The 144,179-nt window shown below is 45.2% G+C and overlaps 1 protein-coding gene and 1 long non-coding RNA gene across 10 annotated transcripts; one reads left to right on the forward strand and one right to left on the reverse strand.

The window, feature by feature from the left end:
• Positions 1-15,865: 15,865 nt before the first annotated feature.
• Positions 15,866-100,516, reverse strand: GPR132 (G protein-coupled receptor 132). Of its 9 annotated transcripts, none has more exons than XM_027807536.2 (3): positions 100,183-100,499; positions 48,443-48,554; positions 15,866-18,472 (listed from the first exon to the last, which is right to left on the reverse strand). In XM_027807536.2, exon 3 carries the CDS (start codon positions 18,446-18,448, stop codon positions 17,345-17,347), a length of 1,104 nt encoding a protein of 367 aa, XP_027663337.1. In that variant the 5' UTR covers positions 18,449-18,472; positions 48,443-48,554; positions 100,183-100,499; the 3' UTR covers positions 15,866-17,344. The 9 variants fall into 9 exon arrangements, 6 of the variants coding, with proteins under 6 accessions (XP_027663337.1, XP_055571212.1, XP_055571213.1 ...); XM_055715237.1 differs by lacking the exons at positions 48,443-48,554; positions 100,183-100,499 and adding exons at positions 27,467-27,552; positions 32,481-32,614; XM_055715238.1 differs by lacking the exons at positions 48,443-48,554; positions 100,183-100,499 and adding exons at positions 27,467-27,552; positions 32,454-32,563.
• Positions 32,706-35,953, forward strand: LOC129736447 (uncharacterized). The gene is made up of 3 exons (XR_008733057.1): positions 32,706-32,844; positions 33,514-35,254; positions 35,820-35,953. It is a non-coding gene; the product is annotated as an uncharacterized LOC129736447 (long non-coding RNA).
• Positions 100,517-144,179: the final 43,663 nt, after the last annotated feature.

The raw sequence follows: 144,179 nt of genomic DNA on the forward strand, positions 1-144,179 counted from the left end.
ATGTACTCAAAGCTTCCTGACAATTGAGAGGCATGGCACCTAGTGAGAGACTGCAGGACAGCCTGCTTGCTGATGAAATGAATAATACAGGTGACAGGAAAGAAAATGATGCAAACCAGCTCAGCAGACCTCTCCTAGGAAGATGGGTCACCACTGCTATCCAGCAAAATCTTCAGAGCGAGTGGCAGTCCTGAGGGGATTTAAAAGCACTGGCAGCCTTTATGAAAGTGTGATTGCCAAAGAGGGTTGAGTGGGATGATCTTTTTTGGCTGAAAACAGGAGGTACAGGGCTGGTTTAACAGAAGCAGGCATCCTTGACCTCTCTGAGTGGGTCCAAGGTGCAGATCCATCACATCCCACAGCACACAGTGGGGCTTATTTGAGCCGGAGCTCCTGCCTCAGCAGGAGGGCTGAGACAAGGGGAGCTGCTACCCAGAGCCCCTTCTCTTGGCTGGCAGTGGTTAGCTTGTGCTCAGCGTGGATGAAGGACAGGCCCAGCTTTAGTCTGCGAGGGCGGCATGTGCACGCTGCCTCCCCTGTGACTGAGCAGCAGCGGCTGTGGGAGCTGTGTTGGCAGCCAACTCCACTCTCCCCATCCCACAGCCTGCCTGCTCTCCCGGGAGCCCTGGCCTGCTTCTTCCTCTGGCGGTGGCTGGTACCGGGTGGTGTGACCTGTGTGCCATGCTCGTTGGAAAGCAGCCACTAACTCCCTCCCTCCCAGCCCCCTTCCTTCCCTTCTGGAGCGAGCCTGTGCTGGGCTGTGCTTGATGCCTCAGGAGCTTTGCTGCTTCTTTTTCAGAGCTGCTCAGCCCCTGCTGAGCTGGCCAGACTTTCACACATCGGTGGTGATGGGAAGGCTGGTTTAGAGTTGGACACTGTTTGTAAAACCACAGAAATTAATAGAAGCTCAATGGCAGGAAGCAGGGCTGAAACTGTGCTTTTAAAAGGAAAAAAAAAAAAAACCTGACGGAATTTGTGATTTATTTGTGCAATTTCAAGCTGCACAAAGGATCTTAGTCCATGAGATTTCCACATAACAAATTATTACAATAATAGTGGGTTTTAATAGTTTTAAAGGGCTAATGCAGATAATCTTTATGTAGGTGAATAAGAGACAGAAATACATGCAGATTTAAGTTTGTCGCTTTCCACTGGATCCCTGCATGGATGTTATTTCTAGCTTGTGGAAAAGTCTCTCCAAGGGAGTGTTTCTTGGGCTGTGACAGCCACTGTCTCTTACTCAGTGTTTGTATGAGGCTTAGCACAGCGTTTCGTAACCAGTGGCTTACAAGCCCTCAGATAGAGGGTAGGAAAATTAGTCAGGAGGTTGCTTAAGCTTTGAAACAAATGGTTGCGGTGAGATAGGACTGAGTCCTGTCTCAATACCAATCGTGTGCTGACAGTGAAGTGTTTTCCACTCTGCACCACTGCATGGCTGCAGTGTTTTCTGTCACTGGTCTGAGGGCCCTGGGTTAACGTAGCTGGGCGCATGGTTCAGAGTACGGCTGTGCAGTCGGGAGGCAGGAAAACGTGTGCTTGCACTGCCGGTGCTTGGAGCCAACCAGACATGACTCAGCCTTGAACTGGAAGCCGCAAGCTGTCGTCAGCGCGGTGCTGTGCTCTGGCTAGTGAGTCTTACTGAGAGACAAGGTGTGTTAGCTCAGGCTCTGTGTTGTACCAGCACGAATGTGTGAGGTTTGGAAGAGTTTTGGCTGTGATCCTGCTGGTTCAGAATGGGGACAGATCTTGCCTGCCTCTGCCTGCTAAAGACAACGTGGACTTGCTCTGAGTCTGTATTGTTTCGCTCATAATTACTGTTTGATTAAAGTGTTTAAGATATGTTTGTCTTTTTAATTTGGCTCCAGAGTAGGGCAGGAGGCCCACTTGTACCATTTTTCTTTAAGCCCAACCTGCCAAATTCTGATTACCTTTGAGATAGGCAGCATTATGAAACAGTTCGGAGTGCTTCTGCAGACAAGCACATTCCTGCAGCAGAGCTAGCCTAAAAAATCCAAGAGCAGATGGGAGAAAGGCTAAGGAGAGTAATTAAATGTGGCTGTTCCCCAAGAAGTAAGCCTGTTGTAGCAGCTCAGCTGGGCCCCGTAAGCCAGGTACAGGATACAACTTTATTGCATGTATTCTGCAGTCACAGGGCACTGAATTTAAGATGAAGTGTTTTTGTGTTGTTACAACGCCTTAATGTGTGGACCACACCGAAGGTGGCTGAGAGTTCTGTTCAGCCTTCAGTGAGGGTGAGCTTCTCCTTCCCTGCTCTGAGCCTGGTGAGGCTGTTGCTCTACCTGTAGGAGGGGGCTGGACAAAGAACGGCAGGCATCTGGTGCCTGTAATTTGGTTTACCAAAGAATTCATAGTAAGTGAGTGAGCATTTGTGGGCTAACTGTAGTTGATGTTGGATGATAATGATGCTGGCATCAAATGCTAGTGGCTTACAAAACAAGAATGGTGTAGTCAGAGCAGTCATCAACTACTCCATGCACCACCTAATACATGTCTGAATATGGCAACAGTTGGCTGGCTGGATTGGCTCAGCTGGGTGTTTGTGCTGGCAAAATACTGAAGAGCAGTAGTAGAGAAGTGACGGGAGGGAGGGTATGTGGCTGTCAGTACAACAGTGGCAAAGCAAATCTGTTCTTCGGCAGAAATATGTCTGCCTCAGGCCTTAGGTTTTACGGCTGTGGGTAACTGATCTATCTACTAGGAGGCCAGGGGTGTTAGGGATGACATGAGCTAAGAAATGAGTTCTTTTTAAGAACTTGTACAGACTAAGAAACTGTGAGCTAAAACCGTGTTTATCCTAGTTAGCTAGTAACTTTATGGAACTGATAATAAATTGCTAAGAAGAGGTATTGATATGTTTTGACTGCAGGAAATACAGTGGGAACAGGACACAGGAAAGCTACTAGGCTTGTTCCAGCCCTCAAAGTTTTAGCCTGCCTGGCTAAAGTGGTCATGTTGGGGTTAAGTATGCTTCACAGGCAGCTGTAGAAGTTACTGACCAGTGGTTTCCTCATAGGGTAGAAAGGACCTGAAAGAAAGAGTGCCCTCATACTACATTATTTGTTTATGCTCCTCAGACACCAGGATGTGACAAAATAAAAATAAAGGAGTGTTTGCAGCAAAATTTACTGTTGCCAGCCAATTCAGAGGAAGTGTTCTCCATGGCAGGTGATATGCAAAACTACAAACACCAAAGGGGCTATAAAGCACGCTTGAGAAATTCCAGCCACGAAGCCGCGAGTACTGTGTATGTGCACTGGCAGGCAGGGGCCAGCAGCAAGTATATGTGGCTTTGTGTTGATAGTGGATATCTGTGGTAGGAGCAAAGCCCGGATGATACCAAGTTAAGACTATCAAAGTAGTGCCTAGTGAGATACTAAAACTACAATAGAAACCTCTAGTGGCAAAACACTGTGCTCTCACTGTACTGAACAGCAGAAGTCTCTAGATCATGCGGAGGCAGTCAAAGATGGATTTTAAAGTGCTGAATGTTGTTTGGGGTTTTAAGGTTTCTAAGCCCTCTTCTGGATCAACATGGTAGTTTTGTTTTATGTTTGTGAGGGACAAAATTGTTTTGTTGTTGCAAAAGTATTGCTTTATAAAGGTTTTCTAATAACTAGAGGAACACACCTACTTCCTTCATAACAGGGATTTTCTTTTAAACATACATTTTGGACACTTGAATGCCATGTTGTCTGGTGCTGCTTAAAATATGTGTTCCATATCTAAGCATAAATACCATAGGGTATGACAGTTGCTATAGCAACTAAGTATCTACTATTAAATAGCACCCACAAGCTCAAAAAACGTGTGCAGCCTGTCACTACACAAGGTATTCCTTTCTTTGCAGCAAGCTAAGCACCATATTTTCATCTCAGGAGTTAGTCTGTTTCTGATGAATGTGTTTGTGCTGTGCATGTGAAGATCCTTTTTTCCCCCCACCAGCTCTACCTTCCTTTGAAAACTGCAGACACTGTAAGAACAAAATAGCCTGAAGCAGTTGCAAGCTGAAGAAGTTAATGAATAATTCCTTTTTTATATATCCTTGAACATACATTAGAATGTGGCTTTCAGATCTTTTAGGCCAGATTTGAGGCTCTACACCTTTGCGGTTCTGCATCTTTTGATATTACAGTGTTTTGCTTTTGAAACCAGCCTTTTGGAAGGCACTGTGCTGTTTCTAGAAGCTGTGTCCCTGAAAATTGCACCACCAGTGGGAAAATAATTTCTGCAGTAGTGGCAAACAGGAGAATTATAATTCAAAAGCACGGTTAATGCTAACAAAACTTGAAAATATGTAGGTCATTTGTTTATTTTCAAGCTTGTCTTGAAGTTCTTAAGCATTTGGACCACAAAAACTAGGGGGGGAAAGTAGAAAAATAAGAACATTGAGTTTCTTATGCAGTAGCTTAATTCTGGTGGTTGAGATGTCAGTAACAAGCTGTTGATGGCATTAGTTGTTTTACATTTTCCAAAACAGAAATGTGATTTTCCTTAGACCCATCATAAGTAATGAGGAGAATAAAATTAATTATCAATAAGAGCATCAATAAAAGAAATATGCTGGTTATAGAAGTTAACTCTTTATCTGCAAGTTAAAATGACCCTCTGTGCTCCTTGGAAGCACAGACGAAGGTGCTGATGGCTTGTTGGAGTGTTTAGATTGTTTCCAAATTTTGTTTTAGAGTCTGGTGAATTGATAGGTTAAACTGGAAAACCTACTGTATCCACACATTACTGCTGATTTTGATTTGATGCTGACCTATCTGAATTACAGTCTATAAGAAAAAAATATATCATAAATTATAGTAGTAACATAGCAATTATAGCTTAATGAGGGTATCCAGAAATGAACATAAGAAGTAGGTAAACTAAGGTGTGAAAAGGCATGTTAAAAATGTGATTTTTTTTTTTGCCCTACTTTGTTCTAAGAGAATGATTGCTAATGAGACTCTGCCTTATCTGGTTAAAGGGTTAACCTGGTTAGAAGCATGAGGATGAACACAGATAACAGGCTGTCTGCTGGTCTTGTTCTCTGCTCCAGTCCTGCACCTTGATGGGAATGACAGCTTTGACTTTTGTAGCAATAAAGGAGTGTTAACTCACGTCTCCTGCTGTTCTGTCAGTAGCCAGTGGTTTCCCTGCAATGATTTCAACATGTCTAATGTTAACGGAATAATAAATCTTTAATTTTCCTTATATAAGCTGAGTAACAAACAGCACCAAATGCCAACAGAATGGGATAAAGTCACTGGAGCTGCAGTGAGCAGTGGTGCAGAATGATGTGGGGAGTGGTTTGTTGAGACAGGGAGGCAAAGTGGGGCTCCTGAAAGAGTTTTTAGATTTTGATGTGTGTTTAGATACTGCGAGGGCTGGCTGAGCTGAATGCCTTAGATGGTGTGTTTGCCTCCTGCCACTTACATTCTCTCCAGGGAATCGTGGACAGATCCTGGCAAGTTCCATAATCCTCCATATTTTAGTGTGTGATGCAAGGGAATTGTCTCTCTCTTTTTCTCCCCATGATTTTTCTTGATTGTTTTCAGTTTTGTTTTGTTTTGGGTTTGTTTTTGTTTTCTTCTTGTTTTTCTGCCTGTTTGTAGCCACCATTTGAAAAAGGTTGCATGTTTCTGGCGTAGTTGGATAAACCTTATAAGCCGATCTCGTGTCTGCCCCAACAGCTACCTGTTTGGTAAGCACGAGCATCCCTACACACACCCTGTCATCTGTACGGGCTGTTTTACCTGGCAGCACGAATTCTTACAAATTGATGATTACTGCCTGCAAACTTAACAGGTGTAAGAGAGACAAATGTATTTTTTTTCCACTGTGAAGTCCACCCTAGCCAGCAGGAGAAATAGGCTAGAGTCTGGTGCCCTCTTGTGACTGCCTTAAACTCGTGAAAAAACATCATCCTCTGATTTAAAAGCCATCAGGGCTTGAACAAAAGCTGGAAGTATAAAAAGGGGAATTAACCTCTCAGTGGCATTTCTGAAATGAAGCTTCTGCTCGTCATTCAGAATAGAGGCAGTAGACTCACAACTCATAGTTGACTGATGTGTTCAATATTTCAAATGTTTGCTGCTTTCATAAAAGCTTTTCTTCATGCTAGTCAATCAGGCATGATACTGAAGCATAGACAAGCCTGGATTATACATTATTGCTTTACATCATGGAAGAATATGTCCAAGCTACATTTCTACATAAATGAAAAAAAGGTATTTTTCCCCAAATTCTGAATGTTTGAAGTCATTGTGATCTGAAACTATGGGCCAGCAAAAAAACTTCAGATTCACATTTTAACTTTCCACAGCCTTCAGGGAAGAAGGCTGGTTTCACAGCTTTGGTTTAACTTTATGTTGATTTATTTGTAATGGTTTTCAGTATCTCCAGAGAAAAGAAGATTTTTTTCCAGGGATTTTTCCTTATGCAGTGTTATTTCTCATCTTGGAATTTGATTAAGAAATGGTTCTAGTATCTGAAACCGAATGCTAAGAAAACAAAAAGACAAATATTTAGTATAATTTCCAGCTTCTTCCCTCTCATGAGAGGGGAACATTTCTGGTCAGAAAAGGGAGTGACTCATCCTTGAATAAGGCAAGCAGGGTCCACTCAGCTTCTTATTAGGGAAAGCCCCTTGCTGAGTTACAAAATCACACACGCCTTCGAATTCTGCTTTTGTGGATACTGAAGTTGCCCGCTGACTTTTTGTTTCCCATCAAATCTTTTCTGTTATGACGTTACAGTCTGTCTATATCTGCTTCACACCCCTCTGTATGAAGAAAGGTCCCCATTCACCCCTTTTTTTTTTGTTTGTGATAGAAACTTATGATTTGTACTTGGTCTGGCTGGAATCTCCTGCCTTTTGTTGATGGGCCATTCCCACAGTAACAATCAAGAAGGCATGCTCCTGAGTTCCCTTGTTATTTAACGTACATTTTTTCTTCCCTTCTGCATATTGCTGCCTCCAGCCCTGAATTTAGTTTGAGGCTTGTGCATTTTTTATTTTTGGGACACAGCTATTACTGGAAGTGGTGCAGTTCAGTGCACCATTCCATTGAGAGCTGTGGACTGTCCATTTTTATAAACCTTATCTTAGGAAAGATTTAGACAAAAGAATTAGACAGGAGCCATACCTACAGCTAAATGGAAAACACAAGGTTTATTTTAATACCTTATCAAATGCCCATTATTGAACATAATGTAAAGTCACCTATAAATGTAAAACATACAATAATAAAAATTACCCGTAGTGGGTAGTGTGAGCCTAGTCTTCTTGACTATATTTAAGAAAGGTAACACCTCCCACCCCCACCCCCCAAATTAATCAGATAGGTAAGCAATAGTGCTGTTGCCTCAAACATATTAGGCTCACACTGTCAGAGACCCATTCCAGAAAGCTGGTGCTAAGAAAGTGATTCCCAACTCACGAATATAGTAGCAGGGAGGGAAGAGCTTGAGAGGCAGTCCACATGGATAGATCTCAAAGCATTAAGGATTTTAGAGATTATTTTTGGTGGCCTACTGTGTAAGGAAGTTGCAACAACAAATGCTATTAGCATTGCTGATTGTTTTGAGTCTTGTGAGCCTTTTGAGTGCTTGGGTCTGCGTATTTCCAATCTGGAAGTCAACTCTGTGGATCGGTATTACTCCTACCTTTTGGAAGTAGCAAAACACCTCTGAGCACCAAAATATCCCAGTGAGGAAAAATCCAAGTGAAGTTAAAATGAAAGTCTGCCTATTTTTTTTTTCTGATGCCCCAGCATAATTAGAAGCAAATAAAGTGCTTTGAATCTGACCCTAAAAGTGCTGACTCATTAGAATTTGTGCTTCTATTTGCCTCCATGCCATTCACTACTCCATTGGAGTACGTTCTGAACATGCATACGACACACCTGCTTACTCTTTCTAGTATCTCTTGCAAGGGCTTGTATTTTAAACGAAGAAGGCAGGCAATGCTCAAGGGAAGTGTCCCATTTTACAGATGGGGAACTATGATACAGGCTGATGCGTTTCTGAAGTAGCTTTCTGAACACTTGAGTATTTGCATACTTGTTCAGAACATCTGCAACTTTAGGCTTACATGGCTTTCCAGGACTTTGTATATCGTACAACACCCTTTTCCCACAGTAACTCTCTTCTCTTTGATTCTTTACCACCCTCAAGAAAATATTTCAAGACAGACCTTTGAACATACAGGGATGTTCTGTGATCGTGGGCTGCAGTGTATGGGTCCTGTTGCAGACTGAGGCTGCCAAACAGGATGGATCATTTCATGGCATGTTTCTATGATTCTATGGTGTACTGAGAAAGGCTTATTTTGAGGTTGCTTGCATAGATGATATACGTTCGTGTGGTGTTCTGTGAAATTCTTATCACATAGCTTATCATGTCTCCTCAGCAGATTTTCTATTTGTCTCCAAGGCCGGTTTTTGCTTTGTTATCTCTAAGCATTTTTTGAAGGATGGAGTAAGAAAGTAAAACCCTAGAAGTTATCAGTGATCTGAATTACAGTGATGAGACGTAATGAGTTGAGAATCCTACTCTTTCTTACCAATAGCTCATGATAACAGCAACTAACATCTATTACCAGGATATCAGTATTAGTCTAATTTTGGACGATAGATTTGGCTTTTTATGGTTCACATTCCTGTCACTTGAAGATTGCATCATGAGGCCATGCTGCATCCCTGGTGCAAGTAGAGTATGAGAAGCATCCTCTCCTGTGCAAGGGTTAATTGTGCAGGAGAAGGAGGGAGTGCAGTGGGATGCAAACCACCCCAAGAGGTACTGAAAGAGATGGAGAAGGCTGGTAGGTATCACATCCTCTAGACACTAGTTGCAGAAGACATGCTTGGGAGATCCAGCTTTGGGGATGCTGCTACCTGTATGCTTCCCTGCACACCAAAGAGGTTAAAAAAAGGATTGCATCTTGCTGATGCAACCCCCCACCCCACCCCTGCCCTTGTTTGCTACCATTAGTTTGAAAATAAGACAGGTATAAGACCTGTGAGGCAGCTCTGGTGTCGTTTCACTATGTAGATGCTTCCTAAAAGACCTATCCCGCAACGTGACCTGTCGTATGACAATATGCTTGTGAAGAAAAGCTATTACATTGTGGACATTTTTGAAAGCCTGGTTCTGAGTTAGGTTTCATCACTCACTACAACAGAAATTCGACATTGGGTTGTACATGGTAGCAGGGACTAAATCAGACCAGCTGCAGGGTCACCAACTGCAGATGAAACTTTGTCATGCATAGAAAGTCAGTTCATTCGTATCTGGTTTTGCCTGTTTTGTATAACTATTCTCTTGAAGCAAAATTTAATACTGAACATGAAAGCATTTCTTAAACAGCAGTAGAGTTTTATAAGTGAGTTACCCCAAATGATTACTTGAAAAGTGCAGTCTTTAGAAATAACTTAAAATTGATGAATAAAAAAACAAATCAGATATGTTGTCTGCAAAAACTAGTTTGGCCAGCTCTAGTTCATCGCCAGAAATTATTCACTTCATGCTTTACAATCATATTTAAAATAATCAGCAATCCACTTATCTCCCGGGTACATTATGAATGTCTGAGACACATGTAAAAATAAAATCATGTTTTATTTATTCAGTAGCCCACTCTTCTTTAAATCAAATTATGGAAGTTAGACCTGAGTAAATGCTGAATGTAAAAGAGAGTGAAATTTTCGAATCTCACCCACTTACACTGGTGAGCAAATTACCTGCTCTGAGCCTTATGTCTGGAGACCTGGCCATCTAAAGAGCAAACTGGGAAGCATGGCCTAGGTTTGGTTCTTTCCTGGTCATCTTATAGCTTAAGCTCAGTTGAGGAGGTAGGGGGACAGATCCATATTGCTGGGTTGAGAACAGCAGATCTTACGTAGCAGGTGAATCTTTTTTCACAGCATGAAGCAGTCCCTGAGGGCTCGCTGGTAGTGTCCCTGCAGCTGGAAAGGATGGAAAGGCCCACACAACCAACCCACCTTTCAGATCTGCTCTGACCTGAGTAATGTCCTTTGCTGTGTCTCTAGCAAGTGTCCCAGTGCTGAGACGCTTCCTTTGCCTGTATGGCACAGTCAAATACCGTGTTGCAAAAGAGATCGGGTGCTTCAGTTTGTCAGATGAGAAACAGCTTATCTGATGCGATATTTTAACAATGTGGAAATAGCATTTCTCAATGTCCTCCCTCAGGTGTAAAGCTGCTTTTCTGTTTATCCAAAGAAGTCAGGATGTGCAGTTTTCCCATGTGGATACATTGCTTGGTACCCAGCCCCTAATCCCTTCAGTAATCTGCCACAGAATATTTGAATTTGGAAAGCATGTCTGGAGACCATCTAGGTCATCTTCCAAGTTAGAGCAGGCTGCACAGGGCTTTGTCGCTTCTAAGGCTTTTTTTTCAGAGTCTTTCAGAACAGTGAAGCTCCAAGGATTTTCATTAAGAGAAGATGCATAATGATGTAGTAATTTAGAACAGCATGTAAATTAGGCAAGGCAAAAAATTTACATTGCATCAGACCCTGCTAATCCCTGGCTCCTGCAGCTCTGGCACGGGGCTCCAGTAGTGGTTGCTCTAAAAACACTCACTTTTATCAGAGGAAAAACATCAGGGAGATTTCTGAATTCATTGGGGTGAATATCCAATTTGCATCCATTTCAATCAGTTCAGAAGTCTGTACCTTTGTTTTCTTCTAAATTCACTGCTATTATTAATCAGAATTTACATTTAGACTATGAAAATCCTGAGGTTGGGACAGTTTACATACACGTCTTCAGAGATTAATCACCAGCGCTCTGGCTGACTGGGGCTGTTCTGAGCAACGCCTGCCGCTGAATTTTTAGCAATGGAAAGTTTGATTTTCAGCACAGTTACAGATATTCAGCACTTTGCAGATGCCGGTGGGTATTATGTTGAGCCCTTGGCGAATTATTTTTGAAACTAAAAGCTCATGTTGGCTGACAATGAAAGGAAGCAGAAACAGCTTCTTCAGCTCCTTCACCGCCACCTCTTTAGCAGACCCTGCTGTAAGACCAAAAACTAAACCTGCTGCTACTGCTCTTGTGGCTCTGCCACCTGATATGCTTGATGATGACACAGATAATCCTTTTGACCCAGAGTTTACTGATCTGGAAAAAGAGGCTGATGTATACCCTCCAGACCCTCATGATAAATAGGCAGCTGTAAAAGGGGAAGCAAGGCAAGCAGGGGATAGAGATGTGCTGCGTGCCTTCCCTGTGGTGTATGGGCCAGATCAAGATCCTTGATGGGAAGCTCCCTTGTATGCTCTTATGAAAGATATCAGGAGAACAGTGATGGACCATGGAACTGGGGCTCCTTACAACTCATTTAATAAGAGTCTCTCTGTGATACTCATGTGTTTACCCTTAATGATTTTAAAACGTTGTTTCGCTTGATAATGGCGGACATGCAATGCACTGTAGGGGAGTCAAAAATGAGGCAGCTTGCAGGTGTCCAAGCTACTGAGAACTCAGTGTTGGGGGCGCGTGCTCCATTGCGAACAGTTAACGTAGATGTATTACTAGGGCAAGCCGATCATAGCACCAACGCTGCGCAAGCTAGGATTTGCCAGGCGGGTTTGCAGCAAGTAAAACAATTGGCACTCCATGCTTTGAAAACTGTTCCTGAAGCAGGTAAACAGAGGCAGCCTTTTGTCAGAATTAAGCAAGAAGCAAATGAACCATTTATGAAATTTTTGGACAGACTTCATGAGGCTTTGGAAAAGCAGATTGATAATGAGAAAGCACTTGAATATATCTTTAAACAACTTGCTATTGAAAATTCCAACCCTGACTGTCAGAAAGTATTATAACCTTTAAAGAATCCTGGGATTGATGGTATGTTGAATGCTTGTATGAGTATTGGGTCTAGACAGCATGATTTGTCTCGGATTGCAGAAGCATTTGCAGTGCTGTCAGTTAAGTCACAGCAGTGCTGTGGTCAGTATGGCCGTCTACGAAAGAACTGTCCGAAAGCAAAAGTAAATAATAAAGGGGGTCCACCTGGAAGATGATGTCATAAAGGACATCATTATGCCAATAATGTCAAACAAAATTTGACCAGGACGGCCAGTCTTTGGCCTTACCAGGAACCCCCAAGCAGAGCGCCATGAGGGGTGGTGCTGTGATGACAAATTACCCCTCCGAATGCCCCACCCCCCCGAGCTGCAGCAGTCTGTGCGCCAGCACAAGTGGCAGCACTGGTAGATGGATGACATCTTAATCGCTGCAGAATCAAAACAGACAGCCCAAGAAGTGAAACTGCAAGTAGTCCAAGCAGTCTCGACAGCAGGGCTCAAAACTGCAGAATTAAAAATACAAGAAATACCACCTTGGTGATATTTAGGATGGAAAATATCAGAACAAAACATCCAACCTCAATGTATCGCCTTGCAATAAGACTTACAAAAACTGTTAGGAACCATAAATTGGGTTCATCCTCTCTCAGGGATATCTACTGAAGAACTCCATCCCCTCTTTAAACTATTGGAAGGACATCCAGACTTGATGTCTCCTCAAACACTTACCCTCTCTGCAAAAACTGTTCTTGATAAAGTGGTTGTAAAATTAGCAGGTCAAGTCACTCATAGGTGAAAAACAGACCACTCTATTAGCCTTTTCATTTTTTTATTCAGCTTTTCAACCCTATGGTCTCTTAGCACAGTGGGTTCCACAAGACATATATCCTTTGATTATTCTGGAATGGATATTTTTACCACATAATTTTGGAAAAACAGTTACCACAGCTTTTGAAATGATAGCTATGGTAATTAAGAAAGGAGGAGAGCATTTATTAACTTTAGATGGTGTTGAACCTAATATCTATTTGCCTCTTGATTCAAAACAGCTCACTTTTTAAAGTCACCATTCTTTTGTTTTTCATTGTGCTCTAGTGGATTTTACAGGACAGGTAAGTATTAATTTCCCAGGACACAAAATTATACAATCCCTGCACTCTCTTCCTCTTTTACCTACTTCACAATTAGCTATCACACCAATAGTTGATGCCCCTACAGTATTCACTGATGGGTCTGGCAAAACAGGCCGAGCAGTGATAATTTGGAGAGATGATGAAGGAAACTGGAAAAGCAACATACATATTGTCACAGGATTGCCTCAGGTAGTAGAACTCTCTGCAGTAGTCTGTGTTTTCAAATTATGGACTACCCCAATAAGTGTTATCACAAATTCTGCCTACGTGGCCGGCCTTGTTTCTAGGCTAGAATGCTCCTTGTTGAAGGAAGTCTCACATGAAGCCTTATTTGCTCTTCTCTGGGAGCTCAAGTGGCTCCTGGATCGATGGGCATATCCATATTTTATGTAACACATACGCTCACATACCTCCCTACCCGGTCCCATAAGTGAGGGGAACGCACAAGCAGACAGGCTGGTAGGTGCCAGGGAGCTCTTACCTGACAGTTTTGCACAGGCTCGTTTATCTCGTGAATTTTATCATCAAAACGCAAAAGCACTGCAACACACGTTTCAACTGACTCAGGACCAAGCGAGGCAAATTACACAATTGTGTCCCAATTGTCCACAAGTTTTGCCTGCACTGTCGATCGGAACTAATCCTTGAGGTCTTCTGTCGCTTGAAATTTGGCAGACAGACGTTACTCATATACCAGAGTTTGGCAAGTACAAATATGTACATGTCTCTATTGACACTTTTTCATCTTGTATTTATGCATCAGTACACTCAGGTGAAAAAGCAAAAGATGTTTGCAGACACTTTACTATGGCCTTTGCCACCCTGGGAGTTCAAAAACTATAAAAACAGGGAATAGCCCTGGCTATAAAGCGCCTAAGACACAGGCACTTTTTCAGCAATGGGGAATTCAGCATATTACAGCCATTCCACATTCTCCACAGGCCAAGCCGTTATCGAACGCACACGTAGCACTCTTAAAACTACGTTGCAAAAACAAAAAAGGGAGAGTCTAGGGTTAACCCCACAAGAGCATATAGCCAAAGCTTCTTATGCTTTGAATTTTTAAAACCATTGGATGGAGAATGGACCTCCTAAACAACACCATTTTGGCTTATACAGTGCTTCAAAATCTAATGAGAAAGCACAACTTATAGTAAAAAATTTACAGAGAAATAAATGGGAAGGTCCTTTTCCGTTAATACCTTGGGGTAGAGGGTATGCTTGTGTTTCCACAGGTTCTGGCCCAAGATGGGTACCAGCTCGATGGATCAAGCCATCGTTATCTCAGTCATTGCCATCGTCTGTGCCATGATGTCAGCTGCATCAATATGGATCCCACCTCAACCCAAAACCAACATCTAGGTAACCTTGGTCAATTGCACGGGACAGGACACATTATGTCTATCAACTGCTTCTCCAGAAAATTCTTTTACAACCTGTCTGGTTGGACGACCTGTTGATGATTGGCCCATCCCCTCAGATAAACGGATCATAATTCAGGGATTTGGTGATGTGGTTAACAATTGGGATGGTTCGGTTCCATATTTAGCATATGGTGGGATTGAACCACAGGACCTGGATTTATTAGGATCTGTAAAAATGGATTATGGTATATACTTCTACTACACCGGCAAAGATGATATAAAAACAATTCAATGGTTAAATGCTACCATACCTGCATATAGAAATGCTAGCGCTTGGTGTAATTATACTTCTCCTAATATATCAATGTCTAGCAAACGTCCACTTAAACTGCCCACAGGATTATTTCTAATTTGTGGAGATCGTGCGTGGCCTGGCATTCCCTCCCATGTGAAAGGAGGACCATGTAGCATTGGAAGGTTAACTTTGTTAACACCCAATACATCCATGATTATAACTCATAAGTTATGCCGCCACAAATGTGCTACACCTGCCTTTAAAACTGATTGTAAAGATAATATGGAATTTTGGAGCCCTGGTGACGTTATAGCAGCATCTATGTTTGCTCCAGGAGTAGGAACAGCACAAGTGTTAACCACCTTGAATAAGCTTGGCTGTTGGCTTGCAAAACAAACTAATGCAATGCTGTTAGCCCTGAGTGGACTATTGCTAGATGTGGATTCAATAAGACATGCTACGCTACAAAATAGAGCTGCAATAGTTAGCGCAAGGTCATGGTTGTCAGAATTTTAATGGACTTTGTTGTATGGATCTCTCTGATCATTTTGAATATATTCACAAAAGTCTTGGAAACTTGCAAGAAGGAGTACAGAAACTACAACGAAGAGATGATTTTAACATTTTTGGAAATCTTTTTAGTAGATTAGGTTTAACTGCATGGGTAAAAAGCTTATTACAAATAGGTGTAGGATGCTTACTCATTTTTATATGTATTCTGATCTGTATTCCGTGTATGTTAAAATGTGTGCAAACTCTAATAGAGCATTGAAAGAAGCCTTTTTTATATATAAAGAAGGGGGAGATGTGGGTATTTCTTGAGCTAGCTTGACAGTGTCAGTAAGTGAAAACCGACCTTGGGAGAGAGACACAGTTACACTTGTTGGAAGGAAGCCATGGGAGCAAGAAAAGAAACTTTAAGATACGGAGTAGTCTGCAGAGCTTGTGGCCTTGTAGATAAAGGAGTTGCTAAGTTGCTGTGTCTGCAATAGAAAAAAGAGTTAAGAGTGGAAAATTACTGAGCATAGTTGCAGGCTGATAGGTCAGCATGCTGTAAAGGTATAAAAGGCTTTCTTGATTTTAATATAGTGTCTTCAAAGTGTCTTCGATCCACTCTCGGAGTCCGTGCTTCAGTGCGCCACAAATACCTCAGAGAGTTTGATCTCTAGGATGCGTATGGAAATAGAAAACCACAATTTGTTAACTAGCATCACAACAGAATTTCACATTTTTCCACCAAGAAACAATCTCCTATTCAGTTCAGTATTAATATGAACTACTTTGGAGGACACAAGCATTTCATAGGTAGATGCCAGACGAGTCATTAAATAATGCAAAAATTAAATATGTCATAGATATAATAACTTGATGAAATGCCATTTTGATACTAGTACTGTGTTGACATTAACATTAGTTAATGTTACTTCAATTCAGAAATGTGAGCATTAATAACAATTTAAAAATATTACAGAAATCCAACATTACAGATTAAGGAGCATGATGCTGTGAAGCACTTTACACATTTGTATTCAAATAAACATCCAATTGATTCATGGTCTTCGTCCATTTTACTTTGATCGCATAAAAAGAAATGAAGAAGCTGTTTGGCTAAATCTTGCCAGATTTCTATCATTCTTATTTTTTAAATTCTGGTTTGAAGGCACAGGAAACTACTATCAATAGTTTATTCAGCAGCGGCAACAAGGAAATCTGCCCCAGCATCGTCTCCTGTGTGCACCACCAGCGTGTCGGAGGGAGTTCCCATCTATGGGGAGAAAGGGCTGTGTTCTCCGTGCCACCAGCCCTTCCTTGCCAGAAAGGCACCTCGCTCTTGTGCAGACTCCTACACAGTAAAAGTTGTATCAATACCACAAGGAAACTGTTAGTTTAGTCAGATCTGAAACACAAGCAACAAACATTTGGAGACGGCATGAAAAGATCTCCTGACTCCACCTGGAAATGTGTAAGTTTTCTATATGCTTTAGTGCATTCTAGGTTTAACTGCAAAACAAATAAAATTTACTAGCTGTAAAATGTCAAGCATTAGAATTGTACATTTGAAGAATTTCAGGGCAGTGCAGGATCTTGAGTAATATGGTAGAAATACTGTTGTTCTGTTACCAGGTCACTCTTTTGCCTTCTAATTCTCCCCATAATGTGCAAGGTAGACAAAGCTGCATATTGAAGTATTTGGAACATTTTCAAGGTTCTTGTTGAAAGAGTCACTAATTTTTAATATTTTCCACTGGTTAACCACAAATGTTAACAACAGGGTACGTGTATGAGAATCTGAACACGTACCTCCTCAAGAACAAAAATTTTCAACCATAAGAATGTGCATTGTTCTCTTCAGCAGGGATTTTTTTGGTCCAGCTCAGAAGATAACACTGATTATAAAGCTGATTCTGAATTCATATGAGGAAAAGAGCCAGTCCAAAAAATAAGCTTTTAAGATTTCAATTTGAATCAATATAAATAACTTAGTTTCTTCCACATGTCCTTAGCAAAGCAATATTTTCACCAATGATACTGGTGGGCAAACTTTATCGTAGGAGACAAACAGAAATAAGAAGTATCGCTCCCGTAGCATCCTCAGGGAGTTGCTGGCCCATGCACCCACCCCCCCATGGACGTCAGCATGTAAGTACTTGTGTGTTGCAGTCTGCAGCCCACAGCTGATGTTGGGAACTCCTTACTTGTGTCAGCAGCCAATTGCTACCTGCCATCTTCTTGGTCTTTGCCACTATTACAGGTCTTTTGAATGTCAGATGAAGCTGGCCTTTCTTTATTTTCTTCTCTTAACCCTCCTTCTGGTGATTCTTTTGACATTCTACATTTTATACTGTCACTCTTGTAATTAATGGATGAATTCAGCCTGGATGAGTTCAGTCTCCATCTTCTCAGACTCCTATAAAAATCTTTTCTGACATTTTCACTAACCAGCACATAGATGATTGGATCGGCAATGCTGTTTGCAGTGGCTAAACACAGAAACACTGTAAAAATTGAATATACATCTTTTTCAAATGGACATGAGCAATTTTGATGAAACATAAAGTATATGGATCTTATTAAGAGTACCACATGGTAGGGAGCAAAACAGATCAGGAAAATGACAATAATGGCGATAGCCAGGTACTTCACTTTGGCTTTTTGGCGACAAGTCAAGCTGCTGCTCGTTTTTGTACTTTGGAAAATTTTGTAGTTTGTGAAAATGAGGATTGTGAAAGGTATGGCAAATCCAAATAGGAATCTAGCAAAGCTGAAAGAAGCCAATTTTATGTCAAGGGGCAAAGTCTCAAAGCAGGTTTTCTTATTACTGTATTGTGAGTAATCTTCCATGTAAAATACTGGAGTGTGGATTATTGCAACCACAGCGAAGAGAATACACACTATTATGGTTGCCTTCTTCTGTCCTCTTCTCCCCCTTGATTCCAGAGCATACACCAGTGCCACGTAACGATCCACAGAAATGCAGCACAAAAGCAGAATGCTGATGTATATGTTGCAGAAGAAGATGAATCCTGTTATTCTGCAAGCCTTTACACCCATATTCCACTGGTGCTCATCTTGCACGTAGATAATCCAGAGAGGCAAGGTACTTAAATACATCAGCTCACACAATGATAAACTGAAAATGTAGATGGCAATTACTTTATTCCTTTGGATTTGTACAAATGTAAGCAGGGAAGTTAAGCAATTTGCTGGAAGGCCTATGGCAAAAACGATGCTGTAAACTGCAACCAGAAGTGTCTTGCTGTCTTTGTAGGGAATTCCTTCGCAAGCAGAGTTATTATTTGCGTCTGTACAATTTTCCATTATTCTTTTTCCAGCTGGTGTTCCCTGAGAATCAGAAGACAAGGTGGAAAGTTAGCATTTATATCACTTAAAAATGTGTCAGTAAAGGTTATGGTACCACAGGTGCCAACAGCATGTGTCGGCGGAATAAAGGGGATACTTGTCTTGGGGAAGCAGCTAAGACAGGCAAATTTCCCAAGACCTGCTGGTCTCCTGTAGTGTCCCCTGGGAGTCAGGTTGGATTTACTTCCAGTAAAAAGTGCCTTTCTTCATAAGGAATTTCTTGACTACAGCATGCCTATTCGCTAAAACAGGGTATTGGGGACTGTGTCTAAAGCAGGCTGCCTCCTAAATAAGAGTGAGACGCTGATCAATTACTAAAGTCACTTCCACAAGGAAATTGAAGGCATTAGTTTTCAATTAATTTTTTTTGAAACTGAGTAACACAAAATGTAAACTGTAGAGATTTCAGAGGCAGACTTCCAAAAGAAGCTATCATTTATCATCAGTCAGATGGAGGAACCATGTGAAGTGGCCGGTGGTAGTTGTGTCAGAGACTACCCAGCATACAGGAACCATAATCCAGCCACTAGCGTGTACTTCCACACTGTATTACAACATACTGGTTCAGATCTAGTTAATTCATACTTCTCTCTCCTCTTAATGAAGAACTGCAGCTGAAGAACATAAACTTGTAGTGTGATGTAACACCCACCATAGTAAGGCGGTGAAGCTGCCTACTGCATCTGTTTGATGCCTCTGTGAAACAACAGGAAATAAGGGCAGCAAGATGAAGTAAACAAGATCAAAGAGAACAATATACACGTTTAAGAAATGGAGGCAAAGAAATCTAATGCTCTTTGAACAAGAGTGGTTATAAAAAACTCCACCTTTCTAAGATGACACACAAAAGCAGTTCTGGCATTTGGTTAACATTAAGTAGTGCCTGGAGAAGCCTTTCTTGCAAAGCCACGTGATGATTTCCATGCAGATGTCTTCTCCAAGTGAACAGAGGAATATGGAGGTGAGTGTGCCAGAATCGTGTTGTATGCCCTTAAAAGTTGTACTTCGCCATGTTTATGAGTTGAAGGTGTCCATTGTATAACATCCTTGATGAAAAGAGGTCTCATCTGGCCTAATCTTTTGGGAATTCTCTTATGGGGTCGATGCCTGCTCCAGGGAACAGTCAGCTAACTCCACAAGCAGATGTGTTGACAAGAGATCGAGTCTCTTCAGACAGATGAGGGACATAAGCTTTCCTGGTTCACACTATGCAAAAGCAAGTTCTTTAACCCTGAGTTCATGCAGGGGAGAAGGTAGCTTTTAGCAGCCTCGGAACATTTATTTGTTATTTGTTTGGGCCCATCTCAAGCAGACCAAGGGGAAGCAGTCTGCGGCCAGCACAGTGGGATTGTCTCCTGCATCTCTGGGAGGGTTGGACAAGCTGGTGGGGCCATTCCTTCCCTTTCGTGTGGGCAAGAGCGGTCCCTGGGGTAGCACAAGCAACTCCACCCTGAATGCTTAACAGAGCACCTGCCATGCAAGATCCCTAAAGCCTGAAGGCCCATCAGGTCCCCTGGCTTAGTTTAGTTACATGATGATGAGAATGGTATGAGAAAAAGGATGCAGGTTGCCCTAGGCTGCAAGACCCCCACAGCACCACAGTGCTAGCCATAGCTGTAAACACCAAGAGAGGATCTCCTGGTTCACGTTTAGAGGTGTTCACTTCCATCAAATACCCCAATGCAATCGGAGCCTGCTCAATGACAGCTGCTTCTGAATGAAGATGTCCTGCCAAGTGAGCAGATAGGGCAGAAGCAAGTGGTACCTGCTGTCCCCAGCCCCAGGAGTGGAGTAAGCTGTTTCCTGGGGTGAGGACGGTTGGAAGGGGCCTCTTCCGACAGAGGAACTGAGAACGTGCTCTGTGACTGCCTTCCACTTCCCCCTGCGGCAAACGGTGCTCATGTACCGACACGTTGATGAGGGTTAGCAGGTAGTGGTTGATGTGCTGGTTCAATTGAAGTGTCTTGCTAGAGGACCACATCCTCCCATGTCTAAGAATTGGGCTGGAGTCTGCTGAGTATGTTGAAGCCCTCTAAAGGGGGATCTGAAGTTTCCTTTAGCTTCAAACGTCCCATCTTAAGAATGACTGGAGAAGAGGATCCTCACCGTTGTGTGGGGAAGACAGCATGGTACTCGGCAGGGCTGCCGCAGGGTTTCTGCATGAAAGGAAGTAAAATTACTTCCCTTCCTTCCTAGCAGTGAAAGTACTGATAGCTGGTGTCAACTTAGAAAAACAATGGTTGTGATAAGGGCTGGTGTCGACTTGAGGTTTTTTGCTGCTTCTGGGTATCTTTCACCCTTGGTGAATGAAGTGGGGTCTGCTCTGGGCCACCTACTGAACTGCTGTGTAGAGAGGCTAAAAAGGGTGCTTGATTTCAGGGTCAGCAGTGGTTCTCTGCCCAGACCTCACCTGGGACATGGCATACAAGAGTTTGTCCTCCATTCAGACATGTCTGACTGGTGTAAGAGCTGCTGTACACCTCCACACCACAGAGTGGTCTTGGAGACTTCCCCCTCTAAGGTAAAGCACAGATGGTGACAGCCAGGGTGGGGATGCAGTGCAGTCGCACGCCATCTCGGTGATTCAGCGGCTGTCTACCCTGTGTGCCTTAACAAAAAAATCTTCAAGAGTGGTTGGAGGTGTGCTCTCCTCCCATCCTCCTGGGCTTTGCATACTTCTCTTGACCCTGTCTGGATGTTCTCCTTTCTGCAATGCCTCCACCGGCTGTTGCTGTTCACCACTTGTTGCACAAAGGCATGCTTCCCCTGGAGGTACCTGTCTCGCCTGCGAGCAGGCAGTGATGGTGCAGGGCAGGGGGGAAGCAGTAGCGGCATTATTCTGCAGACACATGGTTCCCAGCGTTTCTTTCTCCCACCTCCTTCCTTCGCCTCCTCCCTTCCTGCTTTGCTCCAAATCTCCTTCCCATGCTCTGCGCCTGTGAGTGAGCCTCAGGAAGGAGATGCCTGTGACTTTTTTAGGCTGCTTGCATGGTGCATGGGGTTTTTTTCTACAGGGCTGAGGCTGGGCTGAAAAGATCTTCACTCTTAAATGACTGTCAGCTGCCAAGCGCAAAGCTTCAACAACAAAACGCAGCCAGAGGCATGAATTTGCACTTGCAGAGAAAACACGTAGGCTGAATGACTCTCCTGAAGGTCTGGCCTGTCAGCTCAGGAGCTTGGATCCTTCCCAGCAGTAATGCTTTATGTCTCAGCCCTGTATCAGGAAGGAGGAGGGGAGGGAATCCATTTGCTTCCCCCCCTCACCTTCTCCTGCCTTTCTGCCCTGTCCAAGGAAGAGTCTTCTGGCCCTGGCCACTGCATCCAGCCCCAGTTCTGAGCATCACGTGCCTCTGCTGAGCTCTCCAGGCCTGCAGCGGGGTTTCCTCCTCTAACTGAAGATCAGAAAGCAGCACTCTGAAGACAATTTATGACATTGCCCTTCTGCAACTGAATGTACACTTTTGTCTTCTCAGGCCTTTGGAGTTTGCTGGTTTGACACTTGGCTCAGCCCAGAAGATTCCCAGTTCTGCCTTCCTCTGTGGTGGCTGGGCTGTGGACGGATGTAGCCCCACATCTCTGAAATATAGCATTCATAACTGTACTGCTTTATTTAAAGAGGCAGCTGGTTACCTGTCAGCACTTTGTTATTGTCCCACACTGGTGCAGGACTGGAGCAGGCTAACCTGCATCTCAGATGTTCATTCAAATCAATAATAATAATAATTACACAGCTGACAGAAACATACACCATTTCAGGGTTCATTTTCTGCTAATATTTGTGATGAGCAATTTTAGTGCTAGAAGCATTGGTTGGAACAGCAGAACTTAAGAGACTGATCACATCGAGCAATTTTAAAGCATTTATAAAGGGTCAAACGAAGCCATGATGCCAAGTACAAGTGATATCTGAGAACACCTCTGAGAGAGACAAGCTGTTTCAATGAATTAGGTGTCTTAGCTGCTCTGTAGCTTTCAGTTGAGCAAAGCCTGTCCAAAGTAGCTGTTCTCACCTTTCTATGACCTGTTCTGTTCTGCTAGGGCTCACCAAACATTGACAAGATAACCAGGTGTTAAACGAGGTCCTGGCTGTGTTTTGCATCAACTGCTCCAAGTATATTTAGCAGCTCTCTGAGGCTTCTTGCTCTGTGAGACTCACTGCGCACAGCAAACCGCAGTCAACACGTGCATATTTCTCACAATCAAGATGTGCAAAACATCTCATCTTCCAGGACAGAGCCACCACTCCTGGCTCAGGAAGCACTAAGCACTGGAAGATGGAGTAATCCGCTAAGGAAGATCTACTGTGTGCCTGCTCTGTATCTACACTCTTCCCCAGACATCTGCTCTTGGCCTAGGTTGTAGCCACAGTATTGGGGTAGGTAGGCCTAGAATTTCGAATGTTGTTGTGTTACGTTCACATTGTTCGATGAACAGATAATTACATCTCTTACTCCTAAAATGGAGCGCCTACATGCTCTAATGTGTTGAGACCTTTTGGAGAGAAAACTCTGGAAGAGGGCAGGGCACCTGGAGATGCCCAAGTAAAAGGGGTTGTGGATGGAAGAAGCATGACAGACATGAAAGCCCATTTTCTTGGGGGGTGGTGAGAAAGCAGCAGAAGTGTCCTTCTGCAGAGCCACCAAGCAGGGCTGTGAAACCAGCCTGAGATTAATGGCCCTTTCCTCACCTTCTCTTTGATCCAGCGCATTCCTCGTGGCAGGTGGCCTGGGTTTACCAAGAGGAATGAAAAAGTGCTCTTTCTCAGGCTTTCCTAGAAAGTGGCAGATTTCAAACACCAAACTGGTGTTTGGTCCAGAAACAGATCTCCCATCATGTGGACAGGGGCCAAAGTACTGCTTTGTTGTGCAGGAGAGCCTGTGTGATGGTCATCTGTCATCCCCTACCCAGTACCAGAAAGCATTGAACTATCCTACAGAGGTGCCCTCCTCATTTCATGGGAGATGAAATCATGAACCTGAGGTGCTATGAGGATGTGGTTTCACATCACAGCCACGCCAGAATAACAGCCTGTCATCCTTTTTCCTCTCTGCCTTGTCCATGACTGGTGGGTCACCTGAACACTGTGAACACACACAGATTGGTAAACTAGCAGAAACTTGTCCCCTTTTCCTATCTGGGTGAGCTGTCCACCAGCTGACCTTTCTGAAGTGGCTCACCAGGCTCAAAGCATCAGTAGGGCTGGCACAAGGTGATTAGGAGTAAGTAGCCCATGGCCAAGAGTGGAGTAGCCAGGGGCAGGTGGAGGGAGGGGTTGTACTGAGAACAGCTTGACCGTAGTGTGAGCTTCATCAGTCTCCAGAGGCACTGCGGATCACTGCTGACTATTTAGGGGTGTTTGCAACGGAGTTACCCAACCAGGCACCTTCTCTGTGGATGCTGCAAGCCCTGAGCTTTGGGTAGGCAGTGCACCTGGCCATCTGGGTCACGTGCAGGTGGACGGCTGCTCTAACCGCATCACTCTCTGCAGTTCTTTTGCCTTGAAAATGCCACTGCTAAGCCCTGAAAAGCATGTGGGCTTTAGTGAGCCTGTTAGCCTAGAGCTTCTCACTTTCGGGGGAATGTAAAGATTTTCACTGGAAACTGGTCCCTGAACGAAGCAGGAAAATGTTCTAGGAGATGCAGAAACTTGACTGGTGACTCCTGCTGCTCATTCAGGCCAGTTGCATGAATATCTGATCTTCCCTCAAGAGACTGAGGTGTTTTTGCAAACACTGAGGCGTAAAGAGGGAAGTGAAAACAAGGGGGAAAGCAAAAGGCTTTATTTTGCCTCTTTTTTTTTCTTTCTTTCTTTCTTTTGCTATGAGCTACTCATGTAAAACTTTTAATTTGCAACAGAGAAGTTGGAGTGATACAAATAACACCTGTTAGGAAAGGTTAAAAAAGAAGATTGCAGATACAGGGGAGAGAGGGAGGAGTCAAACCCAGCATGGTATCTGAACAGAGCACTCCTTGAATGTGTCTGGATTAACTCACCTGAGATACAGAGGGACAGAAGAGAAAAAAGACACAGTGAAATCCATAACATTAGTACAATTAGATCAGCAGAGTGGATTATTTCATATATTTTTTCCTTTTAAAATAATTTTATGATCATCCTTCAAGGCCAAGGATTATTGTGAGAGATGAAAATTTGAGGGGTTTACGTGGATATTAAGAATATCTTTTAAAAAGCACTTTGCTTATAATAGTTAAGATAAAAACAAGCCATCCCTTACCACCTTCCTTCCTGCCCCCAATATTTTGAGAGGATAGCAACCTGCATGCTTCAAAGCATAGATCAACTCTCAATGAAACAGGACCTGAGTTTCTTCTGACAGGTTTTGTATACTTTCCTCAGCAGCATGTGGTACTGCAAGTGTTTGACACAAGAGTACTAACGTGACCTAGTATCGTAAGACATCAATTCCCAGATACAGCAGATAGGTCACCTACAATACTCATTGCCAGCAAAATCACTCCTTTTCTGAACCTGGGCTTCTCTTTCTCATGCAGAACTTACATTATGTGCCCGTAAACTTTATGAGCTGTTAATTTTTTCCGACCACTAGCTTTTGTGTCTGTTCACTTTAATAGAAAGTAAGACATTGCCATGGATTATTTGCTCTGCTTTTCTTGAAAGTAGGAAAAAACTGTTTGTGGTATCTTTGTGGGTAAAAGTAGATTATGTCCCATTACCCCAGCAAGTCAGTGAAGTTTATTTTTTTTCCGTTAGTAATAAACAAATGAGTAGATGAAGTCACTCCTATAAGCAAGTCTCCTTGTACAAAGGAAAAGCAGCAATGGCTCCAGTTAGTTACTCAGCAGACCAATCATTTTTACTGATATACACAAGATAGTGGAATTTGAAACTATGTGGTTTCAAATATATGAATATATAATTTTGAAACTATTTAGTTTCAAAACTCTGTAGAGAAAAAAAGGTTTTTTAAAGCTACAGGACTGTACTGGGAATCCAGTCTGAGCACAACTCCGTCTTAAAATATCTGCCTCCACCCTAGCTTGGTCAGAAGGAAACCACTGATAGGTTTTGAATGCAGAGACAAATAAACACTGTGCAAAGCAGCTTTAATGCCTTGTCAGGAAAAAAGGTCTCCGTTTGATTCCTGAAAGATGAAAGTGTTAAGTTTCTTGTGTTTGCTAGGTTTCTATTTGAGTTTTACCCTCTTTGGAAGGCTCCTTGGCTGCTGCAGCCATGGAGAAGACTCTTAAGAAACAAGACAGACCTCTAAGCAGACTTGGGTTGAACCAAGGCATGACATACGCTTTGTTTTGGTTACCGAGTGTAGCCATCTGAAGGTCAGGTAAGTTTTTGCTAGAAACAACTGCTTCGGTGTCAGTGGTTACGCTGATTGCCAATTGCAAGGCACCTAAGAGAGAGCACTGCGGTGAAGAAAGTAATCCCTCTGTTGACTAGTGCCTGTTAAAACAAGCTATGAAGCAATTGTAGGCTGAAAAGAGCTGCTGTAAGGAAGCAGCAAGACCTTGGGATTAGTTATACAGCCTTAATATTTAACTCTATACTGCAGATATAAACAGTCTTACTAAAAAAAAAAGGAAGATACCTGTTAGAAGAAAGAAGATACTAACCATCTGCCTTTCAGGAGGGGAACTCAGCAATCATTTCCGAGGTGTTTGATATACCTTATGATACAACATTTGTAGATGTGAACTCTCAGCACCTAGAGATTTTAGATACCTGTTTGTGGGTGTTTATGTAGATTCACACATCCACATCCCCCTTCCCACAATCTACAACTAAATATACTATTTTGGTAAAATGAGAAGCTGTGGTATCATCGAGGTGAACTATCATAATTCAGGGTTGACAAAGAACCTGGCTTAAAATAGTGATCCTTCCATGAACTGGGTGTCCTAGTGCCATGTTACACTACCCAGTGAGGGACTGCATGGGCAAGAAGAATGCTGGGTGAGTAAGAAAGAAATGTGTAAATGGAAGCTCCTGCTACAAAGTTTAAAACCATCTTATTCAACACGTCTAAAAGTAGGTAAAACAATGCAAGTGTCATACAGAGTAGATAGGGGAAGTTCACGTGTGAAAAATAGAATGCAAAATCCCCCTGTATCAGTGGACTTTTTTCCTCAGTCTCATGATTTGGAGGCCATGATTTATGATTTTGGGACTTTTGGACATAGCAAAGTTTCTCAGTGCTCCCTGAGAGCATCAGAGAGCGGCTGTTACAGGGCAGATTTACCTAGCAGCTTGTCTAGAAAGGTCCTGGAGCCAGAGGACTGACTTTATGGTGAGGAGAGCCATCAGGAGCCCCAGAAATGCCATCATAAATTTGAGGCTAAACTATAAAGCCCATCAAGTCAAAAGGCTGAGGAAAACATAGGTTTTGGAGCAGCAGCAGTGAAAGGGACCAGCTAAGAGCAGCCCCAAGGCTGGCGACTTGTGCTGCTGATTGACACCCTCTTCTTCACACACTTTCACACACAAAACCAGCAGGCGCTTGTGCTCAATGCCTCCCTAAAGCTATCGCAGCTTGACTGATGGCCTTGGCAGCGGGGCTATTTGAATAAGGTTTCTGTTACTCAGGTGGCTCACTTGGAAACCTAACTGGCCAGGCTTTCTTGCTGGCTGGTGTAGGAACTATGGTCTTGGAAGAATGTCTGACCCACCCCAGGGGTGCTCCTGGATGTCAAAGCACAGCCGAGTGCTAGCAGATTTGTAAGCTGAGGGCTTACACGTGGATGAGTACGTCTCTGGACTCCCGAACGAGCAGGCTGGGGTGGTGGGGAGCAGGCTGTTTTAACAAGGCAAGGATATCTGGCCATGCTGGCACACTGCTAGAGCTGAGTGTGTCTAATTGCCAGATTTAAGGAAAATCCAGCTTCAAGCAGCTTAATAAAGAAGGACCAAGATCTCTGTTCAAACCCACAAGGGTACCCCTTAAAAAGGGGTGCTCTGTCATCCTTTAGGCTTTAGGATCTCACCAGCAGCTACTTATGGACATGTTCCTCCTTCTTGGCCTCAGTCATCCAGGCCTCCAAATGGGATGCTCCTGCCAAACCTCTGGCACCTGCAGTTAGAAACAGACCAAGAGCCACAGAAGGCCTGTACTAGAGCCATCTTCACCCCAAAATATCACCACTCAAAATCACCTCTGTGGCAGCAACTGTTCACCTGGAGTTGCGGGAGATTGCAGACTGAGGCCATACATCTTCTCACCCTTCAGGGAATGCCAGCAGGAGAACATGTGTGACACCTGGGCACACGCACAGCCTGAGTAAAGACATTCAAGTCTGTGCATGCGCATGCAAGGGACACCCACAGCCACCCTGTGGCCAAGAGAGAAGCTTGTCCCTGCTAGGAGCGTCATGTCCAGAGGTGTGAACGCTCAGCTGCATTGCCTGTCAGGCAGGCAAGGCGATCAGCTATGGATGGCCGTGGCGTAGCCATGCCTATGGCTTGTGGTAGCCCTCAGCTGGCACCCAGCACCTCCGTGCTCCTGGACTTGCAGAGGCTACGGGACCCTTAGGCTCTATTGCTGCTGCACGTGAAGAGAGCCATGTTGTAGCAGGTCCAGGTAGAGGTTTTTTAGTGACCATGCAGCTCTCCTACCTTGTGGTAAGCTTCTTTGCTCTTTGTGTGCTGGCTGTGGATTGTGGCTGGGCAATGGCTCTATTTGCTTCCCTCTATTGGTTTGATTTTATTAATGGCCAAGAGTTGTATCTGACTGAAGCTTGGCCCTGCATGCTGTTGGCCTGTCGCTGCTGTTCTCTGCTCAGGCTCTGTCCTCCATCTCTGATCTGGTCACATTCTACCAGCCTGTCATCGCCTGGGTCTATCGTTCCCAATACGTGGTCTCTGCATTGCCATGGCTTGTTCCTGCCTTTCACCATCCTGTTGCTGCTTTCCCTCCCTCTGGCCCAAGTCAGCCTGTGGCGTTCAAACCACTGTTTTCCCAGGAGACCCACAAATTACAACTCATACCTCTTCTGTCGCTCAAGTTCCCATGGGAGCCAGAGGATGCTGTCTCAGGGGACAAGTGTCCAGTGCCACAGGCAATGACACTTGCAGAGAATGTTTATTCATAACCAAACACATCTGATCAGATTCCCAAAGTCACAAGCTTCCTCTCTTCCTGCACTGACACCTCTGGGATCACAGGCTTTTCCTACATCCCTAAAATATGGTTGTCCCTTTCATCCCTCTGAAATCCCCTGGCCAGGGTGTAGCTTAGCTGTCCTGAAAAGAGGGAGCGCAGACAGGATGGCCGCTCCCTCCCAGCAGTAGGAGAATGCAAAGACAGCATCGAGCTTTGACCTTGTGACAGTAGATTAACTCTTTACCATGGGGGACCTACTGGTCTTGGCACTGCTTGTGTGTCTGTGTGGGAGCCACTGAGATGTGGGAACTGCACTGCTGTTGGCAGCATCATCAATGCTAAAGAGGTTGCTGGGGAAAAACAGAGCAAAAAGGTGCCCAAAATAATTTTGTGACCTGCCAAGCTTGGGCTCACTGACATATTGCTTGTCACTGAGAAGTCCAACTAGTTTCCCCTCAAAATCATTTTACTTTTGTGTAAAATGAATGTAGGGTTGGGAATACATGTGCAATCTGCAAAGCCTCATGAAAACCACAGTGCCTTCTGTACTTGAAACAACCCTATTTTTAACAGTTAAAGATGGTATTTACAAGTGCTCTGACCTCAGGCACTAGTATTTCCTCATTTTCCATTTACTATTGAAATAAATTTCTTTGTTCCTTATTGTTGTATGATTCACTCTCAACTAATTGGAGAACTACCGTTTTCCTTTTTTGCCATGTGGGTCACCTCCTGCAGCTAGCTAGCTCCCATACCAGTGGCAGGGTTTTCCCCTTAAGACCTTAGTTATACCAGCAGAAACTGTGACACTCAAAGATTCCTCTTTGCACCTAACACGTCTCTGTCATCTCTGCAACCCCACTAATGTCTGCTAAATCTCCTGTAGTGTCTTGTCCAAATACTCAGGCTGCGATCTCTTCTAGCTGTTTGTACATCTACCACAATGAGCATCTTATTCTTCAGTAGGACTCTTAGATCTATCCTGAAAGATATTAATGTAAAAATCCCAGCTACCAGATATTCCCTGAAGTGTCCTTCTTTAGGGATATCAAAAGCATACATTGTTTCTGTTAGACCCTGTTCTGAATTTCCTAATTTTCTCAGACTTTTCTGCCCCAGTCAGGCCCTGCTCACTTGTGCAGTGATACAACCCACTTCACCTTCCACTTCAATTTCTATACGGAACCTTTGGTGTTTATGGACTTTAAGTCCACAACAGGCTGTTCTTGGAGATATTTTTTGTCCATGCTCTGCTCCACCAACAGCAGCAGCCAGGTCTGAACCTTAGCTGTGTTTGGTAGTATCTGTCTGCATGAAATACCCTGCTTTAAAAATAGCCTTGATTCATGAAGGCAGGTAAGATCGAAGTAGCAACAGTGGTCTAAGAGACAGATTCTGTCAAGTCTGATGTGCTCTACAGAAAGCAGCTGTAAAGATGATCGTACTTCTGCCAGTATGGTGGGATCCTTGACTACCTCCTCCTCCACTGCTCTGTTATAGCTCCAGCATAGGAGGCCATGCTAAGTGAAAGTAGTATTCTCCCCTACATGCTGGCTACCAAAGGGTTCAGTTTAAAGCAGTGATTTTCACTCAGCGAGATACACCCCACTCAGGAGGCAATAATGTGTGGCAGAGGGATGTGAGAAGGTGTTAGGATACCTATATAGGTCTGCTAAACCCTACCAGACCTGTCCTGGTTCCGTGCATGAGACATGCACAGCAACTCTGGAGCCTGGAGCAGTGGGGAGATATCCAGATGCTTTTGGACGGGCAGCTGGGTCTGTGCAGGGAGGGAAAAGGGGTCAAAGGAGATAAAGCCAGCTCCAGGTGGAACTGCACTGAACTGCTTGTTGCTAATTACACCCCATGGCACACTGAGAACACAATAGGTTTGAACTGAGTATCAAGAAAAGGCAAGCAAAAACTGAGCTTGTGCTGAGCTCAGGCCAGAGGTACAGTCACGGAGAGCAACCACAGAAACCTGTTCTTGTCATCTGGCACAGCAGTTACTGCAGCTGCCCCTCCAGCCACGTTCCTGTTGTACTGGGACTGTGACTGCTAATGTTAGCAGTGGCATGACCCTCTGTGACTGCAGCGATACCACTTTCCACTTCCCCTCTCCCAGCCCTTTCTGGTTTGGGAACCACTGGCTTACATGCACTTTTTGCAGCCTCTTGTATACAAAAATAAAGGAACCTGGCTGAGAGGGCAAAATCGTTCTGCACAAAGCTGTGCAGATTTCCATTTCAGCTCTGAAGTGGGACTGAGCTTTGTCAGGGCAGCCTGAGATAGTTGAAATGCTGCCTTCAGGCACTTCTATTTTGACAACAATGCTGTTTGTGTGGCCGTGATGGGGCTGTAAGATCAGTGTCTCCCGAGAGGGATGGGAAATGCTGAATCTGACAGAGCCGTCTGCAGTCTCAAGCAGCAATCTGTACAGAGAGGGTGCTGAATTCAAACTGTGAGTACTTGTTTCAATGTAGTGTCCTGTGTACAGAACTGAGGAAAAGTTCTCAGAAGAAAATCATCCTTGCCCATGGAGTGCTAAAGAGCAGAATACATGGGTTTTTTTGCCTTCTCCCCCCAGCCCCTCAAAAGGTGTTACTGGAAGTTAAAGAACTGCTGGTTTAGAGGCAGTAGCAGATCTAAATGGGATTACAGGAAGGGCAGGTTAAAGCTAAGCCCACATGCTTCTTGGTCTTTGGCAGAGTACCAAACTTCATGTTAACATTTAAAGAGAAGCCAGTAGCTATAATCTGTAGTGATTTCTGTTGCAACATAAACACAACTGTACGGGGGAGGTAACACAGAGAAAAAACCAACCAAGAACACCCTATGAGATGCTGAATTCAGGAAAACAATTCAGTTCAATGAAATCAGCAGGTCAGCCCAGCTGTGGTAGGATTTTTTGTTTACTCTTTGCTAAATCTTACTTGGCATAGGAAAGATCCTCTCCGATCTCAGAATCTGTCAAAGCAAAGGCAGAATCCTTTAAAGTCTCTAAGAAAGAAACCCAAAGAGATCTGTTCTGCCCACCTACCAGTGTGGTGCGATCGCTCTTGCCGGTCTGTGACTTTATCACAAGACTTGTGGTCTTCTTAAATCTCCAGCTATGAAAATAACGGCTAAGCTAAATGCAAAGGAGTATCAGCTTTCATGTAAAAGCGAGGTCGTTTGCTGGGAAGAGCATTAAGCATGGTCCCAGTATTTTTGAAGTCTCAAAGAAACAAGTCAACTCCCAAAATATTTGACCAAAAAATAAAAATAATAATATAAAAAAATCTTAACTCAGTCTTCACATTTCTGAGCACCAGAGATCAGCAGTACTGTGTGAATAAAAGATGTAAAAAAAGAAGAAATGTAGTGTATCCAATCCAATTAGTGACTACAGACCAGCAGGTAAACTACACAGTCAAATGCCTGTTGTTTTGCTTTTCCAGCAGAGTAAATATGAGAGGAAAGGCTGGATGTGGATTCTCCTTACAGTCTACGAAAGGAAGCCCAGCATTCGTGTTTCTAATACAATTCTATATTCATGCCTCGTGGTCTGCAGTGATAGTTAAATCTAACTTCACAGCAACCTGTATCCTGCCACAATCCTTCAACTGGAAACAAAATTATTTTGTAAGAGAGAAATAGGTTTTTAACAGGAAAGGGTATTCATAAGGAAGACAGGTAGCAAAGACTCCATCGACTGCAATGAACTCTAATACAGACCCAACAACACTTTATGTCTGGTGTATCAGTCACAAGGAGATTTAGACTACAGTGAAACATCAACAGAGTCTGCATTTCTGAAATACAAATGCACAGCATGGAGAAGCAGTAATCCAAGCAGAACAAAGCAAAATACTGCTAAGTGGAAGTAATACCTTGCCTCAGGGACAGAAATCACTTACTTCTTTTTTCTCTGGCTTTTGCAGAGGAGACGGTGAAGCGCTCACACTACTTCTGTGCTCACAGGCTGCTCTGTAAAAACTTCAGGAAGTTGCTAACGACAACAGTCATAAGTGGTGTGAGCTAAAAGAGTTTTGCTTATGAGACTTCATCAAGCTCCCAAAGTGTGTCACTTGTAGTTAGGTGTACACTTATATATAGAGGGGTGACTGGAATACCTCAACCTTGAAAATCTTAGTCATGTCATCACTTGAGAAAGTCATTGTGAAAAGACATCTATGGCAAGGACAACCTTTGGGGAAGATCCACCTCTGAAAATACACTGAAAGAGTGAGAAGAAGCAGAAGAAACAATTTACTAGCTACTGTAAGTAGGGGATAATCAGAAAGGTGAAAAACCCAAATGGTCAGTATAGGAAAATGTGGAATTAACAGGATGATAGAAGGAATAAAGAGCATTGTGCTGGTGGGTCTGTGTGTAAGTGCTGGCTGGGGACTGAGGGCTGTGATGTTTCTACTGAGCAGAGCACGCAGGATATCAGCATTTCTGCTGAGTCGTTGCAAAGCCTTCTGAAACAGCCTGTTCTCATCGCTGTCCCCTGTGTTGTTTTCAGATATGAAGCAGTGCCCACGCTCTTGCACGGTGGGCTTGAGATCAGCCCTGCATGGCTGCTGCCTTTCACAAGTCAGTGGCTCTGCAGCCATGGCTGCATTTCAGGAGGGGCCCTATGAGAAGGGCTGTGCTTTCTGCCTCCCCTGTGCCAAACCAGACCGCACGGCCTGGTCTGCAGGAGTTTTGGCTGTTGCTCTTTGACTTCAGCCTCCATGTAATCTATCCTTGCTGTGCCAGCGGGGTGGTAGGACATCCACAGATATGCCTGGGCTCTTTGCTCAGCACGTGCAGCTGTGGCAGGATGAACCGCTGCAGCTGGCTGGTGGAGGGAGCAGAGAAAACGATGCAGTTAGGAAAGCAGCTAAGACAAAAGAAAGCCTTAACAAGGGAAGTGATTGCTTTCAAATCCTGTCACTTGCACAGGGTTGAGAAGACGGCGGTGCAGCTTCTGTAACCTCCAGACTCCATTTGTGACGCCAAGTTTCAGCTCTTGGACTCCTGTTCTGAGTGTGCACCTTAGGCATTGTGCTGACATGCCCTGGAAGGAGAAGAGACCGATGAACCACCCCAGACCCTGCTGGCCTGGGCTGCCAGGTTCTGTCAGGAGCAGGATGCCTAATCCTTGTTTGTACAGTGGAGGTAATACCCACATAGTCACTCAAATACGTATGAAATTGCTGGGTATTTAAATGAATGAGAAACAGTATTAGAGCCCAATGGGGAAGGGGGTGGTGATATAAGAGAAAGACCATCCTGGTGCCAGTTGTGCTAGAAAGGGCTGAGAATGCTAAAGAAGATGAAATGGTGGTTTGAGCAGCTTTAAGAAGAGTTCATTTACAGGAGTTCCTTAATGGCAAAGAGCCCTGATACAAAGGAGCGTATGAGCTTTACCAAGTGCCCTCACTCAGGCTTTAAAGGAAGGAGGAAGAAGATCCTAATGCTACGTTGCCAGGCTAGACCTTCCTTGTGAGAACTGTTCCATGTGTCATTGCAGATGCTGTGTATGACTTTGCAAAAGCCAGTTATGACCAGATTGATTAAGTTTTCAGGCAACTTCCTGATCAACTCCTACCCATTCCACCTCTGATGAGGTGCTTACAGCACCCCATGAGGGTCTGTCAGTGCTTGCAGACTGCTTGGGGCTAAGGTAGAATGGGGAGGAACTGGGTGTCAACCTAAGGCAAGCAGATAACTAATTTTCTTTTTGGTAGCTGTGTTGGAAGTTAAATGTTTCTTCTGGAAAATTAAAGAAATGCTTGGCATGTACTTTCATTCTGGGGTGAAAAAGTTACTTCGGTTCAGTTCTGCTGAACTGGTTCCTGGGGAAGGGTCTTTCTGTGAAGAGCAATTCATTCTCAGTGGCCAGAAGGAACTGGGGAAGAAGAGGCTGAAGCCAGCTCAGTAGCCTCCATCGGTGGAGAAAAGCAGTTGAAATTTCTGTCTGAACCAGCTCATCCTGGCTGGACATAGTGCTGGACCCAGTCTGTGCACTGCTGCAAACCCATGATTTCATCTTTGTCCTCTGCATAGATATCAAACCCAAAGGAAACCATGAATAAGGATGGGAATAATGTTTCTGAGATAGCTAGAACTGATTTATCTGTGTAGGTGACCATTCTTCATTCAGAGATGTGGGACAGAAAAGAGGAGAGTGCTCTCTGTCCTGAAGAACTGGAGTTTTCGTAGGCACCAGTGGGGTCTCCGTGGCATTTTTCATTTACCAGATCACAGTTCCCGTTTGGGTGCAGTCAACTGTGCAGCCAGCTCCCTGCCTGATTATGCTTTCTGTGATGCTTACACACACTGACACAGGGTTTAGGATATTCAGAGACACACAGGCATTTGCCGACCAGATTTTATGGTGAAACATTGAAAATTGTGTGGTCCTCTGTAGAGAAATGGAAGACAACACATGGCCTTGGACCTTCCAGACCGGCCTGAAAAACATTACTATTTAGAGTCACGGCTCCTTCACGCTTCTCTCAGTAATATGGCCCCAATCAGCATCACCCCGTCGCAGTCATTGCCCTAGCAAGCTCAAGACTGAAGCCAAGATTTCACATTGGAAGGTGCTTTAAAAGACTTTCGACATGATCTTCTGTGACTGGAAATGAAAACAGAGCTGGTGCTTCCATGGGTGGCAAAATCAAACCAAACATTTCAAGTAAGTTTAGTCTGTATTCAGTAGAGATAATACAAGCAGTACAGCAATATAAATTTTGGCCTGAGTTGTATTGTACTGATGTCATATCCAGGCAGAAAAAAGATCAGATAAAGAACCATTTATAGCAGAAGGCAGAAACCCTCTGGCCTCTGTCTAAAGCCAGCTGAAGTAAATGGAAATGTTTCTTTGAGCCTCAATGAGTTTAGATTGGGCATTTTGAGCCTATTTCTTTCTACCTTCTAATTGCTGGCTATTTAGACACTTGCCTTTAAGATAGCATGTTTAAGGAAGTTAAGATGCATATGAGATGTCTTCTCTGCACTCTTCATAATTTTCCTACTGCAGTATAGTGACTGTCCAAAGGGTAAGGGATAAAAGAGTCCAGCTTTGTTTTAGCTCACTGCTGCATAACCCAGACTTTTTTGGGGGGTTTTCACAGCACTATGATAGAGAAAATGCATGTGCACCATGGACCAGTAAACAGAAATAACTGTGGAAGACTGATGGTGTCCAATGTCTTTGAAAGACTTTCAGACTGAGTTTTTCACTCCCCTTTCTTGTTTAGGAACTATCAGGAGAAAAGCTGGTTGGATATTTGGCATTTCTTTGTTCCACCACACATGAAAATGGTCTGTGTTATCATTATCTTCCCCTGCTCCAGTCCAACAAGAACCTATGAATGGAGGAAAGAAACCTCCGATCACCTGCCTCTCCTGCCTCAACACAGAAATGAACACGGAGTCACATGCACGTAACAGCTCTACAAAAGATTACCCAAGAAGACAATATTTGTACACTTGTGCATCTTTTTTGTAAGCAACTGAGGCTCATTTTTCTTGGAAAAAGTTGTTGGCTTTAGATTTCACAGTGTGGAAAACAAGGAAATGAAAATAGCTCCTTGAAGCATGGGTCTTGGTAGGAAAAAGCTAAGTGTCTGGCTCTTTTCTTGTTCCCAGACAGCAGACCTGTCTGGGGAATGCAGCATGTGCAGGATTGCAAAAAGGACTATTGATGATAAAAGCAAAGCAGAAAAGTGCTCGGGAGTCTCTTTAGGACAGCAGTGGCCAGAGGCTAAGAAGCATTGAGGACTGAAGTCTGCTCAGCTCCGTGCTCCTCTGGCCAAGCACTATACAAGTCCCCCTGCACTGTTATGATATACAACCATGACTAATAGTCTCCATAGCTTATGGATCAAACTTGGTTTATCATCTGTGACAGTGGCTGTGATGCTGTTGATCTGGGACAGGGACAAAAATCAGCCTCGGTGGTGTTTTTTTTGCAGTTTATAGCAGGATCAACCACAGATTGGATTGCTGAAGCCAGATAGCATGGGATGAGCTCTGCGCTTAAACCAAAGCTCAGTTTCCTCCCAGCAACTGCCTACCTGCGGAGTCTTCCCCTCACACGGGGTGTAGCTCTGCTCTGCCCTGGCAATCAGGCCGGCTGAGTGGCAGAAGCATTGTGCTGAGCCCAGCACAGAGCTCACCTGCCTTCCTGGCTTCCCATGGACGCCCGGTTCCTAGCAGGCAGAATGCAGAGAATGCAGAGACCTTCCCATGCTGCTGCTGGAAATGAAACACAGATGTGTCAGTTGCTGAGATTTTTGATGCCCTGGCTTTTCTACACATGATGTATGCTGTGCTTTTGGAGGGAGGGGTGACACAGATTCCTACCGGGTTGTCAGGCTGCATAAATGCCCGCGTCTCGCATCTGCGCTTGAAAGTCCTCCTGCTTTTGATTTGCCTGTTTTTGTGAGCGGCTTGTAGAAATTTGATCATGCCCGGTTTTCATTGACGCAGTGATGTACCGTGTGCCTCAGGAATGGAAATCCATTATGTCAAAAATGTCACTGATCATGCCCTTGTCAAGGCAAGGTCTCTCACCCCGAAGAGAAAAGCCCTACCATGGTTGACAGCCCTGCCTCTATAGGTGTACAGATCCACTGGGGTTAGTTTGTACCCAGGCAAGAGCCCCCTGGCAGAGTGCAGCTGGTTGTCACACAGTGCATCTCAGAGACCTTTGGGTCTTCTGACTCCTCTGGGGCAACAACAGATTTGTCTTCTGTATGGTAAGAGTAAAGAGGTGCTGGTCCATATGCTGGGGTCCTTGGGATGAGGTGGGGTACACGGCTGTGTTTGTCTAACAGCCTCTTTGGGAGAGCGTGCTGCGGGAGCTGAGGTGAGTGGGTGTGCTGCAGCAGCAACGGATTTGGCTCCACGCTTCGAACTCCAGCTCTGAACATGCACGTCCCCAGACAACCAGCCCATCCACATTGTGCTTTGGTTCAGCTCAAACTGCTGGAATAAAAGGCAACCAAACCCCAAACCTATAGAATCAGATGGCAAACACCGACCACTGCCTGGCTGTGCCAAGTGCCGCCCTGCGCTGCCGGCTCAGCTCTTGCAGCCTGGGTCACAGCCTTTCGACCCATATGTCTGTTGGTTTTTTTGGTTGGTTTTTTTTTTTTTTTATGAAACCCCCTCCTTATACTAGGAAACTATAACACCCACAGGGTTAAAAAGGTTACAGTTGTTAGTGCATGGGAAGGAAAAGGGTGCGGTTCAAAGAAAACGTGTTTCTGACTTTTTTTACAGAATCGAAGTAACAGAAGTGGTGAGCCAACACCTGAAGTTAGCTTAATCTTAGCAAACTTCAGAGGGAAGAATCAATTGCACATCTATAGCATGGCCTGCACCCCTGAGCAACCACATTTATTCTGTGGTGCAAAGACAGAAATTCAAGCTGGTTTTGCACCTTCTACAGATAGTGCTGTAATTTCAAGCCTCACTTTGTTTTAAACTTGGAAGGCTTCCAAGAAAGAGGCAAAAGCTGTTGAAATTGCAGTATTTCAGTATATATTCAGGGGATGATTTAGTGAGCAGGTATGACTTTTTAATGTGGCTACCCAGAGCTCCGTGCCACTGCATGGCTCGTTTGGTTTTGGTTGTATCTCATATTAATATAAAAAATATGTCAACCATGGAAACAAGTAAGATTTGTCCTCTCATTTGAAATCCCTGGTGAAGTGAATGGCTGAAGGACAGGGAATTAGCATAGACAGAGCAAGTGCCTTGGCCAAACATGGGCTTCGGATCCACCAAATCCCACTCAAACACCTCTGCCATATATTCAAATGTGGTTTTTTGCTCCTGTTGTTTCCCTTTTAGCCTCCAAGAGTTTGCTCTGCTAGGCTAGACCAAGCTGATGCAGCAGAGATTCAAAGGGCTTTGGTGTTTACACTGCATCAGCTCCTCCTCCCATCCTCAGGGAGCCTCACTGCCAGCTCTTCGGGCAAAGCCTTGGGCAGTGCCCTTTGGAGGGCTGCACACAGCCTTTGGACGGTGAGTGGCTTTAGGGAGCTTGTACCCTGTCAGGGGAAACTGCCACTGAAGGGGCAGGCGCCCATGGGTTACCTCCGGCATGTCTGCACGGGGACTTCGCTGCCGAGGGGCACCTTAGAGAAATACCGCAGACAGGAAAGCAGGAAACGTTTTGCAGAGCAGAGATAACATTGAAAAAAATACTCCATAAATGGTTTGATTTACTGATTCGCATGTACAGTAGCTGCCATGTAAGCATCACAGGAAAAGGAAATGGGATGGAGGAGGAGTGCGAGGAAAAAGGTAGCAGGACAACAAAACAGGCTGGCAGATTTCACTGGGGACAGGACGTCATGTCCTGGTTTTTCTTCTGAGCACGATGTGTTGTGATCTGCAATCACACATGGACACTGAGGATGTCAGTCCTTTGATTCAAAAGGAAAGGTCTGTATTTATTGAAAACAGATGGGCAACTTGCATCACCTTGGGATTCTCTACTGGAAATTGCCTCTTGTATACAGCTGGAATCCCCCGGGCATGCTAGCCCTTACCTAGAGCAAACAGGTCTCTGAGCCACTGATCTGAACTTCTACACCTCTGTGTGATGGAGTTGTTGCAGAGCAGGCATGTGATGGTAGAGTTGTCACCTCTATGCTCCATTTCTCAGCTTTTCTCAAAATCCCCTTTTGCAAGATGACCTCAGAGGTCTGTGTGACTCCATGTGAGGTGAACACCCCCCCGCCCCCCCCACTATGAACTTCAGCAAGCAATGGGAGACACCTCCTGCCAGCAGCATGTGTCTCCATAAGAGCATCAGGGAGAGCCTCTCTGCACAACTGATTTTTTCGAGCTTTGCCAGACATTTTGTGATCTACCTGACTGCACCTCAGTGGGGGAACTCACAGGGCTGCACAGGCCCTATTTTACAATTACTTGTTGCTTCATTTATCTCCACTTGCTTTGTGTCACCGGCCTCCACTGGGGAAACTGAGTCTCACATGTGGGTGATGATCCCACTCTGCAGTGGCCAGGCCATGGAGCCACCTCCTGCAGAGTTAGACGGTTACCTCAGATGACTTTCTTAAGGCATCTTCTCAGAGTCTTCAGGGATGCTGGTAGGTGTGAAAGGCCCCTTCCAGTCTCTGCTGTTGTATTGTCACAAGCAATTTAATCTTCTGGAGAAAAGAAAGTGCCTGATGAAGGTAGGACATTCAGCCTTCAATTGCAGCGAAAGATTTAGTGGGGCACATGTCTTGAGACGTGTGCTTCTCCGTTTCTCAAATAAATACCCTGATACAGTCTGAAAAAGTAAGTATGGTCTTCCTTGAGATTTCTAGGTATGCGTACACACTGAGGGGAAAAATCCAAGTTTTTTCCCCTCCTTTCCCACCAGTTTTTCATATCCTCTTACTCCGTCATAAAGATGAAAAAGACAACAGAAAAATCTACTGGAAATCACCCTTGAAAATGCTGACTTTTGAGCTCTGGCACATTTCTCTCCATATAAATAGATATCCCTATAAATTGGTCTTCCTATAGACACCTGGGATTTTGGCTTGTGTTCAGCAGTTTCCATTCACTTAAACAACAGATTTACAGCCTCATTTTCCAAACACTATTTCCATGCCCTACTTGGTGCCAGGAATGTATTTTTTGAAGATGCATTTGTGAAGCAACAATACTAATTGGAAAGACTCTTCAAGATTAAAAGATGTCCCTTCCATTGTCTTTTCTCCTGACACTAGCAGCTTGAATCATTTTGTAAACAGAGCTACCCACAGAGAGATAAATGATGTAGCTTCACCTGGTGCTGGTGTAGTACAGGTGTATTTGAACACATGAGACTGGACATGTGAACTCTGTCTGCCCTGCAGTCTCTGGTGCATGGGAGTGATACCTGAGTTAGCTTTTCTAGAGTGGAAGCAGGTGGACCTTAACACCATAAAGCTCTGTGTACTCTGGGTTACCCAGATGTGGGGTGTTTTTGCATGAAACTTCAGTGCAGGCAAATCTGCAGGCTTCACCATTTTAAGAAATGCAAACATTTGGTAATTCTCCACCGGCTTTGCTAGAGTATGTGGCCAAATAATGGGAGGGAAACAGATACTACTCAGTTCTGGACTGATCTTGTGGGCTCTTTTCATTAATCGCATCTCTGAGTCTTCTTCTTTTTCTCTATTTAAAAAGACAGCTGTCACATCTACTTCCTTTGAAGATACTTTGTGATGAAGTGGCAAAAAGATGCTGTATGAGACCCAGGTATTACTACAAATTTTAAAAAAAATGTATAGATTACTATATGTAATGAACATGCATGAAATTCTCAGAATTCTACAGAACTAAATGCCAAGACTCCTGCTGACTTGACTGGGTGAGTGTCGTGGTGTGCTGTGCCCACATCACTGCTCGGGTCTCAGGCAAGCAGAACCTCTGGCAGGAGAAAGGCAGGCTGCAGTCCAGCTGCATCCTGGAGCTGCGGTTTATCAAATACATACAGCAGATACGTGGGTGAAAATAAAGCGTGTCTTGTTAGGCTTCCAAGTAAGTACCAGATACCCAAGAAAACAGTAATGCAAGCACAGCCATAAAATCCGACTTCCATTTCTCTGCAAAGGCCCTTGTCTCATCACCTGGGGTGACATCCCAGCACTTTTGGGAACAGGAGTAAAGTGCTTTGAGGACAAAAGAAGAAAGAAGTTGGTCCAGAAAGGATGTAGTGTCTTTGCTCTGCTTGATTTCAAGGTGTTTGAGATGCCTAGATACTGGTGAGGGCTCTGGGCAGTGGTAAACGAGTTAATTTCTTCTGTAGGCAGAAGAACATGAGTATCTGCAGGCAGCTGTAGGAGCAGCCCTGGATATCCTACGTATGTTTTTGGGCACCCTGGAGAAACTGACATTGTATTACTGAGCCAGGCAGTCCCTTTGCTCAGGACTTCTTTAAAGACCAGGAAGGCAGCAGCCACAGCAGAAGCGTTGGTCATCATCCTCCTGTTACCCATCTCAGGCAGTTCATGTTTCATACATTTTGCTTTGTACAAAACCAGCCACTTGTGTCTGTCTGCTCGCCAGCAGACCCCCTGAAACAGCCACCTAGGCCTGCAGCTGCGGTTGGGCCCACTTTGCAATACTTTTTATTTGTTCTGTTGCAGTGGACACCCTGCCGTATGGGGCAGACCCTGTTTCTCACAGGCACCATGCAAAAGCAACGTGAAGGGAAAGCAGAGTTCTGTAAGCTGCAGTTTAACATAGCATCTAAATAACTGCTCGAGGGCACAGCTTCAGGAGGCAGGGCTAGCCAACATCATAGGCTGCTTCTGTCCAAAAGGGAAGGTCCAGTGCCCTTTGGAAAATAAACGATATGATAGTTTTCTGCCGTTTTAGGGAGGAGAATTGGCTCAACCAAGGCTCCGACAAACACCAGATATGGTACAAAGGTGGTTGGCAGCAAATTGTTGTGTTGGCTCAGCTGCCTGTGGGACTGCAGCTTGCATCAGTCTGAAGCATGCGCTTAAAATGCTTTATGAGTTGAGGTCTGATTACTGGGCTGGAGCAATGGAGTTAGATCTGGGCAGCTTTAGTGGATCTCGGAACAGTGTCAGGCTCCCAGTGGCTGCTCCTATTAGCACATGGCAGCACAATTTGAAAAATGCTTTGCTTCTTCGTGCTGACTGGGCAGAATGACAGCCAGGGATGTGTCAGCTATTTTTATTTTTTTTTTGCTTTGAAGTATGATTTTAAAAAAATATTTAATAAAATGGACACAGTGTATACCAGGACTATTCCCCTAGAAAGCTTCTTAGTATTCCAAAGGCTAAAAGACAGGAGGAGAGAATGGAGGCTGGCATATTATTTATAGAAAGGACATCTTCTGGTGTCCTCTGTGGTTGTTCTGTCATGCCCATATAATGGTTTGTTGTAACAAATTATGAGTCTGTGATAGTAATCTAAAATTTGTGCACCTATTCCTAGCAGCAATGTTTTCTGCTAGGACACCACCTTTTACCTCCCTGTTAGAGGGGTCTTACTAGAAGCATCAGTGGTAGGACAACAAAACCATAAATAATTATCTTATGAAGCCAAAATCCTTGTGAAAGATGCTAGCAGCTTGGTGGTATTTACTGTTCAAAGTCTAATCCATTATTTGGGTATGAAGAGAAGCAACATCTAGTAGTTAAAAACCTTGTCAAGCTCAATCACAAAATCAAAAGAAAAGCCACATTCAAATGCAACATACTTTATAAGATTAATTATTACTTCGTTGAATAAGAAATTCAAAATAGTCTGAAATGATAAATCAGTTTCTGTCTGCTCTTGGTCTTTTTTTGGAAATCACCAGATTACAAATATTCCCTACTTCCATGTCTGCTACTGAATTTCGGTTCACTTTATTTTAGAAAATTTGAGGGGAGTTGTTTATGGTATAACTGAGGGGAATTTCCAGATGGAAAGGAGGAGTTAGTACATACAAAGCCGGACTCTGAGCTTTTCTCCTAAGCTTTGGTTTTTTTCTGAGAAGGGGAAAACAAAACAACAACAGTTCCTTTTTACTGGTGCTTTTTCATCTGGCTGTGTAGGTGGTACGCTGAAGTAGTAGTTTGATGGAGATTAAAGGCAGTGTGACTGCTATGTAACTTCTGTCAGAAGGGGGAATCCCAGCTCTTTAAAGGGCATGCGCAAATAGACGTGAGTAGCGGTATTACAGGGTTCAAAAGAAAAACCAGGCCAAACAATCTCCTCCCAGAACCTCCCCTAGATTTCCAGTATGCCTAAAAGTGGGCCGTGTCCCTGGCTGGGGAGGTTTCTGCCAGCATTGCTGTACGGTCACTGCGTCTGGGCTCTGCACCTCACCCCCGTTGCACCCTGTTGCTTTGCACCCAGCCTGAAGAGGTCCTGTTGGGTTAAAGCATCTCCTGGAGAGATGCACAGCCTTGCTCTGGAGATGCAGAGAATGGAGAGCCCACCAGTCCCCCACTGTGTTTGGCTCCTTCCCATGGTATTTTGTCCAGTTATCAAAGAGCGCTGCTGAAAACCGTCTCCTTTCTTCCAGGCTCAGTGTGTCTGGACTCAGCAGAAGCCAGTGCATCGTTTATATACAAGGAATGCACCTGTTTAATACATAAGGAGCACACCTATTGCAACTTTCTCACCTAAAGTAAAGCTGTCTTTAGTTCCTGGAATTTTTTTCCATGTAAATTCAAGGTACAAAAAGAGGCATAACTGCCGGAAACCATTCTTGGTAGAACAACAGACACTTAACAAGCCCTCCTTTCAGTTTATCCCACATCTAACCCACAGTCTGTTTCCTCTCCTTAGAAATCACACTCTTGATCATCTGCGGTCCCTAGATACCTGTGGCTGAGTCCTCCCATGTGGCCAGTGCTGAGCAGCAAAACACGTAATCCTGGTGTGGATTCAAAAGCATGCTGAAATCACAGTCCCTCTCCCCAAGAGTCTCAGTGTAGCAGATCTGCACTAGAGATGACCACCTCACATCAACAGGTCCTTCTAGGAAACGCTGCCACACCCAGGATTTACTTTTTTAATCCTGTTGTTATCTTTCGCTTTAGTACACAGCAATCCAGCAGCTGTAGTCCTTATTCCCCAGCTAGTGGCAGGTACCAGTCTATGTCTATCCATTCCTATGAGAATCTTGGTTGCTCTGGAGAAAAGATGTGATAAGGAGTGTAGGGGTGGAAGAGGGTGAGGTCTATACCTCTCCCACCGAAAGCAGGCCAAATATATGGAAAACACATGTATGTTTCAGAAGGAAAGTGATTGGGGAAGTGGCCTGGAGTCTGGGGAACTCTGCTCTCAGAAGTCCCAGCCTCTGGTGCCAGGGTTATTTTTGTCTTTTAGCAGACAGCTGTAGTGGATCAAATGGAGAAATAGTCCTGACAGCTGGGCCCAAAACACAACTGCTGCCCATGTACCCTGCCAAAGGTCATGCTCAAGGCCAGACCTGTGCTGGCAAGGCTGAAAGGTTTTGGTGATAGCTAGGAACTCAAGAAACAGGTGTTTTTTATGCAAGTATTTGTGTAATTAACTGCACATGGTCACAAGAGACTGAGAAGTGATTTAATGTGATGAATTGGCTAAAGCCAATAAAAGACCAGGGAGCAGGGTGAGTCCTGAACCTCACACAAGATAGTGTTTACTCTTGTCTTTGCTGGTTGCTGTTAGTTAATATTTTTTGTTGTTGTTTTTTGGGGGGGGTGTTTGTGTGGTTTTTTATTTATTTATTTTCTAGATTGCTTTGAAGAATGGATGTGTGGGAATGACACAAGACAGTAAGAGTGGCTTTACTGGGGGACCAAATGTCTGTCTAGCTCAAGATCTGGTCTTCAGTGGTGGCTAAAAGCAGTCCTTGGGGAAAAGCAGTGTAATGAAGGCAGCACCTGGTATCCTCTCCCCAAAGCCTCTCCATGACTCTGCAGGTCAGGGGCTATTTCAGCACTGGTCTTTCTACTGCTATGCATGAATGTGCTAAGGTAAAATTACTCCCCTACATCTCTGCCTACAGGTAACACCACATACACAGTCACAGTTGCTTTATTTTATTATGTTATAGTGCTGTACTGGGAGCCCATGTTGTGGTCATTCATTTGTATTTGAAATCTTTCACTTCTCCAGCTCTCAGATTAGTTATGGGATAACTTTTAGTGTTCTGCAGGACATGGTTTTGTTCCCTGGTACAGTATCCAATGCTTTAGAAAACTCCGAATCTATCATGTCTGAGCCAGACTCATAAAAGCTGGAACTCAGTTTGGCAAATAAATCTTGTTTCTCTTTGAAAGATGCTTATTAGCATTTGCTACACTCCCACCCTTAGCTCACAGTTGTTTGCATCTGTCGCTTCTGTTTTACTGTACTTACCCAATTCATCCTCTTTAGCCTTCTGGAATATTGATACGCTATGAGCACTTCTTCAAATGAAAGCAGGAGAGAGACCATGTCATCTCTTTCAGGAATACTAATTAGCTAGAGTGCTCATTTTAAATATTTTTTCCTGGTAGACCTTGTTTATCATCCTCTTGATATTACTGAGCAAAAAAGTCCCTCGACAGCTCCATGCTGTACATGTACATGATCTGACTTCTTTCTGAATACAGACAAATATTTATTAAGTACTCTTTTTTTATATATTACTGTTAATTTTGCTGCCTCTCTTTAGTGATGTTCCTGCACTATTGTTAAGCTACTTCTGTTCTTAGTAGATGTTAAAATACTTTCTCTGCTCTGTTCTGAGGTGTTTCCAGATGGTTCAAATTTGACTTACTCATTTTTCACACTTAATTACTTCTATTTTGTATTAGTTAGCAGCCATTTCCCCCTTTCACATCTGTAATAGATTGCGTTTCTACTTTACATTGATTCCTTTACTTTGTCACCGAACTAGGATGAGATTTTTATCTGTTTGCACTCTTGACTTGGAAATCCCAATTTTTTGACCATCTGATAAACAATTCATCAAAGGACTGAACTTTTGTTCAGATTTTTCTACCCACAGTTTTTCTGCCAATGTATCTAGATAGTAACTTTTGTCAAGTTAGAGAACTTACCTTTTTAATGTTGAGTGTTTGGGGCAGTCTTTTGTTTTTGGGGCAGCTACAAATACTCAGGTCACAGTCATGACAGCTGGTCTTTAGAGAGCAACAAACTTTCTACTCAGCAATTAGTTCATCATGGTATGTCATAGTGAATGATCTCACCTTAGATGCAGTACCTGATGGGTGAGAGAATTCACCTCTATCACTAAATGCTATTTTTCTATTGACTCTCACATCTCTAGCATGTCTCCCACTTTGAAGTCTAATTGGATGAGGGTTGAATGAATAATGGGTTTAAGGAACAACTCATCCTGCTTTTTTACTTTCTGACTTTCTTTGATGGTCTGTAGCAGATCGTTCTGCAGATATTTTTCCTCTTCTGCTCAGCATCTTGTAAATCTGACTTAACAATTCGCAAGCTTGTAGTGGTGATAGAGAGCACTGTCCCCAGTCTGCCCTTCCTCATCAACAGTTTTATTACAGTGATCGGGAAAGTCATCTCACCAGGCTTCTGTGGCATTAGTTACACCAAATTCCTTCACAACTAACATTACGTCCTGCTCGTGTGTTACTAATCTTTCTAGCACTGATATAGATGACTACAAGTTCTCATTATTTCTCATTCAGGCTTGCCAGGTTGCTGGCTGCATGCTGAGTTGTGGTGCACACTTCCTCAGCACTATCTTTAGTGTTGCTGGTCTAACCAGCCCTGTATGGCCCCCTCTAAAAATATGTGGAGCCTACATGTGGCAGCAATTTTTGTTTCTGATGTTACCTGTCTTTCTCAAGAGCAGGAGACAAGTGAAAGTAAGCCTGGCTGCCTCATGCCCATTGTGCTGGCCATGCACAGCTTATTCCCAATTTCTTCTGCTTTGCCTTGGTATTTCAGAATATCAGTCAAATACAAGTCTTCTTTTTTTGAGTTCAGGCTGATATTTCATGTCAGCTCTAGCTGCACGAAAACAAGAAAGACCTGAATACTTAGTGAGAAAATATTTAGGTTTAGGAGGCTTCAAGAACGGTTTTGCTGATCTGTTGATATGCACATGAAGATTGAGAAGTGAGGTTGACTCTGAACTGCTTGCGGGTTGCATCACTGTTACAGTAATAAAAAACAAATGTCGCTATAATATCTGGGTCATGGAAAGGTGCTTTTGAGACAGAGACAGGCTGTTGTGGTGGGAGTGTATTTCCAGAAGGAGGAAGGAAAAAGAGTGTGAGACAGTAACAGCAAGTGAGTGTGTATGTATTTGAGAAAGTGAGAAACATCATGAGCCAGCCAGCCTCCCACTGTGGGACCTGCTGCGGTACGTGGCAGGGCAGCACAGCGCCCAGCAGCAGAGCTCCAGCTCCTGTCTCCCAGCTCCCACCCCATAGCAGGGTGGCCAAGTCCACCCAGGGCTTGCCCAGGTGGAGGGGATGGCCTCACTCCTGGTAACAGAGCCTAGAATGGGCTGGAGGGACCAAAGTGAAATCTGAAGCCAGATGAAGGCATCTTCTGCATAAAGGCAGAGAGCTACCAGGGCAGACGGATGCTATGATCCCATGGCTCACAGCATGGATGCTGCACCAGGTAGTACGGAGAGGGTCAGAGGGAGCCTCCTGAGAGAAGTAAGGGACGCAAGGATGGAAAAGAGTTGTCATTTTGTCAAGTCAGGAAAGCCAGGACAGGACTTGAAGGCATTACAGTCAGAGCAGTCACACACAAAACCAAGACAGGAAGAGTGGTCTGATGCAGGGAGTGCAAGGGGGTTTCTATAGTGGTGGCATTTTGGGTGAGAAGTCAGGGGGGAAGATATTGTGCTACTGAAAGTGGGGACAGTGAAGAAGGTGTAGGCAGAAGATTTTACTGTAAGCAAGGTGAGAAAAGCCCCAGAGTTTGGTGATGCTGTAAGCAAAGACAGAAGTTACCGAATCTGACTGCAGGGAGAGAATAAGAAGACGGGAGAAGAAAAGGAGAGTGAACCTAGCATGGAGGTGGAGGAGGGAGTCAGCAGGAACGGGAGTGGGTCTAAAATAAAGGTTATTGTAGGAAGAGTGGTCTCTGAGCTGGTGGTGGGACATGTAAGAGTTCACAGTTACAGAGAGGTCAGACTAACAATATAGATGGAAATATCCTTCTCAGAAAAAATGGTTACTGTGATAAGGAATAGGGACAAGTTTGCCAGGGGAGGGACTGGCAAATGGTACTGAAGCCCTCACTGGCAAGGCCTGCAGAGGTGACTTGTGGGACAGGCACCAAGGGGTGAGAGTCCAGCTCCAGGAGGAGATGGCACTGAAGGTTCATCAGGGAGGGTCTGGATGGGGTCAGTTGCACTCACCACCAGGTTGGCAGTTTCTCCTCAGGGATGGAAGTGGTGAGGAGGGGCTCACGAGCAGCTGAGCAGGCAGTCTCAGTTGTCCTGAGAGGTGAAGCACAAAGCCACCAGTTTTCTGCAGGAGGAGCAGAGAACAACCACTCAGGATGGGCAAAGGGACTGGAGAGCTGCTCCAGGGCTTTAAGGAAGAGAACCCAGGAGCTGTCCCCGGAGCAAGCGAGGAGGGCATCTAGTGATGGACGGGAGCATTGCGGGGTGTCCCCTCCGTCCCTGGGGCTGGTGGCACCGTGTGCCTTCCCCCGACTCAAAAAATGACAGTCCTCTGCTGCATGCATCAAAGCTGTTCTGTGGTTGGATTTTGGGGAGTGTCAAAATGCACGTGAAGCTTTCTAGCTCCTCTGACTAGGAAATAGAGGAAGTTACTGGGAAAGTACATGTCAGAGGGGAACTGGGTTGTCCGTCTGTCTGTCTGTCCCCAGGCAGGACCTGCGGGAGGGCTGGACCGCTGGCTGGGGGTGCAGAGTTGTAACTGCTGCAGCCAGGACCATCACCACCTCGCCAGGGTCACAGCGCCAGGTCAGAAAGGCTACATGAGAGATGGTCTGAAGGCAGCCCTTTTTTTGACAGGAAAGATAACTTTTAATTCTTCAAAGTAAAAATTTAGAGATTTACTTCTTAAAAGTAAAAAAAGTTACTTCTTTACTGCTTTGCTACTTGGCTGCTTGTGGATAACCACTGCATCCCTCTCAGATGTAGGTGCATTCTTTCCTCATGGATGTGTATCTGGTTCCATGTGTCTGAAGGACAGAGCCTGGACCTCCACAGGCGAGAGGCACAGCTCTTCCCGGGGAGCCACAGGGAAGGAAACCTCACGCTGGGCCAAGAGCAGCTCGACAGAGCTACCTGCTGCTGATCGCAAGCTGCTTTTCGTTTTCAGCTTGGCCATTTATCAGAGACCCTGCAGCGGCAGTGAGGAGCTCCTGCATGCTCTTGGTGTGTAAGCACATTTACACTGCGTTGGGTAGGCTGGCTGCCTCAATAAATACCCTCACGTGCCTGTTGCCTGTGCAGAGATCTTGCTCTTGCGTGACTGAAGGGAGCTCACACACTTTTATGCAGAGGACTCAGAGGTGGCACGGAAAAGTCATCACAATTTAGGGATCTGAAGGGAACTTCTCAAAGCTTATGCAGTCAGGTATAAGTTGTTTTTTGGTTGTGGTTCCCCCCACCCCCCACCCCCCCCGGGTCACTCATTGTAAAACTATTTGAGTTACTCAGGGATAGAGAAAATTATCAAAGGGTTTAAAAGAGGCAAATTCAGACATGCCTCGGCTGTGCAGGCTGCACATCCAACCTCTTTGCCTGAAGAAGGAATGTAGCTGTTTCCATGTTGAAAAAATAACATGACTAAGATGTAGTGTGTTTGAATAATAAAGCAACGCAGCCTGGGCCCCACTGAGTGTTAAAGCAAGACTCAGCTTGTAAGATGTGGCTTCGAAGGATCTTGTACCTCTAACTGACAGGTAAGTTTTGTCTGAACCTCTCAAACCAGAGGAATTCAGGAATGGCCCAGGCTGACTCTACAAGCGCTGGTTCTGCAGAATGGATGACATCCTCGGGGCATGGGGTACGACGCTCTGTTCTCACTGAGCCATCAGTCTGTCCCCCTGCTCCAGTCCCCGCAGCTGTAGCTCCTCTTGGCTGTGCCTGGCTGTATGACCCTGGTCTTGGAAACAGCTCAGTCTTGGCAGGGAAAATATCTGAGGCACTGTGGGTACAATGGGCAAAGCCAGGGAAGCCCTTGTGAGCATGAGACTGCAAAAATGGGATACAGAGAAAAGTTTCACGTGCCTCTGTGGCTGTCACTTGAGCCAACGATGAGAAAATGTTGGGGAGAGCTGTGCCAGCATTTAGGCTTTGAGGACATTTGTTGTTCTACCCAGGTGCTTTGAAAACGATGGATAACATTCAGATTCACTGCTTGGGCCACTCACTTTTTTTCATTAGCATTTTGGAGAAGACCAAAACATACTAGACACAAACTTAAAAAAAAACACGCACAAAGCTGTGAATGATTCTAGGAGGCCACTTTCAGCTGCCCTTTAAAAGGTATTTGGATGGATGTTCAGCATCCATGGAGAACAACAGTAGCTTCGTCTGAGTGATTGACGCTGGTTGTATTAAAAATGTGAACTGATGGGGACTCCACCTCCAAGACTGGAGACTGTTTCCCTGGCCCAGTGTCACAACCCTGCATCATCTTCCCATTTTCCTAGGTTTTCCTATACAGAGCTGGTAGGTGGTCTTGTCCCACCCAAGATTTTATAGACACTTTGTTTTCCCCAGATCAGTCGATACATTTGTCCTAAACCACCAGCACTACTATCACCTCAAATGAAGGAATAAATACATAAATAATCCTGCATCCCAAAAGCAAATCAGTTATTCAGGGTGCTTCCTGGGTATAAAATCTCCGGAGCGGTGACATTTAGGAGGCTGTAGATCAGCTCGTTTGCAGTGTCATGAAAATTTCATGCTCACTTGGCAAGGAGGTTGGTGAGTCAGGCAAATGAGGTCTTATGGTGTCTCCCTGACCTGGATCCAAATGGAGAGAGTTTCAGGTTACTGCTGTGGGTGTACAGCTCGGGGAGGGAGAGACCCAAGTGCGTGTGGGCCTTCAACACCCGAGGAGACTGACTTTCGCATCTGTAACACCCTTAGGGATTTTTTTGAAAATTTCAGCCCTGCTGCCCCTGAAGTACAGCAGTCTTGCAGATGGATTTTTAGTTTCTAAATACAAAGGTTCAAACCATGCACAGAGCATCCACCTGCGAGTAACCTTATTGCTCTGCAGGGACTCACTCCTGCTCCCAGACATTCCTGCTACGAGGCCGCAGCACTGTCCCACGACTCTGTGTCTCACCTGATCCGCAAAGTGTGGCTGGAGGTGGCAGACGAGTGGAAAGAGGAAATGTGTCAACTAGTTGCTACAGTTTTGAAGCTTAAGAAAAGCCAAGAGTGGGGAAAATGAGGGAACAGAAACTAAAACCTGACAGCCCCAGTAAGCAGGTTTAGCTACAGCAGAACCAATTCATACAAAGTGAGAATCTGGACTTCTGAGTTGCTTACAGCGTTGTTGCACCGAGCCTGCTGTACTGTGCTGCTTGATTTGCTGCAGTCCTGCTTGCGCTCCCACGCTCTGAAAGGCATCAGGACCAGTTCCTTCACCTCCCAAATCTTTTCTGCTCCCCTGATGGGCTCCTGCCAGCCCAGGGATGCTCCAGCCCGGAGCTGAGGACCCGTACCGCCTCTCGCCAGACGATGTCACACTAACCCCGCGGATGCTCTCCAGCCGGGAGCTGGTCCCCCAGCCACCAGCACTGCAGTGGAGGGTGCCTCTCGTCCTGCTGCACTAATGCTTTGTCAAGCTCTCCTTTTTTTGTACCAATCGCGGAAGGTACCATTAAAGCTCTAAAATTTAATGAGCTCTAATAAAATCTCTCCCTATGATATACAACCGAAGCAAAGGCTATGCTGCAGGAAGCTTGCACTCGTGTATGCCTTTATAGCTTTCTCTCCTCTCTGTTTTAGCTATATATTCTTATATAATCACTTAATAGCTTTTCCTCAGCTTTTTGCTGTGGAGTTATTGCAGATTAACCCCATAAAGGTAGGTAGCTAGGTGTCTAATTGCCGCTTTGAGCCTAACCTTAGCGCAGGGGCATCTGCCCCACTTAGCTCTAGTGTTTACATTTCTGACACAGTGATATATGCAGACCTGCCTAAATCTTGGCTTGGCTGAAACGATCGTGCCTAAATCCTACCGGATGACTTCCTAGCCCACAGAAACAAATGGGAAGTCTATCCTCTCTCCCGATTTGACTTAAGAGTTCATCCTCTAAATTTACAAGGCACGAGAAGCTCTGTAAATGGCTGTATCCCATAAGCTTTCTCAGTGCACCAGTAATCTGCACTGGAAACAGATGCCGCTGATTTAAGCCCCCTTCTGGGCTGTTGGAAGCCCACACTGAACCTCTATTTCCTACGGCCCATGCAGAGTCTCCCACGTCCTGAAAAAGTGCTGTGAGCATCCAGCTGATAGATCCTCTGGGGTTTGGTCTCAAAGTCTCCTGCTGAAGCTGTTCCATGGTGTATAAATAATTAACCATTCACTGAACCAGACAGAAGTGGAAGATGGACTCTCCAGCCCCACAGTAAGGACACTCGTGTGTGATGTGAGAAAGTCAAGTTAGGGGGTTCCTGCTCCAGTGAGCAGCTAACCAGCAGCGCAAACTGGACCAGCTCCAATGGGAGAGGATGAGACCCCCCTTCCCAAGACCATCCAGGGCCTGCTTATTTGGGCATTTCCCTGAAACAGAAGAGAAAGGAATTTGCAAGCACCTTAACTGCTGGTACAGGAACCGAGACGTCTCTGTGGGAAGAACCTGAGCTACTCCACATAAAGTCTGAAGCATGAGCTGGGTCAGAAGGGTCCATCCAGCTCCATGGCTGTCTCTAGCCTTGGCTGAAGGCAGGTGCTGGTGAAAAAGCAAAATCACAGTGTAAATCCTTAATGATGCCTCTCCAGGACACACCCTGAGCCACCAGAAATGATGACTTTCCCAAGTGGATGTAAACACCTGCTCAGCTCTCCTGAGTTCCCCATGGGTTATCCTTGTGCCTTACCCAGGTAGCTCGTTTCTTGTGACCTCATTATTCTTATACCCTGTGGCAGAGGGCTGGACCCCCAGATCTGAGCTGGGAGGTCCCTGGGGTGGTGGTATGCCTCAGAGGTGAGCTCAGCAGCTTGTCTGCAGGTTTACTGTTGTGCAGCACCAAACATCGTGTGTGTCTGAAACCCACAGGCACCACCGTAGCTCAGACCTGAGCGCTGGTTCTGTGTTTTACCACCAAAAGTGACACCAGCCTCTATTGTGTTTCACCTGATGCTTTTCTTTAATGACCTGGTTGTGCAAGAACATCTGGGATGATTTTATTTAGTCTCAGATTTGGTTGCTTATTTTGCGAAAGGAAAGGGGAAAAAGGGATTCTTTTTGAAAAAAAGTCTCTGAATGTTTAATAGTTAACTTCCATGCACCATCAAAGGATCTCTCAATTCCCCTGTCTGTTCCACCAGTTTTAAAGTGGAGGCAAGGTGTGGAAAGAGGGTCAGTATCTTTTATAAGTCCCTCTGGTATATTTGAACAGAAAGGCAAGTGTGCAGTCCTTGACTGGTCTGAAACAGAAAACTCCAGGCTAAGTTTAGAAGCTTCTATTTCAGACCTGAAAAACAGTGGGGGTATCTGAATTTGTCCAGATCAGTAGTTAAGCTAATGAAAAATCCTTCTTTGCAGACCTTTCCCAAAGGGTATCCTTGGATCACCTCAGCTGTCGGTGAGGCTCAGCTGAAGTGAGTGGAGCTGTGTGGCTGTTAAGGCTCAACAGTACACAGAAGACCAAGGCTCTTGTGCAGGCCTCTCATTAGGAGAAGTTTCTGAACACCTTTGAAAGTTGCAGTTCTTCTGACATTAAAAGGTGGTGTAACTTAACTTTGGAAGCCCTGGAGAATTCAGGGAGAAGTCGTTTGACCTCCTTGTGTCTCAATCCATCCAGAACATGAGAGTGAAAAATAAACAGCACCTCATTAAAAAAGAAACAGATAGTGTGACTGACCTGAGCTTGCCTTGGTAAATAAATTACAAAGCCATAAAACTGCTTGAAGAGCTGCTTTATCCCCTTGAAACAACACCCACTTTAGACGCTCTTTAAGCACATCACACTGGGGGTGATGCAGAGGAACTGCCAAGGAGCCGTTATCATTCGCTACCTGTCAAGCCCCCATACATCCTCCCCAGGCTCATGTCTGAGCTAAGAAAGTACAAACCAGTGATGAGAGGTCCCATAAACACCAAGAGAGAACAATTTACCCATGAGCTTTCCCAGCTGTTCTTGCCGCACCAAAGCATCCCAAGCCCAAATTTATACCTGTGTCCTTCTTCATGCCCAAAGGACTCACCTTGATAGTTCAACTACTCTGGGCATTTAGATGCTGCTGCTTTCAACACTTATTGCTGTGATGCCCTATATTTCCTTGGTAAATAGCGGGGTTTGTGAGGCTGGCATAAATAAGGAACAAAACAGTCGAGGACTGCTGGGACAAGTGTCAGAGGAGTGATCTGGGATCTTGAAGATTTAAAGAAACAGCCAACAAAACAAAGTTTTGTGATGTCTGAGTTGATTTAAGTGCTGAGATGACAGAGGCAGTCTGAAGGAACGTCAGCGCCTCTATTTCGGCACCAAATCTGATTGCAGAGTGGGAAAGACCCACGGCTGCGAAAGCAAAACGCGTCTAGAAGTGCATTTGTAGGGATCTATCACCACAGATGGTGACTGATACTAATATAACAGGATTCAAAGTGGGGAAAGGCTCCATATATCACATGGCCAGCTGAAGCATGATCCCCTGTCGCCACACTGCTACAGAAGCAAACCAAATACACAACATCTTATCAAACATAGCGAACCTTCAGACCCTTGCCCGGTGCTGCATGGATAACCTGCCCATCATCTGAAACTCTCACCCTGCCCATTCCATCACCCCCTGATAGCTTCTGTCTTCGGGAATGTGACCTGCTATGGGTCACATGAAAAGATTATTGTAGCCTAGATGTTTAAGCTACATCAACTGTCCCTGTGCTGTGTCTGATAGACAGGTAGAACAACGATAGGATGTTTCGCCCCATGTCTAAACAGAAACCCTGCCAGTAGATCATGGACCTGTCAAAGAGAAGGTATAGACTTGCTTTTCAGTAGTTGTAGAATCAGTGCTTAACTGACATGGAACTAGTGAGGAAAGATACAGTTTCTTGGCATGACCTTTCTACACTTCTTTTAAATTCTTGTGTAATTAAAAAGAAGCAAGGAAAAAACTCCAAACCACAACAAGCACCACTTTTTATTGCTCCCCTTATGCTTAATGAAGTCCTAAAAAATAGGGAACTGTACAGACAAGACTCCTGAGCACTGCAGACCAGAACTTATGGGCTGTGTCCAGCCTGCTGCTGACACTTCACACAGCCAACTGCTACAGCGCATGACTGTGAGAGATCTGTAAGCAATTCAGGTCACTTATTATCCAGGACTGCAAGGCTTTAGTACAGTGAATGGAGGAAAAGAACTGTGGCACTTACGTTAGGTACCCAAATGCCCTTTGTCTTGAGCAGGAGGTGTGATTTTATGTGTCTTGTCAGCTCCTCTCTGATCTGCTTAACTGTGTAAAAGCTCCATCCCTCCAGATGTTGTAAGATGACGATGGAGTTTTGTTTTCAGATAGCTAAGCAGCTGTATCATGTCTCTGAATGAGATGAGTTTAAGATGCATCTGAAAAGCAGCTAAGTGGTAATCTCTGCTAGGCAGGATCACTTGAGGGCAATCACATTTATTATTTAATTTTACTGTTTAACATTGCATGATATTGTTCATCTTGAGGTGGACATTTATTGAGAGAAGTGCAGCAAAAACACAGTATTCCAGAGAGGGCCAGTTATATTTATGTGATACAAATATTCTCTTGCATACAGTGGCAGCGAAAGGAGCTATTTGCTCAGGATGAACTAATGCATTTTGCTGGCCTCCTGTCATGGTAACTCATCTCCGTCCAGACTCTGTGGGCTCTTGCTCAGCAGGGTTTCTTGATGCTATCAGTAACAACATACCTGCAAAGGTCTTAGAGATACAAACCTCCTTGGCTAAGCCACCCCAGGAGCTCTTGGAGTACCTAACACACACTGTTTTCCAGCTAGAGCTTTTTGAGCAATCTGGATGACTCCACGGGCAGATTTCCTCAGGCTTATACATGCTGAGCTGTATTTAACTAATGGAACATCTTGGAGAGTAAGAGGCTATTTGGTGTAAGTAGGGACTCAGGACTGACCGTGACTTGGAAATACTGCATATAGTTAAGATCTGTACACTCCAGTGAGATAGTTAATACAGTTAATGTGGTTAAAATCAATGGGCTGTGCTAATTTATCTCAGCTGAAGCCCTCAGTGTCTGCATTTCACATGGCTTTTCAGTGCTTCTTTAAACTCTATTAATTCTAACGTTTAATTGCAAACAAACTGACTGATGGATCAGTTAAAGAAAAATTAACCGTAAAGGGTCAAGGATCTAACCTGTCCTATCTCTATTACTCCCACACAGATCTTCCAGATCAGTTATTTGCATATGTTAAAATCTAATTTGAGTTGTTCATCACATAGAACTAGGTAAGCTTTTTTTTTTTTTAAATGAGAGATGTAACTTCAGGGCACTATTAAATTCTAATTAAAAATCAGTCAAAAGCACCCTTCTCTTAGTGTTTGTGCCTGCAGCAACGCTTCCACTGTGGTATCAAAAGCTCAGTTCATTACTCCTTAATTAATTTTGCCTTGAGAAGCTCTAAGTTCTCAGAGGACCTGCTGGATTTTCAGAGCATTGTCTACATAGCGTTGGCTTGTACGCAGCAGCTGCAGCCAAATGACATTCAGATCAGGAATTCTTACCCATGTAATCCAATTTGATACAATGGCTGCAGCCTGCCAGCTTTCAGGAATCTGAAAGACCCTTGAAACTCACAACACAGAGGATATCCTGCCTGGAGCTACTGATCTTGTAGGGATTTTCCCATCTCCCTATTCCCAGTGTGCATATTTTACAGTTGAAAATGTTGGTGTATAGCTTGTTTGGGTTGGGTTTTTTTTTGGTGAAGAAGATCTTGATGAATAAGAAAATAGACTTGTTCCTGACCCCCAGCAAATCTTGTTTGGAAGTTCTTGAGTTGGCCAAGATTTTTTTGCTCCACCAGGCTCCTGAAGATGTGCACGTTCATTTTCAAGATAAGAAACCTGCAGTCATGATCTCCCACTGCAAATGATTCATTTCCCCTCTTGGCCCGGCTGTGTGCGCACGTGTCTGTGGGTGGTGAGCCAGGGGCTGACCAGTGCCCTGGAACAAAGAAAGGAAAAGAAGGGAAAGGGGTGGAGGAGAATAATCTACCCAGTCTCCCAGGGAACATTTTTCACTGGTCTAGGGCATTTGCACCAGAACAATTCTTGTGATGAACGGAGCATAACGGGGCCCAGGGTGGCTTGAACATCTGGGCACCCCCAAACTCTACAAGATGGGTTTGACAGGAGAATGTGAACCAAACTTACAAATGTCCCTCTGAGCTGGGCTGAGAGGGACATCTGTAGCTGCCAGGAGGGACCTGAATGGTGTAAACTTTCATTAGAAACCTTTGTATTCAGCCTAGTTTGCACAAGCATACCCTGTGACTACCAGAGGCAGTAGTTCAAATCTACCTTCATGTGTATCCAAGTCTTCTTGCTGTAAGGCATCGAGTTAGATGGGTGTGACTGAGGGAGCTGTGGGTAAAAAAAATGTAGATGTGAGGAATCAGGAAGGCTTAAAAAGAGGTTTTTAGGCAATGCCAGCTTTCAGATTTCCTCTTGGAGAAAGTGCACAGAGAAAGGGGAAAAGATTAAAAACAGAAGGAAAAGAAACCTTGGTGAGTGGTCGGGGACAAGGTGCTTTCCTTTCCCCAAAGTATACTGTCCTTTTCTTCTGCAACGCTTTAGGTAAAACTTGCCTCTGCATTTCAGAGATGTTGATTTGGGAGCAGAGCAGCAGCTGGGTATTTCGCTCCTCCTCCTCTCTGTTGGGGCTAGTGAGGGAGCTGAGCAAGAAAACAGACCAGGCATCTTAAGGGGGACCAGGTATGAATCATCAGCTCAGCTCTTTCTTCTTGGAGCCGGTCCACACTTTAGCTAGCAGAAGCAGATCTCAGGGCTGAGGTCCTGAACCACATGCCTACCCCTTCCTTGTTCCCAGAGCCACACTTAACAGCAGGGTCCACAAGGCTTAGTTGGTCTCATTTACATTTTTGGAGGCCAGGAGCTGCTGAAAATCAATCCAAAGTTTGTTTCATGTGTTCTAGGATTTGATGCTCCTGCTATGTCGTATAGCATCAACACTCAACATCAAGTAGCTACCAGTTGAGATAAACATCCAGTTGAGCTGAGAAAGCTGCAGCCCAGCTTGGGTCAGGGATGGCCAATCATATTTCTTGCTGTCCTCAGCAAAGAGTGAAAACCTCAACCTTCTTGACACTGCACTTATTGATGTGCCAAGTCAATGTGTACCCTTCAGCTCTGGCCAGTGCTACATGGTACCAACATAGTCATGTCAGCCCTAAAGAAGCTGAAAGTCTCTTCAGTTTTGAGGTTCACTCAATTTTGTCAGCTTTTTATTACTGAAAGGATGCTGGCCTTACCTTAATGTCTTCATTCAAACGTCAAAGACCACAGGGGTTGTGGAAATCAGGTAGGAGAAGACAATGGGAAAGGAGGGTTTGGTTCTTACCTGAGATGTAGGAACAAAGCTGGCCTGTCTTTCCATGGAGGAAAAAACACAGCACCAGACTGTGCGAAGGCCATAATGGTACAGAGATGGAAATTTTTGGGGGGGAAACAGGGAGGCCCTTGCCTACTCCATGCGGCAGGATAGGATCACTTTTTCCTGATGTACTCTGGGACCTCACAGCTACCAGTAATAAGATTTTAAGGGGATGCACAGAAAAGGCTGGGGCAGAGGGTGAAAAGCCCATGGGCTGTGTAGCAAATGAAGCTGAGCAAGCACTGTAGGAGGGGAGTTTGCCTTACCCCTGGGTGTGCACAGACAGGCTGACCTGCTGCCTCTGTGCCTTCCCAGGCTGACCGCTTCCCCTCTGCACTGAGTGCTCATGAAAGGGAAAATGCTTTATGCTCAGGGAGCCTTGGAAGATGCTAGCCAAAATCTTGGGTGGGGAGGTGAGCAAGGCTGCAGGCTAGTTTTAGCAAGAATACCCTATATATTTGAACCTACTCCTTTTTATGTTGAGAACACCTGGCGATGGGGCTCTAGCTGCAGTCTGTGCAAGACCTCCTGGCAGGGAAAGCAAGTCACTTGTGAAAGACTTCCTAAGGGAAATGCTTACATCCACTGAGGTTTAGCCTACTGGAAAATGTACAAAAAGGAAAAATTTGTGTGTAGGACAGAGGATGGCCTTGATAAGATAAGCGATCTTGTCAGACTCTCAGAACCTGTCCATTTGCTTACACGACGCTGCGTCGAGCGAGGATGTGTTGGCATCCTTCCAGCCTGTACCTCCTCACTTGCATCTGGGCAGAAACCCTTCAAAGATACTGAGTCTAGCTGCACAGCTCAGAGTGCAAGTGGATTTTCTCCCTCATCTACTGCTCCCTTTCCATCCCCTTTCCTTCTGTCACCTCCCTGCCACCCCTTCCATCAGCTGGCACCAGGCAGAGCGTGACCCTTGGACTACGTGCCTCTGACCACCCTGCCTCCAAGCTGTTCCAGTGCTGAGCTCTCTGTGCTCTGGGATTACAGGGAGTAAGTTTCCAAGGCATTCATTTGTCATTACTTGCTAAATAAATAGAGTCTGATAAGAATCTGCATTCTGCTTCCATAAAAACCTATAGATGCTGTATCTGGTGTCCAAGTAGTTTCTCAGAAGAATGCGCAAGTCACTCATTTGTCTCCATAAAAGCCGGAAAAGGCCGCCTGGATCAGCTGTTGTGGTTAATGCCTGGGAGGGAGCACTCTGCGCTTTCATTATCAGCAGTCGCCACGAAGCGTTGGACGGGGAGGGCTCAGCAGCACAGCAGGAAAAGGGTTTCATATCTGGAAATAATCTTGCAGAAGTCTCTCCTAGGGCTGAAATTCTTGGCAGGAGCCTTTCATCCGAATCCCTTGGGACAGCAAGGCAACGGGCTCTTGTCCTTTGGTAAAGCCTGGCAAGTTTTATATATTTTCAAAGAGCAACTACAATATTCTTTTTTAAAGTCCATATGGCAGAAACCATAAAAAAAAATGCATCTAGTCCCTTTTTATGATGGACATAACCCAACATATTCCACAAGTGACACCCTCGATATTCGTCTCAGGAACAGCTCTGTCTCGTATCTCCACAGCGTCTGAAGACCAGATCTTTAGACACCTAATTGCCTCTGAAATCAGTGATTTAGTTAGCCACTTAAATACCTTTTCAAATCAAGCCTGTGGTACCTTGCATGTGTTAATACATGCATCCTCATAAAATCTCTGTGAAGCAGAGCTGTATTTCAAGGGTTGGGGTACAGGGACAGAGTAACATATGGTCATGTTTTCTGAAGAGCCTGGAGTAAATCACAGCAGTTTGAAAACCCCACCCCTGCAATTTGTCCAGACTCTGGGGGTAGCATTCACATCTCCAGCCTCCAAACCTGGATTTCACAGGGCCAAGCATGCATCAGCTACAGCTCGTTAGCTCCAGTAGTCTTTTAATTTTTCTATTATTACATATACTTTTTCCATTATAGAAATGGCAGGCACTGGGGAGGGTGGGGAAGACTTTTGTGCTTCAAATAGGTCTTCACAAAAGAGCTAAAAAAAATCCCACAGAAACCCAAGATAACATTGTCATCTGCAATATTAGTAACGCACCCAAAATGGAAAACATTCTTCTTGTCAAACGCTCAGGTTGCGGTTTTGTTTGCTCCTTATTAAGAGTTAATAAACAAAACTGTTTGGGTTAATTTTGTCATGTGTACTGCGAGTTGCTAAGTAACATGGCTCCGCTCTGCCTGAAGTCTGTGTAGTGAGACAACTGAGAGAGGCACTAAAGTGCTATAAAATAAATGGGATGGATCACATTATAGTGTACCAGATCCTGGCTTGGCATTTGGAGCGTGGATATTTTTTTCCCTTTCTTTGTTTTAGGTATAGAAAAACCAAAGGTACAGAGTCCACCTGACGTCCGAAGGGCAAGGAGCAGGTTGTGCTTTTGGCAGGTGGAAGCTGTGCAGCTCTCGCTGGGAGATGATGCCCACAGACCTCTGCCCGTATCTGAAATCGTTGCTGCAGCTGGAGGGCAGACACCCAAGGGCCAAGTGGGACAGTGAGGAAATTGTCTTGGTTGTCCCAAAATCTGGGAGGTTTATGCACAAGATTTTTGATCAGCAACAGATGGAGGGTTTGACGTCTCTGGAAGGTCCTGTGTGGCGGCCTGGCATAGCAGGGAAGGCACACCACATGCTGTGTATGGCTGTGGTGCTACAGGGGCTACAGTCCTGCCAGATTTCCCTGCTGCTTTCCAAAGAAAAGCATCTATGGGATGGCTTTTAGTTCCTAGCAGGGCCAGGCAGGCTAGGTTGGACAAAATTTCAGGAGCAGGGCTAGGAGAAGGGAAAAGTTGGATTAAATGGTGACCATGTGAGATGCTCAGAGCATCTGTCTGTCAGCAACCTTTCTGTCTGTGAGGAAAGGCAGTGATTTTGCAGCAGCTTTCAGACAAATGGACTTCTCTCTAAAATGGTGACTATCACTGTCATATGAATGTAAACTCAGAACTATTTTCTGCAGACAATTACAAAGAGAAGTACGATGTGTAAGGCCTGATTTCATACTGAAAGCAACTAGCAGAGAACAAGACACTATTTTAATAGCAATAGAGATGGACCATGTTGCTGGGCTGGGAATTACCAGGGAACACTCTTACAGATTTTATCAGATCTGTTTTGTTCAGCTTGCAGGCATTTTTCAGTTTTTGAAGAAATCCTAATTTGGATATGAGAATTTCAGCCTTTCAAAGGGGTGTTGGCAGTGGCATAGTTTGTCTCTGCCTCAGTCTCCCAGGACAGGTTGCTCTCAAGAAAGGCATTTGTGTTTTCGGCTGAGGATCCTGAAGAAGAATCACATACATGTTGCTTATGACCATTTCTGTTCCAGGACTGGAGATGCAGTGCAATTAAAGCAAATAATTCTAGAAAAGTCTCTCACTGGTCCATTTGTATGGTAAGACACAAGCTTTCAGGGTATATCACAGCTTTCAGAATTACGATTTTGATGGGAGGACTAGTATTTTCAGGAAACAGTTTTTCCAATGTGAAATTTCCCCTTGAAATCAGTGACTTTAAATAGTACCAATTATGTTGCAAATCTAGCAGGGGTTGGGGGAGAGGGGAGAGGAAAGAAATCCAGGCATACCAATCAGTCAAGGCAGGTGCTGAGGGAATGTGAGCAGTGTAAGTTTCAGACTTACAGGGCTTCCTAGATTTCTCAGGGCTAAACTAATACCTGTCAGTATGAAAAGAACAACCATGACAAAACTCTGAAACTTTCTGGGTTTTGATGAAGTGTGGGTGGTAACTACCGGGTTTAAGAATCAAATGACCTTTTCCAGAACATATCTAAATCTATTTCCTTCCAGTAGCCAGCCAGATATCCTCCAAGCGCCTGCAGAAAAGACAAGAGAGAGCTCCTAGCACCGTCTGAGATTACGGTTAAAGGCACCAGGTTGGCACTTCCCAAGTTCCTACTAAGATCCTACTAAGAATGCTTTAAAGGATATATGGAGTTCATTTACAGCTTCTGCAAGCAGAAGCTGGGCAGGATGCATTTCATACAGCTTACGTGTAGGACACATATAGGTCGTGCATATGCAGCCTGTTTTATTTTGCCTGCAGTGCCTGACATAGTCCTGTCTGACAATGAATCATACCGATTCAAACAGTTCAGTGTGCCGCAGATTTAAACATGTAAGTGCCATTTCCTATTGTCCCCAGTCCAAGGGCTTGGTGGAACATCTTGTTAAAATAATACGGCTGCTATTAATAAAGCCGGCAGAGTCTGTATTCAGCACTGCTACATGACAAAACACATCCGTGAGGCAGAGGTTCTCATCTGCTGACACAGGCAGCCAAACACAGCCATGCCGGAGCTGCTAACATGCTCCTCAGTCTCACTGGAGACCCTGTAGAAATACTGAGATGATTAAGACAAGACAGAACAATACGACTAATGCAAACCAGGAACTGACACTGCTTGGAAACGCTGTTGTATGCATTTCTGCTGGTGGAAGGCAGGCTAAATCACTGGCACCGTGTCAACTGGTTGCCTTATTTGTATGAAATTTGCTATGCCAAAATGGATGCTTGCTCCAGGGAATACATAGACACCTTCAGATCCCGGAAGGAAGGGAGATGAGGGACACCTATTTTGAACAGGAGCGTCTTGGGAAAGTAGCAGCCACAGCAGGTTGTGACAGTGGGGTGTCAGGGCACGGACAACAGACCTGGCATCTCCCAACAGGAGGAGGATGTGTGAGTGACAAAATGCAGCGCAGTCAAAGGGTCATTTGAATGCTGTTTAGTCGGCCGAATGTGTTAGGTGGATTATAGGTACCTGTGATTGCACATTGTATGAGTATTTTAAAATTAATTATATTCTGGCCTGGGAGGGAAGAGTTGGTGCCATGGGTCTTTAAGGCTGAACTTCCCCAGACAGACCATACCTGTGCAAGTGATGTGCGCTTGCTGGAGCAGTCAGGAGGAACCAGAAAAAAGGCCTTTGTGAGAATCTGAGGCCCAGATTAATTTCACTGGCTGTAAGGACATAACTAAGTGCCCAAACACCACGGCTTCCTCCAGTGAGAGGTACTGGGAGACAGCTAAGCCCCACCTGAGCTGTGCTTTGGGGAAGTCTTTCACCTTCTGGGTTGTCTTTTGGTGCCTGGCATTGTAGGGAAGGAATCCAGGACTGAGTAGCACCTAAGACCTCACGAGGAAGGTTCCTCTCCTCCTCTGGGAACATGGTTTCTCTCCTCTGACACTTGTCTTCTGCCACGTTTCTACCCATCCTGATTTTCACTGCACCCTAACCTTGTTCTTTGCCGGAACTCCTTGACTCTCAACCTCCCTCCCAAAATGCAGACTCAGGAACGCTAACACCAAGCCTTTGAAACGCTGGCATTTCAAAATTAGTTTTCCCTTCCTCTGATTGCTTGCTTCCCAAGAAAGATAAACAATCTGCTGGCACTGCTGGTCTGCTTGTCCACCCTGTTGTCATCTTTGCTTCCCACTCCAGATGATCCCACCTGTCTGGCGCAGGTAGGCCACATAGGCACAAGCCCATTTAAAATAGGGCTCAAACGATATTTTAAGTGACATGTAGGCCTCTCAAGGGTCCTTCTAAGACCAACTGAATTTCAATTCATTGAGAGGGAAATTTCTTTCTGAGCAAACAAGAGAGAACTGGATGGGGCTGTGCTACATGGTGCTGGGGTTGATATGGCAACAAAGGTTCTAAAAATGATGAAGCACAAATGGTATTCTCTCACTATATAAATAGCTGTGTCAAGTTGTTATGGAAACCGTCAAGTAAACTGGGTTAAGGAGGGCTACTTTTTCTGCTCTCTTTTGCCAAGGCTTTCTGAAACAGTTTGTACCAGCACAGTACAAGGAGGACCTACAAAACCTGGGTGATGCATCAATCAGAGAGTCTCTACAAATGAGGTGGGACGGCATTACAGCCTCTGTCCTCTTGAGAGGCTGGGACTTTGAAGTTCTGTACCTGCGCCGTTCCTGTGATATACTGGTGGAAGTCATGATGTGGTCTCACCAGAATTCCCTCCTGGAGACCTGGGGCATGATGCTCTGTGGAGACACAGTTGTGTGGGTAGATTATTTTTTTTTCCTGAAGGCCCAGAGCAAACACTCAGGTGGGTGAATGCCAGGTGGAACTGCAGTCACAGCTGTGCATACAGTAAAGCACTTTTGGGGCAGGCAGGTGGAAGAAGCTTCCATCAAGATGAAAAGTGTAATTCAGTGGGTTTTGAAACCAATGTACCAGCTGTGAATTGGAGGGGGCATCAGGTATCCTTTGATGGGAGTATAAAAAAGGTGAAAATCAAAGCAAAAATGCTAAATTGCACCTTGGGCACCAATCTTTTGTCTTAAAGATATTCCAAGAGTAGATAGACCCAAAACATCCAAATCCTCTCTGAAGGATCCTTCTGTTCCTCAGCCCAGAGGTTGCTTTGACATCTTGTTTTCAACCCCAGTCCCTTTTGTGAGCTGCACAGAGGCATCTTTTAAATGAACCTCTCCTTGTGAGATGTCACTGTGCTGTATTGTCAGACGGGTGATTTTGAGATAATGAACTTGTTCTTGATTCATTTTAAGTTCTTAGGAGTTTTCCAGCAATGAAATGCAACGTGATCTCTTTGAAAGATACATTGATAAATTAACCACTCACCCTATTAATGCTGTCCTGTTATTGTCACTGCATCTGTCCAAGAACATAATTCCAGCAATGTAACAGTTTATAGTATGCACAGCCGTCTTATCTTTGTTTCCACCGATACAGTTATCTGGCACCTATCCCTCTCAACACAATCAAGATTAGAGTCAGAGAGAATGAGGTTGTTGAAAGGTTTTCCTTTCATATTTCCAAAGACATGATAGCAAAGAGAATTTTAAAAGGGTATTACTGTGTTGATGTACAGTGGATATTCAATCCCTATAAAAAGATTTCTGTCATACATTCGATTCACCTTTCTAGAGCTTAGCAGTCAGCATGCAGAGTTATGCCACAAGGGGTTAGTGGAATGTACTTTGTTCCTGTGTATAAATAGCTAGCTTTTAATAACGAGCATTCAAAAGTATGCAGAAGTGAACAGGATGTTAAGACTGAGAAAGCCTTTTCCTCTGGAACTGTGCAAAAAAAAAAAAAAAGAAAAAAGAAAGAAAAAAAAGAAAAAAATTCACACATACAGAGGAAAGAAAGTAAAACACAGCAAGCTGGCTTGGTGCCAGCATTACAAAAAGGGCAAAAACCAGACAAGAAAAGTTTCCCTTCCTCTCTGGGAGCAAATTTTTACCTTTATCCCTTCAGTGAAGAAAAGGTACTATTTTCTTGGCAAAAGAATAGTATATGTGCACAATGGGGAAAGGCTGCGACTCAGGGGTCAAACAGTAAAACTCTGCCCTGCAAATAATTTTTGAAAGCTGAATAAGTTGCACCATGCTCATGCTGGGATGGAGCTCCCATGGAGAAGGACCTAACCCAACTCCAGTCCAGGAGGACAGTCCTGCAGGGTGGGTCAGGGGAGGGAGAGGACTCCTCCAGCTTCCTGATGCTTGCTTGTGAAGCAAGAGTATGATGTGGCAGGCAGGGGAAACTGCAGGCAGGGGGAAACCACATTCAGGGGCAAGGAGGACACGCGTGTGGTCCAGATGAAGGGTGCAAGCATGGTGATCAGTTCCTCTGCACCCCACGTGTCCATCTGTCTTGGCCATTTCAATTTTAAAGTCGTCAGATGATGAACCATTTCTCCCTGTGGGCCTGGCACAATCAGGGCAACGTTTCTGGTTGTGATCTCTCAGTCCTATATTGTATAGAAATATGAATAAGTAAAGAAAAGTGATAAGGAAGAGGATCAGATGCAGATCAGATGTTGAGTTGGGCAGCAGTAAAAAGACCTGAGACAGATTAGTAATGCAAATATATCTGCCGAGTGGTGAACCTTTCAGGAGGAAGGAGGAGAGGATCAAACAGGAGAGCGCATCAAGCAAACAACTGAGAGAAGGAACGGCTCCTGCTAAATGGCTCCCAGCCAAGATGTTCAGGCAAAGAAAGGGAGTGATGTCCAGTCACGGGGGCAGCAGTGCAAGGTGTTTCGACGTGCATTTTATATGGCAGAATTGGGGATCTAAATAAATCCACAGAGGAAATATCACCCTCTTCATTTGCTGGAAAATGCAACGTCTGTCTTCCTCAGATGGCTACAGCCCTGGCAGGGGAATTAACTCTCCTATCTGCACCATGTGTGAGAGGTTCATGGACACCCCAGCAGGGGTTTTGGAGGCTGGTGGCTGTCCCCTCTCTCCTGGAGCAGGGTTCCTCAGCCCCTCTGTTGGCTTGTGCCCAGCAGGCTGGTGGGACAGGAGCAGAGCCATGGCAAAGGGCCCGCACGAAACAGTGTACTAATTTTTCTTACCTTTCTGCTGATTTGGTAAAGGAGCTAGGACAATACTGGATCCAACCCTTTCCTGAAGGCACAAATCTGTCTAAGCTACTCTAGGACTTCATATTAATCTAACTTTTCTAGGCCAAGTTCCATGTGGGATTGTGGGTGCAGGTGATACATGGAAGGAGAAACACTGTTTTTTTAGTATTTATATTACAATTTTAGGATGGGAACTGGCAGAAAAGAGCTGGACAGTCTTATGCTCCTGAGACCCTGATGAACCAATTCTGACTGTGTGGTACGTTCTGCTGGAGATCTTCTTCCAGGGGTAAGCCATGCTGCTTATAGGAGGTACCTGCAGGATTATGTCCAAAAGATGGGCACTTAGAAACTATGACAAGTTACAAATTTCTGTTTTGAAGGAGTCTCGCAGCCTGAGACTTATTCCTGACTATAAAAATGGGGAAGACTGTTAGAATTGGTGACAAACCTCCAAATGAGGACAACTGAGTGCGAAGCAGAACTACTGAATTGAACTGAACATTCACATTTCCTGTGGTTTTACAGGTCATTTTAAGGGAAACCCCAGTGGGAGAGGAACTTGGTGACAATTCCTCAGAAGTCATATAGCTCTTAAGTGGCTCTTGGGGCAAAGAAACACACTTAACACCCCCTGCACCTCAGGGCACCATGCAGTGATTTTCCAGTCCTTTCCAATTGCTTCACATTGCGTGGGCTGAGCAGTGATTGGGAGCTGTTACATTTTACTGCCAAGTTTCAGAAAGATCTTTCTCGATGTCTACTCCACCTTTGTTTCCTCTTTTCTTTGTGGTTTGGGTCCACCCAGACTCAGAAGCCAAAGAAAAGTGGATGGGCTGATTCACTAGACTTTGCACTTGAACAGCTTCAGACATTTCTCATTCATTCCAATCCTCCTTGGAGGCATTCATAACATTTTTGCTATTTTTTTCTGCAGCCTTACATGTATATACATTGCACTATCAGATAGGGTAATAATAAGCATTAAAGAAGGAGTGTGCTTGTTCACGTCTTCTAGGTGATGTAAGACAGAAACATAGCCCTCAGCTCAGCTCTCTGCAGCTCTGCAGCCGCTCATAGATTGCCCCCAGTAACATCTCTCCTGCTTCCTGAGCTCTATCCATTTCTTAATTTCATGTTTTTCCTGGTACCATTGTTTCTCCCTGAGATCAGGATGCATGTCCCAGTTTCTTGCCACTTTTCCCACTCAGCCCATCCCATTTTAGCATTTTATTTCTGAACTGAAGACATAATCAGGTATGTTCTCAAGCATGGTTTGTGGTCATGCCTGGAAGTGTGGTCTACTATCTCATAAACCTAGGGAAAGTTGGCCCTAGAGAACAGACTCTTGATCCTTGCTGTTTTCTTGTCTGGTGGGAGCTAAAACTTCCTTGTGAAGTCCTCCCAGGGGATACAGTACCTTTCAGAAATCTCCTTCCCTTTTTTCTTTTTCCCAACAGTGGAAATGCTTTACATACTTTGCAGATGTGTAAGGCTGTTACGTAAAGCATCACATGAAGGCAAGGGCTCTTGCAAATAATAAAACTGCAGGCTAGTTGAAACCAGCCCCCTTATTTCATTTTCCTTAACGAAATGTAAATCTACACCCACACAAACTATGTGTGCTCGGAGCAAACAGTATTCCACATTCTGTGGCAGGGAGAGAGCCAGCCTTGTTGAGGGGCAGCTACCTCACCACACTCCTGCTCCACTGAGCTCGTGCTTGTTTTCCACACCAGATTTGATCAGCCTGGGCATTGGCATGGCTGCTGGCAGAGGCACTGAGGTGAGGAAGTGGCTTGCCCGTCCATAACTTATCAGGCAGCCCTCCTTGAGCATCTGCCCACCCCCGTGGGCTTTGCAGATGCGGGCTGGAAAGCACTCAGCCTGTTTTCCTTCAAGCAGTCTTTCATGTGTCCAGGCAAACTTCCCACTGGATGCACCAGTATTGACATGGGCATGAGCGCAAGGAACAGGAGAGCAGCATCTGTCCACCCGACATTCATTCTGGACCTTCTCCATTTCAGCAGCCTGGGTCTTGTGCCCTCTTCCTTCCTAGCTCTCACTGGAGTTGTCCTATTTTCACACTAGCTTGCTTTTCCATCACCCCTGGGTCAGGCTTAAATATGGAATAATGATATCAACCCTACTTTCCACCAACCTCTCCAAAAAAAGAAAAGGCATAACAATCTAGGAGCTACATCTCAGTGGGCATCTTAAAATCACTGCTACAAAATCACTGCCAAAGAAGTAACAGGTCAACCTGCAGGATGAGACATTTCTCAATGTGATGTCCTAGAAAACTGTTTAACATTACTAGCTTCAATCAAATTAATTGTCTATTATTCAATTAAAAATAAGGAAGTAAAGAGACAAAACCTTATTTAATTTCTTTCTGTCATCAACCTATGTAATCTGCAGCTTAATGAACCTGATGGGTTGTCTTCACATGAATAAAGAATTTTTCCTCAGGCCACCTACTCCAGTCATCACTGGGGGATGGGGAAATCTCAGCTCCATTAACAAAGGAGAAGTCCAAAGGTGCTGCTCTGCAGATGGGACAGGACAATTCCCCATTGCTATTAAAGTGCCTTAACTGGGAAGGGCGCATTTAGGCTTGCAGAGGGACAACTTACCCTATTTTCTAAGAGCAAACATTTCTTTTTCTCACATGTATTTTGTGACAATTCATTTCCCCTCCTCTTCCCAGAGGTGACCTGTTTTATATGCAGTCATTTTGCAATTTGCTGTCAGGTCCCAGGAACTGCAGTGTGGACAAAGACACATGCTCATGAAGGGACCATTCCACTGAGCACCGATGTGTTGGCTCAGACCTGGTCCCAAGGAAGACGGCACAGAAACCCTGAGCCTCCTGCTCTGCAGAGAGCCTGGAAGAGCAGTGCAGGCTGCCTGCACGCTGCTTCTCTGCTTCCCCTACCTCTGGGCACCAACTCAAGGCCAGGCTTAGTTTCCCTGAAATTACACTCCTTGAGGCAATATTAGAAAGCCTCAGCTGCGTGGTTTGGCCCCATGTAATCAGCAGCCAGGTCCCTTTCTCCAGCAAAGTTAAAGAACATGATTTAAACTGCTTCTCCATGTTTCCTGCACTTACACACAATGTTTTTGGTCCAGTCAGAGAAGATAAAGTTCAACAAATGGTCAGTTAAATTAGACTTGGAAAGGTACAGCCAGTTGGAAGAGGAAAGATCAGGAAAGGCTTCGGTGGAGGTGGTACACCAGGGGATCCCAGGTAATTCAGATGCTCATGGGGCTGGTGGCGGCTGTTGCAGTATTTTTACCCTACTGCAGCGCAGACATAGGTGGCCAAGGGTCACTGGTTCCAAGAGTCTCTCCTTCATTTTGGTCTCCCTTCTGGGGCTAGCCTCCATTTCTGCATGTTCAACGAGTGTGCGCACACACATTTCATTACATATTTCGTGTGCGTGCCACTTCCCCATGCTTGTCACCCCCTGCCTGTCAGTTACATGGACCATCCTGCAGCAGACCCTCTAGTCTGCGGAGACTGATTGGCCAAAAAAGTGATTCCAAATCCTTCACAATGCTGAAGTGAAGCTGCAGCATTAACAGACTCCCTGGCGTGACAGCTCCAGCCTTCACGGGGATCCACACTCTCTTCTACCTTCATTAGCCTTATATAATGTTACTGCTCAGCTGCAGCTAGTGTGACACTGGCTCCTTTGTGTGACTGCAAGGCTTTTGTGCATCAGCCAAAACGCAATGCTAAACCAATCAGGATAATAAGCGGTTGACTGTTAACACGCCATTTCCGAAAGGGGGGTTGTACACCACTGCACAAGCTGTTGTGAGCATCTGTTTGTGGCTGGGGTAAGTCAGAGGCAAGGTGGGCTCGTCCGGGGGCAGGTGTCCTGGTCTGCTGGCTGTACAGCACCGGGTACTGGGCTCTGTGAGCAGTCAGTGGAGAAACACCACCTGCTAGACAGGAGCTTTATACTGGTGGGTGGTAGGAGCCAGTCCCTGCAGCACTTGTTCTCCTACACCTTCACCACCCCCTGCTCCAACCCTGCCTGGTGCCAGCAGCAAGAACCAGCGTTTTCAGTATGATTTTGTGGAAAAGGGAAGCAGGAGCTGTGGTGACTCAGAGACTCCCTTTTCGCAGGCAAGATGTTCTGGTGGGATTTGAAAACTCCTTTGCCCAGGCAGTCTCCTCCACGACTGCAGCTCCCAGAAGGGTAGGTCCCAGAGCCTGGGATGCGCTTCTGCTCAGACCCTCAGGATGAGCCTGGCCTGATACAGTTAGAGCTGTAGGAGGGACCAGACTTTTCTTGCTCCTCACCCAAAAATAAAATAGAAATAAGGCAAAACAAAAAAAAAAAAAAAATGGAGGTGTGGAGGGGTTGCTGGTGAGTTCAGGCTCTGAGTCCGAGGAGGGAGGTCAGAGGATTCCCTGAGAAGCAATTGGGAATTAAGGCAGCAGATGCTAAACTGGCCAATGTTCCTTTAAGTCAATGTCTGGCTTTGCCCAGCTGCCCAGCCAGCTCTCTGGCATTTGAAGCACTGTGCAAATAAAGATAACAGTGACACGACAGGACATCCTGTTAGGAAGCTCACTAATTGGTTGAGGATCGATCAGGATGAAGCACTGTGAGTTGATTTTGGCATTGGGAATGCCATCAGTGAAGTTGGCTGCCAATGCGAGTGAGGGGCATCTCCCCTGCCCGGGGCGCGGGGTCTGTAGCATCTGCTGTTGGGGTGGATGAGTTCTGACACACACCTCGACTTTCCCGGGTGTTGGATGTGTGGCTCAGGGGTGCTGCTGGGCTTCAGGTCACTGCAGGAGGTGGAGGGGCACTTTTGGTTGCGAATAGCCCGCATTTCAGAGATTTCTGCTGTCCCTTCCCTGCAGGCTGTTGTAGATGGTGGTGGCAGTGCCTGGGTCTGTAGCCTCCTCTGCATGTCCACCACGCACAGCATCTCTTTTCTAAAGCAGTAGCATCCTGATTCAGAAACTAGGCTTTTTTTAGTGGAAATGGGTGTTTAGTCACCAGTTCAGCTCTCTTGGTCTTTTCTGGCAGTTACTCTGAGATGTAACTGGTGGGTTCCTCTGTGTGGTGGTCAACAGAAATTCTGATTTTAAGTCACGTATCTGAGGAACCATTTCCCCAGCTTTAACCAAGAAGGAACGCTGATTGAAGCTATCCATCAAGAACTGCAGCTCCAAATGCCTTGCTCCCTGGGCAACTCCAGTTATCATACCCAGCCCCAACATCAGTGCTTGGTCAAGCCTTAACCCCTGAATTGCAGCATCCCAAGCAGCAGAGCAGAGCAAGATTTAGGCTGTGTAATGCTAGCTCATTTCTGCTTGCTTCCAGTTTGCTGATTGTGACTGCCTTCCCTAGCAGTCACCTGACTACTGTAATTTTGGTCTAAAGCATGTGACTCCAGTTATCTTCTTTGAATTAAGACATGTATTGCAAATTAACATTTTTCTGTATGGCCTAGAAAAGCATATTCTTGGCTGGGTATGACTTGACACCTTCCTGGATAGCATGACTACTTGTCTCTTAGTTTACCCAGTGGGAAATGTATATTACCAGTAAGCCAGTATGACATATCAAATTCTGCTCCCTGAGTAAAGCATATTAAAATGCCATTTTTACATCCCAAATTATATTTCATTATGCAGTCAGTTACACTTTTGACAGTAGCAGTGCACAGAGTGCATTTCATATGCTAACTAAACCAGACTTTTTTTTCCGCTAATTTGCTGAAAAAATATTATGTTATCTCTAGGACATAGTGTTTCTGGAGTGAAAAAACCAGCATCAGGGATGTAGTCTGTGATCTTTGTTTTGGGTGCTGATCATAATCGTACACTCTGCTTAAGATGAAGTGACAGACATTTCACCCAGCATTGCTAGAGAGCCATGCCATTGTATAAGTCTTTGTCTAATTTTAAGAATTTGTACACAACTCTCTAAAAATACTTGTTTGTCTATCTAACGTGCAGTTGGACTAGATGGTCATTGTGGGTTGCTTCCAGCAGAACTATTCTATTCTACAACGATTTGCTAATTCTATGGGTTATTCTCATAGAATATTTTTCAAGATGGCTTTTAAAATTCCTAAGTATTTCTTTCAAGAAAGAGAAGAAAAGGTGAATCTAGGGTTATAGTGTGCTGAAAGCCTTAGTGAAAAATATTTTTGTGTATAGAGGTGGATGTGGGGTTACAACAGGATAGAGCAGAGACCATTTCTCAGCGCACATTGGCAAATATGAGAGATTGCATTAACTTTATTTTCTTGAGCTGGTCTCATGGCCTATGTTGTTTGCTTACTCGGGGAGGGAGGGATGTCAAGTGTCATCACACCTTTTGGTATGGGCAGCAGTAGAGGCAAGCTGTGGCAGCAGGGAAGGGACATCAGTTGCCACCTACTTTATGATGTTGCTTTCTGTGTGCCCATCAGCTCAGCTGGAATTGGGTATAACCTGCATCCAGATTCAGCAAATGCAACTTCCTACCATCACTGGGGACAAAATCAGGAGCCAGGTTGTGCTTCAGGTACCTCCCAGATTTTTGCTTTTAATACTGCTTTCTTGACCCTGCTGTTATTCAGGACTGCCTACAGCCCTCCCTGAAATGGCGTCCCTGTGTCGTCTGTCCCTGTGCATTTGTCCATAATTTGACCTGAAGGCACACCAGTGGGAGCTCATGTGCCTGCTCTGGGTGTCCACCAAGCAGTTCATTATTTGTGCTATTACCTCTCCCAGCTACCTCCTGCTTCTGGCTTTTAAGCAGCATTTAGACACTGAGCAGTACATCAGAATAGATCAAAAATTTGTTTAAAAAGTAGTGTTACTGATGGGGATGCTGTGTAGTGAGCAGGGGGTACAAGACGTATGACAAGGCTCTGGAGACACTGAAACCCCAGATCCTGTCTGTCCACGCTCTGCAGAGGAGCCCGGAGGCTCCCTCTCCCTGGGCACCGACACAGCACCTACTGGCAGCGCTGCATTCAGTTTGGCTCGTGTCAGGTCAGCAAAGCATGATAAGAGATAATTGGTGATTAAATAGCAACCTTTTATCTTGGTAAATGACAGTTACTTCCTTGTAGGCTACCTACGTTGACAATGAGTGCTCAGGATAAGCTGAACAAATCTGTTTACTTTCGTCCTGAATAAAAACTTCGGAGAAGCTTCCCAGTCCTTACAGAGAAGGCAGGATGGCAGACTGGAGCCCCTGGGAGCCTCCAGTGAGAAGTTTTGCTGGAAATGGATGCACACCCCCCCTGACTCTCTGCCTGGGTCGGGGTGTGCAGCAGCAGAGGGCAGTAGCTCAACGTGATGCTTCCTCCACTGCAGGAGACTTCTTTTCATCTCACGCATCTTTTCCTACAGGAGTTTGCAGCCTCCAGGTAGATGTGCATGCTATTAAAGTCAATCATGCCTTTTTAAATAAATCTGAATGTCCTCTTCGGGAAAGGAGGAGTGCTTGACTGTACCCCCAGCCTCTTGCAAGGCACCGGCAGGCAGCGATGAGTGCCTGCAGCTGACTCACTGCCACAGGTGACTTGGTGCCTCGCCATCAGCCAGGGAGGTGGAGGTGGCACGGGGGAATTAAGGCACCACGTGGGATGCGTAGGGTGGAGCAAGCATCCTGGGAACTGAGATGGAAGAGCCAGACTGGCTGTTGTTGCTTATTAGGCTCTCCTCTGCAACGGATTTGGATCCTGCACAAGAGGCCAGCAGGCTGCCTGTACAGTGCAAGTAAGTCTGGCAGCAAAACCTACTTGGTGGCTGTAAGTCCTTGGCCAGTGCTGGCTTCTGCAGAGTCCTGGATGTCAGTCTTCCCTAATCTATTCAAGAGTGGTTTCTGATCTAGCACAGAGCACCCAGACCTTGCCTCAGTAGCATACCTGTCCCCGCACCCCACCCCCACCCCCCTAGCCCCTTATTTGCAGTCCTCTTCCTTGTGGATACTACAGAGTGACCCTGAAGCCAAAGACATTTAGCACACAGGCACAAAAATATGATTCCCTCCAACAGCCTCAAAAGCCTCTTCAGAGGCTTCAGAAACCCCAGCAAAGAGAAGGGAAATAAATCGTGGAAACCTGTGATGAACCCCACCCTGAAAATACCAGTGTATATGCTGTTGGGGCAGAGACTAATAAACCCAATGCACATGCAGCAACATGGCAGGCGGGTGCTCACCGCCACATTTTACACAATCCAGCGCAAGTATGTGAGTTATTGCCTAGTGCCCTCCTTCCTCTCCGAGACACAGTCAAAGAGCTGCACAAACACGTTGAGGGAGCTGCAGGTTATATCTTTACTTGCTTTGGCAAGCTCAGCTCAGCCATTAACTGAGCGCAAGCTCTGCTTGACAGCGGGTCCCAGGAGCTCAGCGGGCCCCGCTAGCGCCTGCTCTGCCTGTGCCGGCGCGTAGGCTGCTTTCCCCATGGAGCTCCACCAGCCGCAGCTCGCCCCTACCCCTCCTTGGTTCCTGCAAGGCCACAGCGCAGGGAAGCTGTGGGCTGCCGCTTTGTGCAGGAGAAAGAGTCGTGAAGGAGGATAAGAACCTCCAGCATGGAGCAAGTCGGCAGGAGCAGCATGTTTCCCTTGCCTCTGTGGTGTCTGGTTGCTCTCCAGAGCCAGGCAGACCCCCAGAAGGCTGGCACTTGTTAACCACCCCGGTTTCCCATGGGGCTGGAAAACCCACGGGCCATACTTGCTGTAGCCTCCCAGGAGCCTGGCTTTTCCATGTCTGCAAATGTCTTTACCGCATGCCCTGCCACTGATCTGCAGGCTGAACCTATAACCTTGCACCAGACCTTTCCTGCCTGCTGCCATCCCGGGGAGCAAATACAACAGGAAGGAGAAGGCCATCATGCTGGAGTGCTTCCTTCTCCGGGAACACCCGGCATCAGCCCCATCCCAGCGACAAACATCCTTGCACTGCAATCCCCTCTGCAGGCCGGTCCATGTGCTTTGCATCCGAGTCTTTCCGACTGCAGTCACTTGCACCACATACAGAAAGCAACACTTATTTTTAACCTAAAGGGAGTCACCCAGGGTAGGGTTTCATACAGAGACCCTTAGAGCATTCAGACTGGATCTGATTTTTAAACGTTAGCACATTATATTTCAACACATTCACTGTCTGCTTTCTTCATTTCTGTTGAAATAGAGGGTCCATCCAGCACCTTTTGGTTCCAGATGCAGGTTAAACACTATCAGGATTTGTTAAAGGGCTGTTTTTTCAATGTCTAAATCACCAGGATTAAACTGATTCCCACCAGCCTGATTGTCTTAAGGGGTTTCTTGTCCATTTCTTGGGCGCTGGCATGAACAATACTCAGCTCTGACCCTGACATCTGACCCTGAACTTACTGAAATAAACAGAAAGATTTAGGATCACCCCAGGCGTTTTCCTCCATTACAGGAGAACATCACAGCGCTGTCCTGTCTCAGAGAGCCACTGGGGTGATGAGACTAAGGGCATGCAGCAACTCAGTGGCAGAGGCTCCAGTTCCCTTGCACCACACGGGGAGAACTGATGTGCAGAAAAATGTCCCCGGACAGGTCATTGCTGATGCCACAAGGGTATTTCAGAGCTTCAGGTGTCTGAAGGAGAGACAGAGGTCTTGTGGAGATGAGGATGAAGAATCAAAGCATGAAGTGAGAATGAGGCAGGAAGAGATCACTTGTTGGATAGCCCAGAAACTCTGGGAGCTGAGACCTGGCTCTTGATCTCTGGTCAGAGGGTGGAAGACTTGAATTCTCCCTGGTATTGAAGCAGCCCGTGATGCAGCAAAGTGATCTGGATTGACAGTCATATGGTGATGACTTCAAGGACAGTCTTGGGAGAGAAAACCAGCAGTCTCAGCTGCCACCCGTGCTTATCAGAGCTAGAGAAGGTACTGATCATGAAGATTTAGAGAGGAGGATTTGGAATTTACTGGCTGTTAAATAATCCCCAGGCACTACCTGTTGCTTGCTCTGTAGATGGCAGCACAAGGAAACCAACCAACTTCGTGATCTCAGTGCAAGGCAAGTACATAGGTCTGTCATTAACAGGGTCAGCGGAGAGAGTTATTTCACCTGAGACTTGAACCACTTTCAATTTTTAACAGCAATGGGTTAGGAAAACAAGACAGAAGCCACAGCTGCAAACAAGCAGTAAAAGCAACTTGCAAGGAGAGAGGCCCAATGTCATGTAGAGATAGCCTTCAGTTCATAAAAGCCTCCAATGATTACCACATAACTGCAGATCAAGAGTAGAAAGCCACCTGAATAGGCTTATTAAGAGTTTGTGTTCTTTTGGGCACAAACCTGACCTTTATTCTGTGTTTATGTAGCAAATAAGGACTCATTGTCTTGATCCCCAAATGTTTTCGCAAAAGGGGCTGGTATGGCAAAATTTATCAAAACACATGTTCTAAAGCACTTGGAATTTCCATGTGAAAAATGTGAGTAGCTAGTAGTTCCCCATCACCTCCTCTGTGTATCCACCCTGAAATCATTTGGTTGCATTGTGATAAAGCGGGGCTTTGCAATTTAAAACCATAAATGTGCCCTCCTGTAGAAATACAGGACTTTTGTTTTCTCTTCCATGGGACTCCTTTGAGAGAGAGCCTGGAGGGACCTTCATCTGGTGAACTCCCAGGGCTGCTATTTCTGAGCACTGATTTCCTACTTGGGATGTAGATCTTGACCTCCGTGCCCTCAGCTGACTGGTTTGCATAAACAAAAGAGCATCGCAAAGAAGCCAAAGCCGGATGTACCTACAGCAAATAAATCTCTTCCTCTCTGACAAACAGAGAATGAATTGACCTCTTGCACGTCATGTCTGGTTGTCTGACCAAAACTGTCAGTCACAACATTCCCTCTGGAAGCCTCGGATGAGAGAAGGGATAAAAGGGACATAAAAGTGACATCAGTAAGACTAAAACAATGAATGACAGGATTTCCTCTACCATCTCCATTACTTGATTCCTACAATTTTTCCAATCATGGCTGGTCAAATCCCAGATAGTGTCTGTGTGCATTTGATTCACCCATGGCAAACTAGTAAACCATCGCCTGTCACTCCCTCCCTGTGTCCCAGCCCCATTTTTGCATTCATTTTCTGGAAGCAGTTCAATGAACAAGTTCACCAGCATGAACATTCGGGCTGGAGTGAATTTTAAAGCAAACATCTGGGATTTCTGCAAACAGGATATCCACCACACTTTGAGGCTGGAAGCATTTGTAGCTGAGAACTGGGTGCTTTCTACGCTCGGGCAGTGAGATCCCTGGGAGACGCCCTGTAATTCGCACATCCAATCAAGCCCTTGCACTTCTCCTCAAATTTCAGATGGTGAATCCTAGAAGCACAATGCAAGGAGTCATACCATGAATTACAGCAGGAATTATTATATTGTGAGTCACGGGAAATTAATCTGTGAGTACTGGACATTGCTCCAGGGTAATGTGGCCATGCCCAGACTAGGGGGCACGTGAACTCCAAGGCAGAGCTTGTGTCTTCTCTTGCCCAGTGGAGGGGGTCCTTCCCCAGTGAACTGGGGAGATGGAGGAGGAATCATGCATGGCCAGCCCTTGTCCGGCCAGAGATTTGGGGCTGAGGAAGAGAGCGCTGGTCAGTTCCATGCTGACTTTGTGAGCAACGATGCGGCCGCATCCATTGACTGGATGATTTAGAGTGAGTTATTTGCTCAGCTTTGCTAACAACATGACATGAGACAAAATGTCACAAACAATTCCCTCCCAGTAAAATTTTCAGCCTCGGCCGTATTTTCTGGCATATACCATCTGGCTCTATTAAATCTGCACATATTTCTGCCAGCTAAGGCTCTGGCCCAGTGATCTCTGTAAGGTATATATGTGTGTGTGTGTATGTATATACGATTATCAATCACAAAGCTTCTAGGAAGATCTCCAGTTTGCAGGGACAGTATAAAGGGCACCCTGTAGGGAGAAGCACCCTTGTGTGGGTTATGGAACTGCGGTGTGAGATGTTAGAGTACAAGTGCTGCCCCTTGGATACTAGCTGAGGCTTTGGGACCCTCTCCTAGCCTTCCAGTTACCTGTGAGATGTGGAAACACAGAGTAACATCCTCCCCATGACACACCACAGGACTAACCAACCCCTGCCAAAGCCTCCTTCCAAGACTGCCCCAGGAATAGGGAAACTGAGGCAGCAGCTGCAGAGAAGACTGTGGCAACACAGTCTGCCAAAGACCCTTCCCCATCCCTTTCATGCTGAGTTGGTCCAAGAGATGCAGAGACACTGTGGGCAGTGGGGCTGGGCTCCCGGGTGTACGCTGAGCTCCACTCTCACATCTGGGCTGACCTACTGAGCTGGTGTAAATCCAGGCTAATTTGGGCTCTGTCGGTTCATGGGGGAATGATGTCTGTGATACACACCTGTATAATTTTTGTCCTCTTTTAAGCCCTGTCAGATTCCAGGCTTGTGAAGAAACAGCATGCTGGGCAGGAAAACTGCACCATTGACCAAAGCAAAGAGAGATCAGCATGCTGCTGGGAGATGCTAAATTGTCTCAATTTTTCAGTGCAGACTGGAAATGGGCTCTTTTCTTAGACCCCAGAGGTTAAACAGGGAACCCCATCTGAAGCTCTGAAGATTGCATCTGAAAAACCCTGTGCCTGGCTCTAGAAAGGATGTGCCTTTCTGTGAAAATAATACCAAAAAAAAGATTGTGATTCAAACTTGAAGGCAACAGGGCAAGTTAATTCCTGGTGGCCCCAGTCACTTTGTACCTAAGAGTAATGTAGCCTGTGTGTTTATTTCCACCCTTCCCATTCTCCCTGTGCTTCAAGGGCTAATATCTTTCCTTTGGAAACATCATGTGTAAAGCAAAACAAATCTGTAGTCCCTGGTGTGTTTCTGTAGGAACTTTGGAAAGGAGAAGAGTGCAAGTTGCTGTTGAGCTGGTCACAGACCATTCCTCCACTTTGGATCCGGACGCTGAACCCTGCATGGGGCCTAACCAGGAGCAGACCTGGCTGTTGGATAGAGTTGACACGCAGGCTGCAGTCAGTGCCCTGGAAAGGTCCCAGGTATGTCATTTGGACTTTGCATGTGCTTCCCCACATGCAGCCTGGTCCCACTCCTGCCCTCCAGTCCCTGCTTGGGCTCACTGAAACGATAGGGGGGAAGAGGAGGAGGAAGAAGGGAAAAATATAAAGGAATGACAAAGGCTCCACCCTAATTCCAGCTTACCTACATCAGCTTTTATGGATCTTGGATTTAAGAATTCCTCTCACTGTAATGGAGGTTTCTGGTGTAACACAGCAACACATGGGCTGGAGGAAAGGAAGTTGCCTTGTGCCTCCATTCAATCTGCTTAATGCTCCATGAAGGCTTTCTCTGGCAGCCAGGAGGACAGGAAGGCTTCAGATGGCAGGGAGATGTCTCCCTCGCTCGTTGGTTTGGATGTTGTTTTAAGAGCAGTGCAGTCCATTGCTCTGCTGCCCCAGTGCTGGCCTCGGGTTTGCTCCGTCAGAAAGGTTTGGAGCGTACACCCTCAGGCACCACCTATTTATCTGCACAATACGGCTGTGGCGAGGGAAGTGCTGGTGGCCGTTAAAGAAATAAATTAACATAGAGTGACTGACAGGCAGGTGAAGGCTCAGAACCCCAAAAGGACTGAGATAAAAATCAAGTGGAGGTGAGGAACATAGCTGTGTGACTTTCCCAGGAGTGGCACAGGCAGGACACGGTTCCCGACAGGCAGGTGGTCACTAGTGGATGGGCCAGTCCCCAGGCCACGGGCTGTCCATGGCGTGAAGCGCTCAGAAAAGACCCCTGAGAAGAGCAGTGGGTTGGCATGAGGGAGAGGCCAGTCGTCCTCCCATGTATCTTAGGATGCAGCTCAGCTAGTATCGTATCACCCTGGGCTAGAAATCACATTGCTTGCTGAGTTCCCAAGATAAAGCAGCATATAATATCTCAGTAATTTTCCATCCAACCATTCAGTCTCATACACTCAGCATTTACTATCATCAACTTTATTGTCTCTTCCAATGCAAACAGCTCCACAGTGCAGCCTTTATCTTTGCCTCCTTATCTCCAGGCTTCCAGGCTGAGGGAGCCCTCTGGAAAAAGTGAGATTTTTCTCAAAGAGAAACATGATTGCAGGCAGTTCACTTCAGACAGGCCCTACTACTTTTCACTCTTGTAATGGGGAGGCGACCCCATCCGGAGCCCATTTATTTAAGTGGAACACTTCAACAGCTGGGAAAAAAAAAAAATAACCCTTCCTGCTGCTCGAAGTGTGGGAGATTCACATAACTCCAGACAGCAGAAACCAGGGAAGCCATGTGGCGGGACAAAACGGACCCTTCTCTACGTTGCCCAATGTTTATTCTGAGCAGGGCTTTCTGATAGCAGCTTTCCCTGATCAGATGCTCCCTTCCTGATGGTGCTACATACACCAAAACCAACAGAGGACACCTCTCATTTTTTCCAGATAAAAGTAGACTCCAGGGCACATGGGTCCAGGAAACATTCCTAGAAGATGCAGGAAAATGGCACAGAAACTCCCCTGGACTATCGCTGGTGGCAATGAGCATTCAGGGGAGGATGGCAGGTGTTGCCAAGTGGTCCATGCTCAGAGCAAGTCTCGCTGGGCATGATGCTCATGGCACAGAGTTTGCACTCCTCTGCATGCTGGAAATTGTATCAAGGACTCTATCCACTTACTTCAGTTTCTTTAAAAAGTCAATTAAAAGCATTCAGAGAAGCTGAAAGAAGCCTTGACTTGAAAGAGGAAGTGTGGACTGAAATCCTAAATGTTTTCAATAGGCTAAGTCCACATGTGAAGCATGATTTAAACTGAGATATGTGTTGACTAACCCAAATTATTGTAGTGACAGTTACATTAACCTCTCTGGCACTGGAGAGAAGATCACATCCCGCTAATACCAGCTCTAAACAACAAAATACATGCCAGTTGAAAAGTTAACACGCAACTGGCATTATTTCTGTTTTCTATCCAGGCTGTGCCAAGATACTCTTTTCTTACTAAGACTTGATCCAGCTCAATTTAGAGAGAGAAAAAAAAATTCAATTCTCTGAGCCTGAATCCTAGTGCTTGGCAAGCTGTGCCCTGGCGAGTACAATTCTTTAAGCAGGACACGTCTTGTTCTCTGGAAAAGCTTAAAAACCAACACCTCAGGGTGCATTATTGCAGGAACTTTTTATCACGAGGGAGCAGTTTCCTGAAATCACACGGTGAAAAGGGTGTGGGAAGTTACAGATTTTTCTTCGATTCTAGCCTGGTGAAAATACCTTCTTCAGAAGCATGATTACCTTGTTTGCAGGTAGACTTATGCTGCACCCCTCTTGTTCTGTGGGCACAGAGCATCATGAAGTTCAGCTGAAATCTGGCCTGTCTTAAGGTCAGTGCAAGTGAGCCACCTGGTATTCTGATGGAGGGAACGCTTTGACCAGTTCCTATGTTTGGAAAGGTGATGATTAAGCAGAGCTTGAAGGCTGAGTACATTCTCAAGGTCTAGAGCACAGCAGGACCTCTAGGATCAGATCCCACAGAAGCAGAGCTGCCATAATACGATGCCGAGAGGTGCTATATAAATATGTCATTTCCAGTGATTCACTCTTCCCACAGATTCTTGTCTGTGCCATGTTTCTATTAGTGTTATAAGCAATTTGTGGGCCAGACGGTGTTTTACCAAGGACAATATCTGTGATTCAACACTTTCTCCCATCCTGCTAGTTTGAGAGCACGCAAATGAGACGTTTGGATACAAGACACATTTCGTAGTTCCTCCACATGCTGGAGGGTGTAATTGCTGAATTCTCACTTCCCTGACCGAAACTTTTTTGCTTGTCTGTACCGTGGCTCTGCCTCAAAGCTCCAGCTGAAATTCAGGTGGTGGTTGTGCTGGGTGCCGTACACAAACGTGCCCCAGATGACACCCTGTCGAGAGCAGGGACCAGGCTAAGGCATATTTGCAAACTGTTCTTCTCTCTCTATCACCTCCCCTACACACCACTTTTTGTGGAGACAACGTCCCCATTGCTTGCTCCCCACACTCCCAAATGAGAAGTATTGAAATTGCCTGACTGTGTGGCTCCGGATGAAGCTGTTGCTCTGAGCAAGTACAGACAGACAGAGTGATTGCCATAGCAACAAAAGTTATGTGTGAAATCCCTGGGAACCAGTCCTTCTCCTCCTCCCCCACCCATTCAGGTCCCTTTTCAGATTTCTCTTTTTTTTTTTTTTTTTTTTTTTTTTCACCAAGGTGCCGGTATAAATTTGTTCCTTGAGCTGAACACCTAGGGAGATGCTTTGAAAGCAGCCCTTTGGGTTACAATAGCATGCCACCAATTACTGCAGTAGCGGGACAACTTTGTGGAGCATCATATTGGAAAAACGCATCCTGCTGGGTCTTGGGAAAGTCTTAATAAGGCAAATTGAAAGAGAGCAGATAGTGGGAGAGTTGCTGCCTGCATTTAGGACCTCAAGGGCATATCCCAAATTTGTTCCTGATCAAATCTGCACTGAACTATTTACTTTTTGAGGCACTAAGTCAACAGACATGCATCAAAACAAATTAAAACCATTTAAGATCAAGCTGCTAATGGTTAGAGCCACACAAAATAATGCAGGTTGTTAACCCCATAATAAGAAGCTCATTAAAATGTGAATTACCAATTAGGTTACTTAGGAGTTCCATTAGGAGAAACACAAGCAACAGAAAAACCACTGAATATTTGCCAGTTGCTGGGTGCAACACACTGTGAAGATCGATGGCCAGGGAGATGTGTCCAGCTGGCACAGACTGGCAGAATTGCCTAGGGCTGCAACACAACCAAACTGTCTTAAACCAGAAACAAGATCAAGTTCAAACCTCTCATGGACTTGACTTGGACCTTGAGGAGGAGCATTTTGTGCAGTGAGTACTGGAAGTTTCATGGGTGTTCAAGGTTATGAATACCAATGCTACCACTCACATTTGGGTTTAGATTGACATTTACCTTCCTTTGGCAAGCAATGCTTCCTTCAGGTCAAAACAAGCATATTTAAATACCCTCTGGACATGACAATCAGCCCCAAACTTACCAAAAGCTTTTTATGTTGTAGACTCTGACAAGAGGAACTTTTAATGGTACAACTAAAAGCAGCATGACCTTGCACTTAGGCATCCTCAAACTGCTTTGGAGAAGAGTTTTACTACTGATGTCTGTGCCCTGCATTTTACTATTTCACACAGCCCTAGGGTTTTAACTTATTCTTTCCAGGTACTACCATTTTTATGTCATCTGGAGGGAGCTGCCAGCCTCCCAGAGCTTATTTTGCTTTATATATGTAAAAATGTATTTTCCCCAACATACCGATAATGGCATACACAGAGGAGACCTTTAAGCTTTATTTTGTTGCTGCAAAAAAGCAGCACAGTAACATGCTTATGTTGAAATCACTAGTTCCCAAATGGCATCCTTTCTGCTTTCCCACTTCAGTGGATTTCAGATATCACCAATCTGAAAAGCAGCAAGTGCACTGCCTGGCAGACAAGCTGAGGGTGTAGAAAGATGGAGACAGAATTGTGTATCAGCTCTGTTTCACTCATACACCTACCTCTCACAAACCCCAAACTTGAGTTGAATGGTCCAAACCAGGCTTTTAAAGGTATCAAGAATGGGACAGAGATTTAATTGTTTCTGACTTGAGAAAAATGCTTTAAAAATTTTTTCCAGATTTTCCCTTTTGAAGGCAGGGAAAGCCTCAGAGTTGCAGACACTTCTCCAGATGGGAGAAGGAAGAGGTAAGATGCTCCAGGAAAGGCTGGGGTGATGCCTGGGTGTGTGAGGAGGGGTCTATCACAGACACAGTTTCCTGAAGGTCTCTGAAAGCATCCAAAAGGGGCACTTGTTCCTCAGGCAAGGAGCCAGTGTTGACCCTGGGAGGGCAACAGCTGTGATAAACCCCCTTTTTTGGACACCTGAAGCTCTATACCTCAGGGACCTCACCACCCAGGAACATCCATTACTGTCAACCTAAATGACAGTCTTCCCACAACAACCGAACTTTCAGGAGGAGGTACATTTAGTCAACTAATTCACCTTCCACTTTGACAGCACCCATCTTTATCCATGCTTCAGCTTCATCACCTGACGTTCACTTTATGTTCTTGTTCAGTCCTTCTGGTTTTATTGGGGTAGCCAGATACTATCCGTGTTTCTAGTTAACTCAATAAATCCATCAAGGAACAGCTCGGCTGAGCATATTCCTTGTAGTACAGGCTGTGGCTGGCTGTGGGGCCAAAGAGCACTGAGGGGTATCTGTGGGCTCCCAGAGCACATGGGAACAGCTCCTGTACAGCTGAGCTGGGCTCCCCCCCACAAAGCGATGAGAAACATCGCCAAGCTCTGTGGCATCTCCAGCTATACCCCAGCGCGGGTTTGTACTGCATTGCCTGGTGCTGGGGTGAGCTCAGCTGGGAAAGTGGCTTTTGCCGTACTGGAACACCACTTCTGCAGCTGGCACATGGTCTCTGCTTAGATCAGCTTACAGCCCCCATCAAGAGCTCTGCTCACAATGCTCAGTACTCATGGTACCAGCAGCCATCCCAAAGACAACTGGGCAAAATGAACCGAGGGTGGGGGAGAACACATAGGAGTTAGCTGCTCCATCCCAAAACTCCGTTAGTCTTGGACAGGAACACCCCCACCCCCAACATCCCATGGGGAACATCAGGGTGCGGAGATAAGAGACTGCACAAGGGACCACCAGCACGTGGTGACTCCAGGCAAGTACAAAGCCCTGCCAAAGCACCACTTTACCTGGGGGCACGAGGGTAATGTGTGTGTACTTCTTTTTGATATAACTAGATGGGCACTTCAAGGGGAGAAATTATTTGAGTGTATCAGTAATATTTTTATGCAGCCCAAGGTGGCCATTTGAAAGTCATTTAATAGGCAAAACTGTGCTTTGAGCAGGCAGCAAATCAAGGTAATCTCATTCAACAAAATCACAAAGAACAGCAGAAGTATTAAATCAGTATGGTCGTATATTTACAGTGAATAATTTAAGCAGCGCCAGGGTTGAAGCCAAAAAGATTTGCTTTAATGCTTTCAATTTAGCTCGGTTTTCAGAACCACTTAAAATGGTAAATTATGTTCTATCCCACCGGTCTTACAGAAACATAGTCCCTCCTATCGTGACTTTGGAAAGGATATTTGCCCTAAAAATTGAGTGGAGACAGGTCCTGTTCTCTTTCCTCTTCCCCAAGATGTTAACTTCTACCAGTGTGACTTACTGATAAAACAGGTGACTTTACTAACATTGTTCAAGAAAGCATTAAAAAGATGTTAAGCATATTTTTAAACTAGAAGTGTGCTATAATCTCAGCTGGTATAGACTGACGTATTTCCAATGGTATAATGGACCTATGCCAATTTACATCAGCTGGCCACAGCATAAGATGTTGAAACCAATTGGAAAAACTCATCTGATATTTAAAAGCAACATATGGGAGCAGCAGAGACTCCAGGAAGACACTCCGTTTAGGATATTTTGAAAACAAAATATATCCTACTGTAGTGTGGAAGGAGGTGTATTAACTTGTATCTTTTTCCTATGGGCAGTAATCATAATTTCAATTTTATTAGTATCACTTCCCATCTTACTCAACACTCGCTGTCATGGCCTTTTGGGGCAAATGAGTAGCAAGTGAATGTTGCATTGCCAGATGTGTGTTTAAGGAAAACAAATTTTAAATGAACTAACAGAAATGCTCACCCTGGTAGGACTTGCTTTTGCAACTCATGCTACTGGTCATAAAGAATATGTGTGAATAAGATGTAGAGATTCAAATGGCTACCAAATCTGAAGAAACTAGTATTCAGTGGCCACAGAGGTTACACTTGGCAAATAGACTGTTCCCTGTGAGTTGTCCCATCTGTCTGTGGGAATGAAGTAATGAACATGCTCAGCACACTCCTATTCAGCAAAGTATCCTCAAAAGGACTTCAAAATAACCTGGACAACTTCACTCAGCCAGGGTCTGTCTCGCCTTCGGTTTACGTGAGTGTTCAATCTGCAGGCTTGCCGGTGCTCAAACGCACACAATGCTGTTTGCGGAACAGACACTATGAGAGGATGACACAGACAAACATGGGAAAAGCGTCTGTTTTCTCACTCTTCCTTGGCAGCAGATTTAAGAGCACAGTGCATATTTTGTATTGATTCAGCATTTGACTACCTAAAAACCCATAAATCAATATTTCCAACTCTCTTTCCCTTACATCCTTTTACTTCTTTAAAGAAGCTGCAGTGAGGAAAGCCTTATTGTAAAGATCAATCTCACCTATAAATGCAAAGTAAAACTGTGATTTTTGTTATAAAACATGAGCCTGCTCTTGCGACAGAGTTTATGAAGGAGTCCTAACTTAGACTCTGAAAAATTCAGATGGGGCATAATGTTAAAGGGTGTTTCATCAAGAGAAGTAACACTGAGGCAGTCCAAAATTCAGCACACCTTCCCCAGCTTGACTGAAAATCTCATGCTTTACCAATATACTCAGCACTTCTACACACTGAGCCCATCACGGAGCTGCTCCAAACCCCACAGATCACAGTGTGCTTTGTGCCAGGTCACTTACGACTGTTAAGAACAGAAACGCAAAGTGACATGTATTGAACACAGATTGAAAGTGGCATATCAATACTGCCACGAACTCCTGGTTTGCAAACACTGACAGCTCGCCTTCCATCCCATTTATTAAAATAAATTCATACAGGCATGGGTAGGAAACATGGAACCTGAAATTTTAAACTTTCCTTCCCTGTTAGCTGGCAAGAGGGGACAGGGGAGAATCAATCTCAGAGACATCTACAACTCAACCCCTGCAGACGGTTGGATACAAGGGAACACAGCAGATACCTAAGCAGGTACTTTAGGCTTCTGTTTATGGACTCGAAAGCTATCTATGACCTTGTGGGGATGGTTTGGGTGGAAGGACCTTGATCACTATCAGGCTGTCTCCTTGTAACTGCATAAATTCCAGGGCAGTTGATCACCCTGAAGCAAATGGGTGCAGGGGCAGTTATGTGTGAACCCCTTTGCACCCTGGCACAGCTTTTTTTTCTTACCAGATTGTCACACTGTGATAAGATCTCTGACAAGAAGGTTTAATTACTCTGCCTGGTTGGCAACACTGGTGATTCTTCATGCTCTTATAATGACCACACAGAAGAACCACATGAAGAATTGGTCTGCAGAGTTATTTCTCCAATGACTAGGATGCCTATCACAGATTAAGCTCCTGACTTTCAAGCATCTGAGATTGTATGAGATGACCTGGGGCCTGGAGCATCCTCAGACGATTTGGAGAACAAGCCAAACAAACCCAGCCTGGAAGCAGAACCTGTTCACCACCATCACAGCACTGACTCAGTCCCACAGCATACAAATGCTGCACTCTTAGCCTTAGACTGGTAAAAACCATTAAAGTTAAAAGGTAAATCATATGTATTATGTACAACAAAATGACTGGTTTATACCATTATGTTTTGATTTCCTCAGGAAAACTAAGACAATTAAAGGCAGGAAGGAAGATCATAAATTTGAAAGAAGACAAGGGGATAACCACTCACCTAAATAGGAAGCTTTAAATAGTCTTTCATTGACTCACCATGATCTGGAAAACAGTATCCCTTAAGCTTTTACTCTTGCTTGTAAAACATAAAATAGGTATTATACTACGAATTAAAACAGGCTTGCGTGGTAATCTGTACCCAAACCAATCAAATACCTATGTTAGTTTTAATTACATATATTATCCTTTCACGGCATAGATTCATAGTAAATAATAGCTAGTTCTGGGAGCCATTCTATGAAAATGAAGAGTTAGTCGTCAGCCTTTCAGTCACGATACACTCTCCATTACAAGATATGTGCCTTCATAAACCACCCAGCCTCTAACACATTGCCCACGTCTAGACAGATGTATATGTTTCTTTAAACCAGAGAGACAGACCCATGTAATATCTAGTTAGCGGTGCTCTACAACAGTTGTTTTCTGTAATAGTCTTCCTTTGTATAAAAGAATATGGTGGGACAGCTGATATTAATATAAATAACAATACTGTATGTGTCCTCAATCAAGATGAGGTGTTCCACTATGCAGGGGGTTGTACATCTTTATAGGAAATCTTTCTCCATCTCCCTCCATTATTTAATAGATAAGATAGAAAAAGTGTGGAGAAAGGTAGTATTATCGTTATCTCCTGATAGGGAACTGCTGGACACAAGGGTAGGAGTAATTAGTGACTTGGGTTCAGGAAGTCTGGGCTGGAACTAGAAACTGACCTCAGACTAACTTGTCTCACCATCTCAGCGATGAGTCTGCACTTCCTCTCGTTTAGTAACACTGAAGTGGTGTGCAATTTAAAGATTAGACAATATAACATTTCCTTTGAAAGTATAATATTAATTTTGGGTCCTTGATTACTAGTCCCAAATCCATCAATTGTTCACATATCTGTGTATTCCCTTTGTGATTGTTTCTCTGAAACAATACTTATGTAAATGCCACGTTGCCCACTCAGAATGGCAGCCCTGGAGCCTTGGGATGCCCCTGACAAACTATTGTTGACAGCTCAGAGTTACTGTACATGCATGGCTTTTCCCTGATAACCATGCTCAAAATGCAGCAAACTCAGCCAGCATTGAGCAAGATGGTGCCTTACTACGGCTTATATGCAGCCAAAACACACTTCTCAAACCAGCACGGTAACCAGAGATGAGCAGATCCCAAATATTTTGATAGGCAGAACCCCATAAAACATCAAGTTAGAAACTCAGCAGCCCACAGACACCCATGACTTCAGCGGCTGCTTCTACCTGTATCTAAGCAGCAACCCACATGAGTCAAGTGGTAGGAGTGAATTTCTCATTCCCTTCCTTCAGAGCTTCCGTTAGTGTGGCTGCAGTCGCTGTTACGGGCACTCGAGTGATGCCGTATGATTATAATGTGCTGTCACCCTCCCAAACATGTAGGCGGATTTCATATTGCTTACATATAGCAAAAGCCTTTCCACTGAGAAGAACTGCCAGGAATTCCTTAGCCTACTGTGAGCAGCACTGCCTCAGCGGAGAGGTGAAGAGCTGCCACTTCTGATGGAAGATCCGATAAAAATGAGGAGTGTCTCTACTGGGTGCAGATTCAAGAGCAGAGGGCCTGCTGCAGATACACCCTGCTGCAGGCTCCCGAAAGCCTCGTGTTAATAAAGGCTTGGAGATGACGTGTGAAAATGAATTTTCTAACTGGCCATGCACTCTTTGAGGTTTCTGGATCATAACTTGCACTGTGAATCCCAGCCAGGGGTCAGTGGGCAGCCAACACAGAGAAATGGGGGCACTGGTAGAACGAGTGATCCAGCAGTTTTGTAAGGCTGACCATGAAATTCCCAGTAGGTCCTCTCATCTTTTCCCATATTGGCCAGTGCTGTCCACAGAGGAAGCAGAGACACTAAGGGATGATGGACAAAACTTGGATTCAAGTGTGGCATTAATATGTCTATGGTGACAGTCTAGTTGAGGTTGTGAGCTAACAGGAGTTAAGTCCCTGAGGTATAGCATAGCTTTCTCCCAGTTCCCACATGGAAGAACCATGGTATCTACCACAGGGATATTGAGAAAGAGGTGAGATTTCTCTCTACTCTGGCCCACATCGATTAGTCTCCAAGAAAGGAGAACAAATAGCCCGTTGGCAAACGACATTGCAGTCCTCATGCTGGGACGGGGCTACTCCACATGATAATTCATGTCCTTTCCTTTACCTACCATCCATACGTTTGCTTTGCCCACCCCTGGCTGTACACACCTGGAGGGATCTAACCCCATGCACCTGGGATTTTCCACCTCTTCTGCAGTGACTTTCCTTCCACCTGCCATAACACTTTTCCCCCCGTATTCAAGCTCTGATGATTTTGCTTCCATTTTCACATCTACTGGCCCAAGGAACTCTGCTGCAAATTTGTCTATCAACATGGCATGAACCCAGAGGCAGCCAACTGGTGACTTCATGTAGGTGGAGGACCAAACACAGGACTAGCGTGTATGGTGGTTTTAAATCCTAATCTTCTGGACAGTGGAGCCCTTTCCAAGACAATCCTGTTGGAGATCTTGTCAAGTCATCAGATTACCCCCTTTCCCAGTCTGAGTGTGGCCCTGTGCGTGCAGCCCCACCACTGCTAACTGATGAGCCCTGGGTCTCCCTCCCACTCAGCAGCATTCTTTCATGGTAGGGTTTGTCTCTGTATCAGACTATACTTGCTGCCTCCCATTTTTTTCCAGGCTATGTATGTGTTTATTTCCTTTGATCTTCCTAGTAAATAGGTCATTCCTTCCACCCTCTTGTCTATACCAGTTAATCTATAACATCACCTGTTTGCCTGCACTCTTTTCAGTAGGCTCTGCCCCATGTGGTATTCCTATTAGCATTTCAAAAGTGGATTGATCTGGGTTTTTTTTAATGAATTATCAGTTGTAGTTTTCTATCAACATTTGCATCCAAGGGTCTTTTCTGGATTACTTCTCTCCACAGGCTCTGACTTACTGTTTTGACCTCTCCTCAGTGAGTGTTGTTACCCTGTGGATGTTTCTGCACTTAGATTTGTTCAATTTCTTGCTGTTCCCACTATGTCCCACTCTTCATTTATTGAAATCCCTTTAGGATGATGCTTCTAATAAATTATTTGCAATTCACGCTCCAGCTGGGTGTTATCTTTGAATTTGATTGATGTATTTTTCTTCTCCTTCCTTGATGCTACTGCAGATGAGTATAATGTCCAACACAGCAGGAGTCCCTGAGGATCCCACCACGACAATATTTACAAGCATTATCCACTTTCTGTTGTAGGGGCTGATTTTAATTTCTTTCATTGTTATTCCCCCTACATTGTATCCACCCTACATCTTTCTTATTCTGCTTTGGGCCCAGTCCAACCACTGTTAAAGTCGAGTGCATCTGCATGGAATCCTTTAGGGATGCATCAGGATCTACGGGAATATTCTGTCTGAAGAAACTGAATAGAATTACTGAAATCAAGGAGCTCTCTGCAGGAAAGCTCTCTGTACAACCAGTTGTCTTGTCAATGAGTGAAACCCTTCAGGGCAAATTTACTGAGCAACTCAAGGGACTGTATCCCCTTCCTCCTCCTGCCAGCACGTCCCACTATGGTGTATACTCCATCCCACATGACGGATAAGCAGCTGCTTATTTTTCATTCTCCCCACCCAACACGCCCCCCCCCCCCCCCCCCCCCCCCGGTGTTTTTCTCCTCCCATAAACATTGTGAACATAATGTGGCTGTAGAGTCTACCACTTGGATGCAACTGCTTCTCTTAATGTGACTTGTCTTTGTGTGTAACACGTATTTGTTTTGTTCTTCCTGCAGAACAACTACTAGTAGTTTCTGATTATTAGAGACCAAGTTTCACCTGGAAAGGATGTGAAGTTAATTGAACTGTAATTCCCCTTTTGGAAAAGAAGCATGATATTTTCCCTCTGCCAGTCATCAGGGCTTCCTCAGCTCTTCAGGAGCACTTGAATATAATGGATAATGGGCCTAAGAGTTTTTCAGCTAATTCCTTTAATACCCTTGGGTATGTACCATCTGGCCTTCTGTGCCGATTTGAATGCATTGTGCTCTTAATATTTCTTTGCTGTTTCTTTAATGATTTTGCTAACTTTTAGCTCTCAGCTTCTTGGCTTTCCTTTGATTGCTCATTGCACATAATGTTTTTAAAGGAAATCTAGAAAACTGAAATAAATGATGATTTTTTCAGTTAACTGTATCCATAGCAGAAATGAACTCACTTTTAAAATTCACCTTTCATCAAGAAGCATTGGGTCTTACAAGTCTGAGCTGCAACTGTTATCTTTTACCCCATCCAAGCAAGGCTGCATCTACAGAACATTTTCTGCTATTTAAAAGGTCCCCTGACAGCACGGTTTTATGGAAGGCAGGTCCTGCTTGATGAACCTGATCTCCTTCTATGATATGATGACCCAACTAGTGGATGAGGGAAAGGATGTGGATTTTGTCTCCCTGGACCTTAGTAAAGCCTTTGACACTGTCTCCCACAGCATTCTCCTGGAGAAACTGACTGTCATGGCTTGGACAGGTGTAGTCTTCAGTGGGTAGAAGCTGTTGGATGGCCAAGCCCCAGGAGTGGTGGTGAATGGAGTTACATCCAGCTGGTGGCCGGTCACAAGTGGTGTTCCCCAGGGCTCAGTGCTGGGGCCAGTCCTGTTTAATGTCTTATCGATCATCTGGATAAGGCCATCAAGTGCACCCTCAGTAAGTTTGGAGAGGACAGCAAGTTGGAAGGCAGTGTTGATCTGCTTGAGGGCAGGGGGCTCTGCAGGGGGATCTGGGCAGGCTGGCCCGATGGGCCAAGGCCAATTGTACTAGGTTCAACAAAGCTCAGTGCCTGGCCCCGTGCTTGGGTCACAACCACCCCATGCAATGCTACAGGCTTGGGGAATAGTGGCTGGAAAGCTGCCTGGTGGAAAAGGACCTGGGGGTTCTGATTGACAGTTGGCTGAATATGAGCCAGTGGTCTGCCCAGGTGGCCAAGGAGGCCAGTAGCATCCTGGCTTGTATTCACAACAGTGTGAGCAGCAGGACTGTGGTGATTGTCCTGCTATTCTTGGCACTGGTGGGGCCACACCTCAAATACTGGGTTCAGTTTTGGGCCCCTCACTACAAGAAAGACATTGAGGTGCTGGAACATGTCCAGAGACGGGCAACAAAGCTGGTGAAGGGTCTGGAACATAAACCTTATGAGGAGTGGCTGAGGGGAGTGGGGTGGTTTAGCCTGGAGAAAAGGAGGCTCAGGAGGGACCTTCTCACTCTCTACAGCTGCCTGAAAGGAGGCTGTAGGCAGGTGGGGGTCCATCTCTTCTCCCAGATAACAAGCAACAGGACAAGAGGAAATGGCCTCGAGTTGGGCCAGGGGAGGTTTAGATTAGATATTAGGAAAAAAGATTTCAGTAGAAGGGTGGTCAAACATTATAACAGGCTGCCCAGGGAGGTGGTGGAATCACCAACCCTGGAGCTGTTTAAAAACATGTAGATGTGGTGCTTAGGGAAATGGTTTAGTGGTAGACTTGGCAGTCCTGGTTTAAAGGTTGGACTTGATGATTGTAAAGGTCTTTTCCAATCTAAATGATTCTATGATATTATGCAAGAGAATTTTCTCTTAGTCTAAGACCCTATCCAAGTCTTGTCTATTCCATACTGGTAAGGAATTTTCCCTTCTTCCCATTTTCTTTCTCACCAAGCACATATATGTGACCCTGCCTAGATCCATCTGATACTTGTAGACTCATGCATGCTATTTTCTTATCTCTTCACCAGCTTATATCTAAGCATCACTTAATCTTCATAAATCAAACCCACACCAAATGATCTGATCATGTCTCTACTCTTCTTTGAGGCCTCTGATTTTACAGTGTTTGGCGTTGAGATGCAAGAAATCAACAGCAATGTTCCAGCTGTATGTAAGCCAGGCCAATTATTATGATGCCCACTGAGAATGGCATGGGTCTTTCGCAATGCAAGCTGGCTGCCAAAAGCTACATGTAGATTGTCCTCCTGTAACTCTTCTAGCCTTTCCTTAAGTGGCGTGCTCCCAGGATGATTTGGATGTGAATAATTGCCTGTACAATTCGCCAAGGATGGAGGGGGACAGTCTCCTTATCTCTTGCTTTCGGGTGGTGCCAGATGGGAAAGCTCCTGTCTTATCTCAGGTCATGCTCACCAAACGGACTACACCGGAGCTGCTCTGCACTTCTGACTTTCCTCAGCTCCTGCGTGGGTGGGGAGACAGGAGCAAATCAGTTCAGCCTCCTGATCCCTGCCACCTTTGATGACATTGATACTGTTGGCTGAGGGCATTCCCAAGGCTGCTGTCAGGACCAGGCTTGCCTGCCTCCTGCATGGCACACACCCTGAGCACAGCCATGGAGTGCCATGGAGGGGCACACGAGCCCTGCGCACCTCTTCAGCCCCCACACACAGCGCCCTGGTAGAGATGTGGGGAGCCCCCGGGCCCTGTGCACAACATTAGGGAGAAGACTTTTGGGTAGCAGACAGCCTGAATGGCCTTCAGGCCTTTCCAGAGGCTGCTTTCAGTGCAATACATACATCAGCTTCAAGCCTGGTAGTTGTGGTTGCCTTACCTTCACCCTGAATCTGGAAAATTGTCATGCCATGGTCTCCAGCACTCCATTTCTTTGGCACGTCCAGTGAGGTGGTATCTAGGTATGGACTAGTCCATGCCTGTCAAAATGCTGGATGGGAGGCAGAGCAGGATAAGACACTGGATAACTTCCCTGAGCCTTCAGGCTCCAGAGAAAAAATGACCCCTTTTTTCTCCTGAAAAATGAAAGAATTTCAGAGACAATAAACAAAGGGCTGCATTAAAACCTCTGTTTGCAGGAGATTGTGAAGATTTCAGTGATACCATACTGCCCTGCAGGAAGAGGGATTAAGGGTGTTACAGGACAGATTTACAAACCCTGGAGAAAGTAAGCATCCAATGGAAATCTTTGGCAATCCCCTTCCCTTCCTCTTCTGAGTCTCACCCTGGCTTCTGGTAACACTTAGAACAAAACCACCAGCTCTTGCTTATTTTAATGTGTTCTCTATTTTGCCCTGAACCCAAATGAAACTTCAAAGGTCTGGCTCAAGCATTTGCAAGTAAAAATAGCTCTAAAGCCAATATATTTAAGGCCCTTGAATGATATCTCTGTAATAATTCATCCTAAGCCCATGAGAGGGGAATGATGTTGTTTGTTAAAGGAATGTGCGTTGTGCTGATAGTGGGCAGTACTGACATGTGAAGAGCAATGAGTGATACTGCAAAATGAAAGGAAGGTGAGAAAAGGGGCATGAAGACTGCATTGCACTGTATTGTGGATGAGGAGCAAAATATATTTAAGATAAAAGCCGGTTCTGAGCTGCCTTTATTTTCTCTTCCAATCTGATCCTTCTCTTCCCTCCTTAGAAATTTAGGTTTGAACATGTCTCTCTTGGTGCACAAGAGTACAGTAAACATTGGTACATCCGTGGTACACAGGAGCATGACCCTTTCTCTCCCATATAGTAATGCTATTTGTTTATTACCATACAGGACTCATTTATTCTCTGTGGCTTGCCTATTTCTAAAGTAGATAAATCAAGGCTATAAAAGCATCAGCCACATCCCATGTAGTCCCTTTGTATCAGCCTTTTGTCTTCATTGCTCTGCATTTGAACAAAACACTGTGCTTTCTACTCTCTGTCACTACAAACTTCTGCCTGAAATTCTTTTGCTTCACAAGTAAAGTTTTCTCTTTCCATCTTCTAGTAGCAAGGTAAATGCACTTTGCAGTCATCATGCCTTTACATCTGCACTTTCCCACTGAAGCCTGGGCAAGGATAGCTCAAGCTACTGCAATAACATTACCACGTGGGATTTTCTGGAAGAGATCAGTGTAAATCCTGTCTTCCTCTGATCTGATGTTTTTCATCACCATTTTTCAGCAAATGGTTCCTAAACACAACATTTCTAATTAGTCTTTCTCAGATACAATGGCGGGGGGCACAGGGTATTCCGCAAGCTCCTGCCCATCTTGACAGACCATTTACGAAATCTCTTGGGTTGTGAAGGAGGCTTTGTTTAACAGGATGGTACTCAAAAGAAGTTGGAACGTATACTTGATTTTAAGCACACATATCCTTCAAAGGCTGCTACATAGAGAAACCCACTGAAGTGAGTAGATCCTTATGGCTCATCAGTGAGGAACATGAACAGGAACATATGGAGCAGATGCAGGTTTCAAACCACTGCCTGTGAGCACTACAGTTGATCCTCCTTAGCTGGGCCTGAGAAAAGGAGGGTAATGGGTCAAAAATGGCCAAATACAAAAGGGCAAACGCTGGAGGGTGTGAAAAACACAGACCTATCCCTTGCAGCCCTCAAGGCTGCTGTATTATCATGGGGGCTTGCTGCATTTATTTAAGCAGGACGAACAAGATAAAAGGAGCTTGTTAGTGTTGGATGCTGAGGCAGTGTTTAAGACATCCCTGACTTACAGCTCGCAAGCTGGGGCTTGTTTTGCAAGTTCAGTCCCTGTTCAGATAGGATCAGGGAATGTCTCTGGGCTGGATTGCGAAGGAAGCAGTCTTGCCAAATATGCTCTGCCCACAGCACTGTCCAGACCCGTCAGATGATATTTCTTCTAATTTTACTAATGTATGCTTGGCCTCAGTTCCATGCTACCTGGGGCTACAGCCGTAATAAAAACATGGCACACATGCTGTGGGTGGGTGCATGCAGCTGGTGGGAGTTGAGGCACGTGAAAACGAAAAACAAAAACCTTTTCTTAATTGCAGCACAGAAGTCAAGAAAAAATATTCTTCTGATTCCCTGACTTCTCCCTCTCTTTATGGCACACCCTCATCCATAGTCCTGTCAGTTGCCAGAGAAGATGACAACAAGTTTCTTCCATACGTAGGTTGCTCCATACCCTGAGCAATGCTTAGATTTTCAGGCAGAAGTGGGCTTGTATGCCACACACAGCTTGTGTTCAGGTGTGGCTCCTATGCTAGAACCATCCCACGTACTCATATTGTGGGTTACACTGGTGAATTGGGTGTTGGTGGTTTAATCCCTACCTGAGGACGAAGCTGTCAGGCGACTGTCCTGCCATGGTCATGTAGGACAGCCACTCCTGGGATGGAGGGAAAGAGCGCTAGGCACACATTTGTCTCCTACCCGTGAGCTGCTTCTCTGGGGGAATGTGGGTTGTATTGCAGCTCTGCGCTGTGGGAAAATGTCACTAAGCAGCTCACAGACTTAGAAAAGCTGGACTTCTTTGGGGCCGTGAGCCCTCCTGAGTATGCAACTTCACTATTGTGTCTGTAGAAAAGAAATTAAAACTGAGGTCGAAGAGAAGGTATGGGCTTGATGGGAAAAAGCAATGCTAGTACTAGGATCTGTGGGACTTGTTAGTGAGGGGACATGGGGAACCTATTGACTTTAACCAAGGAACAGTGCTGAGCCTGGGACCAGACCTCCCGTTGTTTCTGGGTCAGGTGTGCTGCTTCAGTGAGGGTGTTTGCCCTGGGGGCACATCCCCCCAGCTACCAGAACTGACTCTCACCCTGAAAAGGAAGGGGCAGAGAGGAACTCCTTGATGCAGCCCTTGTGTCTGCTTTCAGGATGTAAACAGGCATTAGAGGGATACTCCATCAAAGGACCAGAACATGCTGAGGTACAAATATCATGCTCACCACTGGAACTGGCCAGCCATTGCGGCTCTTGATCTCCCTGCCACATTGCCCCACTAACATGTACTCCTGACACCACTTGTTAGGAGCCACCTTGTTCTCCGATGGCTTTTCCCACTGGAATCTCTTTCAGAAAGAATCAGCATGGATTAGAGAAACCCATGGGTAGTGTGGAGAAGGCAGTTTATGTGCTGGGAAATTTGAGATTTTTATGGACCTATAGAAGATTCAAGCTTCTGACATTAGACTGAATCCTTGTTTCCGAGCTTCAAGTGAGCATTGCAGATATCAGGAGTGTTTTCAGTCCAAAAATTTACATTCATCACACATAGCACAGTCTATTTGTGTCAATTTTCAACAACAGCATTTTATTTACTGGCATTATTTTTTGCTGGCTGATGTTCAACAACTCCACTTGCTGATGCCCAACCCTGCAGGATGATATGCAAGTAAAGATGGTGCAAGAAACAGAAAACAGTCACTTCCTTCTTCCACTTCTTCTTCTGATAGATTTCACACAGTTGGTATATTAATGATTGCTTTTTTTCACTGGTCTGTGCTGTCATTTGTCTCAGATACCTTGAAAACACTTGCCCAAGCAACATGCTGTCACATCAGAAGGAGTTTCTTTTCCTCACTCTCTCTGGGGGAACCTCCACCCCTCTCTAGGCGAAACACATGAGATGCTATGGCTTAAAATTTATGGAGCCTGATTTAAAAGCCAGGACATCTCCTGGTCTCAAGGGAAGGGAAATGACCCTTGGCTTATTTTGCAGTCACTCCTTTTCAGAGAAGGAAGTGCTAATAAACGCTCACTTGAGGCACAGCAGTTCAGGACAAACAAAGGCCAAAAAGCAGCCTCATGATTGCTGTGACTGGGAATAAAGAGGAGCCAAGGAGAACACGTGAGAAGTTTCCATTGTGAGTGGTGCTCTGTGAGCAACACACATCAGCACTGAGGATAATGTCTGAGGTGGGAGCTATTGAACATCCAGAGCTGCCCTTGGGGGTTGCTTCCCCTCCCAGAGCAGCTCAGCTGGAGCCTGTTGCAGGAGCTGGGCAGTAGGGACAGGTCAGTGGCTGTATCAGGGGAGGGGAGGCAGAAAGGAGAGGCAGCATAGGGAAAAGAATGTGTAAAAAATGCCGCAGATGTCAATGGGAGTTAGACATGGGAAGAGTACACTGCACACCCTGCAGATGTGTGAGTGCTTGAGCAGTTTGAGAACAGCTCTGCAAGCCAGTCACACTCACCCAGGGGAAACCTCAGGTGAAATTTCAAAGCACAGCATCCCCAGGCTCTCAGAAGCCCTCCTGGAGGTATCAGGGCACTTGCTCCAACTGCACCAAGCACCTTCCCCTCGTGAGGAGCCTTCCCACAGGCTCCCTGGTGGGGACCTGTCCCCTTGGGTGAGCCACCTGCGAGTGGCCCAGCCCTTGGTCCCCCTCTGTGCACCCCAAAACTGACCATGCTCCATGTCCCGCAGGGCACCACACACACAGCAACACGAACCCAATGCATGATGCAGGTGGAAGTCAGAAGGGGCCATTAGTTTGTCTTACCTGGCTTGGCAATCACAGACCATCAGATTTCACCCAAGTACTGGGTCTGGTGACTTGATTAGGCAGAACATCTTGATCGTCTCAAGGCTACAGGATCTCAGCCAAAAGTCTGGGAACAGGATAGACTGATCCTGCTGGTGTCTGGTGCCATGTCAGTGGCAGAGGAGGGCTTGGGTGAGCTGTGCCTCCATGATACCAGCAGGCAACTAGCAACCCACTACTGCAGAGGAAGGCAAAAAGAATCCAGGTCCTTGCTCTCTGATCTGAGTTAAAAACAGTTTTGAAGCTCAAACACAGTAATCACTTATGACCCTCAGTAAGTTAGAGTCAGGAGTCAAAAGGGGATGTGGCAACTTCCATGTACAACTGTTGCACCACTTTTTTTGTTGCACTTCCACTTCTTGCTCAAGCACAGTCCACAATCTTCTGGGCAGAAATCTCCAGTGTTATACCAAACAACAGTTCAGAGCGATAGCGTATAACATCCTCATTAGGAACTGTCCATAGGTCCCAAACAATGTGCAAAATGAATGTAAGTAATTTCTTAATGAAAGACTTGATGCACACAAAAGCTTGTGCGTGCCATTTGAATACTATAAATAGCTTATTAGAAAATCAGTTATCAGCCAGTAAACCTAGCAGTCTTCAATAATCAATTCTTTTGTGGTCCTGATTTGTAAGTCCTTTTCTTGTTGTTACATACTTTGAAGTCTCTGAGGGGATTTGCTGCCTTGTATGTTTGTAAACACACATTCCCACCAGATCTTTCAGAGATGCCCTTCAGTAGTGTGCCCATCTTACAAGAGTGAGGGAATGGCAGCACCTTGGCCTCTTTCCCAAAGCAATTCATCAATCAATCGAGGTGATTATCTCACTGTATTTAGCATTGGTGCAGCCTTACTTTAAGTACTGTGTGCAGTTCTGGGCCCCACAATTTAAGAAGGATGTGAAGGTCCTTGAATGTGTCCAGAGGAGGGCAACAAAGTTGGTGAAGCATCTGGAAGGAATGTCCTATGAGGAGTGGCTAAGGACTTTGGGCTAGTCCAGTTTGGAGAATGGGAGGCTGACAGGTGAACTCATTGCTCTCTGCAGCTTCCTGAGGGAGAGGGAGGTGCTGATCTCCTCTTCCTAGTATCCAGTGACAGCATGTGTGGGAATGGTTCAAAGCTGCATCATGGGAGGTTCAGACTTAACATTAGGAAACATTTCCTTACCAACAGGGTGGTCAAACACTGAAACAGGCTTCCTTGAGAGGTGGTAGATGCCCCAAGCCTATCAGTGTTTAAAAGGCATTTAAACAATGCCTTTAATAACATGCTTTGACGTTTGGTCAGCCCTGAATTGGTCAGGCAGTTGGACTAGATGATCGTTGTAGGTCCCTTCCAACTGATATATTCTGTCCTGCTCTGCTCCTATTCTACTCTATTCTATTCTATTCTATTCTATTCTATTCTATTCTATTCTATTCTATTCTATTCTATTCTATTCTGTTCTGTTCTGTTCTGTTCTGTTCTGTTCTGTTCTGTTCTATTCTATTCTATTCTATTCTATTCTGTTCTATTCTATTCTGTTCTATTCTATTCTGTTCTATTCTGTTCTCTTCTCTTCTCTTCTATTTGTTCCTTTGCTAGACATCTTTCCCCTTAGCACTCAGCTGCCAGCGAAGGACCCTGCTTGCCTTCCACACACACCACAAAGTCCAGCTCCCTTGGGGGGCAGATTGCCCAAACCAAGTCCACAAGAGAGAACTGTTAGAACACAATCCTCTCTCTCTGCACCCTGGTTTGATGAGTGTGACTGAGTGCAACCTGCCAGCTCACCCACCTACGCTAACGATCTGTTGTGGGGAAATGACACCTGAGCATTTCCAGTAAGAACTGCATCCTTTCACTGACTGCTTCTGGGAACTTCCAGCTGAATCACCCAACCCTCTGTAGACATACGCGCATTTCCTGCTGTTTCTTTCTGCCTCTGGAGAAACCAAACTGTGTGCACCCCTTTAGTGCATGTGCTAGCAAGGCCAATCAGCCAGATGTCAGCCAGACAGAAGAGTATTTTCAGAAACACTTCAATTTGCATGTCTTTCCATTTTGCTGTCATGTTGGTAACTGGAAGCATCATGACTCTTCAGAGGGAGGTGGTAAATGAACAAAAAAATACACTTCTTGAATGCATCTACTCCTGTAGGAGCCACGAACTTGTGTCACTCTGATACTCTGAAGACAAAGCCGTGCATGTGATAACCACTGAGGACAATTCCAGCTGGCTGCCTTCTCCATCCTCTGTCCAGGAAGAGGGCGATCAGGAGATGGATTCAGAGGGAAAAGTACCTCCCACATTATGCAATATCACACTATTGTACATACTCACTTCACTGAAAAGTATTTCTGGTAGCTGGAACAAACACATCATGCAAAAAAGTGTTCTTTCTTGCTACCACATGGGAAGGTGAGATGTCAGTGAACTCCTTACTGCAAGGCTGGGTTTGTCAGGCTTTCTGTTGTTTGATTGTGCTGCCCCTTCACTAGCAAGACTAAAAAGCCTCTCTAGTTCCCTTCTGTCAGATCTCTTCCAGGTAGAATCACCCACCCACAGCAGTGATTAATTTGCTTCTCAACCTGATGTCTGACAAGCTTCTGGTCCAAGCAAGCATCCTGGTCCTCAGTCCACAAAGCTCCACTTCCAGCTGTAGCCTCACTTCATTGATCGTCCTTTACACCCTCCAGTGTCTTTATGTCCTCTTGCTGCCCTAGCCTAAACCATTCTTGTCACAGATACGAGATTGCTTTCCTGATTGCATGTCACTCCACCTTCCATCCCTCTGTGGAAGAACTAGAATTTTCTTGTCACCCCACTGCACAGAGAGTGTCTTTTGAAGTGTTGGTACCACTTCCCAAAGCAGTCTCCCATCCTGTAGGTAGACCTGGGGTTTGCTTGAGATGGAGAGCCTGCAGTTGTGCCAGGCTTTCCAGATAGCATTTGTCAGAGCATATGCAGTTTAAGTGAGCATAAACGTAAAGAACAGGCTGAGTATTCCTACTCCTTGCTAGCCAAGTTCTGCACATGTTCCCCAGTAATATTCCCAAACGAGGTCAAGGCATTTAACTCATTATCATCATAGAGTTCCCCCCAGATTGAAGGGTATCCAGACAGATGACAAACACTATATCTAAAGAATATGGATCACCAAAATCTGCCGCTGCAGCACAGCTGCTTGGGACTGGAACACAGCAGCTATCCCAAGCCAGAAGTGTTACACAACCATTGCCTAGAAAGGAGGAAATCAACAAAACTTCTCTGGTTTAAATCTCAGCAGGAAATTAAGTAAGTTAAAACTGGGCTTGGCCAATGACGCTTATACTCCAGCACCTGGGAATGGGAGATCACGGTGGTTCTAGTGGCCACAAGTCACCAGGAAATTAAAAGTAGCTTTCTATTTGGGAGGCTGGAGGTCAGCAGCATCATGGCCCCTACCAGCACCAAATTAGTCCTATGTTGACCCAGTCTGACAGCACTTCCTGCAACATCTGGATTTTCTTTGGATCTCTCTGCCAAGTTGCAGCTTGTTCCAAGCTTGCTGAATTCATACAACCTGAAAACAGACAGCTGTCTGAGAGCTGGCAGCATCAAAAACAAGAACTGTGCTAAAAGCCTGGTTATCCATCTGCCAGAAATCACATGGGCATCTGCAGAGACCAGGCACAGGCCACTGGGCATGGTCCGGACTTCATTGGCATTAGCAGCCCCGCCGCTGCGTGGCCATAGCAGGGTTGCACGGGGACAGCCAGGTCCTGCCTCCATCCCTGACAGCTTTGCCCAGGGTGGCTCGCACGCAGAGCAGCCTACCTTCAAGCAAGCTCCAACAGGAGCCGCTCGCGGGGAGGGATTCGCCCTCTTACACAAGCTGATGGTGCAGGAGGGTGAGTCATGGCACCTGGGAGGGCAGCTGAGCAAACAGGGCTCCCCTGGGACAGATGGCTCTCCCTGCCCGTTCCCTGTGGCTCCTTCGGCCCAGGTAGTCCGCGGGCACTAACTCCAGCTGAATACTTCCTCTCTCTGCAAACTCCCACCCAAGAAGGGTGTTTTTCTGTGGATCCGCTTAAAATTTTGGTACCCTCCGCAGACTACAGGGCATCTGCATTGTAACAGAACAACATATCTGGTTTGCAAAAATACCATCTTCTATCAGCATGGTCCTACAGGACACATGGATGCATAAGGACATCAGCAAATGCCATGGTCCCCAGTGGCACCCACAGCAGTGGGTCATGATGGCTAGTGGAGCCAGTCGGGGTGTCTGTGCTGGTGTTGGTACAGTGGTTGACACATGTTACAGGTGTTTCCTCAAAGTGCAGCTGCTCAAGTTGAGCTGAATTTTTGAAGAAGAAAGCAAAGCCCGGGTGTAGTGTTTTTGTGCACATGGAGGGTGTGCCATGGAGCCAGAGTGTCTGGGACAGCCGGTCAGAGGAAGCTGCTGTGGCTGCTTGTGGAGGAGGAAGTTGGTGTCCTGAGGCTGGAGGCAGGGCGAGCACGGGTTTTTCCCGGAGAGGAGGGGAGGTGGTGGTGGGGAGCTGGAGAGGGGAGCCCAGCCTAAGAAAAGAGCACGGAAGGAAGAGGCTTGGAAAGTGCACTGCTGATGCAGATCTGGAGGAGAGGGCTAGGAAGGGAGCCTGTCCCTACAGCTTGTCTTTACAGAGAGAAGGATGTAGCTATTGCGAGATGTGAGAGAAAGGGCTGAGGTTTCGGGCTGGAGGGAATGGAAAGAGCAGGGACATGTCGGGCAGACACAGCTAGGAGAGGTGGAGAACTGCTTCCAAGTAGAAAATAAACCAGGAAATCATGGCTGGAACTGAAGGGTTAAGCCCAAGTGCACTAGGAGAGAAGGAAAATCTCACTAGTGACCAAGAGTCATCATTCAGTGCTGCCATAAAGGCCCAGGTTGAAACGTGTGTGAGCTGAGAGGCATACTGGAGCAGCTAAGGTGAATAAAAAACAAATCTTTACCCTCAGGTATCTGTAGAAAGCACGCAATTGGTCTTGCCTTGTATACCCATGGCTTCATTTCACCATCATTTTTGTTTTGCTCAGTTAAAACCCTTAAGCTTTACCTGGCACCATTTAAATCCAATGAAAGGGAGCACAAAAGCAGGGAAGGGGGATACACTTTTTGCTGGAAAATCCCCATGTGCCTGTACACAAGCAGAGAAAAGACCAAAGTCATGCAGTCAGGAGCAGGCTAGAAACATCCAGCAGTACCATGGGGCATGTCACCAGCACGTGCTGTAGGCATCTCCACTACACAGAGAAGTCAAGCCAGCCAATATTGCGGTATGCAGCCCCAGGGGCAATGGCAACTAGCCATGGGGCAAATTTAGGGCAGAATTTCTAGGAAGCGGGGGCCGGAGGTCTGGTACGTTGCAGCCACACAGGACAGCTCCCCAAAGAGGGGCTGGATAATGGTGCTTTCTAGGTATGGGTTTTACCAGTCAGTTCTGCTAAACCTGATTCAAGTGTTTACTGCTCAGCCCAGCCCAGGACTAATAACTGTGTCTGTTGTTGTGTCCTAACACCTATGTCCTTTTGAACGTACTCCAGGGGTGTCCTAATCAACTACTGATTGAGTAAACTGCTTACCCAAGGGCAGTGGAGCATTTAGCAACAGCCTACAGTGCAGCTGGCAGCACTCAAGGTCTTTGCTTTCCAGTGCATAGCAATCCCTTGGCTTATTCTGCTCGGTCCCTAGCACTTGCTGCCATCAAGGGGTTTGCAGAAATCGAGCTGGGATATTACTGGTGCTAAAGCTCAGCCTTGAGAAGCGTCAGGACCGATCTGCAGAAACGCTGCGTTTGGCTCTTGTTGGAGTTCAGCAAAGAGATGTGTAAGTGAAGAAGCATGTCCTGCTGATGTGGTTCATAAATCGTGCACTGTGGGCTGAGGTTCTCATGTTGGCATCTGCTGCGTATCCAGCGAGGTTTTAAAACAAGTAACTCCAAGAACAGCCAAAGAGGCAGAGCTGAGCTGCCCAGGGCTGCACGTCTTGTGACTGGAGACGCTGGTGTCTGATAAAACATAAGATGTGGCTGTGGATGGGCCGTTACAACATCTTTTGTAGACACCCTTTGTGCCTGCTGTGGTTGAGGTCATTTTCAGCTTTTCCCTGCAAGCTAATGAGGTTTCTCTCCCCTTAAAGACGAGACAAGTATTGACAGAAATATTAGGAGTGTAGCAGATCTGAGAGCTCTCCCCTTCTGCCAAATGTTTGTTGCAAGTGGCCAAAATGATCAAAAGTTGACCTGGAGGGTAAAACAATGATACAAACATGCCCGCAAATCCTGACTATAGAAACTGCATGAAAAGAAGCTACAAAATTGTAACTTTTTTTTTTTTTTTAATTAAGTAGAGTTTTACTAAGGAGTGGAATGTATTGTGGCTATCATGTACAGAATTTGATGTATTAAATATTTCCAAAATTATATGGCCCTCTGTTGTGTGTTATTATGTGTCTATTTGGGGTTTTTACCTGCAACGGCCCTAACAATTAAGTCTGTATAATTTTTGCTAAACCATCCTGCAAGGTCAGAACTGCGGTCTGTGCTTCAGCAGAGAGAAGAGCTGAGGTCTGCGAAGAACAACTCGTCAAGCTGGAAAACATGTAGCACCTGCATTCTCCCATCAAACACAGGAGAACAGATACTGGTTTTTCACACCAGCATTTTTCCTAAGAGTGTCTGCAATACCTGTTCTGAACACCGACAGTCTGTGGGAGGCGGTGACAATGTCGCAGGCACTGGTGTAATTTGTAATAGCACGGAGCTGGCAACAGGGAGGGTCCAATAAATAGCTTCCTACAAACAAGATCTAAATTCACCATTTCTGCTCCTGATGAGCAACACCTTGGGCAGTTCTGGATGACTTCTTGATTTTTAAATGTGACTTGGAGAGTGTTAGGATTAATTACAAGCACCAGGAGTTTTGCAGGTTCTGCTGATTTGGGTGGAAAAGCAAAGTATATCTTGTCTTGTGTCATGATTCAGCCTCGTAATTGGCGGTTTTGGTTCTGATGGGAAAAATCAGCATGGTAGTAAAGATGCAGAAATAGTAAGTTGCGTTCAGATTCCCAGCCTGATCGTTACTATCTGAGTTGTAAACCTGAAACTTGTACAAAATAAAAACTGTACCATCTTTCTTAGCAGACAGGGAATTTATAGATCATAATATACAATTACCCTACAACATATATTCCTTCCTTTAGGAAGAGTAAAGTCTTCCACTATAACTTTCCATTAAATATGGAAAATCTGGCTTAAATGGATTAAATATTTGTCATAGACAAAAATCTTGGCAAATATATATGCATATTTGTATATGTACACATGCGTGTGTGTGTATATATATATACATGCACACATACATACATACATACATAAAATCACACATACATATTTCCATGAGCTGGCCATTTCTCACTGCAACAGTCTTCTGTTAATGCTGGGTGCAGGTGTTTGCCTGCTAAAAATAGTATATGCATGATGTTCAGGCAACAGTTCTTATCAGCCCTGCCTGCCAGCGGCTGCATCCCCCCCAAGTATTACCAGGCTTTACAACCTGCCTGAACAGCTGAAAATAGAGACCTTAATCAAGAAAACTACTCGAGCTGGCCATCTTGGTCTTAGGCACCTTTCTTCCTTCTTTTGGTCTGAAAACAGTTTTCCATAAAGCAGGGAGGAAAATCTAAATGAGAAACTGGTAAATGAGGAGGAATGCACTCAATACACAGATCCAAAGGGAAATAGAGGTGTGGCTTGTGTTTCATCTTTAAGCATGAGATAAGAGTGCAGTTGTGAAATACCTCAAGCAGTGACATTATCAAAACCTGAACGAGGTTTTCTCTTACAGCAGTCTTTGTTCAGGGAACCTGAAAGTAAGATCTAGAAATCAGAGTGATGCTGAATATATACCACAAGGCGATTTTCATATCTATAGACTCAATGCACAGGACCCAACAGTGAGCACCTGCATTTGTTGGCATCATCAGATTTAAAAAATACTATCAGATTTTGCCCAGGTGCAATAGAGAATTGTAGAAATGAGCAGCAGTCTGCCCAAAAAACCTGTTCTGTTTCACTTGAGGAAGACTGTGGTCACTTGGTGAGCAAGCATATTCCCAGGGAAAAGACACATTCATACAGAGGTCTGGAGCCAGGAGGGACCGAGGTGCAGGATGATGTAACATCACCAGCTCAGACCTAGAAGCTGCACTGGGCCAGCACATCCCTTTCTGGGACTGACCCCACTGCAGCAAGCTTGGTGCAATCTGCATCCACCCCAACCAGCTGTGCCTCACCAGTGAGAGTGCTTATTCACTGGAACGAACTGGCCTGGGAGTTGTTAGCATCTGCCTCTTTGGTCTGGCTGAAAGCTTTGCTGTAGCCTCTGCACACTTGTAGGGCTCAGCTCAGGGGTCACTGGATGAAATACTGTGACCTGTAACATGCAGGAGGTCAGTCTAGGTGACCTAACTGTCCCCTTTGGCCTTATGCTCTATGAATACTCCTGCAAGACCAACTGCCTTAATCCCTTACCAAAGAGATGGAGGGATACTGATCTTCTCTCGTAAGACTTTCCATCTCCATTACGGTGCACACTCTTAAGCAGCTCACGTTCACCCATATGGTCAAGCACATACTTTGCATTTGTCTTCTGCTCTAGTGTTAATGATCCTACCAGATGCATTCACATATGACTGCAGGAAATTCACCCAGCATGTGCAGTCATTTTGGAATAGCACATTGAGTAAGAGATACTGGCTTTCAGGGGGTGAGAGTGGGGAAGCTTGTATTGACTCATTCCAGCAAATTTCAGAGAATGAAAAAAACAAATAGGTGAATTCTTTCTGGAGAAGTTTCCTGTCACTGACACAAGTGTCTCTTTAAACAAAGGATTTTCCCCTCCTCAGATGTCCTCAGATACTGAATTTGTAATATCTGATAACACACATTTCCATAGCAACAAACAGTGATGACCCAAACACAGGATTATGTGACTTCACTCAGAGTCGAGCAGAATATTAACAAGGATACTGATAGCTAATACTTTCCACTTCTGTGGCACCTCCCTGCAGAGGATTTCAGGGAGCTTTACACACATCATCCCCAATTTGCAGATGGAGGAAAAAAGAGAAGTAAACGACCTATTCTGAGATCAAGAAGAGATGCTGGGCTCAGAGCACCAAGGAGGGAGGGAGGAGAAGAGTCACAAAGACCAGATCATCTGGACTGCGAGCAGCACATGGAGCTGATCTGGTCCTGCTCTCCCCCCACCCCTGGGAGCTGCTTTCTTTGGGATGACACATGCACCTGACTGCTTCCCATCCCTTCTCTCTGTTCTCTCAGAGGGTTCCCCGGAGTAAAATGATATTTGTAGGTCCAGCTGCCCTCTGTTAGCAATGGGCCAGGGTTACGCCTCCCTGACAACCCCAGGCTGCTGGACCCCTTGTGACTGAGCCCCAAAGGCATGGAGGTTTCATTCCTTCAAAGTGATTTACTTCAGGTGATGTGAAGGCAGAGACAATTCACAAAGACAGGGTGCCCAGCCTCAGACCTGAAATACATGAAATGCAAATCCAGGAGGTTAAACTTCAGCAAAGGGATGTAAAGGAATCAACTGGGCGAACAAGCACCATGCAGCGCTCTACTGGAGCTGGGGGAGGGGGGAGAGATCCCAGTGTCTGAACTTATGAAACACGTCATGGAAAACAACCTGTATCTCACTGACGGCAAGTTGAAAAGACTGTTGCATCTTCAGAAAGTCAAGGAGTCTTTTAATTTCAAAAGAAATTTAATGAAAATGATAAAAGGAAGCGCATCCCTATCTCTCCTCCCTCAGATAATTGGGTGTAAATACCAGCTTCTTTTCATGCATCAAACCTTTTATCTGTAATTAGAACTGGCTTCATCCAGATCCACTGGTATCCCATGCAAAGAGAGTTCTGATGGTGTAATAAAATGCCATGTGATTATTTATTTATTGTTATAATACATGTCAGAACAACTTCCAGAGATTTGTCTGGGTTTAGAAATGAAGCTCTGAAAGACTGCTCTAAACTGAAGCCCAAGAAGAGGTCCTTTTGCATGTCTCTGCGATACTGTGCTATCATGGCTGTCTGTTCCCTGCACTGGAAGAACAGGGAATTCATTCCATAAAGCACTCAGGCTTGTGTTTACCTCCAGGTATTGTAGAACACATCTTAGAATCCAGAAGTTAACCACATGCTTAAATCACGCTTGAAACGACCTGATATTTTTGGTTTGCTGGGAGTTTCAGAAAACCAACAAAGCTTTAAAAAAGCAGATCAAATAAAACATTATTTTTTTCCCAGCCCTAATAATCTTTTTCACTTGGGTCTGCTCGAAGACTTCTTTTACAGGAAAGCAAAAGGATAATTTGAAGGGAAAGTGACCAGAGTTGCAGAGGTTTTTGGAAATGTGTGTAAGATAGGGAAGCAGGGACTCAATGGTGCCTGTATGCCACAGCCCAGTGAGTAGGATGCCCACCTACTGCATGGGAATCCCCTTTCGCTGCACTGGGAGAGCCACATAAACCTCGGCTCTTCCTTCCTTCCCACTTGGTGAGTGTGCCAAGCACCTCTTTTGCAGAGTGCTGGTTGCACAAAACCTGTATTTTAGGATGCCTCTCAGAAGGTTGTAGCTTGCAGGGGGGTTGTCAGAAATCCATGCCATGCGACCTCCACCCTGAAGTAAATAAGTGATTTCTTATGTTAGTAATGCTGAAGCCAGATGTAATGGGAGGAGGGCTTCTTTTTAGACCTGCAGATGTATTACATATTACAAGAACAACAGAGAAAAGTGTCCTATACTCAGCCTGCATCTTCTCACCACAAATAAGCCTCCCATCACCTTTTCTCCCTCCCACCTGACGTAAGTTTTAAAAAAAACAGAAGTACTTTGCTACTCTCAGGGCCTTTTAGAGCTAACTAATAATGTTCTGTGACAAAAGACCTGGCTGGGTTTAGGGTGGAATTTCTGAGCAGCAGACCTCACCGAGAATTTGAGGCAACCCTGTATCCAGTTGCTGTCCTGGTTCAGGAAATGCTGTCTATGTGTAACAAAAAAAGGTGCAGCGTAAACCAACCGAGTGTTTAAAGTTCTAAGCGAGCTCATAAATTAACATCCACCATGAAAGAAAATACGTGTACGTTACTGCACACAGTTATTGCACATCTCTGCTGAAGAACAGCTGCAAAATCCCCGAGCAGCTACTGGAGCTGCAGTCTCCACTATCCAACTCAAAGAGATTTTAGCTATGGTTTACATGACCTCTAGAGAGTCAAACTAGGCTTTGGAAAAAAAAAAAACCCAAACCAAACTCACAGAAAACCAGCCTTACCTTGGACTTCCTGTATGTGATTTGAGTAGTCAGCCTGCCAAAGGAGAATTGCTTTGGACTATAACACGAAAGCACATTTTCTTGTGGCTTGTTCCTTTAGAGGAGACGGTTTTTATTTTGGAATGACATAGGCTGTTGATAGAATTTGCAGAACATTTTGGTACTGATGAAAAGCAAATTTCTTTTTTATCCCTGTGGCTGGACGAAAGTGGACAAACAGTGCTGCATCCAACACAGATCATGTCACATTTGTACCTGGATGCTAAAAGGTCTCCAAACCTTCAAATTAATTCAGGGACAGAAGCACTTTGCACAGCAGTTTTTCTCCTGTCAGCTTCATGGTACCTATCACCTGCCATACTCTTCCTACTAGCACTAGCCTAAAAATAATGAAAGGCATGGGGATCAAAGTCAGTGAGCTACCTAAAAACTGTGGCACAAAACCTGGGGAACAAAGAGCATCTTCCAAATAAACTGAACCCTGCAGTTAGAAGTGGCTTGGAAGCCGAAGTGCATGAGGTGGCTGGCAAAAGCATCCTGCCAAAAGAGGTGACAGCCAAAAGCCAGTCCAGAGGAATCACCATACCCTAAGCTGACTCAATGGCCTTGCAAACTCCATCCCCACCAGCAGACCTGTTACAAGCATGAGGCCTATCTGGAAACTCAAGTGCACCTCTGTGTCCTCTGATACATCCAGATATGTGGACCAAAGAAGCCATCTTGATTTCTGGACAGATGTCGGCCCCATCCCCTTGGACTTCATTCGGGGCCCAGAGCCGTCCCCAGTGTGTTAGGACCCTGCTGGCAGACCTGTCGTTCATTGTTTTCTTCAAATAAAAAGCAGGATATGACAGACTGAATTTTGCCCTGATTTCTGTGGGTAGGGTGACTCAGAGACTGGGATATTTCAGGGGGAAAAGAAAGCAGGCTGTGTGCTTGCTGGGAGAGAGGAGGTCTTTGCAAAAAGGAAGCTGATGCAATTAGCCCTCGCCGTTAGGGAGCCTGGGGAGCCTGCACCAGGCTGCGGTGGCAGCCAGACACTTCTCCTCCTCATCACGTCACTGCAGACATTTCTCCAGTTAAGCTGGTGAAGAAACACGGCAGGGGAAGTGACTTTGGTGTTTCCTGCAGGCAAATATATATAGACCAGCTGGTGCCTCGTGCTTAATGTGTGTGGCCAGGTCAGGGTGGGTATATTAAAGTCAAGCACGCAAAAGTTGTAATACAACGGACTTGTGAGTGACTGAGGGAGGGAGCAGATCCTCAAACGCTTCCTTTTCCACCCTGCCTCAGTCCTGGCATGGACTTATATTGCTGCTTCTCCTTCCTAAAGAGGACGCCCATGTCTGACTCCAGGCAGCACCCCCAAGGGCACAGCGCCAGGCTGGCTGCCATGCACCAGGCTTAATTTCCAGCGTTTACCTTATATAGAATATTTCTTGTAACTACTTTTTTTTTTTTTTTTTTTTTTTTTTTGAGATGGAAGAAAAAATAACTTTGGAAATCCCAGACCACTCAGACCTTCTGAAAAGAAAGACTTTAATTTCTTTGCAAGATACCTAAACCCTTCAGAAAAACTTGGAAGGAGGGGACTATGAAAAGAGGATGAGAATCGAATGAAAAGATGGTATTTCCAAAGAAAACACTAAAACAAAGAAAATTCAAAATTTTGAAATCTTATTTGACCTTGTTATCATCATCTTTAACCCCTTACATCCTTCCACTACATAGCATGTGTTTGTATCTGGCTTGGCCAAAACTCTTGGCAAATTCCACCTGCCTTCATGAACAGCATCCATTCATCCAAAACCCTGTTTGTGGGTTTGTTGAATGGACTGGTTTGCACAGAAACCCCATCCAGCTCTAATGCTTAAGTCAGCAGAAGCTATAGGTACATTTTTCTTTCCTGAAGTGATTATTAAAGCCCCTTTCCATCAAATCCTCCTGGGAGTAGAGCCTAAGGGCAGGCTCAGATACGGGCTGAGCTGTAACATCGCTGTTGCTCAGTGAGGAGGCTTGTACCCAAGGTAACTCGCACCGGGTAGGTTTGTTTGCCATTAAAGTAAACACTGCTATAGTAACCTGCCCTGTGCAGAAAGGCCCATGCCAGCAAATGTCATCATTCACCGCATTCACAGAAGTAACTACAGGGTAGATGCACCCAAACTGCCTTTAAATGACTCACGTTTGAGCAGCACATTGCTCAGCGCATACTCTTTTTCAAAGCTCATCCCACTGTCTCCAGTTCTTGCCTGCGCTCCGGCCCGAATGGTCCCAACTGCTCTTCTCCCAGTTCCCCATCTGAATAGTTTCTCTCTTCCTTGTCTTTTCCATTATTTCCTGACCACAATGAATCTCAGTTTCATTCTTGTTGGCGTCTTCACCCAAGCTCTATATTTTGCTTACCTTGTGGTCACAGTCAGTCTTGCTGACTTCTACCTTGTACCAGGGTTCTTCCTCAGACCTGCTTTGCCTCTTCAGCTCCTGCTGCCACATCGCTGCCTGTCCCAGCCTCCTTGACCAAGCAACTGCCATCTCCTCAGCCTCTGAAAAGAGCATCTTTGCTCAGCCAGGACAAAGATCCTCCAGCCCCCTCTGCCAAGAGCTCCCTGCCTCTCTGCCAGTGCAACATCAGTCCTCTTCTCAGGCAGTCCTTGGAAATCCTTGCAGCAGGGTAGTGGACAGTTCAGACATTTTCATGAAGTCAATGCCAGATCACAATAGAAGAAATTATTGAGGACTACATGGGTACAAGTCCTGGCCCAGGAAGTAAGAATGCCATATAGTCCTAGGGGCTAGGAATATTCCAGCAACATGCACTTCTGCCAGAGAGAGGTTTCTGGGCAAGATGGATCTGATGACTGAATTAGTACAATCCTTTCTTATGTTTTGATGAACTTTTCCTCCACATCTCTCCTTCCAGAGCAAGCTTTCCAGCCCCAGCACTCAAGTCATTTGGCTGCCTTCTTCATGCCACCCATGTCCAACTGGTAAGAGAGGGGACAGGCTGAGCAAGTTCAGCCGCTTGGAAAAGTTGGATCTGCCATAGGTCTGGACACCAAGTTGCCCCTTGGTGAGCTTGCTGTGCTGTCCTGAGCACCAGTGTGAGCATGGGGCTTGTTCTGTTCACGCTGCTGTTCCTGTCCTTGTGCATTCCTGGTTTTGGAGGTTCTCTGGCATTTTCTCTCCTGCTTGTCTTTACATCTGTATCAATTTCCCACAGCAGCAGCTCAGAAAGATTGAGATCATTTGGACTCGCTCTTCCTGGTTTTGGGACCACATTTTCTCTCTTTTAGGCATCTCTAAAGAAGCAGCTAAACCATGGGGAAAGCTGCAGGGTCTGTGAATGTACCCAGTTGTAGACACTTCACTTTTACTGATCATCTTACACAGCAAGACCTGTATAGCTTTTAAGTCATGCCTCCACACATCTATAAACCCAGTCCTCAGCCATTCAAATTAGGAGCCATGGAGAGGTAACCAACTCCCTCCCTACCTCATGAACACAAAAAGTATCACTACATTAGGACACCTCATAAATTAAAGCATATGTCAGAAGTTTTCCTTGCATCAGACACAGCAAACAAATGCATTCAGCCCTGTTTGAGTGAGGAGACCTACGTACCAATCAGTGCCGCAGGGAATCATGTTTATACCTGCACAGAAATTGCTCAAGAACCGTATGTCCTTGTGAAACTATTACCTCTGTCCCCTCCCTCTCTCCCCCAACCCCACCATGGCCAAGGCCTGGGAGACCCAAGGCTGTTTGGCCATGGGGTTGAAATGACACAGGGGCAGCACGCCTGGATGCCACAAGTCTGTTTGTTCAGTGGCTCTGAGCATTCTCCTCCTTCCCAGTTGCTCTTTGCCTCCTCTCATTTTTTCCAGGGCCCAGATTGTAATGGGACCCCCTTCCTCCCTGGAAAGGCTGGAGAAACCCCCAGAAGCAGAAAATGGCCTTTTGGGGAGGGCAGAGACCCTCCTCCCCATGCAGCAGGGCAGGGAGTGGGTGGCAGGGCTGCACTCCTCTCCCATCCAACACCCACTCAGCAGCGTGGCTGAGCTGGTGACAGATGGCAATTTGCTCCTGGCATCGGTCCCTAGTAAACTGTGAAAGGAGCAAGGAGGGAAGCAGGGGGATTACTGGAGATGCAGTCCTGATGTGAACCAGTGGCAGGCAGTGAGGTGAGCTGAGGAGCCCAGGCTCTGCCTGCCATGGAGGTCAGAGCACCAGCACAGGTTTTGTGCTGGAAAACATCTTCTCCCAAAGTGTCCTGAAATTTCTTCATCCAAAGTGCATGGTGAGGTAGGGTATTGCTGCACCTGGGTCATGGCATACTGTGCCTGGAAAAGGTCTAAAAGGCAGGACAAAACAATGTCTTTTTTATTTTTAATTTTTAGCAGCAAAGACAAACACAAAACTTCTTTAACTCTTCACAGAAGTGAGTGCTGTATATCCTCTGTACAAAAATGGGAAGGAGACTGATTTTCAGGTGACTGTTATTTTGGAGGAATGAGTGTGGACTCGCCTCTGTGGTCCCCCATCCTCAGTTTCTGGCTTTTTTTCCCTGCTGTGATCAGCATCATGAAGATGTGTATGGAAAGCACTGAGGAAAACACCAAGTGCGTCAGTTGACACCCTTATAAAGAATCAGCACAGAAATCCTGTTCAAACCATGCATGTTTTTGTGTACTGAACTCCAGCAGCCTGAAGGAGGACCACAGCTGGATCCAGTTTAAAAGCTCAGAACATCGTTGACCACTAACAATGGCTGAGAAGAGGTGAAGATGGATGGATTGCCTAAAATCAGAGAAATCTGACTTCTATCTGACTTCTTTCATCCTCTTTCTTAGGAAAGAAAGCAGCTTCAGGAAGTTTTATTTCTTTCTTTTTGGTTTTTTTTTTGCTCTTGATCTGAATTGTGGTGATCCACCGTGGAGCGTGGGGGATACTGAGCATCATAATTTCTCCTCTGTATCTGAAGGATTGCTGAAAAACTGCAACAAACCTTTTTAGAGCAGAGACATCACAAGTCACGACCTCTTCATACCAAGGAGAGACTCGTTCATGTGCACAGAAGAGCTGGAGCCAAACCAAACCCTTGGCAGGGATGGCAGATCCCATGATGTGCCCCTGGGAAGAGGATACTTTACCCAAGAGGGGCAAGTGATCAAATGCTAAAGAGTCCATGAAAATGAAAGGGATGCTTTCATTTTTCTTAGGAAGAGAGGGGAGATGATAATTGCTTCTTCTGTTCAGTTCATGACAGAGAGCAAATGTACGGCATCAGTTTATCACTTGCACAGCGGCAGAGGTCAATGTGAATTGAGAGGACACCACCTTTCCCTGGATGGCCTGTGGGAACAGAATGAGCTGTCACACACCTCTTTAAGTTGCTGCCACTTCATATTCCAGCTGTTGAACCCTTGCTGTGTTTAGTAGCTCCACTTGCAAAACTTGTTGTTATCACTCCTTTGGTAATTAAGTTGATCCCATAGAAATGTATATAAATAACACACCTGAGTAAATGAGAAATACAGCATGCAGGCACGCTGTGCTCTGTCTGTTTGGGAGACTTCTAACACAGAAAGCTGTTTGTCAGATAGTGTGATGGGTATGGCACATTGCTGCCCTTTTACTGAACTCAGAACTGAATCAGAAAATCACGGCTTGACATGGCCATGATCAGGGCCAAAAAGATCTTTCTAATCATTTATGCAGGTTATGGAATTTCACTTCACAGTTCCTGCTGCTGCCCCCATAATTTCTAACTGATGTGAAGTATGCCTTTCAAAAATTATCTGATCTTAATTTACAGAATTCAAGTGTTAGGGAGTCTTTTGCATCCCTTGGCAACCTCCTACAATGGTAACTGCCCTCTCTGGTGAAGCGAAAAACTGTACCTAACTTACAAGCAGGATTTGTCTACGTGGAACTGCTGGCCATCAGGTGTGCCTTTTACTCTCTAATTATTTAATATTTAAAAATTGAGCCAGACAGAGAAATGCCAATGGAAGTAAGACTAATTGGTTCTATTAAAATCTGGAAGATCTGTAAAATCAAGCAGAAAAGTTGTTGAAATAACCCACTCCACCTTTCTGAGAATAATTTGCATTTTTCATCATAGAACAGCTGCTGCTTTTAGTATTCTGTTATAGCATGGATCATACTGCAGGAAAATCTTCATACAATATACCGCAAAATGAAAACACTGAAAAATCAAAATTAAACAGATCAATAGATTGAATTAAAATCAAGCGACTATAACTCATGTGTTCTTTTTTTTTTCCCCAAAGTTTTTCCTTACAGTAATTTTGAAATTTCAGGTTTTCAACCCTGCTCAGATCGAAGACAAACTCTGGAATCTTCCTGAGGCAGAACATGAACATTCAGTAGGACCTTCCAAGATTTCTTTTGCTGATCCAGCTTGTATTACCAGGACACACAGCATAGCTGTATCAGACATGGAGCTCCTGTCGTTAGTGTATACACGTCTACATCTGGGGTCTCTGCCAATGCAGCCATTCCAGCACAGCCTGTGAAGGAGAAATTTGCCCTCTGCCGTTGCTTATCCAGGCTGTTTCTGTTTAGCTTCATCTCTCTACACTGGCTCAAAAATGTGCATTTATCTGAAATAAAATACGAGCTTTGGAGTTCACTTGGCTTGTGAAATTCGGTCCTATCCACTTTTATTTTGTTTGATTTTTATATACATATATACGTATCCATATATACATGTGCATTCACACATACACAGAAACATACAATGTCAAAGACTGAATATAGGCCTTCTCTAATGTTTTCCAGGTGGTTTTCAAGCTCAACAGCTTTTTTTTTTTTTTTTTTTTTTTCTTTCTAAAGTACTGAGCGGATAAATATTGCCATTTAAAAAATAAACTTCCTCAAAATTGTCCTCTCCGTTCTGAAAGATCGCCTTGTTCTTCAGGTGATTTATGACATCAGTCTGTAACTACACGTGTATTGTTCACAGCGTTCAGCAAACAAGATGTGAGTGTTTGAAACACTTCAGGGCAGGAAGACGCACAAAACATTAGAACAGTCTCCCAGTTCTGGTATGGACACTTGAAATTCAGGGTCTTCCTTCCCGTTAATGCATCTCATGTTGTCATTGCCTCTTCATATCGACATAAATGAGCTAGAGCAAGGTGTTTGCTGTACAGAGACCAAAACAAATTTAAGCTGGGTACGTCCTCCACTTTTTAAAGTGTTAGACCATGGGCCAGATGGGCCAAGACTGATGGTTTTTTGAGTGAATGCTTACTTGATGCCCAGCCAAAATTCCTACCAGATCTTTGCAGGCTTCCCATACTAGGGCTGGCAATGTGGGGACGCAGGCCAGGTAAAATGCAAGAGCATGATGAATGTTAGGAAACTGGTGTACCATGACCATGGAAACCACCGTTCGGCAGCAGGGCTGGGCCAGCTCTTTCCCTGGCCAGTTAAATCCCAGGGGTTCCTGCCAGAGTGAGAGCGCCATGGACCTGCTGCCCGAGGAAACCAGCATTTCTATTTCAAGGAGCTGGGACTGGAAAATTTCTCGGGAGGAGAGCACAGGAATTAGCCTTAAAAGACATGAGACCTGGGAGTATTATAGGAATCCTGAAGGTCAAAGCCTGAGGGTGGCTGGGCAAGAGGGGAGGGCAAGCCCATCCTCCTGCATGACCAGCTGTGTTAGGGAGAAAGCAAGCTGGATGGAGAGGAAAGAGAGAGACGAGTAAGAGGAAGATCTGGGAACTTAGAGAACCAAGGAATAATTTAGGCTGGGAGACACCTCTGGAAACCACTCGGTCCGACTCAAAACAGGGCTAATCAGATCAGCTTGCTCAGGGACTTGTCCAGTCCAGCCTCAAACACCTCCGAGGATGGGAAATCCCACAGCTTCTCTGGGTGACTTGGGCTATATTTGACCATTGTCGTGGTAAAAAAATTTGTTGGCCTTCTGTCTAACTGGAATTTTCCATGTTCCAACTTGTGACATTAGAGGGCACATCCCTGCTTGCTCCTTTTGTTTATGAATTTGTCTAATCCCCCTTGGCCCTGCTGGCACTCCTTGCCTCCACAGCCTCCTAAAGCAACAAACTCCCCAAGCTGACTACCAGCTGTGCAAGAAAAGTCCTGTCTCAAAGGTTAATCCTGGTGGTCTAAGACACGAATGGCCTTGGGGTGGTGGCAGGAAGATGGATGACAGATAATTCCCTCTTCATACACCTTCACCCTCTGTTAAGACTCATTTTTCTACCATAACCTATTTTCTGGACTGGGGCTCTGGGACTAACAGTTCCACAAGCATTTGCTTTGCCTGAAGAATATTGTAAAGCTTATTAATTTCATCAGTGACTGATTTGCATAAATGTGTTCAGCGAGCACTACAATAGCTCTTTCTGGCCAAGTCTGAATGAGTTACACATCTAATATTACATATCTCACACACATTCTATATGAGTTATCTCTGTGCACAGGTACTCACACACACGTTCATCACCTTGATACATCCTTTCATGTCAGGTATGCAAACTATTTTGTTTATGAGAAACAAAGTTCCCTCCCTGTGCCAGGGTTAAGAAGACCTGAGTTCCTTTCCTGGCTCTCCGTGGGATCCCATGTGATCCAGCCAAGTCATTTCATGTCTCTGTGCCTCTGCCTCCCATCTGGAGAACAGGGGCAGCAGTTCAGAAGAAGCAGCACTGTTCACGCTCGTCAGAACTGCATCTCGGAGATGCTGGGCGGGAAGAGCAGGGATGTGTCACTGAGAGCAGAACAATGGCAGTTCTGACATTCCTAATGTCATGGCAATATGAATATTCAAAATAGAAGGGCCTTTGTTAGAGATCTTGATTAATCAGTGATTTAATATCGCTGTCATTTCCTGTAAGCTTAGAATAACCTGTGCTATGCTCTTATCTGAAGAAAAGGGAAAGAGAGAGGGGAAAAAGATAACACTTGAACATACCGGTACATGGACTTTAATCGTGTCTATAAACAAAAGCAGGAGGCTTGTTTATGAAATAACACCGGTTCCCAAAACGGCCTTATTCCTGTGACATTTACACTGCTCAGGCTCATGTACTTAACACTCAGCTCCAGTAACCCTCCCTGATTCTCAAGTGGTGCTGGTGTAAAGTGTCAAATCCACCAAACTCTGGGATGACAATTACACACTGCAGCTATTTTCATCTTTCTCTTGTGAACACGCTGTGCCCCTCAGATGATCCAGCTTGGCAAAACTCTCCTCTGAGCCTCAGAGCACACAGAAGATGTATATTATACCTTCTCATAATATCTGTCACTGATTAAGTTGTTTCAACAAGAATGCATTTTTGAAGGACACACATGTTTTAGTGGAAAATTAAATTATTAAACACAGTGTTTGGAATATTTCACTGCAACATCTGAAACTAGCTTTACCATCAAAGTGAACATATCATGTAATTGCACCCAAGCAGCTGGCCACAGCACATCTCCAGGACATATTCTGCGCCCATTGTGTGGCTCAGACAGAAGAATTTTGCCCTCAAATGCTTTTTATGCACCCATATATTAGGTATTTTCTTACTTAACAAAGCTTAACTGTATACCGTTGCTCCACAATAAATTACATCCCTAGGATTTAACTACAAAGGCCCATTTAGAAACTATAAATGCAACATAGACCCCAAAGAACAAATCCTACACTTTCATGGAGGCAAAACATAGAAACTACTTAATTATAGCAAAACATGGGCAACAGCACTAGCAACATTTATTCAGAAGATGTCCAGATTTCACAGACAGACGCGTTCAAACAAGGAGCTAAGGAAATAATCTAGTCCAGTATCTGAAATAATCAAATGGAAGATCTGAGGGGCAGATTTCATTCATTTCTAAGCTCTGTAAATTAAGTAGCATATGAAAATGTGTATTTCTAAGAGGACACTCAAGCAAAGATAAGCGGTTAAGTACTCACAGCTTTGCTTTTGTCAATGTTATCTGTAGATAGTCTTTTTCCATAACACTCCGAGTGACTTTTTAACGTATAGATAATACATTCCTTAAATGTAGCCCACATACATGCACTGTGAAGGGCTATAACACTAATAATGTCAATTTTGTTATTTAAAGAGAAGCATATCCCATGCAGAATTCTTCATTCTGATTTTGTTTGATGAAGCTTCTTTGAAAGCGCTGAACTGAGTACTTCAGCAATGGCTTTCTCCATCACTGCTGCACTAGGAGGCCTTGTCTGATGAGGAAGGTTGCAGGTCTGTTTTGGTAGCAGGGAGGGGAGCTCCTTGCCGGAAGTGTCACACTTGCAATTCTTAAAAAGGGCAGGGATGGGGACTACAGGAGGAGAGAGTGAATTTTAAACAGATGCGGGCTTTGTTTCCCTGTAAAAACAGCCAGATCCTTCTGGGTTCTCCAGGTCAGGAAGGTCCTGGGTTCTGAGGGAAATTCTCGTGTCCTGGTTGCTCATGTTTTTATTTATGAGGACTCACTACCAGCAATGGCCAAAGTTAAACTCCTGTTTTCACCCTCAGTCCACTCTTTTTCCATCTTCTTCCACCAGTCCTGACAAACTCTCCATTTGCCCTGTTGTTAGTGGTCTACTGACCATGCCTCTTTTCACTTTTGCCACACAATCCTATCTCTGCCACTTGCTTTTCCGTAAACTCATCCATCCTACAACCTCATCCCTGTTCCAGGTTTCCCCAAACCATGCTTGCTTTCCTCATCTACAGTGAAAAATGCTGCCAGAACCACCTCCCTAACACCCCTTCTGGCCACCTTCTTTCACAGGGTGACAGCCAGTGGGTTAAGAAGGAATGAGGGAGGAGGAGAACATCACCCACAGGATTTGATGGCAGTGAGATGGGGTGGGCTTGCCCTGCTGCCAGAGAGCAGGGGAGATCAGCAGGATTCAGGGCTCCTGAATACAGCACTGGAGACATTTCAATCCACCGCTGGGAAAGGGTACACAGCTCGTAGCAGAGACAAGGACTGGCAGTCCTTTTCTGTAGCAAGGTTCTCCCGTTCCAAGTATTAAATCTCACTTGCAAGTGATTCAAGGGTGTTGCTCTTCTCTCATCTCGGCTGCGTCTTCTGCCTGCATCCAAACACTAGTTCACAGCAGTAACTATTTTCTCCGTATCTGATGCTAGGTGAATGGCTGTTGCAAACACGGGCTAAACGAATATATCTCATGCTCAAATAATCTCAAATATTGTAGCAACCAAGTTAACAGTAGTTTTTTGATGGGTTTTTTTTCTTAATTTAATCATATTGCTTCTAACATATGAAAACTTAAACAAGATCTGCGGTAAACCCTGTATAAAGATGCGTATATAAAGGGATATTTCCTTGTTCAAGGAACTTAGAGACAAAGTATAGAGGAAAGGAATGACACTGCAATGATGGGAAACTGAGAAATGGGAGAAATGCACGCACGTATCATGGTCACGCAGGTAGTCTGTGGCAGAGTATGGTAGAGACTGCACAACACTCAGGCACCAGCCCAGGCCTTTCCAAAGTAACTATCCAGCTTTTTTAAATATTCATGGCAGAAAGGCAGGCTGATGCAACGATCCACAAATAATGCAGAACAAATGAAAAGTCATTACCCTATTGTAGCATGTCAGACTGCAGCAACTGAATTTGAGAGGTTATTATCTGCTGGTAGAAAGTTGTAGATATTGCCAAATACTACTTTTTAAATTGTCTGCTTTACAGTGCTTAGAAAAAGTGAGAAATCTTGTTCTCAGCCTTAAGCATTGTAGCAAACTTGGTCCATGGAGTTAAACTGGCGATTTTTGCAATCCAGGATTTATATGTCATTGCTTTATCAGATTTCCAGAGACATATAATGTCTTTTTCTGCTGCCAATAAAGCCAGATGCAGAAGTATCTTTGTGTGTTTACTTAGCACAAGGTTGTTAATGCCTGGGAGTAGCATACACTGGGGTGTGGCCTCCATGTCTTGCACACAGAAACCAGTGCTAAGAGACCAGAATTAAAACAGGCCGAAGCAGAAGTGTAACAAACTGACCTTGGAGCCAGCAGAGTGGGAAAAACGTTGTGAAAACCTAGACACAGCAGCCAGGTTGAGGCTAATTTTACCCCCTGAAATCCAAAGATGCTTGATGCAAAGCATTAACATAAGTTCTTTGCTCTCCATTTCCTTAAGGAAACACATTTTCAGGCTGCAGGGAGTCCTTTTCATCTCAGCTTGAAGGGAAGAAAGAAAATCCTGGGTTGGCCTTTTCAGTGAAGAACTTTCTGCATAACTCCATTGAGACAAAACAAGATGCCATTATAGATTAGAGTAAGGACTTCAGTTAAGCAGGAGGTTGAACAAACCTTAAATGCAGTTCCTGCTCCTTGTGCTAATCCTGATTTCCTAACAGGTCAGAGGTGCAGTCTTTTCCTCCGACTCTGCATGGCTCAGGTTGAGTCTGTGTATCACTGGTTATAAACCAGTCTGGCACCTGCAGCGTTAACTTTGGGCAAAAAGGGGGTGTTGTCCCAGGATGCCTTTGGTGGGAAAGGAATGGTCTTGGTGGTCTTACCTCCTCTCCCACCCTTGCAAAGCTCTTCATCAATGAAAGGCAATGCACCCGGAGTCGTCCTGTAGCACACAACCCTGGGAGCACAGAGGACCAAAACACGCGCAACAGAAGGGTTATCACATTACCCCATTTACGCTTTACATTTTGCTCTGCTTCAGTGTTAGGAAGGCAGCCACATGCCCAGCTAAGTCTTTGGCTGGGAGAAATGGTGTGATTGATCCTGACCACAACTACAGAACAGTTCCAGCGTTGCTGAGGACTCGGACTGGGGTTAAAGGTAAGTTGAGGGTCGAAGGACCTGTTCCAGAGTAGGGTGAAAGCAGAAGAGCAGCTGGCCCACCAAGGGCACTTCTGGAAAAAAACAAAAGAAATAAAAACTTTGCACAGAAAATGCCTGTGTCCAATAAAGTCAGCATCCTTACCAGTGTTAAAGTCATGGTTAAAGCAATAAAAAACCTCACTTTGCCTCTGAAGAAGCAGCAACAATCTCTGATAAGTGGGAAGGCAGGGAGTGTTTTGAGTTCTCATGGTTCCTTGGCTCGCTCCAGCACTGTTTGATTAACTGGGAGCAAGATTTATGTGCTGTGAAGTGCTCTGGGGAGGTTGCTGATGCCAAAGCTCTGCACCTGGCTTTTGAAAGCCTCTCTAAAGTGATGAGAATATCTGTATATTCTCATCTAGAAAAAGAAAGCCCCCCAAAACCCGAAAATGACTACTGCTTTTTGGCAGAACGGGAGTGCAATTTCACCTAGGAGGGAGATTTGCAAAGATACTAAAACCACTGAATGTCCTAGTACCACAGAAATTCGATGTGAGCTAACACTTCATGGCCGTTTACCCCTGGGGAGAGATGTCCCCTTACCCCTGATTAGTTTGGATTCTTCCATACAAGGAAGATTAAAGAAATGTCCCATTAAATGATTTAAGGATTGCTGTTGTTTTTTCAGTCTTAAATTATTCTACCCAGTATGATCCTCTGGAAATTTGCTGCAGAAGACAAAGGAGCTCAGTGTCTCTTAATGGTTAGTGGAGTCACATTCTTGTGCGGCATCTGTCTCTAATATTACTTGAGAATGAGCACACCAGTAGGACTAGCAATGCAACCAGGGATGTTATCAGCCTCTCCACAGACTTGGAAATTGATTTTCATCAAGTATTGTTAAAACTATTGTGCTGAGTGTTGAAATTGGCCCATGTTACGAATAATTATGCTATGCTGATGATGTTTTCAACCCCTTCTAGAAGCCATCAACAGTCTGCAATATCTGGGTGTTGTGCAGGCTTTGTCTGGAAATCACATCCAGTCTGCGTGACATCTGCCCGCTCTGACCAAGAGGCTTTTCAAGGGGAGGTGTTGGCACTGGTCCCCACCCAGCAAGGTTTCTTTCAAAACCTGCTGCTGCCTACTGCCAGATATCACCATATCTCGTCAGAGCCCTCCTTTGATTTCATTCCTTTTTCAGGGCTGAGCACCATGGCCTGGGCTTAATTCTGCAAGAGCTGTGGTGACCTCAGACACCAATGAATGCGATGAAAGAGGAGAAAAGGTGTCCACACCTCAACAAATGGGGGAGAAAGAGCAGAAGGAAAATGGCCTTGAGAAGGGGAAGCTGACACAAGCTGGATGCCCTGGCTTACCTTAGCTTATCTTTGCCATCACTAAGACCAAGTCTTCAACACATTCTGCAGGCCAGTAGACAGAGGGAAGGGGGAGATGATACTTCAAATGCAAACGATGCAGCCCATGGAATTCTTTGCCCTCCCAGTCACGTCTCTGCCTCCATGCCTCCACGCCAGTGTTCAGTGGTGCAACCGTAGCAGCCCATGCCTGGATGGCCATGGGGCACAGCCAGCTGCTCCCAGGGAGGGCAGGGCTCAGAGCTTAGTCTTCGTGCACTCCAGGAGTGAGGACGGCACCCAAGGTGGTGGTGGTTGAGTGGCAGAGTGTTGGAAGAGGCAGAGGGCTTGGGATGTCAGAAGATGCCTTGGAAGGAGTTGATGGTCTTTGAATTTGGGGTGGAAACCAAAATTTTTCAAAATCATTTGGGGTCTCACTTCTGGCCCACACTGAGACACCTGCAGAAACTGAGGCAGTCCCTGCATCATCACAATAAATTCTGAATGGCAACTAGCAAGACCTTTATCTTCTAGCCTTTTTGTGGCAAGTTGCTGCCATTACTTGCTATCGATCCCTCGGGCAGACAGACAGTGGCACCCTCTGTACCTCCCACCTCTGTGCTCAGGCCAAGCCCTTCAGCCACACAAGGTTGAAGCCCAAAATTTGCATTAAGTCTCTGAAGCAAAACCAGGGGCTTCATATGGACTAGGTCATTAGATCCCTCCTGTTGGACAGGGACTCTCTGAAGGAATGCAAGGAAGTAAGCGCTGTTTCATCTGACTTTGAAAGAAGTCAAGACACATGTATAGCTTCTGCTTGATCGTTCCAAGTACTCAATTTGGTTCAAATCTAGAGACGACTTGAGGAAAAGAGAAGCTATGGTTCTGCATGAAAGTTTAAGAGACCCTCAGTTCAAACCAAGTGGTATTTGACTCTGACAAAGTCAGCGTGGTGATATGGCTGGTCTGCAAATGCTCACAGTGCCTGACTTGTTTCTGGGTCTCCAGGCTCCCTGGGACTCGATGTTCATGTGAACAATGACTACATAAATTCTTCCAATGCCAGGGGATTCCTGGCACTTACATGTGCTGGATGCCTTGTACTCACTGCTCACTGCACAGAACTCACTGTTAGATGATGCTTATGCCTTTGGAAATGTCTGCAGCCGTCTCCAAGCTATTATCTGAAAGCCCCGTGGTCACCTCACCTGTCATGTGCAGGCTTTTCCTGGAGAGGTGGGTCATCATTGTTCACAGGCATGATGGAAGAGAAAGGTGAACTGGGTTTACCTTCAGCAGCTCCAGACCTTTGCAAGTTTTCCTTGTATGAGCAGAGCTAAATTGGCAGCAGTATCACAAGTGCTTGTAGACCCCATGGAAAAAATCACAGTCTTGCTAGCACAGGCACCTCTGTTTTGTTTTCTTTCCAGAGGGGTTCTCCAGCACAGAGCTTGTTCAGCTGTCCTCTTTCTGAGGCTGAAGAAAGGCTGATTTTTCTGATCACTTATGGTGCTGTATGTATACCTCAAGACCATTTTTACACATAAGTGGTCCATGTCATTTTGAAATTCAAAATAGGTAACTGTATGTGCAGAAGGACTTTTCCAGACCCATATGTAACCAGCTGCTGCTAAGTTAGAGTGATCCATTCCAACGCTATTCCATAACCATAAAGCCTGAGAGGTTAAGCATACTTTAGGAGATGACTGATCTGGAGAAAAGACATTTCTAATAATGAGTTGATGAAGCCAGTAGTGCAGTCTAGGCCTATGATGCTTCTCTTCTGTCAACATGCTAGCCATAAAACTGTATCCACATCCGTACACACACTTATGGATATGAATGCATATTAATCTCCTAATTAGCCTGTAAATGTGATGCTGGTACGACCTAAAAATGAGATATAGTGCATACTGAGGAGCGCACAGCTTATCTGCAGGTTTATTTGTAAAATGCTGGCATTTAAAGTAAATGTTCTTTTTTTTTTTTTGTTATCTGGATCCCCAGCTAGGGGCAGATTTTAGTGGTACCACTAATTGCAGTGGAGCTCCAGCAGCACAGGTCACCAGAGGATCCTACCCATGCAGAACAATATGAGCATCAATTCCTCTGATTTTTTGTTTCCTTGTAAAAACTGGTGGTATTCCTCTCCCTGATGAAGTGGCAAACCTGTCTTCCAGGATACCAGCTGTCATGATATAAGTCTGTACAGTACTCTCCCTTGATGGTAGTTTATGAAACTTTCACAAGAGGGGGTTTAGCTTGTGCTAGAGAGCTTGATTTCTTGAACCTCAAATCAAATCTCCATGTATGCAGAAAAGGCATGCTATAAATAATTCCTGCAGTGTTTTATAAACTCTTCTAAGTAGCAAGTATCATGTGTTAACCTTATTTTCAATTGGTACATGCAGCTAAGGGAAACAAATGAACTGCTGCTGAATTAATTTGCAGCCCATCCAGAAACTTTTTTACACTTTGTCTGGACTGCTTCCAGGCAGCAGAGCAGCTGGCATGCAAAAAGTGGGTGGTTTCCTAGGAAAGGGGGTTGGCTGTTTTTAAAAATCCAAATTGTTTATGAAAATATCCACCTTTGGACAGATTTAATTCTGCCAACCTGCCTGGAGTAGTCCATTTTAAAGGGAACATGTTGAGTCAGACTGGTCTTTGTTTATTGCTGATGGGGCAAGCTACCAGCCTAGGAAAAGAAGCAGCTCGTTCCTCTCCGTATTCCCCCCGGGGTGAGAAAACCTCCCGGAGGTGTCTGTCTCTCTCATCTGCCACAGATGGGACCGAAGAAACTTCTTTAAACTCAGCACTGAAGTTTTTCACGGTCCCTGGGAATGCGGGAAGATGGTGCAGCACTTTTGAGGGGTTGCTGGTAGCTGGAGGTGACCGTCGGCTCAGCGTGTGCCCTCCATGGGCTAGCGGGCACCTAGCTGGTGGTCTAGGGGACAGCTTTATGAACAAATGTCCCTCTTTTTTAGGAACCTGCCTGATTTCTTATGTCACTTACTCCACCATCTCTGGGGTCATTTCTGAGGTGAACGGGCAGGATTTGCCCTCCTGACACATGTCGGCAGAGGCAGAGAAGTGCCAGGCTGAGCCCCAGCACCACGACACTGGTGGCAGCGAGAAGAGGCCAGGCACAGAGTGTGACAAACGACAAAAGGATTTTCTAAAAGGCTTCTTCCCCAAAACCCACTTCTTCCAAAAATGCAGCTACCAAAAACGCTCCTTCATCTCTTCTGTATGAGTTTGTTTCCTGTGGCATGTCTAGGCCAGGCCCCCCCACTGCGTGTGCTGCAGGATGTGGCCCTGAGCCCTCCTGCTTCCATGGCCCTGAGCTCACACTTATTCCAATGGTGATAACAACACTGCTAATAAGGATAATGACTGCAGAGCTGTAAGAGTATATCTGATGTTTTCACAGGTGATGTAACTTTTCTTGATATGGAGATAGATCTCAAAACCCTTCAGCTATACTTTTTATTACACTCCATTTTCTTTTATCTTTTTTTTTTTCCTCTCTTTTATTTAAATACTCTTCGGATTCTGGTGCAAAACAGCTGACACACACATAGACAGACAAGTTTCCACAAGCAACTAAAACTTCAGGTGCAGACACCGGTATCTTATAAATTTCTTTTGAGGAAGGGAGGAAACACAATGGGAAATAAACTGTTCTAACTTTTAAAACAACAATAAAAGATTGAAGTCATTTCCTAGAAGAGAAAACAATTAAAAGCCAAATCACCACATTAAGTACCATATAAATCCTTCACCGGTAATAAAGCTCAGACAAAATATCTTGAAAACCCTGGGAGGTTAAACAGACCCTCAGCTGGATGGGGATGAAGATGGCACCGGAGGGAAGAAGGCATGCTTGCACCTCCCAGTGCCAAGGTGCACTGTGGCACTGCTATTGATGCTGCTTGGAAATGCGTTAGGCTAAAGCATTATCTCAGTTCCAGTGGTGCTGAGCTGGAGCAGCTCCACTAACTTCAGCTAGAAATGCTACTCCAGATGTTCTCGTGCATGTGGATGGTGAGAGTTTGGTCCTTTTGTCCTGCAGCCCAGCCCGCAGGCATGCCTTTGCTCTTCCTCGCAGGAGCACATACTGCATTGCTGCAATACCTCTCTAAAGAAACCAGGGGAAAATTGCACATGTGATTAATGCCTAAAGCTTTTATGGATGTTCATAAGGCATCACTTTTTGTAACCATATGAATTCAAAGTATAGTCAGGCTCTTAGATCTTAAATGTTTGCACTGAGATCTTTTGCTTTTGAAAACAGAAACAAAGCAAAATCTTTCACCTGTAAGAAAGAAATATGCTCCTGAGGAGCTGCTGGAGGGTGTAACACAGAGCGGGATCCCTTCCCACTTCAACCCAGGGGCAATGCTGAAGGGGCTGCTCTGGATCTAATGAGGTAACTCCATGTTAACTTGGGGTGAAGGAGAGCCAGCTCTGAGCTGCAGCCAGCCAAGATGTCCCCCCCAAAAGCTGCCCTTGAGCGCATAGCCCCGAGCCTCCTCGGGGACCTACCGTGTACCTTTATGGAGCCCTCAGGGGATTGCACCCTCTGTTTGGCACCACCACTGGTGCGTGCAGGAAGCACTCGAGACAGCGTGGGCAGGCGGCATGGGTTGGCACAAGAGGGAAGGTATGGCCTCGCGAAAGAGGCTGGAAAAGTGCCCCAGCATGCTGGGCCTGGGCATGCCGCGTCCCTGCTGGGCTGGGGCTCGCTGGGGGCCAGGGGGCTGGCTGGGAAACCCCATGGGGAGTGCTACAACACCACACCAGGCTGGACCAAAGCAACGCCACATTCAGCTCCCACATCTCCTTGGAGGGGGACATCTAACAGCTTCACGAGGTGCTGCGCCCATTTCCAAAAGCCCAATTTTTTGCCTGCTTCACTGTGCACCTGGGGCAGAGTCTGGGCATCGCAGCCATTCCAATGAGCCAGGCAGAGGCAACCTGTATTCCTGCCTTGCTGAGGGACTCTGTGGCCATTCCTTGGCCAGCATGTGGGACTGCTACCAGCATTGATTGGACTTCACTCAGAGCAGCCCAACCTGTGCCCCAAGGAAACCCATTGCTCCTGCCCCATGCACTCCAGCCGGCTGAGTAACCCCCCAGGAATCAGGCACTAGGATGTCAGCAGAGCTGCCGGGCATGCACCAGTGCCCCACCAGCACTGCAGCGTGCAGGGCCTCTCCCCAGCAGCCAAAAGCCATGGAGAGCGTGCCCGCACCAGAGCCAAGAGCGAATACCAGAGACATGAATCCTGTCCTAACAGCTCTGGGTTTGCAGAGCTTAATTAAAATGATAAAACAGCTGCAAGGCTGGGCAGGCTTGCTGGCACGTGGCTGGCGACAGCGGTGGGGCGATCGGCTTGGCTGGTTTCTTGCCGCCAAGGGGTGCAAGGTGGGGAAGGTCCGCTTGTGCCTGCTCCTCCACTGCTCACATTGCTCCTGCTTCTGCTGTCTTGGGAAGGAGCTCATCACGCAGAGCAGAGAGGGATTCACCTGGTGCTAAGGTCCCAACCATGCCTGGAGCTTGGCTGAGCAGCTGTGATGGTTTTAGCCCTGTTTCTGTAAATGTGTCTTTGCTCAGACACTTGTACACCTATTTGGGAGACCCACCATGATCTGCACCAAGGAACACTGTTGTCATTTTTCTCTTCACCTTCGGGATGGCCAACTTTTGATGTTGCCAGTTCAGGCCATTGTGGAGGGCAAAGCATTTGAGGGATTTGCCTTTATGCCCATCCAACCCCTACTGCTGCACTGACTGGAGGGATTCAGTTCATCTCCCCTTGGTTTGGAAAAGCCTCAAGATCCATATCTTCCCTTCAACCGAACCTGCCAGCTACCCATGCAGAAGTCCTACCCTTACACATTGTGTCCCCAGTCCCCCAGGAGAGACCCCTTCCCTGCCCATGGCCTCCACAGCCAGGAGCAGCTCCTCTGAATTTTGATGGTTTTTCCTACATCCCGGCTTAAATTCACGGCCTGCTGCAAGCACAAATACTTAGGTACACACAAAATACACACAAAGTAGTCCCAAGGATGAGAAGAGTTTCACAGATCTGGTTGCACATCACCACCAGGCGAAGGTGCTCCTCTTCCACCTTTCCCACAAGAATTCCCCTCCCCCCATCCACACTCATTTGTGGGTTTAGGAAATCAGGAGTAAATGCCATAGGAAGCATGTTCATGTGGCTAGAATATCTCTGTGAGCCATCAGTGCCTCCTGTCTTTGCTGCCTGTCTATAGAAATAAATGTTATTAAAATGCAGACAGTTTGCAAAGGGTTTGAATTTTTACTCATTTTCTATCTGCATCCTTTGCTGTTCTTAAAATTGGACTACCTTTGCAACATTTAGTAAGATGTCACAGGAACCACAAAAGCCTAAGATACACACATTTTTGTTTCCTGGAGCTTGTTGGCTCTTACAGTGCCCTCAGATATTCTCACTGCTCTTCGTCCTCAGGGACATAGCTGAGCTGCTTCAAGGACAAATATTCCAATTACAGATAAAACAGAGAGCTCTGAGTCTGGTGTTAACATTTAGCTTATAGCTTCAGCTTTTCCTGTGCCTCTTTTGAGGTCTCCAGGTGGCAGATGTAATCCCTGCCGCTTCCCTTTCTGTCTGCGAGTCTCACAGTGCTCTGAGCACACACGGCTGTTGCCTCTTGGTAAAATGGGCAACATCCGAATGACACCGCTGCCACATGAGAGCAGAGATGGAGACACGACAGGTGTGCGGAGCATCCTGTTCACAGGATGGCGTGAGTGGTTGCCCCAAACCCAGCTGCCGGCTGAACTAAGGGAAGGATTGCAAAGCTGGTGGCTGGGGGCAGCAGCCAGGAGACTTGTTCTTCACCCTGTGCTCAGCTGTTAGAGGACATCCTTGCATCACTGGCCTCTGCTCTGCCGCAGATGAGATGGAATACTGTAGATATATCACCCCTACCTATGAGACAGCAATAAGATCTACATCAAGCACTGTTGCAATGAGTGTCCCATCCCATGCAGGTGAACTAGCATTTCTCAGTGGCAGAAGAGACAAAATAAAAATGGGATCAAAGACAACCAACCTGATTTCATGGAACAGGGAACCCTGAGGATTACTTCCTCTGTAATAACTACTCTTGTAAACAGGCATCAGGTAAAAGCCCATATCATTCATCAGTAATGTTCTGTTCTGCCATACTTTTCAGTTAACTTTTTCCATAGCCAGGAATAACAGAGCATCAGAACTGAGTGGACAAAGCATCAGACAAGGAATAGGGCATCAGGAGAGCCAGGCCAGGCCCAGTTTTAATGCTGTGATCTTGGGCAAATTACTTATCTGCCCCACTATTTATCCTTCCATACTTTGTCTGTCTTGTCTGTCCAGACCACCAGTGCTTTGGGACAGACACCATCTCAGAACGTGTTTGCAACAATTCCCTTGGAGGGCACTGAAGAACATAATAAGTGCTTAGCATCCCATAAAAATATTTAGTAAATAATAAGCAATTGTGAGTCACTGCCCTGTAACTCCATGTCTGGTTCTTCTAAGTAGTTTTATACACAACCAAGAGATGTAAGGACCTACACCCCATGTTCAAAAGGAGGAACCTAAGGGTCTTGACTCATGTGGAGTTAAAAACACAATGGCTGAAGCAGGCAGACGTCGTGCTTAGCCTCTCAGATGGGGAACATGAAGAGGACAGCTGGGAGCAGTCCCTGACTTCAGCTGTCCCATTATATAGTGGCAATTGAAAGTCCTTTTGCTCCTATTATCTGAGTCTTTTAAGTCACTTCTGAAAACATAGCTTTATTTTTTGACACTTAGGAATTTACTGGTCCCTTGGCAGGATTGAGGCTCTGAACAGGACTCTCTCTTCTTTATGGGCTTGTTTCATGATTTAAAAGATTTGCTGAAGAACAGCTATGAATCAGCTTTGGTCTGCAGTGCACTTGGAAAGCACCTGGCTATGGGGACAGCTTCATCTGTGATCACCTCATAAGGGCTGTGTCCCATTGCCCCTTCCTTTCTTCACCTGTTGCTCAAATTCTTTTATTCACTCGACTACCTGCTGCTTTCTTTTTATTTTTCTACAGGATCATCTGGCTCTGCAGTACCACAGAGGATGTCCAGCTGTACAGTCACACCAGATTTGGTGCTCCTGACCCATGCAGAGGAAAGGTTATATTGCTGAGGATGTGTCTCCTCACCTCCAAGCCCATCCATCCTTACACTGCTTTGACTGCTGATCAACCTTTGTAATAGCCTGGTGAAAAATCTTGGGCAATCTTGGAAAAGGCACATCATAAGGAGTTGGTTGAGGCCTGCATGTGTTGGAAAGAATGTGGATGCACAGCTGAGCTGTGAGTTATTTGTGCCCAAGAGCCATTTCCATACCTGATGATGCTGGTGTGTCTCTAGCTCATGTTTTCAGGTCTCTTTTGCACTGGCTGTTTCAGCTGTGCAGGTAAAGCTGCTGTCAGGTGAGATAGCAGGAGGTGGTATAAAGCAGTGAGTTTGGTTTGTCTTGGTGAACATGAAGGTCTGGTGAGATAAGTGTGGCACCTGGATCAGCCTGATGTTTAACCAGGTTCAGGGCATCATTTGAAGAAGTGAGATGAGGAACCGGCATGTTCTTTCTCTCATCAAAGAGCTTTGCATGTATCTCTACAGATAAGGGAGCAATTTTCAGCATTTACCTGCAACAGTCTTGTCTGACCAATTAAACTAACCAGTAGCTTTTGTGCCCTACCCCAGGGGCTGCATTGAAATAGGATGTCTGTGCAGCTGCACTGGCAGGGGGAGAAAAATCACCTCTGCTTCTCGAAATGCATGGAAACATGATACAGTGAAAAACCTGGGGATAGTCAGAAGGGGACTGAGCCCAGGAGAAAGCAGGCTCTTCCTAGACCCAACCCATTTTTTGTCCTCTGAACATCCATGTCATCAAAGCTTTGACCCAGGCCAGTGTGTAAAGCCAAATTTAAAAGAGAAAATACTCCTTGTTGGAGGCCATTCCCATGTTACTTAGCACTGTCACAGCCTTACAGATGGGGCCCTGCTTCCCTGTGATCCCCCTGTAAAACCTCTTTGCAGACAAAATGAGGTCCATTTTATTCTGGCAAAACCAACAGGGCTGTTCATCCTGTGTCTGGCTGTGTTCCTCCTGCTGTTTCTCCTTAAAAAGCATCACCCACCTGGCCTGACCACGGACATGAACCAAGCAGCCTCACGCTCACCCTTGCATAGCAACTGCTGGATAGTGACAGATTTTAAGGGAATTGGTGGTTATCTGATACATAGTTGAGCAGCCATGTTCAAGGCTATAATTGATCCTTGCTCTCTTTTCTTTGCCACAAGCCCACCTGCTAACTGCAGCTCTTTCCATCAGGTTGTCCTCTAAAAAAAAAAAAAGAAAAAAAAAGGGATTAAACTCATAGTGTAGTTCAAATTACACAGGAGTTATTTGACTGAGTAATATCTGTGCACTGAGCTAAAGAACCAACCTGGGAGTAAAAATTCAAGCAGGGCTGTTCTTTTCATGTTTAAAGCCTAGAGACCAGGCTCAACTGGTGAGACATGGTGTAACAGAAGACACAGAGGTCAGATTTGCATTTTTTATTTTCATTTTCAAGGGGTTCTGTCATGCTGTGACATGCGCTCCAGGCTAATGCTGCTTTACCTTAAACTGCTCCCCTTGGGTGAATTTAACAGCCAACAACTTGCATGTTATTCCAGCTGTAGGCAAAATGTGTGGCAGTGTGCTTTTTATTTGAAAAATAGTCACATTGGTGCAAATAAATGAGGCTGGAATCACTGATGTTGCAGATTATTTGCAGCTTGGGAAATACATAAAGTTGAAAAAATACCTCATTTATGAGCAGGTCAATATGGAGGTTATGACCTGAAATGGAGTCCCTGGCTGTGTCCTATAGCTATGTTTGGTAATGTTTCTTAAATTATTCTTTCTACAGAGATAAAATCTCTCTTTTCTTTTCTCCCTTTTTCTGGTTTTATGATCACAGAATACATTAACATATATTCATTTTTTTGCACTTTTATAGCTGCCTTTGCGTGTTTATGAACATCAATGAATTTAGCACAAAGGCACTTGGAGACAGAACGACATTGATTTACCAGCTTAGAGGTGAGGAAAAAGACCTGGGGGTAGATTTTGAGGGAGGGAGAAAGTGGCTGGAGGCAGCTGAAAATACCACAGAAATCATGGAGGATCCCACATGCCTCACCAAACTGCCACCTGGGTCTGCTGGTCACCACCACGTGATCCTGAACTCTGGCGTCAGAGCCGAGGGGAATTCTTTGCGGGAGAAAGGATCATGAAAGCATCACCTCAAGAGTCATAATTACCATTTGACTGCCGGTTCTGGCAAACCCTGATGTCAGGGCAACATGACCGGGGAAAAAATCCCCACTGGCTTCAGCTTGGGCCACACTGCCACTCTGTGCCTCTGTTTCCCTACCTGCAGAATTCCTCTTTTCACAGGCTCTTTTTGAGCATCTCAGTCAAGGCTCACAAGGCCAGATGAGCCTGGAATAATGGTGACCTGGGTGCATCACAAGGAGAGTGCTTTTAGAAGAAACCAGTGCTTCCTTTTGACAGTCTTATCAACAAATTCACCGAGAAAAGACCCGTTTGTTAGACAGGAGCTTGCAAACATTAAAGCCTGACCTCAGCCATGGTTATGCAGGACAGTAGGTGCAGTTAATATCACTGCAGTTCACAGTAACCAGGGAGTCAATTAAACCTCTGTTTGCAGAATGGGCTGCAGATTTGTACGCCTATATAAATTCTGATTTTCCATCTGGGGTAATTTCCAATTGAATAGATCACTACTGCAGTGGGAAGAGAGAAGGTTGCTATTAATAGTTCAGTGCTATTGCACATTAGCACTGGAGCTCAGCTGGTGAGCCAGAATCTGCAAGGTGGCCTTATATAGAGCACCACTCCAGGGGATCCTCCTCCAAATTTGGAGGATTCTTGCAGGTCAGATCTGCTCAGGACAAAGCAGAAAGGTGCATTGCCTGAAACCCAGGCTTGAAGACCCTTATCAAGCCACCTCCAGCCCACACCTCATGGCCATGGCAGCACCCTGCAGCAGAATGCACCAAGTACAGTCGGGTTTTCACCTCTCTGCAATGGCATATGCAAATATGTCTGCAAAGGGTTGGTGGATCCAGGCCTTTGGAAAGGTAAAAGTGACAGATTTTAGGTAGCAGAGCATCCCCATGGTATCAAAATGCACATGGCATTAGTAGCATTTATTCATTAACCATCATTTGTGAATTATTTGGGTTTTTTCCTAACATTTCCTTGTTGCTCTTTTTTTTTCCCCTTGCCACTTTAGAAAGTAATGTATGCATGTGTGGAGATATACACATTTAATAGGATGTTGGAAAAAGGAAATTAAAATTTTCAAGAAAGAAAATCAGATGGAAAATTGCATATGATCTTTTAATTGAGACAAACAGGGAGAAATGAAGAGCTGTCAACTGGTGGTGCGAGGCTGACAGGGAAGTGAAGATAGAGATACTTAAATACCACATGAAGTTATATAGACTTAATTTTCTTTGAACAAAAATTAAAAATACTGGGATTTTCTTCAGGTTTTAGATAATTTTCTGATTAATTTAATACCTGGTTTGGCTTTACTGTTTTTTATAGTCAATGCACTAGGCTTCCGGCTAAAATGTGTTTCCGATCCATGTGGCAGGTTCCCCTGCTGTCATTGCAGCAGTGCAGCCTGTGATGGTTATCTGCCACATTACAGAATACACCTGCTCCATGGCCCACGACAAATTCACTCTTAACTGCTTAGAGGTTGTTCTTGCTTGAAATATTCTCTTACCTTCCATAAAATACCCAACCGGGGAATTCTGAGAAACATTGTCTATAATTTTACTAAATCTGATCGTTTGGGTTTTTTTTTTTTTTTGCTTAGAATGCCTTTTCTTCCCTGAATTTGGAATTTATGTGAAATGTTTTGCATTTTCCTAGATATAATATTTCTCAAAAAAAATCTGTGTTCTGACAAGTGAAAAGTTTTGATTTTGCTCTTTTTTCTTTCAAATTTTAGCTTGTCTTTGTTTTATTCTTCCTTTTGTCCTGTTAAGTCCAGTACTATGCAGTTATTGGAAAGTCACAGATGACAGGACTTATCACTCTCTTTCTTCACTGTCTTAGAGTCGACTGTCTAGTGAAAGCTAAGCTAAGCCTTTTGCCCCTTCCTAGAGAGCACGGGATAAACTGCCAGCTGGGTCTCTCTCTGCCCAATGTAAAATGAGCCCAGAAGACCAGCTCGAGTAAGTAGCTAAATCTCAAGCGGCTAAAATTGTGTCAGATGATTTGCACCCAGAGTGAGTAGAAGAGAAACGAGACACGGGCAAACAGATGATTGTAAGAAAGCTGAAAAGAAAATGAAGCCTCAAATACCGTAAAATCTATGTGACATTGAGTGACAGGTGAGGAACGAAGGTACTTGGAATGAAAAGTAAAATGGGGAAAATAAGGAAGAAAATTGTAATTTCAAGCATTTTAATAGATCAATATCAATATTTTAAATGGCTGATTTTTTTTTTTAGTACAAAACTTGATATTTCTCATGGGTCTGTCTTTATCATTTGGGAGCTCATTTCTGGTTCATTCCAGTTTCTGACATTTATCACGAAAGAAATAAAACCCCTGCATCTAGCAGAACAGATTTTGTCAGCACAGACAGCTTCCTCCATCTTTCTCTGCTTCTTTTTTCCAGCTTCAGCTGTTATCATCTGCCTTCACACATGCTATGTGCTGCTTTTCCTAGTTCCAGATGGCCAGAGAGAAGACAGCCAGCCAACACAGTGCCGGCACTACAGGACATCCCCATCAGTCTATAGAAGACACAATCCATTTTTCCCTTTCTGGGACCATCCTGTTACTTTTCCTGACCATGCAGGACACAGTGGCATTGTGTAGCTGGTACCAGCCCTTATACAAGGGATTATATGGATAAATGTATCCAACTGCTTATTCCTGTGATCCTCTATCCTTGCAGCATGGAGCATGGCCCCATATGCTTCCATCTTCCCACAGCTTCTTGCCAGGGCATGCAAAGCATAACATCCATTTCAACCATTCTGACTGATGACAGCATGAACCCAGTGCTACTGCGGCAAGTTTGAGCTGAAAAAAAAAGGAAAAATTACTAGTATTGGAGGGTCATCACATGAACCCCAAAGAAGATCCAGTCCCAAGTGCTGTAGAGCACGGAGACAGTCAGTTTGTGTGACTTGGTGTCCCAGGAAGATCCCCTGTCTTGGTTTAGATATTGGTGTATTCAGGCTAGCTGCAGGCTTCCCCTTGGGAAGAGGCACCTCGTGGCAGTCTCTGCCCATGCATCTATAGCCCAGTATACTATTTTTAAAGCCTCCTGTGTGATGAGAGACCCAAGGGAGAATCGCTAATCCTTGCACGACCTTGCATAATGGGCAGGTCTGGACAGTGGTTGTAGCTGGAGGGAAGGCAGCAAAAGCTTTAGGTGAAAACGCCCTGTGACCCAAGAGGTGAGGGACCATGATAGATGGGGATGGAGCAGCCCTAGTAAGGGCTGCTTTGCAACGTGCCACATGAGCAATAGTACTGCAGACAAGCACCTGTACCGTTGGTACTCCACAGCCCATCTGGGCCTCAGTTTCCTACCTACATCTCCTTTGAGTAGTCCCTTAGGAGTCAGGGAGTTCTCTGTCACGTGAGTGAACACTTCTAATAGAGCCCATCTAGTGAACAAATAGCCTTCCAAGACCAATCTCCATTTTCCAAGGTAACCTTTATGGGTTTTCCACTGTCCCATTGGTTCCCATTGCTTGGTTTTCTGAAGGTTGCAGTAGGTTTTCAAGAAGTTGCACCATTTGGAAGGGTCGTTGGACTAAAGGTTCAACTTGAAGATCTATATTCAAGTCTGGAAGACTAAGTAGAAAGCAGACTCCTAGGCCTATATGGAAAGTGTGAGCGGGATTGACATGATATCATACCAACAAAAAGGAAAATCCCTCATCAACATTTTAAGTTGCCATCCTTCATAATATAATGAATTTGGAAACTGACAGAAAAATAGGGAACTTTGGAAATCCCTAATAGCTATTACTGGAAGTAGTATAGCTGCAGTCAAATGTGTCCTACTTCAAATGTTCTAATATATTTTGTTATTTTTCTGGAAGAAGACAGAGGAAGTAATGGAAATTAGGTTTTATTTTCCATTGTTCTTTTCTAGCAATTCTAGTAATATCTGCAGAAAACCTGCTAATGCCAGCTACAGAGAGCCATATTGGAAGTATATTTAAAAATATTTCAAGCCAGCTGTCCTGGTTTCAGCTGGAATGGAGTTAACTTTCTTCTCAGTAGCTAGCACAGTGCTGTATTTTGGCTCTGGTGTGAGAACAATGTTGATAACAAACTGATGTTTTTAGTTGTTGCTGGGTGATGTTTATACTAAGTCAAGGAGTTTTCACTTTCTTGGGCCCTGACATTGAGAGGGCTGGAGGGGCACAAGAGACTGGGGGGGGGACACACACAGCCAGGGCAGCTGACCTGAACCAGCCAAAGGGGTATTCCATACCATGGGACATCATGCTTGGTATATGAACTTGGGGGGTTAGCTGCGGCAGGAGGGGGGATCGTTGCTCAGGGACTGGCTGGGCATCGGTCAGTGGGTGGTGAGCAGTTGTACTGTGCATCATTTTTTTTTCCTTTGGATTTTATCCTTTTCCCGACCTTTCCATTGTAGCTATTATTGTTATTGTTGTTCTTACCTTTTAATTATGTTTAAATTATTAAATTGTTCTTGTCTCAACCCTTGAGTTTTACATTCCTTTCTGATTCTTCTCCCCATCCCTCCAGGGTGGGACACCAACCCACAGGTTATATTAGCATTATGATACCTCCTACAGACCCTAAGACTGGGCACATTGGGGTAGCCCTTGTATAAGCATATGCTGAGAAGCAGTGCATGTGCCACATAACTGGCAGCCCCAGTGCCCAAAAGAATCCAAAGGTGGGCAAGGATTAAGAAGCTGTGTCTGAACTGGAGTCAGACAGTATAAAGAGATGAAAATAAAATCCAAGTTTATATGCACTTTTCCTCTGGCATACTGGTCTGGGTTGCCTGCTCTCTTACACTTATAAGGGCTACACGCCAGTCTGCCATAAAGTGCTTTTATCCACATCTTCCCTTTGAAATGGATATAAACCCAAATGCCAATGGACCCCTGCAAAGGATCTTGAGCCATTTCTGCTGGCTTGGTAACTTCTTCTGATGTACCAATGAGAGCAGTGCGTGACTGATTTGATTTGGTGCTAGCACGCAGTGTTGCTGTGACTCTTCATTTTGCAAACTCTTTTCTTCTTTTCCCAGAGTCAAATATGGAAAAGCTGTGACAGCAGCATGAGCAAAAGGATATTGGAAATAATCCTCCTCATTCAGCCTGCATGCAAGATTTAGTGGTGCAGTAGCATTGCAAGGATGATTTCCACACATCTGATAACACTGTGACACCCTATAATAAAACATATACCTTCTGTTTCATTTTATCCATTTAAGCCCTTTGAGCAACCAGCAGTTGTTGAGTTCCCCACTCCTACTATTAATAGTTGGGGCAGACAATGTCTGCCTGCTTAGATTTATTACGTTTTAACTAATCTTGATTGAAGTCTTCGTATGTATAGGCACCAGAGCAGTCACTCAGCAGGGTAACATACAACGTACACACACATAGAGTTTTTCTTGAAATTAGCTCATTAGATCTCACATAAAAAACACCTTTTGATTCCTCCTTTTCCTTATGAAACCTGGACAACTAAATACAAGAATCACCTCATATCATGGATGAAATCTGGACTTTTACCCATGTGAAAATCCCACTGAAGTCTATGGGGAGATATCCCTGAGTAGGGAAACTTCTGCAGCTCCTCAAGTTTTGCCTTTGTTGAGTAGCCATGATTCAAAAGAGATCACACGCAGGAAGACAGAGAAATTCCTCCCTGATATTCTATATTTTTGCTGAATATTTTAGACAAAAGACTTTATGTTGAGGGATTTGTCATTGACTTGAAAATCTGCTTAGGGGAAAAACTGTGATGCAACTTCTCAGCTGCAAGTTGAGCTCTAACAAGCCCCATATATGTGTCATGCAGGGATGGTGCAGAGGGCAATGCTCTCCCCACAGCTGAGAGAAGGGGGTTTGGGGGCTGCCACGTCCCTGTGTTCCTCCTTCCTCCCACAGGACTGCACAAGAAAGCTGGATGCCTGGCTGAGAAATGACTTCTGAAGACACTCTGAAACACTTTGCTTTAAATACAACATTGCAGTCCCTCCAAGCCAAAATATTTGGTTTAATTTTCATCTTTCAGTTTCTATCACTCCAATAACAAGTCAGTCATGCTCACTTCCTAAATGATATGTCAACTTCAAATAATTCTTGGAGAAATTTCCAAAACCTAAAATTCCTACTCTGGGAAGGAGCAATGCCATTCTTAAACTCAACACATTGTGTGTGTTTCCAGGTACTGAATTTGCCAGTGAACCAGCTACACACCAGCAATACACCCTAACTGCAGGCAGCCCTCTCTTATGTGAGCTATGCAACCTTGAGAGCTCCTGCTCCAAGAGAAAAGGTTGTCACCCTTTAGTAATCCTCAAGATACAGGGTTTTTTTTTGCTTGTAGCTGCTTTTCCCTGGATATCTCCTGCAACTGGTGCTAGGGGCAGGCATAGATGCAGCTGCCACTGCAGCACGGGGCTGGGTGGGAACAGGGAGGTAGTGCCCAGGGCCATGGAGGCATACCAGAGAAACCTCCTGTTCCCCAAAGGCAAAGGAAAACTCAGCTGAGCAGGGCTTCTGATCATCCCCCTGTGCTCGGCACTGGTGAGGCCGCACCTGGAACCCTGTGTTCAGTTTTGGGCCCCTCACCTCAAGAGGGACATTGAGGTGCTGGAGCATGTCCGGAGATGGAAAACAAGGCTGGGGAAGGGTCTGGAGCACAAGTTTTATGGGGAACAGCTGAGGGAACTGGGATGGTTTAGCCTGGAGAAAAGGAGGCTCAGGGGGGACCTTCTCGCTCCCTACAGCTGCCTGACAGGGGCTGTAGGCAGGTGGGGGTCGGTCTCTGCTCCCAGATAAAAAGCAATAGGACAAGAGGAAACAACCTCAAGTTGCACCAGGGGAGGTTTAGATTGAATATTAGGAAAAAATTCTTCAGTGAAAGGGTGGTTGAACATTGGAACAGGCTGCCCAGGGAGGTGGTGGAATCACCATCCCTGGAATTGTTTAAAAGACACGTAGACAAGGTGCTTAGAGACATGGTGTATTGATGGACTTGGAAGTCCTGGTTTAATGGTTGGACTTGATGATCTTCAAAGGTCTTTTCCAACCTAAATGATTCTATGATTCTGTTCACCATGTGCTGCATGTACAGCTTGAGGGTGACCAAGGCCAGCCTGAGTGAGCTGTCAGCACGCTGTGGGCCCCTGTGTGTGAGTGCACACAAACTGCACAGCCTTCCTTACCTATTTCTGGAAACCCTGAGAAGAAACTTGGCTATTGCCAAAACTGCACTTTGGGAAGGGCAACAAAAGAATGTTAAGAAACTGTTTTCTTTCCAGTTCAGCAGAAGTCCCAGGGGGAATGATAACTAGGGAGGGGCTTGGGCAGTCTGGGGTGGGGCAATGGGATATGTCTCAGCAGGGACATTTCCACCTATTAAAGCCCCTCATATTGCCTGGGCCCAGGACAGGAGTGACAACTTGCTTTCTCTTGCTTCCTTCCTCTGGCACGTTGGGGTTTCTGGCCTTCCACTGGAAACGTGTTTTGGGTGTTGAGAACAGCCCTGATCCTGCACCGCATGGTCGGAGCATAGAGAGGCAGCACTGGAGAGATGAGCGATGCTCACATGCTTGTGGGGGCTGGACTGGATGGCCCCTAATGCCTTCCCATCCTGTGCTGGGTGGTATCTTCTACTTTGAACCCTTCTTTGACCTGCAAGCTAAGGGGTGGACATTTGTGTTGCTCTGATGTAGCAGACAGGCAGAAAATCCACCCTTTTACAGATCTTTTCATCCCTGATTGTGCAATGTGCCTCTGCTTGCCCAGCCAGAGAAGGAGTATTTCATGGAGAACTGGTAGCTGGTGGCATTGGTGCACAAGAACAAAGTAAAAGGGAGATGTGGGAGTCAGTGTTAGGTGTGGAAAGGTGATATGGACACCACTCCAACACCTGCATGAATACTTTAAAGAGAGCAGCTGGGTGGTTCAGCGATTTCTGCCAGGAGTGTTTGGCTCGTGACGATGGCAGACACCATACATAGCTACAGGGGACCTCCACAAACCCACTTGAATAGTAAAAT

This window comes from Falco cherrug, chromosome 7 (assembly GCF_023634085.1).
Source record: "Falco cherrug isolate bFalChe1 chromosome 7, bFalChe1.pri, whole genome shotgun sequence".
Classification (NCBI taxonomy): Eukaryota; Metazoa; Chordata; class Aves; order Falconiformes; family Falconidae; genus Falco; species Falco cherrug.

Bases quoted from the DNA above. Each gene is read 5' to 3' on its own strand.
- GPR132 (XM_027807538.2), bottom strand. From the start codon at position 21,811: ATGCAGTGGCCAGGGCCAGAAGACTCTTCCTTGGACAGGGCAGAAAGG. The intron at 18,473-21,754 runs GTGAGGGGGGGA...TCTGATTCTCAG, and splicing joins GGGCAGAAAGGCAGGAGAAG to GGAACACCAGCTGGAAAAAG.